Raw genomic sequence first — 121,896 nt, 5'->3', positions numbered from 1 at the left:
CTTTCACATAACATACTGTCTTTAATCTCACTTAAAGCTGGAACTGTGTTTGTGTATCTCTACCTGTTGCAAATATATTAAGGGAAGCAGTATAAATAAGCCCTGCCTTAGCAATGGGTTTAAGCCAGAGAGTGTGAGTATAGTTCATATTGGGTTGCAGACATAAGGAAGTGTGGGTTTGCTGGATGCTTGCTGTTCACTTGTGCCTATCATGAAGTCAGGAGCAAAAGACAAGGATTCCATCTGTAAATGTTTTGGATGTGAAGGTGTCTGTAAGGAAGGATTTTGTTTCTGGCCAGCTTCAGCTCAATGGCATTATCCATAATATAGTCCCCTGTGTGATGGTAGTGGGTGTGCAATGAAGTAGAAAATATTATAGGGACTGCCTGGTGTCAGTTTATTAACTTCTATAATGTACAAGCAGAAGACTCCATTAGGGAAAGCTGTTCTATATTCTATTGTAAAATGTTTTTATTGAATGCATTAATCCAATTTATACTAGTGTAGTGAATAAGTGAGGGTCTGAGCTTGTCAAGTTGGAAAATGAAGACTCCTATGGTGAAAGAGCTGAAGGAGGAGTGGATGGATCCTGTGGTCAAGTACTTGCACAGGTGGTTTGAAAGCAGAGATTTGGCTTTTATGTCCATGGGATCCTCAGTGAGTGTTAAGGACCAATAGAAAGAGATGGGATCCACCTGACCAAATTAGGCAAAAGCATTTTTTCCAACATTCTGGCAAATCTGTTGATGGGATGGACAGAAGAGAGCTGATGCAAACAAGTGAACAAATGGTAGACCAGGCTGGTAAGCAGGGGATGCAGAGTTATGTGGACAAAAGAGATATCAGGAATTACATACAGGACTGAAGGGTGTCCACGTAAAGCATGTGCGCTTAAGTAAGGAGGTGCCGAGAGGACAGCATTGCAGGGGAAACTCCACTGGCTTTCCTGGGAACAACTGGGTGCCTCTTTGGAATGCCTGTATGCTAATGCAGATGGCATGGGGAACGGACAGGAGGAATTAGGTCTGTGTGCAGCTCCAGGGCTATGATCTCATTGGGATCATGGAGGCATGGTGGGATAGCTCATGTGACTGGGTGCTGACACAGATGGATAGATGCTCTTTACGAAGGACAGGATGAAAAGGAGAGAAGTCATCCAGTGGGAAGGTGTGGAGATCTGCCTAGGGATGGGTGATGAGCCATTGGAGAATTCGTGGGCTAGGATTAGAGACCAGCCAGGGTGGGTGATGCTGTGTTGGGTGTCAGCCACAGACACATGAATGATGGGTAGAAATCTAGAAGCAACAGTAACTAAAATTACTTGAACTTTTCATTTGTAAAGCTCTTTTCACTTCCTTCCGATTTGGGAATGACATTTTTGAAGTCTAAACTCTTCTCACAAGTATTTTTGGAAAGTCTGAACAAAAACAGTTTAGCCATCTTTGTAACATGACTGCTATGAAGGCATTCATTTGCTATGACACATTTTTGGCAGAGAGCTCTTGAACAGCTTTAGGACCTCATTGGAAATGTCCAAAAGTGGTTTTAAAATCACTGTGTAATTATGACTGGCTATAATAATGATTAGAGACTCCTCCCCAGGATCAGAGACTTTAAGTACTATTTGGTCTGCATGTCCAGAGGTGAGCAGGACACTGCCGTGAACATGTTATGGAGCTGGCAAACCATGGTCAGCTATGGAGAACTAATTGGATGTGGGCCCACATTGCTGCTGGCATTTGGCAAATGGCATCAAACCGCAACATGGGAGGTTTAGATGGGGCTGGGGAACAATTCCTCCCCCAAAGGATGCTCAGGCATTGGAACAGGCTGCCCAGGGCAGGGCTGGAGACACCATCCCTGCAACGGTTCATGCATGGTGTGGACTAGGCCCTCAGTGCCATGGGTTAGTGGTGGCCTCAGCAGTGCTGGGATAAAGGTTGAACTTAATCTTACAGGTCTTTTCCAACCTGGCTGATTCTGTGATTCTCTGAAGTGCTCAGTGTTTGAGCAGAAGATGGACTATCTGAAAGTAAGGTTTTAAAATTGCCAGAAGATGGAATAATTATATCACACTTCCCACTCTCTGTTTGATCTTGTTACACAAGCGTGAGTGTGAAATTAGATGCTCTCCTTATAGAAGCATTACAGATTAGTTCCGCTTGCTATGGTTTTGGTTCCATTATTAGAGCTACATTTCTCCCAAATTTTGGAAGTTTGACTTTATTTAACTATTTCTAATGGTCACACTTTATGAATTCTCCTTTTGTGTTTCATAGAACCCCAGCCTTGTTTGTGTTGGAAGGGACCTTCAAGCTCATCCGCTTCCAACCCCTGCCACGGGCAGGGACCCCTTCCACTGGAGCAGCTTGCTCCAAGCCCCTGTGTCCAACCTGGCCTTGAGCACTGCCAGGGATGGGGCAGCCACAGCTTCTCTGGGCACTCTGTGCCAGCGCCTCAGCACCCTCACAGGGAAGAGCTTCTGCCTAAGAGCTCAGCTCAGTCTCCCCTGTTCTGTCAGGTTCAAGCCATTCCCCTTGGCCTGTCCCTACAGGTCCTTGTCTCCAGGGTTCTTGTTGCCCCTTTAAGTACTGGAAGTGTGTGTCTATATAATAAACCTGCGCCCCCTGAAGACACAAATGTGGAGGAATTGCAGACTTTTGGAGAATGTGGTATTTTCTGAAGTTGTGCTTCTTGAATCTGTGCTTTCCATGGCACCCCATGATCAGAAACCACGGAGTTCTACTCCTGGGAAATGCCATTAACACTGAGTTGAGGCAAGGGGGACATTCTTTCCTAAAGCTTTTGGATTAAAAATTATCAGGCATTTTTCAGTCAACAGCTGATTCCATGGAAAGAAATACATTTGAACTTTTAAAGTTCCAACATCATCTGACCTTTCAACTAATATACTTCTGAATTAGAAGAATGAGAACGGCCTTCATTTATTGCTGCCTTTTCCCCAAGCTGTTCTTTTTGAGTTGCATTAAAATGGAATATATTTGGGCATGAAAGATGACGGCTCCTTTTCATGGCCTTTTACAGTATTTTTGTTGTGACTGGTCAGATGCTTTTATCTACAGCTTTGTTCTTTTGAGTGGGGAAAAGTATTCAGAGGATTTAAGGGAGTGGTGGAGTTTTCAGAGAAAATAAATATTTCACACAATACTTAGTGCTGGTTGGGAAATGGGATTTCATGATGGCAGAGCTCCATGCTCTGTTGGAACCCTTGTTGATCGTGATGGACATCAGAGTTCATACTGCAGCTTGACACAGGTTCTGTTCGTAGTAGGGGTGATTCTCCTTGTGTGGCAGCCTGTACCCGTGGTGGGATGTACCCAAAATGGGGCTTTGGCAAGCAGCTGGTAGGAGTGGAAGGTGGTGCCTGTGGCTGCCCTTGCTGGGCTGTACTGGGTCAGAGCAGAGTCTGGTACCTCGCTGGAAAACTGGAGGTACATGGGAAGCAGATCAATGGGCAGAGCATCTCTGAATGTGCTTGGGAAGGGAAAACGCGTTGGACTTGTTGGCATAGTGTAAATGCAAAGTGTAGCCTGAGGTGGATAGGAACAGAACTCTGATTGTGATGAAATTACAGCTGATAGTCTGGGGAGAAGAACAAAGGACTAAATGGTGTTTGATTTGACCATTCTTGCAACTTTTAAATAGAACTGGAGCAGAAAATAACCCTTGGCTACCTGATCCCGTGGCATGGCAGAGAGGTGTCTGAGGCAGCAAAATGCCACTGGAGCCACCTGGGATGGTGACAGGGACAGGGACAGGGACTGACAGGGGAGGCGTTGTGCAGCTCCTGCAGAGCCAGCCTCAGCATCTGCAGCCCCGAATATTGAGCACTTTATATTTTCCACCCTCCAGAGCCTGGAATCCTTCATGCTGAGTAATTATGGAATACTGAAATTGGAGGTGGCAAGAGCCCATGGAGGGAGGCACTCTCCTCTGCCCGCAGGGGATTGCTCAGAGTGATTAAAAAATGGGAATTCAATCGATTATGCACCTACTAGTTCCAGTTCATCCACTATGAACTATATCGTACCATCTATGTCTTCGTAAGCAGCATGAATGGATTATCACGTTCCATTCTCAAATCATCAGCAAGGCGGATTTATGTAGAGCCTTTGTATCTCCGAGCAAACTGGGACATGTAAACCTCTCGCAGCACCGCCACTGATTGTTCTGAAGGGGGAAATGCAAACATCCCAGTCCTGATCCCTGCGGGGAGCTCAAGCGACCTTCAGCTCGAGTGAAGAGTTGCACGGAGGGGCTGTGTCTAGTTCTGTCTGGTCACAGCCCGGTACAGCCGAGGCGGCGCTGGCTGCCGGTGATGTAATGCGCCCTCCCCTCCCGCCCGGCGCGGGGAGCGGGCTGAGCGGCGGGCGGCTGCCTCCGCACCCCGCTTCCCGGTGTAAAGCTGCTCCCTGGAGCACCGGGGGCTGGTTTGCGGCCTGAGGGGGGGGGGGGGCAGCTCCGTCCCGCGGGGCTGCCCCGAGCAGCGGCCGCGGTGCGCTCAGCCCGGCCCCTGTGCACAGCTGCGGGAGGCAGGTACCGGCGGTGCCAGCCGGGGCCCGGCAGTGAGCGGCAGGTGGCGCCCGCGAGCCGTGCGGGGACAGCGCCGCCCCCCCTTCCCCGCACGTGTGAAAAGCCGCGAGCAGCCCCGCGCCCGGCACTGCCGCTCCTCCCGCTGCGGCGGGGACCGCTCGACACGGACACGGCACGGACCGGCACAGCCCGACCGCCGCCATGGAGCGCCCGCTCGGGACCCTGCAGCCTCCGCAGCCCGCAGCACACGCGCGGCGGTTACCGTGAGAGGCACCGCGCCCCGGCAGCCCCGGCGCGGCAGCGGGTAGGAGGACCGCTGACCTGTTGAAAGAGCCGGGCTCGTCCCGCTTCTCCGTGTCTTTTTCCCTTTATTTTGTGTTTTTCCTCCTTGTCGACGGGGGAAGTTTGCTCCCCAGCCTGTGGCTCGGCTTCCTCCACACCCTTTCCTCCTCCTCTTCCTCCGGTTTTCCAGGATCCGCTCTCTGGAGCTGGGAGCGATTCCCTTCGTAACCCCCCGCCCGGCCCAGCCGCCCCGGGCGCTGGAGCCGGGGGTGCCCACTCAGGAGAGGCCGGCGGGCTCCGCGCTCGCCCTTTCCCCCGAGCGCCGCGGCGGTGGGGCGGCTCCAGAGGGGCTGTAGCCCCGGTCGGCGGGTGCCCCCTCCGCGGGTGCCACCATGTCCAAAGTGGCGTCGGAAAGTTGCGGAGCGGCGCCGGCCGAGGACTTGTCCAAGGTGTCGGACGAGGAACTGCTCAAGTGGAGCAAGGAGGAGCTGATCCGCAGCCTCCGCCGAGCCGAAGCCGAGAAGATGAGCGCGATGCTGGACCACAGCAACCTCATCCGCGAGGTGAACCGCCGCCTCCAGCTCCACCTCGGCGAGATCCGCGGCTTGAAGGTAGCGGGGTGGACAGGGTGGGAGCCCTGAAGTTGCTGCCGTGTCTCGGCGTCCCGCCGGGAGCAATCTCAGCAGGTGGATGCTCTGGGAGGAGCCGTTACCGAGAGTCCACTGGAAAGTGAATAAGTAGCCTTTGAGCCCCCTTAAAAAGCAAGGGTCTGGTTAGGAGAGCACACCCAGCTCTTCTGCAGTCTTATGCTCTGCCTCAGTGTGTTTTGGGTTGATAAAACCCCTTAAGTCTGGTCACCTTTGTGTTAGACTTTATTGCTTTTTGGGCAGGTTAAACCACCCTGCCTTAAAGTGAACTTGAAAGAGTAGCATGCAGAGCTCTAGACGTTCAAAAGGTTTTATGTAGCTTAGTCTGTTTTCTGTCACTGTCTTAAGATAACTTACTTGTCTGATGGGCTTGCTGGAGACAGCTGCTCATCTCCAGGCTGCAGAGCACCATGTGGCAGGTGGTGGTAAACCCCTGGGCTCTGTTTTGGGATGATCAGAACCAATCTGAAGTTTATTGTCTGAAAAAGATGTCTGGTAACTCACCTCTGACTGAGCCATTTTCGATTGTACTGTAGCTTCTGCTACAGTCAGGGGCAGACCAAGTCTGTAATAACTTAACCCTTCTTAACTGAACTCTTTTGTTGGATGAGGAGCATAGTCCCTGATGTTTCTTTCCCACCTCTAAGGACTGGGAAGACAGCGTGAGTATTTATAGATCATTTCCCTGCCTTAGTATGCACACATATATTACAGACCTAGAAAGTTATCTTAAAGCAGGCAGGACTACAAAACCTTTTATGCCTTGTTGCTTTGAGAGAGGACATTGCCTTTAGGAAGTTCCTTCAGTGAGGTGAGGTTGGAGGTAAAGAGAGGGGAAACAGAGATATAGATTGGGCTTTAGAATTATTATGTAAGAATACATTAGAAGGCAGTTCTTGACTTGCAGAACGGCTTTAATCAACTAAAAGATTGAGAAAGCATCTTTGATAACAGTATGGCATAAAATAAATAGCATGTGGGGGAAGATTGTTCCTATCTCCCAAGTTCTGCAAAGTGAGAGAGTGTGTGTGTATGGCTGCCCTCCCTCTTTTTGACAATCTGGGGGCAGAAAAGACCCATCCATGATAGTACCTTAGTAAAAATACAGCTTAAAGTGTTAAATGTAAGCTGAATTACAGCTATGTACGAAGGTGATATCATATAGATTTATGCCTCTTCCAGATAAGTAGCAAAACAGACCAAGATGTGTAGGAAGGAGTGGCAAATTCCTCTCTCCATTCTGAACTCCTTAAGTGATGTTTCACTTCCACCTTTTGTTTAGATGCCTCAGCTGGAACTTTGTCAAGGAATTAGGGAGAATGAGTCCCTGAGCACTGGGTTGGTGCCTGGACATCCACTCTTTTGTCCTGTGTGGAGTAACTGGTCTGAGTCAGAATGAGCAGCTGTGGCTGGTTTCAGTGATTGGATACCTCCTGCCTCTGAGTGACCGACTGGGCTTCCATAACTGTTTTATTCCACTGTGGGGTCATTTAAAATCCCTTTTGCAGCCCAGATTTTAAAGGGTACCTTGTAGCCTCACTGTAATGTTTCCGTTGTCAAATACGGGTTGAAATTGGTCAAGTTCAAGCTGTTTGGAGCAAAGATCAGATAAACACATGCAGTAGAGTTACAAAAGCTTCCTTTTCTTAAGAAATAGTGTTAAACTGGTCTTTTCATAAGGCTAATATTTTACCAGTTGTGGCTAATCTCTATTTCTCATGCCTTACGTAAGAAGGAATGAATATTTAGATGAGAGAAAGATAAATATGGTCACAAGCAGTTTAGTAAAACTAGGAGGCTAAAATACTGAAGATGTCTTCTTTGGCACATTATTCTCCTGTAGCAATAGCTTGAATGTTTTTGCTTCAGAGCATTTGCTTCACACTGTTCCTCCCTCAGAGAAGGGCATGGAATCATGTACTTCATTTTCACTCCTAACAAAAACCTGTGACAGCTGATTATTTTATTGCAGAGTGGTTGAAGCAGTCCTGGTTAAGTAATGCCTGACAAGGTTCTGTCATGCAAATCTGAAACAAAGCCAAAGAAAGGCTCAGTTTTCCTAAATCTCTCAAATGTTCATCTTCTATGTGAATCTGCTTTAGGGAACAGAGAGCATAAATGTTAATAAGTAATTATTTAAGCAAGATTACAGTTTCTGGTGTACTTTGCAGTTCTGTTCAGCTCTAACTTGCAGGTGAATATACCTCATGGGAGTGAAATCATCATGAAGAGGTGATGATCTTTGCTAAGTCAAAAACGAAATTATTCTCATGATTAGCATGAAAATGAATTAAGCATCAAAACTTTTATGCTGTATCACAAGTTTGTCTTTGAGCCCTTCTAGATTAGCTCCAGGTGATTGTTGCTTTTTACTGGCCAGCAGCTTTGTTTGTTTGAAGCATGATGCTGTTATAATATTGCCAGATCTACACACACAACTGCTTGTGCCTCGCTTGAATGCTTAGGTGATGAGTTTATAGCAGGGCTGCTCACTAGCTTGTATAATGTTATTCTTTTATACACTTCTCTGTCATGGTAATTTTTCTCTTAAAGGATATCAACCAGAAGCTACAAGAAGATAACCAAGAACTGCGAGACCTTTGCTGCTTTCTGGATGATGACAGGCAGAAGGGCAAGAAGGTGTCCCGAGAATGGCAGAGACTGGGCAGGTACAGCGCTAGTATTATGCACAAAGAGGTTGCCTTATACTTACAGAAGCTGAAAGAACTGGAAGTGAGACAAGAAGAAGTGGTTAAGGAGAACCTGGAGCTGAAGGAATTGTGTGTGTTGCTGGATGAGGAGAAGGGTGGTGGAGCAGGCAGTCGGAGCTCCATCGACAGCCAGATCAGCCTGTGCCAGTTAACTGCAACAAGTGCTTACATCAGAGATGTTGGTGATGGCAGTAGTACGTCTAGCACAGGAAGCACAGATAGTCCAGACCATCATAAACATCATCCAAGTACTAGTCCAGAGCATCTCCAGAAAACTCGGGGTGAAGGAAGCCCTGAGCATCAGAAACACCGCAGCATAAGCCCAGAGCACCTGCAGAAGCCAAGGAGCTCTGGCAGTCCTGACCATCACCTGAAAGGACCGAGTCCAGAGCATCACAAAACCATTGTCAAAGCACCTGAACAACAAAAGCACAGCAGCAGCAGCCCAGAAACTATCCCAAAGCATGTTTTGAGTAGTAGCCCTGAACACTTTCAAAAGCAGAGGCCGGGTAGTAGTCCTGAGCATCAAAAGCACAGCAGTGGCAGCCCAGATCATCTTCAAAAGCACACGCTGAGTGGAAGTACAGAACATCTCCACAAAGTGAGGGGTACGAGCCCTGAGCATCTCAAACAACACTATGGAGGGAGTCCAGAGCATCTCAAACATCTCAGTGGAGGCAGCAGAGAAGGTACCCTCAGGAGACAAGTAACAGATGACCTGTCACCTCACCACAGGAGTATATACAATGGAATGAATGGTGGGTCAATACCTTTAGTGAAAACTCATTTTGAAAATTACTAAGGTAGTTTCAGTATTAATTCCAGCTATTTCTGAAAAAGGAATAATGTTTTATGTGAAGTGAAAGGTACCAAGTCTGGTGTTGGCATTATTTCTTTAGCAAGTGATGTAATCAGAGTCCTTCCAGTAGGTGTTGAGTAGATGACAAAAGCAGAGGAAAAGTATGTCTTGAGTGTTGGTGTAAGGTACCATGGAGCAGCTCTTGGCTGTGATCCTGTTCTGTGGCTGGTAGGCATAAACTGTTTGTCCCTAGGCAGACCTCTGTGTACATCAGAGAGGAGCTGCATGGGTTTGAGTCAGCAGAATGGAGGTGAATGTCTTCCGTTTCATTTCCACCTTCCCAACCCCCTCTTTCTGTAGCTTTAAAGATGTAAAAAATTCCTGTTTGTTGCTGGAAGGCTGCTTCCATCCTTTTCCATAAGCTTTGGAAAAGACCCCAGATGAAGAGCTGGGCTCAATATAAGTGAATCTGCTCCTAAAGCTTTGCAAAGCCTTGAGCTTTCATGTGTTTAATTATAATAAATTAAAAATGAAAGAAGATCTTAAGGTTGGGGTTTTGTGTTGTTATTATTGCATTTTAGAATGATACCAAATAAACATGCTTCTAAGCACAAGCTTTGAGAGCTGTGTATCCTCTCTGAAATGATTTAAAGTAGTCACAATGACGCCTTTTGTTAAGACAAACAGTTGCAAACATTGAAATGAATGAAATACAGCAAAGGAAATTATTAAACCAGAGTTCAAGCATCCTCCTATGCTGTAGAAATAACTTTTTAGAGACTTGGCAGAATTTTTGTAGTCTGCTCCAGTTTGTTTTCACGAAGGAAAAGAGCATTGTAGCTGCAGACCCATTTCTCAGACCTTTGCTCTTAGATTGGAAGTCGAGCTCTGTGGAAAAGGATGATTTTGTCTTGGTAAACTGGGGTGGAGTTCATGTCTTTGTATTCTATAAGCAGCTGTAGAAGTTGTGTTGCAAAATGCCTTCAGCTAAGATAACTCGCTCTGTAGGGGTAAGTCCAGATCACTGTCAGGTAAATGCATATGCTTGACAGGGCTGAGGAACCCCAAGTGGTTAAATGTAGAGACTTCTCTTTTTAATGATTTTAAAACGATTGAGATGAGTGTATGACTGTGAAGACATGCAATGCACAAGTTGCATGTTTGTCTTACAAGAACTTCTGTTAAATACTGTATTTCTTTCTCCATCCAGTTCTTTCTGTTTAAAAGTGACCTGGCTGTAAGTAACATGAAGTATGGAACCAGACTTCCCCACATGGCTTCTTTGTTACATTTGTGAGGTTCATCAGTCTGATCGCTGCTTATGTACAAAGGAGATCTGAGGTTTTAGAACTCATGCACAAAGGGATGGGGTTTCTGCTCCCAGCAGGGTGGACTTTCTGGTGTATTTTCAGTCCAAATAGTCTTGTCGAGAGCTCAGCCATGTTACTGACAGTGCAAGGAAAGCAGTTGCTACTTTAAACCTGAGTTTAATGGTGTCCTTTGTGCAGAGTCTTTGAGCTTTCTGCAATTTGGACCTGGGCCACAAGATGCTGGAGAGGGCAGCTGGCGATTTGCGAGTCTGTTTATTGACTTTAAGCAGAGCTTTGCCTGTCCTGTGCTTTATATAATCATTCGTGCAGAGGACTTCTCTCACCAGTAGGATGTCAAACCTCTCTCCTTTCATATTTATATAGTTTGATGCAAGCATGAGGCTTAGCTCTGACTTCTGTCTGACCTTGGACAGTGCTAAAACTCTTGACAGCTTTGCTCTGAGGAAGAAGCCTTAAACTTCAAGAACATACTTGATCTTCATAGCAAGGCTGAATCCTTGTAGGGGCTTTGTGTTTTGCCTTTGCCAGCTGCTGTAAAGGTGTGAAGAACAGTTAATATGGAAGCAGTAGAAGTGCTGACTGTTATCGCTTGTTATTGCTAAAGTAGTGTATAGATCTTAATGTGCCTGAGTCTGCCTATATACATGAACCTGCCAATTGAGTAGAGATGGGAACTGTGCCTTGTAGAGAAAATCCTGATCTTTTGCGTCTCTTGTTAAGGACTGATGGAACTGAACAGAAGTTAGAAAGTGGCCTGTATACCTGGCCCTGAACTCCCATCAGCAATATAAAAGGATGGTATTTTCGATTCCTATCCAAAAATCATGTAGTAACATACTATATCGTGTTGGTGGAGCCTAGTTTGTTTTACAACTTGCAGTATGATTGCACATACAGGTGGTTATTTTTAAGGGCACTTCTAATCTTATTGTAGTTCTCATGGACTGTCATTTGAGCAGCAAGAGTGACAAATAGCAAAGAAATACTAACACCTTTTGACTCCTCTGTAACTAAAGGAATAACGTAATCAGAACTTGATAGGCTCAGTACAAGCCTGTCCCATCCTCCTTGTTCTTAACTGGACCCTGAATCAGTTCTGAGAGGAGTTCTTGTCTTGTCAGCACTTGTGTGACCACAGGGAATCAATGTATTGAGTAATGTGCAATTAATCTATACTAGAACTCTGTATGTAAAGACATGAGGAATGGAGTGTTTGCAGGGTTCTGCCAAACTCTTAAGTTAAAGTTAATGCAGTTGCAATTTAACATTACAGTGCCATCAGAAATATGATGTGTAGCTGTTGCCTGCTTTACAGGATATGGCATGTGCATTCATTGTTTGGGCTTCATGCTTATTTTAAGCTGTCATGAGGTATGCAGGAAGTTACTTCAGTCTGGAGCTGTCTTTGGTCCATAGGCAGAGCTGAAGGAATAAAGGATGAGGTGATAACATTTCCTTTCCTAATTTTTCTCATTTTCTATGCTCAAAGGTTTGATCCGAGTATTTTTTTTCTAGTATGACATGTCAGCTTTCATTTATAAGATTTATAAATCTTTAAATACTTTATTTCAGGGTTCTCCTACATATTTTTCTGCACTGGATGTCCTCAACCTTTATAGTGACAGAAACTGGGATGAGAGCTCTAAATGTGACTTGATGTTTGTTAACTGAAAACATGTATTTCATTTGGAAGCCTTTAAGCAACTAGAACATGGCAGCAACCTTCTGCTGTGCTTGCACCTAAAGGTTCTGGGTAATGGGCACAGGGTTATTTGGGATAGAAAGAGTGTTGAAATTAGGAGATACCAGCAATAAAAAACACTTCAAAGAGAACATTTCTGCAACTGAGAATAATACATGATGGTTTGACTCTGACATGGTGTGTGGGGTAGAAGTGCTCAGTATAAATGATCGTGCTTTCAGCAGTTGCAATCTAAGTGGTGGGTTTTAGTCAAAGCAATTTATTGTAAACTTTCTATTTTAAGAAGCCCTTTGTTTTACTCTGGGCTTTGACTCCTGTGTGAAAGGAAAGCATCAGAAGGCTTTTCATATGTGCTTTTTGCTGCCTGGTGAGGTTGTTAATGAGGAGAAGTAAAACTGCTGACTAACACCGTGTGCTGCTGGAGGTGTGAGGGTTCTTGCAGAACAAACGCAACAGCCCCTCTCCTTGAGCAAAGGTATTTGTAGGCTAAATGGAGACTTGGCTTAACTACTGAACAGTTTCTGCTATAAAGATGCTGCTTAAAAGGGAAATAAACTCAGAAAATGCTGTGTTGAGTAAAAAGAGGAAACTGCAGCATGACTTTAGAGAGGGAAAACATGTAATAATGTTACTGAGTTAACTGGTAGCCTCTCAGTGGAAACAGCTTGCATCCTCCTGGCCAAAGAGTGAAATGATGACATGCTATGGTGTAGGTTGTTTATGTGTTATGTTCCTTAAAGTTATAATGGAAATAATTTGCCTGTCATTAATAGCAGTGTATGATACCTTGAGTGTGACTTGAGCCCTCCTGATGGCACCTACCACCCTGCATCTGCTGTTGGGAGCCTAATACAGCTTTACTGACTCTTGAGAGAAGCCTGTTGTGTAAGCAGAGGCTACAGGATTGAGAGATTCTTTTGCTTGCCATTACGAAATCCTTTACTATTTATTCCAGAAGCTTGTTATTTGAAGTGTAGAGCTCTGAAACTTTGTCAATCAGAGTCTTTCAATTGAATTCCATTGGGTTTATGTCAAGCTTGTAAATGATCTTTAGCTATTACACACTGTAGGAGAACTGGGGTGTATACGTGAATATGTATGTGACTGGAGTGTGCTGCTTTTATTACCCAACTCATTTTTTGTGGAGTAATTTATCAAGCTGAAAATGCATCTTGCAGTGTCAAAACAATGAGCCTACTACAAACTTGTATTGTAGGGCTTTGGGAAGAAGTTTGCATTTACAGATCCTTAACTTCACTGACAAAACCAGTAGTGGTTTGAATGTTTTAATGTGAGGTGGATCGTCCTTCCAGCCAAACTGGTGATGTGTTAATGGGAAGAGTGATGCCTCTCCTTACAAAGACACTTACCTAATTTCAAACACTTACATGGATGTTCCAGTGCTCTGACTGGGAAGTTCAGTGGCTGATCAAAATGGCAATGAGAGTGGTGCTGCTGGCAGAGGTTTGGTCCTATCCCTGTCTAGCTGATGCTAGGTAGGCAGTGGCACTACACCTTACAGTGGGAAAAGAGCTCAGCTGAACAACTTCTCTCCTCACAGGACTGAGTACACCCCAGCCAAGTGTGAGACACTGCCCTTTCGGTGGAGTCACTACTTTCAAGTCTCATCCTTCTTTTTTCCCCTTAGGTTTCATACCCTGCACCACAGATCACTTTGGCAATAAGGACTTGGTGCTAGTTCAGTCTGTCTTTGATGGAAGCAAGAATCGGAGTAGGGAATGGAGATACGCTACCTTTAAATGAACACCAGTATAGGAAACAAAGTGAAAAATAACTGTTACAGATGAACCCAGAACACCATGTGTCTTTGCGAGCAAGGTCTGTGTTAGTCAATGGTGAGTGTGTGTGTTAATAAGGTGGGAGGGGATTGATGCTAAGTGTGCAGCTGCTGCAGTGAGTTGGTTACTCACCCCTCAGCTCCTGTGGTGTATCATAGTTGCACCAAAGTGTTGATAGAGCCCATTCAGCAGCTCTCCCTTCAGACCTGTGAGCAGGGCTCTTATCTCCCAAGCATTTAACCAGCAGCTCTGCTGGCTGATTAATTTGAGGTGTGTGGCCATAGCTCTTGCTCTGGGTCTCTGCTGGAACTACACTGAGGTTTGTACAGACAGCTCCAGAAGTGAAAGGTTGACAATAGATCACAGTGCTGTTATCACAGTGTCTTGACAAACACCCTGCAAGCCAGCCTGGTGGCATCCCCTCACTTTGCTGAGATGGGGCTGACACACTCATACTACTTCTGCTTATTTCATGCCTGTTGTGAACAATAACGTGGTGTCTGAGCAGGGAGGGGGAGTTTGTTTCGGTATGTAGACAAGATCATTTATTTCTCATGATGATTGGGTCAAGATGCAAGGTATTTGCTTTTACCTGTGAGAGCTCATCGGGAGCTCCCAGGGCTGTGAGTGTTGGCTGCCTGAAATCTGTGGGCACATTTTGGTTCTATTTTGTTTCATTAGTGCCAGAATGGAGAGTCCTCACATGAAAGCCGTGTCTGAGTCTGTGCTTGGAGAGAGCACCTTTAACCTGAGGCCAGGACCTCATTTAACACAGTCCTTTGCAGAGCTTTGAGTTAAAAGTGGTTTTATAATAGTAAAATATGGGTTTAGAAATATTACAGTGATTAAATTGTCAAATTCTCTGAACTCTGTCAGTTATAATGCAGAGTTAGACCATCATAATAACTCTTGGTAAATGCTGCTTGTTTAAGGACTTCAACCTACAGGGTATATTATGTGTGTTAACCAAAGACTGTCCCGTCTCTTCTCTTCTAGCTAGCAATGGGATCTTTAATGTATTATCTTATTAGGAAGTTACCAATGGGGAGTTGTAGCAGGTTATGCAAGGATTGGAGCTGGTTGACAAATATGGAAGAGGGTAGCAGTTATATAGTGTGGGCTTAAAACTTTGTGCCATTCACCCACCCAGAGCGCACATAGGCTGACAGGAGTGAAGGACAGTGAAGCATTCCACATTTTAAAGGCTTTAATGAGGTAAATAAAGCTTTGTGTACATATAAAAATGACTCTAGCAATGAAAATTCATTGTCTTCTGAGCTAGTAAGTCATGTTTTAATTAGTAAACTGAAGCACAGCTTAGGTCTTATTGTTATATACACAGATATATATATATATATATATAGCTTCTGAGGGAGCATTGAGAATTATCTTCAAGTCATGATCTTGATATAAATCTTGTCTGTGTGTGCTGCTTGAATAGTTAAAGGGTGCCTCAGTTAAGAGAATCTATTAGGACTGGTACACTGAGCTTTGAATTTGGCTTGGTGCAGAAAGAAGTGCATCTTAATACACCACCTCCATACATATGGAAAGATTAAAACCAAGTTATACGGTGCTTGTGCTATGATTGGTTTTGCCACAACCTTATGCTTGAGTCTGTGGAACCAACAGTGTTCTTCTCTGTCCAGAGATAACTGTGGTGTTAAGCCTTAGTAAGGACAAGGATAGAGCACTGTACCATGGAGCCTAGAGAAGTATTGTAACAGGATGCTCAGTTGTAACTGAACTTTTCAGCCACACCAGCAGATTTAGCCAGGCCTTCATTGCTGTGCAATGACACAGAGCCCAACAACAGTTAAAGTCCTGAGAAGTGTCAAGTGACCCTTTGGGTAATAGAAAATGCAAGGTAAAATGGGAATCCTTGGTGTTTGGGAGATCTGATTCATTTGCTCTAAGGTGAGCATCAGCTTCTAAGTAGCATAAACTGAGGGTGAATTTCACTCCAGTGTCATTCCATTGCTGTTAATGGCAAAAGTTTTCATGTGCCTCTGTCTAAAAGAGCTGGTCCTGGTCCTTGTTGTGTGTGTGTGTGCCCCATATATATATGCATATATATAATAAAATACTAAATATATTATAAAATACTAATTGCACTGGTCTGATCCAGTGTGGTAATTTCTGGTTACTGTAAGATGGTTCTTTTGGTCCTTATTCGTTTCTATGTGGAGGCAGTTTTTCCATACTCACTCTCCGGCTGTGGCCTATAATATTCCTCGAGGCCTTAATAATACAGTCTGCAGTCTTAGTGCAAACTTAAAGTACTGTGAAGGGTCTTAGTTATGTTCTTTGATTCCTTCATAAGCGTGAATTAAGAATCTTCTGTAGTCTTTGGGGTATTCACAGTAAAGAATCTGAAAGCATCTTTAGGTAAATGAGGAGAAAAAAACACCACCCTTCTTTCCCCTCTCTGTGCTATTCCCAGTTCTTTTGAAATCCAATCACTTATGATGGGATTTTCAGACAGTATCATAATAGAAAGATACCAAATGAAATGAGCAAAGGGAAGGATTAGCCTGGGAGAAGCCTTGGACAGTGGGACTAAAAGCCAGCAGGATACACTAGTAACAACAGTAATCCATTTCAGAGGAGATTAGTTCTACAAGTGTAACATGGGGAGAAGGATCTGTACTGAATTGTCTTTAAAATATAAATGCCCTAATGACACTAGTGCACATTTAGTGTGTAAGTCTTTTTAAAGTGCTTTTAATTCTGTAAGGCACACAGAAGGGAGTCAGATCATGATTTGGGATGTGTTTGTGAGCATTTGGTACGCAGCAGGAAAATGTTTTCAGATGGATTGATAGTGAATGGAAAGCTGCTATCTTGAGCTTGGCTCTCTTCAAAGATGAACACTCATGTGAAGGCTGTGAATAACAAACAGCCTTAATTCAACTTGTCAGTTTTACTAGAAAACTTTGGGTGTATTTGCATGGTTTCTCTATATCCTTAGGGAGAGGAAGGAACCTGCAGCTTTGTACCTCTACACGTCAGCATGTACAGGCTTCTTCAAGCCTTCAGTTTTCATTTGCATGATTTCTGTGAACTTTGCACCAAATTATTACAAACCTTATGTCAAGTTAGAGAGGGTAAAATGGTGCCAAGGTTTGTAATACTGACTAGTAGAAGTCCATATAATAATGTAAGTGGTTACTAGTCAAACACAGTAGTGTCATGAGTAAATACACATTGTAGCTGAAAAAGCATTCTGAGCCATGTGGTATGCAGCAGTACTGAAAATAGAATCATAGAATAGTTGGGGTTGGAAAGGACCTTAAGATCATCTGGTTCCAACCCCCCTGCCATGGGCAGGGACACCTCACACTAAACCATGGCACCCAAGGCTCTGCCCAACCTGGCCTTGAACAGTGCCAGGGATGGAGCATTCACAACCTCCCTGGGCAACCCATTCCAGTGCCTCACCACCCTCACAGTAAAGAACTTCTTCCTTATCTCCAAACTGAACTTTCCCTGTTTCAGTATTAACCCGTTACCCTTGTCCTAGCACTACAGTCCCTAATGAAGAGTCCCTGCCCAGCATTCCTATAGGCCCCCTTCAGATATCTTCTAAAGACAGGACAGGTGCTTTCTCAAGGTTATCTAAAATTATTCCTGAGCTTTTATGCCTGTAATACCAAACTTCTGTTTTGATCAGTAGAGAGACACCTCCTTCAGATGTTTGACCTCAAAACTCACTAGATTTCTTCCACTGCATCTCTTTAAGTTCCGATGGATTGTGAACATTTGCCTTGCTCAGCCCTTGCTGTAGGCTCCTGGAGCATGTACTTGACACTTGATTCAAACAAAATATATATATCTGCTTTTTACAAAGGCTTCAGGGCTGATTCATCACTAGGTAGCTCACATTTATGTGAAGCTCAGAGAAGCCTGGAGAAAAGCACTGGGAGGTGACCCACATCCCCTCTTGGTTTCTGAGTCTATTTTTGTTTTACAGTGAATGAATCTTAATGATGTTCAAAATCCATCTTCGGGGTTTTGTGGTCTGAAAGCATTATCAGTGACATTAGGATGGGTCTCTAAAAATACTGGCTGCTTATGAGAAAGGAAGGTTTCACTGAAGGCAGCTGCATCCATCAAGCACACTGCATGAATGCTGTGAGCTAGAACCTGAAAACTGGCCTAGGTCCATGGAAGTATTTGAGCACTTCACTCCTTGTTGGCACCTGACTTCTACTGAGATTGGATGCCCAGACAGAAGCAAGGAGCTTGAATATCCATGCGCTTGCAGTGCTCTGCAGTCACTTGGCTGTTGTTGTCATTCAGTTTTTTTGCCTGTTCCATTTCAGCTTTTTTTGTGACCTGAAGTTGAATTTTGAATTTTAGGTTATTGCAATATCGTGAAGTCCATACAGAAACCATGAAAGCAACAATGTGCTTTTTCCTAACCAGCTCTCCAACTACCTAGCCCAAAGGCTCTGCAGTCTTGACTAAACAGCAGAAGATACCAGAATCTGTCTCCTCCAGGTAGAGGTGCTGAGAACTTCTTGATTTGCTCCTTGTTATTGGAACTTGCCACCCGGTCTACTACAATGCAGTCAGTGATGCTGGATGCTACATTTTGATCACTTGCAACCATAGCATGTGCTGCAAGTATTCTGGAGAACTAAAGCATCCTGAGCATATAAAAATAAATCCTAATTTCAGCATTAAGGCCCTGGTATTTGTGTATTTTACCTGCTCTGTGAATGTAAGAAAACGGAAAGATCTCGTAACCTTTTAGAATGTATTGAAAATTTGTATCCAGACTGATAAAAAGGAGTTTCTGGATTGTGTGACAGCATGGAAGGGACTGATCAGACTCTCTTGGAAGCTTGGATCTCAGGGTTTTATCCTCTTAAGTCACTCCATCAACCTTTTCTTTGTCAAGAATGTGTTGGATAGGTGCTAACTCCTTGTATTGATCACACTACTGCAAGTACATCCAGTTGTTGACCAGTGGGATACTGAAAAGGGGAAGCTCAGAAAGAGACATAGCACAGAAGGACTTGCTTGAGCCTCTTTTGTGATAACTCTGCAACAATCCAGATTAAGCCAAGTGGTTCGTACTTAAAAGACAAGTCAACGCTTATCAACCTATACCTGAAAATGGGTACTTTGGCAGTCAGATTTCTGGGCAATATTTTCAACTCCATCTCTGTTGCATGATGGTGTTTTATTTCTTTAACAAAGCCAACAGTATTGGTCCTGATATCAGGTTGGAAAATGGATATTTGAGGATTAGTGAAGACTGTTTGAATGAGAAACCCTTTCTGTTGGCTTTGAGATCAAAATAGCTGTTGGCTTTATCAACATGGAAGGATCTATACCTTAAACGTAACAAACCTTGGCTCTGCTTTGTGTTTGGTGGAGGTGCACTTGACAGTTGTATTTCTCAATAAATTGATGTTGGGTGTTAGCCCCACATGTCACTTAAACCTCATGTGGCATGTTTTGATGCCCCCTGTCCTTGTGACAGCAGAGACAGTGTTGACTGTGAAGATGCATTTAACATTTTTAATGAAGTGCTTTGAATGCCCCCCTCCAATTCTGTTCTTTTTGATTTATTTGTTCTTGCAGTGCTGCTCAGTAATACATCTTCACGCATAGGCTCTTGAAACCCATGGTAAGGGGTCTGTAATGGAGGATGAAAGTGATCAGTAGATTTTCACTGCCTGGGGTGAGAAAAAACAAGGTTTATGTTGTGTGCAGAAGGAAATGCTGTTTCTCAGGGAACCAACAGCATCTTAATTCCAAACCCTGAGCCTCACTGGTCTACCATCCGTGTGATATTCAGGTGCCTCAGAAGTGTGAATAGTCAGACTAGTGAGATGGTGAATAAACCAGCTGGTTGATTTGCTCCTTAGCTGCCATGACTGTCAATACAGTGCTTATGAAGTACTGAGCTTGTATCCCATCCCATCTGTGGAAATGCGGTGGGAAAGTGGTAGTAAGAGACAGTTTCTTCACTGTTCCAGAAGTCTGATCAGGAATCTGGACAGGATAAAGCTGAGAATGCTCTGGTTTAGCCACATCCAGAGACGTTTGTTGCACACGTTTTCACAAACATAGATTTCTCAATTTTAATAGGGTAAATCAGAAGTAGTTCTTTGATCTTCAGATTGCAGGCCCTGCTCTCTTCTGCATGTCAACACCATCCCTTTAGCAATCCAAATGCGTATCTAATTCAGGTCTCAAGCCAGCTGTAAATCTGTGGTGGCCCAGGGGTGGGTGAGATTGTAGATCTTGGCTTGGTGTGATGCTGACTAAGGTGGGGTGCCTGCCTGCTTTCACTTCCAGTGGTGTTTATCCTCCACACCATGCATGATGTGGCCTGGTAGCTGCAAACCAGTAAGCTGGGCTGGAGGTTGACTGTGGAGGTGTCAGGGTTTAGTGACAGCCAGTCAGGTAGGGCTTGGTATCCACTTCATTGTGTGCAGGTTTGCCAATATCTGTTCCCATAGGGTGGGGAGCAGTCTCAGAGATCTGGGCATCCACTAAGGTGTAATCCTCGCTGCTGAGCTGGTTCTCTTTTCCTTCTGTATGGCATCATCAGATCTTGTATAATGTCACCTTGCTCTGGTTTTGTGAACATATGTTTTTAATGGGGTATTGTGCAGAAAACTTACCCTTCAAAACCACAAACTCTGAAAAAAAACCCCAATATATATCAGATCTGAAAGCCACCAAAGTAAATGTTCAATGATATCTATTTTAGAGAGGGACTCTTCATCAGGGATTGTAGCAGTAGGACAAGGAGTGATGGGCTCAAACTAAAACAGGGGAAGTTCTCTGCTGGGAGGGTGGTGACACTGTAATAGGTTGCCATACCTGGCAGTGTTCTAGGCCAGGTTGGAAAGAGCCTTGCATGACTTGGTCTAGTGTGAGGCATCCCTGCCCATGGCAGGGGGTTGGAACTGGATGCTGTTAAGGTCCTTTCCAACCCAAACCACTCTATGTATGTTTCTATGATTTTTGTGTGTCTGTGGTATGCTTCAATTTTGCTGAATTCATGAACCTCTGGCATATGGAAAGACTCAAAATCTGTGCCACGTTGGCCATCAGATTAATGACATTTTTGCATCTTCTGGAAGTTGCCATTGCAATAGTTCTGTTCTGTTCAGTCCCAGTCTTTTGGGCCAACCCCTTTTGCTCTGATTTGTGCTGTATAAGCCTGCTTCTGTGTTTCAGTCAGCCCTGTGAGCTTCTGAAAGGTCCAGAGCAAGTGTGCCATCTCAGAGGTGGGGACTGTGGTACCAACCAGGAAGCAGGAGGAGAGGAGAACCCTGCTGTTTTGTTTTGCTCACTTGCTGTGGAAAGCCATGAGAAACTCCTTTTCTTTCTCCAGATTCTAACTGTGGAGTTTGAGCCTGAAGGCAATCGTGAACCAGTTTTGGGTGACTGTTAGGAGACAAAGCAGCTCTTTACTGGAGATGGATTAACTAGTGGTAGTACTAGCCCTGATGATCACTGGTGTGTTGACTAGGATAGCATCAGGGTGTGGAACTAGCATCAGTTTACATGCAGGAATGATTGTAGCCAAGATAATTGTTTTGCAAAGTCACTGAAAATGGCTCTGTGAAGTTGATGTGTATAAAGAGCTAAAGGATGTGCTGTTAACCTGAGTAAACACACCTTTTAGTAGTTCCTGTTTATTACAGCTTTTTATCTGTAGTTCTCAAAACAAGTTACCAATGAAACAAACACTGATGTATGAAGAACCATGAGCTAAACAAATGAAGAGGCAGGATGAATCAGCCACCAACTAAACCTTAAATCCAGGTTTCCTAAGTTTTAGCTACTGATTATTCCATTGCATCATCCCACTTTTCCAACAGTTTTTTTTTACATTAGTCTGGTTCTGAGTGTGGTGTAAAAACTGGGGCTGAGAAAACACCTTTATGAACACTTAGCTTGATACAAACATTTTCAATGTGTTTCCTTTCAAAAGCAACTTTTAAGGCTCTGCTTCCTTCCTTCCTGAGCTTCCTGAAGTACGCTAACCAGACCAGTGGGGAACAAAGCTATTTTGTGTGTGTAATGCAGCAGGCATATTAGAAGATGTTAATGTACCTTTTGGATTTATGGGGTGCTTAAAAGCATCCTTGCCCATAAAGTGATTTACAGTGAATCCATACATAAAGTGCTGTGGTAGCCTTACTAGAGGAAGTTATATTTGTCTGTCTTGTTTCTTGTGGCCTCTTCTTGAAGTTGCAGAGTAGTTGTGTAGCTGTAGTTGCCTTCATTTGGGAGATGCAGATGCTGAGATGAATCAGAGCAATGGTCAGCTATCAGCTGAGGATTTCGAGTTGCTGACTGGCAATCAAAAGGAGAATTCATCTTTTATCAGGATGAACTTTGAAAATGGAAGGTGTTATGTGTTGGAAAGGAGGAGAACACAGTATTTTGGAAAGATGGTGATTTGGTCCTCAGTATCAATCAATAGTGTGTTATCTTGTGAATATGCCAGTGGTGCTTAGCAGTTATAAATCTCTGTGACAAGGCCCAGTCTGCACATCTGTGTGACTTGGCAGATATGGATAGGAACCAGAGAGCTGGTGTAATTTGAGATGTTTTGGCTGAAAGCCTGTACACTCATTTCTAGCAGGTAGGTGGCTGCTGCTGCTATCTGTCAAACACTGCATTCTGAAGTGTTTACTTCAAGTCTGAAGCAGTGGCTGTGTTTGAGGGAAGACTGGGGAAAGGCTCTCACTGTCTGCCAGAAAGATGGAGGTTTCCTGTGCAAAGTAACTGTAGCAGAGTCATTGCTAAAAATGCTTATGAATGGCACCCATCAGAATTCAGGCCAGGATTTTCAGGCTCCATAGTAATGTGCACTCAGTGGGGAATCGGGCTTTGACGTTCAGAAATGACAGCCTAACCATTTCCAGCCCATGAAATGTGATGACAGGACTATAGTAACAATTCTTGTTATGAGTAGAAAGTTACTGCAATCACAGCAGCTTCCTGCCATGCGAAGAAGTGAGTTTTTAATGGCACTTCTTACCATGAGATGTGGTCTGAGTGCAATTTAGTGCTTCAAACCTGGGCGGAGATTGAAGAGACATTGGCTCTGTTACTATTTTAATCTTACAAACTGGAGCAAACACTAGGTTGTGTGTCCTGAGCATGATTTAGCAATCTGTTAGGCTTTTAATTATCCCCTTCCTAATTAGATTGCTCTGATTATTTGGTGCTTGAAGTAATGGTGTATTTTTAAGATTGCAGGGCAGTAGCTTTTCATTTTTGTCTTTCATGCTGAAGTGTGGAAACATATGGTGCCACTTCTGATGTAGCACTTGTCTAAATACCTTTGCTTGTGAGATTTTCTGCAGAGCCATATAATTTTCTCCTGTAAAAGCATTCCTAATGTATTTAAGCAGTTTTATAACTCCAGCATGGGATTATCACGTTCTGGTCATTGTAAACATTTACTGGATGTAGGTCAAGATACTCAACTGTGAAGCTTGAAGAAGAAAAATGACCAGGAAGCAGTTAGAAATGCAGAGAAACCAGTAGGAAATGGAATAGTGATAATTCATAGAGATAAAATAGTTTATGAGAACACTTGCAGGTATTTTGAAAGGGTCAAAATAGTACATTTCTTTTTAAGCTGAACTCTTGGGATATCGCTGTCAGTAGACATGGAATCCTGTAACACAGTGTCCAGGCTCCTCACACGGTAACTGGTCACATCTCATGCTTTGTGTTCACGTTCTAAGTGATAGTGTTTCTTCTGTCTGAGCCATGTGAAGTCAGGAGCATGCATTAAAAAATGTGCAATAGCAACACATCATACAATTAAGGAGAACTGGAAATGTTTGAAGAGTTTGGTATAGCTGGAAAGGTTAGTAGAATAACCAAAATGCTTTTGTATCCTTTTGTCTACATTGCTAGACTCTTGTCCAGCATGAGAGACGATGAGCAGGAGGCTAACTGGCCTGTTAATGAACTTCAGAAATGAGCAAGAACAGTTCTCTCAGGGAATGATGCAGATCTAAAACTCCTCCTTACATAGCAGTGAGAAAGCAAGGGTTCTGATTAATGTGGTCCTCCTGAAGCAAAGTGCATTGCCAAGATGTGGGTATGTGATGAGCATCACGCGGATCACCTGCCACAGAGGGAAGCACTCAAAGGCATAAGGAGTGGTGCCAACCTGATGACAGGTCTTGTGCTGCCCTGTTGCTTCCCAGCAGCTGTTATCCAGGAGCATGAGGGTGGGATTGGGCAGGCTTTGAAAGACAAGCTGCCAGAAAACATTCGTGGCTCCTATCTGGGAATAAGGGCAGGTTGGGTTAAAGCAGCACTTCTTGCTCCTTGGAATAAATGACTGCTTGCCTGTTCCAGACTCCTGAGTACTGTGCTGTAGGACTGCCTGTGTGTGAGGATGTGTGTGCTGGAGTCGTGCTGCTTCAGCAAACAGAATGGCCCACTGTGTTGTCATGTTGGAGATCATGCTGGAACTAATGAAATCATTTAGAGCTTGATACCGCTTTTATTTATTCAGGTGGTTGACTTCATACACTTGCATGTCCCCACCGAGTTCACAGGCTTCTAGAAGCACTCATTTGTGGTTTTTAAGTGGTATCATGAAAATCTGAGCTGGGGCTTAGAAATGTATTCCAGAGGAAGCAGGCAGCAGTCCCTCTTGCCCATAATGTTCTGATCTGAAGGAAATCTTGCAACTTTTCTTTCCTGCCTTCAATAGATTGATATTTGGCATCAAGAATTTCAATCCAGGTTTGAAGACAGTCAAAAAATGTTCCTGGGGTGCTGCCTTCATGGGTTGCTCATCTCAGGGCTGGCTCTCTCTGAAGGCACAGTATGAGTAAAGCTTTTAGTAGCTGGGAAGCATTTTAGACTCTCTCTGTGCTGCCTTGTAAAGCTCTTGACCATCCATATACCTTGTAAAACACTACAAGGGATGAAGCATCCTCAGTATCCAGGAAAGGAGAGTGAGCAGCTCCCCAAGTCATGCTTGGGGGGCTGGAGCATGGAGGCAGAGCACACTTTTCCCCAGAGGGGTTACAGGGGGAGCTGGAAGTGGAAAGGAAAGAGAAGGATGCACTGGACAGGATCTCCTTTCTCCTCCTTCCTAAAACTGGGTCCAGAAGCCAACTGCCATTTCTAGGACAGATCACCCAGGAGGTAGTTTTGTAGCTGTAATGGGAGCAGGCTGTGTTTGATGTGGAAGGTTTGAATTGCACCCTCGTGAGCACAGATGATAAAGCTGCTTATAAAAGAATTTGTAGTTTCTGAGGGGTTTTCTTTGAGAAAAAGAAACTGGATGAGGTTGGACAGGTTCAGAGTTACAGTAAGGGGCATGTATGTTGTAAAGTGAAGGACTCTGAAGAAGGGGTAACGTCATCATCCAGTTACCCAAAGCTGGATTAGGCAAACTTGCACTGTTTTTAACAGTATTCCTGCTTCTATCTAGAAAATGGAGGTGTGGGACAGCAGAATTAGATTATAGAAGCAAGCAGAGCTCCAGCATTTCTGAACTTGAAACTGTTGGGAATGATGCAGGTAACGCTCATTTACATTCACTTCTTTGTGGGTGATAAATACAGTAATTGGAGGGGTTTGTTAATGACTATGCAGGTTTTAGTCAATCACAGAGATCAGTTGATATCCTGCCCCTTGTTCTATCAGATGAAAAACAGGGCAGCAGTTACCGTATCTGCCAGCTGTGGTGCTGATGTGGTGGTGCTGATCCTGACTGCCTCATGGTGCGTACTCTGGAATTTTACTTCCATAGCATCTCTGAGCTCCCCGGGGCTTTTGGTGTCTTGAGCACCTCAAGGTGCCTACTGCAGTCTTCCCTTGTGGCTGAGAATGGAGAAGTACAAGTGCAGCTGCTGTGGCAATCCCAGCAGCTGATAGTGTAGAAATGTGAATGTCTTCTTATACACCCTTTACTCTTCTACCTGAGTTTTCTGTAAAGCACAGTTCTCCTCTTGTACACTGGAAGGCAGAGATCTCTCATTAGGAAACACTGGATTTTTCAAAGAGTGAAAAATCTGGTCTGTGTTGAACTCTGCTACTAAATCTGAGCTTTCCTGCTTAAAAAGGATAAAGCAAAACATGTTTTCTGCCTACTTTTTTACTCAGTCTTAATTTGTGAAAGTCAATACTATGAGTCCTTTCATTATTGCTGCTGTTGAAAAATCAGTTACACTGGAAGACCAACTATAAGTCTGGGATGAAGAGCTACAGTGCTAGTTTCTTTAGCTGTTCTATGGGGCAGAAATGGTTTCTTACTGCCTTTTATAAACAGTTTAGACTGCCAGCAGGCAAGAACAGAGGTAATCCAGTTATTTGGGTTCTCAGTTTTGCTATTAACTAACTAAGCTCTTTTTATAAGTTCTCTCTACAGCGATATGTATTCTTAAGTATTAGTCAGCCGTTGCTCTTCAGAGTGCAAAATCCATTGCACCTTTTCAGTCTGGTGGGATTTGAGGTGAAATTGGACAGATTCAACAATGTGGCAAAAAAATCCAGCAGTGCAGAAGGATCCCACGGAGACTATCCATGGAAGATCCAGATGGCTTGCAGTACACTGCGGCGTTACAGAGCTGCTAAAAGCATGGTGATGTGCAAGCATAATCAGAATGATCCATCAGGCCAGGGACATTGCATGTTACTCTGAACTAAAAAAGCTAAATAGCTTAGTAGGTAGGTTTGGTTGCAGTTTTAATGCATCAACATTTCAGTTTCATTATGAGCATCCTTGTATCTTTGGCCCTGAATTGTGCCCATTTACAATCAGCTCTAAGGTAATGTGCTGAAGTGATGCTATTGTCTTCTATAAGCTTCTCTGTGTTTCTCATTGTAAGTGTAAAAGCAGCATTTGCTGATATGAGGACTTGGTTTTTAAAGGGCAAAATCTTCTTCATTGAAGTTGGCAGTACCAGAAATCATGTGGCTCATGAAGCCTGATGCATGCTTAAAGTTCAGACCATGTTGATAAGTAAACTTCAATTAAATGTAGGGTTGGAAACTATGCTTTGGGCACTGCAAAAGAAGTTTTATGTAGCTCAAAGTCATAGATATTATTGTCCAGAATCCTCAAAATGAAGAATGGTTTGTCTCTATTTCTTACACAACACAAGCCCAGCTGAGAGTCAGTTGTGAGAGCATTGTCTGTCCTCTGAGTGCTGCTAATACAGTGTCATCCTCTGAGGGCTGCTTTAATGCAGCACTTGATTACTGTTGTCTATTTAGGTTATATTTTGTTTACATTGGGTGCAGTGTAGTGAGAAATGAGTTTAATTTCCTCTGCATATTGGTAAAAAATGAGTGCAGGGGTCTTCTACCTCTGTATAATAACAGCCTGTCAGTTAAACGTGGGGTCATATCCAGACCTGTCACAGTTGTGGTTTAACAGCCATGAAGGCTGGTTTTTACCTGTACCAACATCGAGATGTATCACTGCAAATCCACCAGCGACTGAGATCAGACTCTTCTCAAATGTTTGGTTTGCCTTGATTTGTTTTTGATGCTGGGTGATGGATTATTCACCGGGAGACAGGGATGCAGGAATTCCTCCTGGTTCCTCATGTTAGTCCTTGTTGAGCAGTGGTTTAAGAGGCAGAACACTGTCTGATTAACATGGCAGCATGAAGTTGCTATAGGTACCTGGGCTTCAGGATGTAGAGAAAAATCCCAGATTAACTGAGCAGGGTTCATTTTATGTGTGTCTGTACATAGCAGCATTTATTAATTTAGGGGGATGCTTGTCTTGTTTTAAATCAAATAGAAAATGCTCACTGAAGTGCACAACTAGGACTACAGCTATTATCAGATTGATTAAAGTAAAAGCAGTGAATTAACTTCATCGAATCATAGAATTCCAGACTTGTTTGGGTTGGAAAGGACCTTAAGATCATCCAGTTCCAAACCCCTGCCAGGGACAGGGATGCCTCCCACTAGACCATGTTGCCCAAGGCTCTGTCCAACCTGGCCTTAAACGCTGCCAGGGATGGAGCATTCACCACTTTTTTGGTCAGCCTGTTCCACTTCAGTTACAAGGGCTGCCATGCATGGCTTGATACTCATTTAAGTGTATGCTACATAGAGAGAAGGCACCACACAACTAACACGTTAAACTACAAACTTTTAGTCAGTCATTATCAGGGTTTTCTTGGGTTTTGTTTCCAAGATCATCAAGAAACTCAGCTAAATGCTCTTACAGAAGCAGTAGCTTTGAAAGCTTTCTTGAATCATTTGTAATGTTTAATTTTAGCCTTATAACTATTTCAAACTATGGCCTTAAGCACCTTTAATCTCTCAGTTTGAGTGGCAATTCTGATACACTTCACATGATCCGAAGGTACCTTGGGTTGAAAACTTCCTGGGAAGGTCACTGAGGAGAGAAATAGATACTTATTTATTTGAATTGCACAGGGCTATCATGAAGTTGCCTTTGTTTCAGACAAGCATAGCCTCCACTGTATATGCTGTATATATGCTTTAGTACTAAACTCCAGGCAGGACCTGAACCTATTTGTGGTCAATTCTAGATCTGTTTCAAAAGGAGAGGGAAAGCACAGGAAGGTGCACAGTGTGGTAACCTGTGGGTTGTATTGTAGCTATACACATGCTCTCAATAGTCAAATCTGCAGGCAGTCTGAGATTCAGCAATATGAGAGAAGGCAGAATTAATACCAGTGTTGCCAATCTATTCATGTGCTGAGGGCAGGAAATGAGACCTGTTCCTGCAATAACTTAATATTATGAAAGTCTGTGCGGCATCCTTGCTGTGTGCAGGCTATAGCTGATGCTTCAAAAGCACAACCACAAGTGAGTAGCACTGGAGCTGTTATGTCTTGAACTGTGGTGGCATTTCTGGAGGTTGGAGTAATCTGCCTCTTTCCTATTGACCCTGCTTTGGTGACAGCTAAGGGCCAGCAGTGTTTGCTTGCTGGATGGATGATGTTGGGCTGTAAGCTGTTCTGGAAGAAAGGCAGATTTTGGTCACTGATATATTAAAAGTCACAATTAGTGGGAATGTGATTTTGGCTGGGGTTTGGAGCTCTTAAGGAATGGCATGAAGTATTTAACTGCTTTTTAGGAAACTAGAGCAAGTTGGGGACATGCGATTGTGATGGTTGTTGAGTTGGGGGGGAGAGAAGCACAGGATTGTGCTACCTTGGATGGGGTTCTGATGTCCTGCCATTACTCTGTCATCACTTTAGGTGAGGTTACAGTCTGTGGAAAGACTCCTATTGACTCCTGTCTCTGACAGCTGGCCTGTGAACAGGCACATGAAGCAAGCCCTATGAGCAGGACTTACCTCGCAGTGCAGAGTGAAAGCACAGGCAAACAGTGGTGTGGTGGGTGCAGAGCTTTACAGCCCCACATGGGGGAAAAAAGCTCTCTCTAAATTTATCAGAGACTTTTCTTTTGCAAACGTTGGTTTTCCTCACCTCTCAGATCATAAAAAGCCGAGAGAGTTGCCTTGAGGCTGCTTTGGAAGCCTCTGGCTGTCAGCGTGATGAGCATTTCAGATCCCAGTGCTGTGACCCTGTGTTCATCACAGGAACAGACGTGTTGAAACGATGAGCCCGGGATCTTGAGGGTGAATTGGCAGCACTCTGTGGATTTGTTGCATGTATCTTACTTAAGGACCAGAATATCCAGTGTTATCTTGAATGAAAACAGCAGAACATGCTTTCCAGCCATCCCCTTTGCTAAAGCTGAAAAAAAAAAAAAGGAAGAAAAATCCATACATGAGTATATATCCTATGTTATTTCATAAGCACACAGGGGAGAGATTTAAAGTGGAATCAAGGAAATAGTGAGCTGGGATTGCTGGGCTTGTTCTCTTGATGAACACAGAGTCCTTGAAGCAGGAATAAGAACTAAGACAGCCAGGAGTAGCAATTGACTTGGCCACACTTGAGGTGTTGTGGGTTAGCACATGACACAGGGAGGTCAAAGTTCCATTTCCAGCCTGTTCAACCCCAGTCTGATTTTTAGGGAAAATGGAATGTCAGAACGTTTAAAGGTTGGACTTGATCTTAAAGGTCTCCTAAGGTTGAGTCTAAGGAAAGAAGAAGTTCATATTGCTGCAAAGAGCTGGTCACACAAGAATTCTCTTTCTGTTTTATATACAAACATATGTTTCATACTTCAGTCACCTCTTCCCCTAAATCGTTGCTTCTTATAGTGAATAAAGTATGAAAAATCAGAGTGTATATAGTGAAGGAAATAGGTGGGGTTGGAATAAAACCTTGTACAATTGGACACACATAGAATCATAGAATAGTTAGGGTTGGAAAGGACCTTAAGATCATCAAGTTCCACCCACCCTGCCATGGGCAGGGACACCTCACATTAAACCAGGTCACCCAAGGCTCTGTCCAACCTGGCACATAATACATCCTTCAGGACAGAGAGGAGAAAATTTCTTCCTCTCAAAACCTGAATGCCAATAAACCATGGGGAGAAGGGGCAGAGGGGTTTGGAGAATGCTTAAATCGCTTTAATTTCATTTTTGGTGGAAAGAATAAATGAATTCGAATGAGAAATTGATCAAACATGGTTTGAATCCTCTTGGAGAAATATTGCCATTGATTTCTAGAAGAACAGGATGCAGCCACATGGTTTGTCTGTGCCTCTGCTACCCTGTTGGTGTAGACTAAATCACTGACACTCAAACCCCAACACAACCCCAAACCAACTCTCTACAAGTGAACAAACCAAACCTACTTGACTGCATGGCACTAAATTAACTCCTTAATCTGTACCATGATTGTTGTGCCAGAGCCATGGGGGTGAGGAGAGATTTTCCTCTATTAGTCCTGTGACCAACCCCACACTTGGCGCGTGGCTCAGGACCTGAAATGGTGAAGTCATTTTCTAAGCACCACGCAGGTACATGAAGCTGAGATCCTGATTTATTTTGAGCTCTGAGGAGTATAATGTGCAAACCTATTGAGGTTCTGCTTGCTCGCCAGAGACTGCTCTCAGTTTAATAAGACACAGCTAAATTTACCATGATGAAGTGCTGCTTCATGCATGAAATAGATGCTGTGGTCCTGTGCTGGTGATTGATGATTTATTACCTTTTAAACTGTAGAACCTACATGCAGAATTAATTTTCAGTGGATTCTTTATGTTATCACTTGTTTGTACCCCCCTGGAATCTTACATGATTAAACATAACTTTTAAAAGAACAAACTCAGAAATAAAAGCTGAGAGATATTTAAATTGTGCTTTTCACAATTTTCCCCCCTTTCCCCATGAGGTGTTTTACAAACCTAATCTGGCAGCAGCTTATGCTGCAGTAGATGTTTATAGCTCACACTATTCTTGTTCCTTATCAAATCACTGCTCTTATTCTTTAAAGCTCTCAGGGGACTGATTTCAATTTAGGCAGTTTCTGGCTGCTCTCAGGTGACAGACCTCAGGTTGAAACCCCAGGCAGTCCATGTGAAATGCCCACATGGGCCTTGCTCTACTGGGGCAGTTTTCAGCTCCATGTTCCTGTTTTCACCCTTTAAGTTCTGGGGAGAATAACCTGATTAGAGAAAGACTGGAAAACTGAGAGGAGAATCATCCAGCAGGAGATGGAGAGGGGAGGGGTATGGTAAGAGGCATCCTGTCTTAGAGAATGACCAGATGTGGTGTGGTGTTAACTCTCTGAAGGGCAGGCACCCAGTGCCATAGAGCCTTGGGGTTTCTTCTGTTGCAAACAAGACTTGGGGTTGACTCTTGTACTGTGGGAATTTGAGAACGCTGATGCTGCTTCCTTAAACTCAGAGCTACATAAATGTACACAGCTAACCTATACTGGAAGTCTCATTTTGGTGGTCTTGAATACATAAAAGGAGCTGGTGATGCGCCTTGGATCTTGTAGGTGAGCAGCACGTGAAAGAGTCTTCTGGAGGAGTAAATTGCAGCTCAGCTGCTGGACATCTCAGCAGCATCAGGCCTTAGGGCTGAACATGTTGGACTGGGGTGAAATTCTTCAGGTGCTTCATGGCTTTGGTCCTTGCCCTACAGAGATCAGGTGAGCCCATGACTCTGCTCTGTTCAGAGGCTGGTTCATGATCCTTTATACATAGTCTCCTGTGTAGTTCAGAGTGACAGAAGGGCTCAGCAGTGCCTGAGCTAACAAATAAATTCTTTATTTAAAAGAAAATAAGATGGACTTTTGCAAACAAGGCTCTTCTCAGCATTTGTAAGCTGAGCGGGGTCAGCCTGGGTCCTTACCTGGCTTTTTAAGCTCTGGAAAGAACACAAGGGTGTTAGTGATGGAAAAACCATTATCTTTTGAGTCAGTCATAAATACTGTGAAGGTAAAGGTTGAAATATTCGACTAAGATCCTTTCTGCTTATTATTTGAAGTCCCAAAGACCAAGAGCTTTAAAGTTCTTCCAGGGCTCTCTGCAAACATTGGTGGTGTTTGCAGAAAGCATTGTGTGCAGTGTTGCCATTCACTTCTTGTCAGAAACCTCTTTACAATGCTGCAGTGTGCTTCTCACCAGACACAGCGCTTTCTGCTTTGAGTGCAGAAGCAGATTCACTTTCTCTTCTCTCATCACAACACCTATTGATTCCCTTTATCAGAGCTGTCATAGAATCCCAGACTGCTTTGTGTTGGAAGGGACCTTAAAGCTCCTCCAGCTCCAGCCCCTGCCACAGGCAGGGACCCCTTCCACTGGAGCAGCTTGCTCCAAGCCCCTGTGTCCAACCTGGCCTTGAGCACTGCCAGGGATGGGGCAGCCACAGCTTCTCTGGGCACCCTGTGCCAGCGCCTCAGCACCCTCACAGGGAAGAGCTTCTGCCTAAGAGCTCAGCTCAGTCTCCCCTCGGGCAGGTTCAAGCCATTCCCCTTGGCCTGTCCCTACAGGCCCTTGTCCAAAGCCCCTCTCCAGGCTTCCTGTGTCCCCTTTAGGTATTTCAAAGCTGTTATCAGGTCTCCCTGAAGCCTTATGTTTGTCCATTGTCCCTGCCACTCTTCAGTGTTATATTTTTGGAAGATAAATTTAATTATAAGCAAAAATGTCTGCTGAGGATGGACATGGTCCAGTACTATGTCAAGAAGAGATCATTCCCATTCTGGGGTAAAATCTCCCTTCTCTGACCTGTTTTCTCTCTTGGAAATGCTGTTTCCCTTATGTTTCCTTCCACATCTTCAGAAAATTAGGTGCTGAAGTCTTAAAATCTCTAAGCCAGATTCCTGCCTTTTGTGGCTGGTGAAGTGAGTAACTGCCAGGTGACTTCAGCGGCCCATACTCAGATACACGGGAACAACTGTGGTGCCCTCTGACTGTGAGCTCCTGGTGGCTGGCACATACCTGCAGTGCAACAAGGCAGCGAATACTCTGTTTGGTAAAAATCAATCCTGGTTATTCTCTCTACATCTCCATGTTTTGGTGTCTGTCAGCTTGCATTTATCACAGTGATCAGTGGTTGGACCTGCACATTGGGCTTGATGGATGAACCATTCCAGATAGGAAAGGGTTTCCTTAAAGGGCGCTTGGCATCTCAGTCTTCACCCATGCAAAACTTGTAAAAGGTGAATGCATGTTGGTGCTGCAGGAGGTATGGGTTTGTTTCCAAGGACTAAGCCTTGTGCTCAGTGTAGCCATAAAGCAATGATTTCAAATTATTGACTTCTGGAATGTGAAGTCATCAAACTTCTGTAATGGAAAAATCTTTTTATATTAGAGAAATTTATCTCAGGTTGAAAATAGTTTTATTTGTCTTCCTCAGCAGCCAAACCTCTGAGGGCTCCGCACTGGCTCTCAGAAATGATCCTAACTTGTTTGTACTCTATGGTACTGTCTGGACACAGCAGAACAGACCTGACTAGGTTGGATGGGTCTTGTAGCAAGCTGCTCTAGTGGAAGGTGTCCCTGCCCATGGCAGGGGGTTGGAACTGGATGAGCTTTAAGGCCCTTTCCCATATAAACCGGTCTGGGAATCTATGAAATCTTAGATCTGTTTGCTGTCCCCCTGGTATGGGCTTCCCACATGTCACGTAGGGTATGTCTTGTTGTTCAGTATACTTGAGGCATGAGCTCCTTTCAGAACCACTTCCAATGGCAGAGTATGTTTTACTGTTTCCTTTTGCAAACATTGCTTCGGTTTCTCCTCTATCTCCATGTTGTGCTCATAACTTTCTTTACAACTTAATAATGATAATACAATGTTTTTATTTATTATTTTTATGAATAATAAGGGAAAATCTGCATGTATCTCATCACAATAAGGTTAAAAATACCTTATGGTTGCAAACAGAACACTACAATTTGTTACTATCCTTTAGGCAGGATCCTATGATCACGCTATCAAAGTCTAGATGGGTGATGATCAAACGAGCTCGCTCTTGCAGCGAGTGTTGGATGTGACAGATGGAACAGATGGCAGCCTGGGCTTAATTTTGCTATAAGACACGGAAGATGCTGTGTATTTCTGTGCTGGTGAAAGTGTCCCTTCTTTGGACATTTTAGCAAAATAAAAGTGGTTGTGTGGGCCACATGGGGAGACAGAGGGGTAAAAGAAGCCTCTGGCTGAGAGCAGCACATGCATCAACAATGCTCCTTTGGGAATATAAATAATGAGTAGAAGTAAAACTTCTAAAAGTGTTGTCAGACAGCAAGGAGTGAGAGATGATCTTGAAACAGGATAAAACTTCAGGACAGAAAACAGTGAAGGCCCAAGAGTCTGGTCTTGAGATGCCTGTGGGAGCAGTGGAGGGAGGTTGGCTGGAGCCATGCACTGGACCATATAAGCTGCTGTATTTCCAAAAGACACACGTACCATTCCAGCTCCTGGTAATTCAGACTACTTGAGCATTACATTTCTACTCTGTGATCTTGATTAAACCTTGACAAAGCTCTCCCTCTCTTAGATACTTGCAGAAGCTTTATGCTTGCCTCCCAAGGCAGAATCTGGATCTGATGCCTACCTGAGGATATACTGCACTTTGTAACATGGCCACTTTACACTGAATGCCTCTGTTTAGCTTTTCCCAGTTGGAGAAAAAAGGAACGGCAAAAATGTACTAAAGAAGGAATAAATATCTGTCTTGTGTTGGAAATGCAAACCAAATTTGGAACAACTCCGTCCATCCACGTGTTGAAGTCAGACTGCCTCTGCACACACTGAGACTCGCACATGCTGCAGTGGAAGTTTTGGCTCTTCATCTGGAGGGCACAAAAACAGAGCACTTGCAAAAGCCCCCAAGGCCCCCAAAACCATTTGCCTGACTAATGAGCAAGGCAAGTGATTGGATGGAGTCATTGGGGTTTTCTTATTTCACATTCTTTTCCTTACAGAAACCAAACCAAAAGCCTTTGCCAGAGCTGAGGTTTCCCAGGTAGGCAGCGTCAGCAGGAAGCAGAGAAGCCTCTGAAGGGCAGAAGGAGAGTGAAGAAGTACAAGGTGCAGTTTCTAGGCAGTATTCCTTACACACAATGCAATGGGTGGTTAAAACAATAAGCAGATTTGGTGTCGTGTTTTGAATATGTACTTGGTGCCAAGACAAGGGGAGAAAGCCAGGAAGCACAGGGATGTGCCAAGGGCGATTTTTGTTGAGCTGGAAGACATAAATAGTAGCTGTTCCAAAGGTTGCAGGACACCAGAACCTTAACCTGCTGTTTGCAGTTCCTGTCAGGGCTGCTTTGAGTTATGCTGAACGTGCAGGACCTGGAAACACATCCTGTGTCAGAGTGTAGATCATCAGTGCTCTCTCCAGACGTCAAACTCTCATGCAGAGCAGTGGTCTGCAGGGATTATTCAGCGAGAGACTTTCAGTAACAGGAGCTTGGTAATGGCTGCACCATCGGATGCTGGATGCCACAGTTTGATACTAAGCTTTAGTGATGTTCTGGATGTCATGTAGAAGGGATAGATCAGAAGGGAAGTGTCCAGGAATAGTTGCAGTGCAAGTAGTCTTGGTGCTGACACTATTTTTGGAATCCTTTCCCTTGTCTAGGCAGTATCTTGATGAAATCAAGTAAGACTGAATAAGTCTGAGGTTTTGGAGTGGAAAGAGAATAATGATGATGCTTTTCTTGAGGCCAGTTCTTATCCCACAGCCATTTCTTCACTTCTTTCTCCAATAGGAGGTCAGTCTGATTATGGGAGTTATTTTAATCTTATTTAGCAGTAGTTGGAAAACAGAGTTTTCTTATTTACTTATTTATATATCTTATCTTCCTGATTTCTCTGTCTTCTTCTCAAAACAGTTATAACACATGCAAAGACACTGTAATGAGGAGGGAAGAAAATGATTCTTGGCTGAAGAGCTGTGAAAACTAAACCTCTCATTTCCCTTAGTAGTAGGAAAAGGACCTTGTGAACGTGACCCCATCCAACCAGCCCCCTGCAGCCGTATAGGGAACGTGCACCAGTTTGTGTTGGTGAGCCAAATCAGCAAAGTTTAACATTTTAAGGAATGAGTTGCTTATCCTTAATGTATCCTTAGCTAATGTGAAGTGGCATAGAAGTGCAACTGTCTTCTGTCTGACTGGGAGTTTGGCTTAGATTTTCAGATCTTCAAACCATTTCATACATCACATCAAATGATGACAGCTCCTGTGAAAGCTGCAATGATTTGGATAGTGGCCATCCCAGTGATGCATAAGCTTTTCTTTCACGTCTTCCTTCCATACCCTGACTTTCCTGCTTAATGAAATAAAAGTCAGTTTTAACTGGTAAGCTCAGCCAGTGTATTGTGTAATTCACTAAAGCTGTGTTCTACACAGTACATCTGGTTGCAAGGGGAGGCATTATGGGTCCATAACTCCTCTGTCACTGTAGTCAGAAGCATCAATGCCTTGACCTCCATCTGAAAGCAGAGCAGTGCTGATGTTCATTAAGAAAGCCCAAGTACATAGATCTTGTTAAATCCCCAATGTGTTTTGGGTTTATTAACTGCCTCATTGTATTACCTTGGCACCTGGTGTGCATAGCTGGCCCCAAACTCTTGCTTTTCTGCCTTCTCTGTAGAAACGCGTGCAAAAAGTGTGGTTTTGTGTGTGTCTCAGTGGTGCTGGAGCTATGAATGCACTCTCTTTAATGAGCTGACAGCTTAAGCAGGGCCAAGTGTGTAGTTTATAGCCTGATGCACAGGGAAGGCCTGATAACAAACCCACAGGTGATTGATGATGCAGCAGAACTTTAAAACTAAGCTGAATTAAACTGTGGCGAGGGTTTTCTGGGTTTGGCCATTCAGCTTTGGGGTTCAGAGCTGAGGAAATCAAGCTCCATACTGTATTCACAGGTTCTTTTACTTATACATAAGCAGCTCACCTGGGATCTTTTTAGCCTGACTTGAAATTCCAGCTTGATGGGTTTCTGATAAATAGGCTGCCTCCTGTCCTTTCTGAAGCCTTAGGAAGAAATGCAAGCTGAATGTAAAGCTGCAAGAAGAATAAGCTGTATTTCATTTTTACAGGGATTTTTATCAGCTGCTGGGTTTATTGTGCTTCTACATTAACACCATTAATTTTCAGGTTTGTTCCTTAAAGGTTTAGAACTAAAGCTTATTAAAAGATGACAGATTTTTTAATATTTCCTGGGAATGATAAAGGGAAATTTCCATCAAAGAGGCATCAGTACTGGGTTAAAATAGAATATCCAGCATTTTACAGCTGGTGGGCTTGGTGTGTTGCTTCTATTTGAGCCTTTCTCTCAGTGGCAGCTTGGACTTCATAGGAGTCTGGATGAGAAGAGCAGTTATCCCTTAACTTCCAACCAGGTGAGGGCATGATGCAGATGCCATAGTGGGGTTAAACGGTAGGACCCATCTCTTAAAACATTACTCTGCATTTGATTTGCACCTGAAAGTATGCCTAAGCTATGAGTACACAGACTTGTCTATACCCTTGTCGGCAGGATGGTCTTTGCTCTCAGTTTGGAACATGTTACATTAAAGAAAAGGAGGCAAATAATTTTCTTACCTATATAGACTAAATCCCCTTTCCTTTAATTTCATTCTATGTTTTGCTATGCACTAACTTAATGCTGGCCTGTGAACTGCAAGTGCAGGCCTCCCTGCTGGCATCTTTTCCTTGGGCTCACTGGCTCTTGCTATATCACTGCAGGAGCAACCAGGGCAATAAATACCTCCAAATTCACACAGAATTACTATCAGCAAAGTATTGACCATGCAGGTGAATGGGTGCTGCTTATTCCTTGCTGGTGTGTGCTCCTAGGGATCAGTTGTCTCTTGTGAACTTCACTTTGAAGCTACAGAAACCACTGGCATTGCAACTGAGGAGGAATACTACTCCTCACCTGGAGTCAACCATAGTCTGCCAGCTGAAAAACAGGAATCTGTAGTGTATGCACCCATGCAGAAAGTGCTGCTGTTGTATTTGGGACACTGTACTATGATATGTAACATTTACCTCTAGTGAAAAACCTTTCCTTTTGCTTGTTAAATCTTTCTAAGCTTGCTTTAAGCTCATGCCACATCACTTCTTTCTGCCTCTAGATGACTGCTGCCATATGTCTTTAGGTTCCTAAACACGAAGAATAAAAGAACTTTCAAGCAAGTGATGAGATAAAAATTGACACAGTACATGGCTGGAAACGGAAATGTTACACTACTGCTATGCCTGCGAGTGCCCTTTTAGCAACTAAGAAAAACTGCCTTTAAATACATGGTTGGGACATGAAAAGAGAGTGACATTTAAAAGAGAACAAAGGGAGCATCTGCAGAATTCATAGCCAAGGTGTGAGTGGGTACAGGAGGAAAATCCCAGTTAAGGTAGCAATTGAACAGAGCTTTTCTCCAGAGGAGCTCTCAAATATTTGTCCTTCCATCAGTCTTTTAGAGGAAGATTCAATGTGTTTGGGAGTAAAACCACACTGTGGATAGTGTTTGCTTAACATGTGACTCATGCCTAGGAAAAGAAACTTAGGCAAGATGTGGTCCATAGTAAACCAAACTGGTTCAAGATCAACTTGATCCTGAAGTCATCACTTAACATCACTGTTAGTGGTCTAAATATGACCATGGTAGTGTCCAGCTAGGATAGGGTTAACCTTAATAGGGTTGTAAAATAACTAAGTCACTTTTTCTAGTGCTAAACTGATGGCATTATCAGTATGGGTGTTGAATCAGGGTGTACAGCGGGAGGGAAGCCCTGTGCATGTGCAATGGTGGTTAGAAGAAGCAAAGATGGTGGTAGGTTACGTGGGGTTGTGAATGCTACAGGGCACATGATATTGTGTGTGTATTCTGTATAAGCTTTAATGTGACTAATAAGTGAAGTTCTGGTCATCTCTATCTTGGGGACAAAAGAGAATGAATTGGTGAAGGATAACTGGAAAAGACTAATGTCTGAGGAGAAGAGGAGGAGAAAAAGAACTGAAAATAGATAAAAAGTGAGTAGCTGCAGAAGGTAGATTGAAGCTTTATGTTGCTTCTAGCTGATCTGTGATATACTTCATAGATACCCTATGAAATATAATAGCAGAGAATTCAAAACCAGTGAGAGAAACAAACATGTTATTTAAATATATATAAAAAAATTAGAACCAAAAGAGATGATACTTAGAGAGTATTTATCATTGGAAAAAAAGACTGAAATGTGGATACTGGGAATGTTCAGGGTTATCATCACTGCTTGGAACAAGCTGTGTCCCACAATAATTACATTTCAAGACTGTTTACTCCTGGCTCCTAAAGAACAGGATGTGCTCCCTGCTGAGAGAGACAAAGTAACCTGCGTCAGCCTGTGCTGGGGTGTTTGCTTCTTGTTCTGCAGCATCTTGAGCTGCCAGAGCAGCGCTGCTGAAACTGCAAGCTGACTTGTCCACTTGAAGGCTGTATTTACCCTTCTATGGTTAAATACCCATAAATACCCTTCACTTCTCACCACATTTGAGCCCTAGCCCATCTATTACTTATTTGTGTAATAGATCACTTCAGTGCACAGAGACATGCTTGGTTGTTGGGGATCCTTCTGTGAAGAGTCTGCCTGTTATATGCACTATAGACACAGCCCTCGTGCAGCCTTTGGCTTACTTGAACCGAGCTCATCCTGAGGGTGCTCTGATTTTGAAGTCTGTGAGCATTAAACACTGTACCTTATTTTAGTGCAAGTGGATGGTTATAATTAAGAGAATTTGCAAGTAGAAACTTTGTTTAGGCTATATGTGCAGAAGTAATGCCATATGGATTGAATTCTAAAGATACATGCAAACTTCTATATGAAACTATATGCATACCTATATGTAGTGATAAGGCAAGGGGGAATGGCTTTAACCTGACAGAACAGGGGAGACTGAGCTGAGCTCTTAGACAGAAGTTCTTCCCTGTGAGGGTGCTGAGGCGCTGGCACAGGGTGCCCAAAGAAGCTGTGGCTGCCCCATCCCTGGCAGTGCTCAAGGCCAGGTTGGACACAGGGGCTTGGAGCAAGCTGCTCCAGTGGAAGGGGTCCCTGCCTGTGGCAGGGGTTGGAGCTGGAGGAGCTTTAAGGTCCCTTCAACCCAACACAAACCATTCTATGGTTCTATAAAAATGTGGCCGAATAGTTAGGAAAGAGGTTTAATAGATACAAGTATGAAACAAGTGACAAGCCTTCCAACAGCATCCATAAATGAGAGCAAAGGCATTACTTATTACATATTCAGCAGAACTGAGGAGGGAAGAAGCCACAGGACCAAAAAGGAAGAGGCAGGCAGTATAAGAGGTGTTTGGTGTGGGGTTGTACCCCTCAATTCTGTTCACCAGTGATGTGATGGGGAGCACTCTGCACTGCTGTGTGTCTGGCAGGTACCCTCTATAGCATGTCTACAGCCCCACTGATTTTGACAAAAGGCAGGTCTTTCTCTAGGATTTTGTCTTGACACCAGGTGAGAGGAGGTCAAAACATCAATAGGGATGGTTTGATCACCATTGGGAGTCAGAAGGTGTGATAACTTCGTGTTACATCTTCTTGACCTATGCCATCTGCTGTCCTGGCCCTCTGTTTCTGATGTGGTCACGACTTGCTCCGAGTCAAGCCTTAAGAGCACTACCCACAGCTGTTCAAGGACAGGGAACACTCAGTAAGTTGGTTTATACTTTGATCTGCTTCAGTGGCTGGTGGTTGCTGCCCTTCTGCTGCTTTCTCTCTTAGCCCTCCCTTCTGTATCCTCCATTAGCCTGATAGAGCCACTGGGCTGGCTTGCAGCAGCATCCTCAACGTGGCTAGCAGTGGGAAACCCAAAGAAGTATTGTCCTTTTCACAAAGACTGTATACACTAGAAAAACAAGAAGAGAATAAAGAGATGCAAAGGCACTATGAGGATCGCCAGGCAGGGTGCTGATCAATACACTGTTTCTTGTTCATATATTGTCATATATTTTTCTGTACATTCTGCATGCACAACTGAGCAGAGGAAATTCCCTTCCTTTCCTCCTGGATTCAGCCCCCTTCTTCCATTCCCCTAGCTGCTCACCAGCTTTGGTTTATTTCATTTACCTTAAAGTGAATACATTTAACTGAGAAATTAAATAAAAAGGCACTAAGGAAGTGATTTTGACTTGCAGCTTCCTGTAGGCTACAGAATGGGGTCGTTGGAAGGAATGTAAATCTTGACTAGAAACAAGTGAGAGGTTGGTGTTTGCTTTCATTTGTCATTTTGCTGGCAGTATAATAAACCCTGGGTAAGGGGCTGGGGTGTTATTGTTCTCAGGTTGATAGAGTCTGCATGGGAAGTACTGTTCACTTCTTTTACATTACACAACTGCCAAATCACAAACTCAGTGGAACACAAGAAGTTCTTATGAATTTTATCTTTTCATTTTATGATACACAATATCCTGCCCTTTATTAAACCACCTAAGGGATGGGCAGTGAGAATGGAGGAGAAGCTGTTACTGTTCCCAGGGGGCTGCTCCAGCCCTCCTTTATTTGACTTCTCATTCTTACTAAAACCAGCTCTTCTCATCTAGGAATGGTGCCATGCTGTCAGACACACGCCTGCGAGGAGATGAGGTGTAACTGCTCTGTGGTGACAGTGGGTACACAGGGCATGGGCCCTTTGCTGTCTTCGGAGGGACATGGTAAAAACTGTATTTCTGTGTAGCACAAGAGTTGTTTCCCATTGTTTGCCTGTTAGTTCATGGATGTGAGAGACAGGCTGAGAGCTGGGCTTGTTCTGTCTGAAGAAGGCTGAGGGCAGACCTTAGGGCAGCTCCAGTGCCTAAAGGGGCTACAAGAAACCTGCAGAGGGGCTTGGGACAAGGGCCTGTAGGGACAGGCCAAGGAGAATGGCTTGAACCTGCCCGAGGGGAGACTGAGCTGAGCTCTTAGGCAGAAGCTCTTCCCTGTGAGGGTGCTGAGGCGCTGGCACAGGGTGCCCAGAGAAGCTGTGGCTGCCCCATCCCTGGCAGTGCTCAAGGCCAGGTTGGACACAGGGGCTTGGAGCAAGCTGCTCCAGTGGAAGGGGTCCCTGCCTGTGGCAGGGGTTGGAGCTGGAGGAGCTTTAAGGTCCCTTCAACCCAAACCAGGCTGGGGTTCTATGAAATGTGATCTAGAGGCTTCACGGCAGGAGAGCGCATGCAGGCTGCAGAAAGTTGAGCCATGCTCTGAATAGATTCTAGGTCACAGGGGTTTTTTAATTTTATTTTATTTTACTTCTTAAGATACAAATTTAGAAACTCATTAAAGCTTTGTCCTTATGGATTAGACATACTTAAAACAACTACAGGATTTTCTCTGAAGTGTATGATAGAATCTGTTGACAAGATTAAGGACAGGCGAAGGGTGTCATCCAAAGCCCACAGAAGCCAGCGAGGAGCTTCACTGACTGAAGGCTTTGGATCTGGTCTTCCTAGTTTACACTGGGGGAAAAGCTTATTTTCCTTCTTGGATAAATAATAATGCATTGCCACTTCCTGGTAGAAACCCATGGGCATTGATTTCCCATAGATTTCTCTGTAGTGGTTCATAAGGCTCGTTTTTATAAATGGGTTCTGTTTGCAGATGTAAGCAGTCTCCTACTGCACTGTCAGTACAACTCCCATTAAGGAAATGGTTGTTATTAGCAGGTACTTTTTTAAGCTTGACTTTGTTTAAGCACTTCTCTAAATTCCAAAGACCTGTAAAATTACAAAATGGGAGAAGTTCTAGTTCAGATGGCTGAGAAATCCAGGAGAAAATTGGTTTAGAAAGCATCTTAAACCGACAGACACAGCTCTACAGGTTTGACTGTGCAATTCTAAATACAATTCTGAATATAATGTAATGGAAAGGAAGAGCAGGGAGAAATACAGCTGCATGGAATAAATGGATCTCTTAAATACATATCCACTCTGCATTGAACTGACTTGCCCTGAAACCTTATTTTTAATCTTACCTCAGGTAATAGATCTCTCTTTAGCAGTTTCTTTTTAGAGTACCGTCTTAGCCAGGGGATGTGCAGACAATCATCTCCAAGGCCTGGTTCTGGAGGTTTATAACTCAAACACTGAAGCATTTACTCTCAGGTGAAAGCTGCTGTGTGAGGTCGCTGGTGTCCTGGCAGGGACGTTTTGCTGTGCCACTGCGTGCTCTTTGGGTTGCATGAGCTCCTCAGAGGTGCCTTCTCTGAAGCTGTCTGTGTGCGGGGCAGCAGGAGGGGAGGCCAGTGGAAAGTTACACAGCAATACTCCTGCTTCTCATGCTGCTCACCACTGGGATCTCAGCTTAAATGCAGTGCTAGGTGGGAAACGCTCTTTCTGTTGAGGGCTCAGTATTCTGGTCTGAAGAACCATTTCTGATATGGAGAGATGCCCTTCCATAAAGATGTGGCTGGTTTCTGATGTCCCTTCCCTGCTGTATTTTGTAATGTAGCCTGTTGTGATTCACAGCAGACAGCAGCTGCGCCCAAATAACTCTGAATCAGCAAATGTCACTGCATTTTAGGTGCCCCTCATTTACCTAATCCCTTTGTAGAACCTCATGCAGGATGTTCTTGTAGTAGTAATTATGTATTGGATTATTGGAAGTGTTGCCTTTGCCTTGAGGGCACTGAGGTCCTCTTAGTTTTGTGTAAATTGCAGCTGCTGGTTTCTGCTTTTCTAAGTGCTGAAAGGCCTCAGGAACCTGGCAGAGGCTGCTGTTCTCACCTGCCTTTGGAAATACCTTGGATATAGCTTGGATACCTTCGGATTTAGCTTTTGGGATGTACCTAAATATCTAGGTACTGAGGATTACATGTGCTGCCAATTGGATGGGAGATGCTTTTGGAATGAACTGGGGGGTTTCTTGAGGACATGGGCTTTGTCCTGGGAGCTCTGGTACACAGCTAAACCTTTGTACTCTTAATGCCAACTTCAAAGGCAGTTCAGGGTCAAGTCCGGAGTGAAGGTAGCAGATCTGATACACACCTGTGTTTGACAAAACAGCTACTTTAAGTTGCCCTTAAGAAAGCACTGGCTATATGGTAATTACTGCCATAATCCCACTCTAAAATGGTAGGCTGCTTTGTGAAAGGAAAAAATGAGTGCCTGCAAGTACTTCAATGTTTACTACACTTGCAGTTAAGGGTTTTAAAACATGTATGTGATGCTATTTTCATAAAACTTATTACTTATTTACAGTATCTATTAATAGCTTCTTAATTATTCATGCCATGTAAATTTTGCATGTTACTGCCACAAGATAAAGCTACCTTTCTGTAAGAACCATTGTACTGCCATGTATGATACTTCAGGGCAAGGTTAAGACTCAGTCATCCTGGGTTCTATCTGGATTTAAGAAACAGAAGAGTCATGAATCTCAGTTCTCTCTCTTTTGCTCCTTTTGGCTTTCACGTGTGTTCCGGCTTTGATGTGAAATACCTGCAAACTGCAGAGTTTGGTCTGATATAAATCTAATGAATTGTTTAAGCAGTTTATGTCTTTATATAGTCATTTTATTTTGGTGAGCTTTTACGTCTCATTTTTACATTCAAAATTAAGAATTTTCAGAAACCTTGAGTTTTTATGTGGTTCTACTGAAATCAGGACAGATTTTTCCTACTGGCTTCAGTGGGAGCAGGCACCTGGCTGCCTTTGGAAATCAGACCCATAATTTATTAAGCAACAAATCACTGTCAGCATTTACAGTGGATTTACAGTGGCTGTCAGCATTTACAGTGGGTATATGCAGCATTTATGCTATAAATGTACCCATTAGATTAATCGTTATGGAAGAGTTACTGTTAGCTTAGGGTACACTGCTGGGCTGCCAGCCAAGGCTGGGCTGTTCAGCTGGGGCTCCTTGCAGTGGGATGACTCTTAGGGAAGTTGTCTCAGTGACATGGGGCTTGATCTCCATCTGCATCAGCCCAGGCACTGTTGTAGCTCTGCTGGAGCAGGCAGGTTACAAAGCTGTCCCTCTTGCTGAAGTGGTTCCTCTGAAAGAGAGCAGCGAAGAGGTCCTGTGGTTTACATGGAAAGCAGGGTCTCAGCCTGTGCTTCATACCCATGTATCCTGATGTTTATGGTCTGTTCTTGGGGCTGGCTCTCCCATCGCACCCATGAGGCTGTGCCTCTTAGAATCATAGGATCATTTAGGTTGGAAAAGCCCTTTAAGCTCACCCAGTCCAACCACTGCTCAGCACTGCCAAGGCCACCACTAACCCATGGCACTGAGGCCTCGTCTCCACAGGGTGTGAACACTTGCAGGGCCGGTGCCTGCAGCCCTGCCCTGGGCAGCCTGTTCCAATGCCTGAGCACCCTCTGGGGCAGGAATTGTTCCTCAGCTCCATCTAAACCTGCCCTGGTGCAGCTTGAGGCCGGTTCCTCTTGTCCCATCCCTTGTTCCTTGGGAGCAGAGCCCAGCCCCTCCTGGCTCCATCCTCCTGTCAGGCAGTTGGAGGCAGCCATCAGGTCCCCCCTGAGCCTTCTCTTCTCCAGACTGAACCCCCCAGGTCCCTCAGCCCTTCCCCATCACACTTGTGCTCTTGACACAAGCCGGAGTGCCTCTTGCAGTGCCTGGAGCAGTTACTAATACAGTAGTTGTATAGGAAAATGCAACTACATGTATATATTTTGTATGGTACTTATATAACTTGCAATGAAAATCAAATTGTTAACGCTTCCAGGGAGCTGGGTGCAGTATTCTGATAACGGAAAGAACCACAGAGAGCAGTGGATGTGCTGCAGCAGGGCTACACAAAGTGCTGCCATGTACAAGAGTTACTGTGCTGTGCTGGTGGAATTCACTTGTTGGCATTCTGTCTGTTTGAGGAGCCCAAGTCAGTGCATGTAGAGAAAAAAGTAGTTTTGGATACAGCAGCCTGAGTTCCCCCTAGATCCTGCTACAGGAATCTAAACCTGTTTTAAATCTGACCCGAAACCATAGGCACGTGTACATGGTAGAGGCACACTGTGGTAAGCACACTTAAAACACATCACTTGGCACTTCAAGGGCACATGTGTCAGGCCCAGCCCCTAGGGAAAAGCTGTGGCTGGTGGTGGTGCTGTCAGTCAGAGGCCCCATGGCTATGGGCAAGATACTGTGTTTTCAGACTGTTGACAACTTCAGTGTGGCTACAACCAAATCCGTAACTGACAGCATGTCCTTGGGGCCAGCTGTGTGGACAGGCTGCCATCGTTGCATCATGCTGTAATTTAAAGAAGCTTTAACCTTTTCTTTCCCTAAAAGGGAAGCTGGGAAGTGTTTATGAGTTCCTGACACAGACGCCAGAGAGAGCACATGGAGCTTGTCCTGCATTCGTAGGGAAAATTGCTTCTTTTCACACCTGCATGCATTGAATAGTGCAAGTAAACAAATTAGGAGCAGCTTTTCACTCGGTCCCTGCACATTAATAATCTCATCCATACAGCTTCCAATTGGGACATAGTTTGAACAGGTTTATTACAGGAAACAGATGTCATGGACATACATATCATCATGTTCATTACACTGATGAATCTTTTAGAAGCCTTTAAAAGAAAATGTCATAAGTACTTTCTTCCCATGGAGATAAGTCGGTGAGTGAATAGCCTTTGAAAAGAGCTGAATAACTAGACATTTCCTCTCTGGAGGTGGGAGGAGAGCCCAGGAAGAAATATGGGCAATTCCCCTTCTGAAAGGAGCATTTATATAAAGGGGAGGGTCTGTTCTGGGTCAGCTCAGCCCTTCTACATGGTCTGTGTGGGACAGAGGGACATGTGATGGGGCTGGGCAGACATTACCAGTTCCTTGACCTGTGGTAAATGAGGCCTTTCATGACTTCATTCTCCTTTTCTCCCTTCCTCACTATATAACAGGAGGTCTTGTAACTCCCATTTGGCAGGGTTCTTACTTGCCCCTGTAACAAAGCAGGCATGGTGGGAGCAGAGGCATGTGAGGACAGTCACTGAAAACACCCCTGCGAAGCTCATGGGCACTGCTGTTTTAACAGTGCCCATGTCCCATGCTCAGTGACATGGTTTTAAAGCTAAAACTAGCTAAAACTTCCACATTGGGCAGAATTTCAGTCTCTGAGAAGCAACTCTTGAATCCATGGCTGGCTGCAAAGGGGGATGCAGAGAAATAGAATGTCAAAAGTACAAACGGAATTTCAGACATGATGGAAGTGACAAACCATGGCCAAATACAGCTCCTTCTTATCACAGGATCCCAGCCTGGTTTGGGTTGGAAGGGACCTTAAAGCTCCTCCAGCTCCAACCCCTGCCACAGGCAGGGACCCCTTCCACTGGAGCAGCTTGCTCCAAGCCCCTGTGTCCAACCTGGCCTTGAGCACTGCCAGGGATGGGGCAGCCACAGCTTCTCTGGGCACCCTGTGCCAGCGCCTCAGCACCCTCACAGGGAAGAGCTTCTGCCTAAGAGCTCAGCTCAGTCTCCCCTCTGGCAGGTTCAAGCCATTCCCCTTGGCCTGTCCCTACAGGCCCTTGTCCCAAGCCCCTCTCCAGCTTTCCTGCAGCCCCTTTAGGCACTGGAGCTGCTCTCAGGTCTCCCCTTCAGGAGCCTTCTCTTCTTCAGGCTGAACCAGCCCAGCTCTGTCAGCCTCAGGCTAGTATTAAATCTGACAAAACAGTAGCAAAATCAGGCCATCAGAATGAAAAGGCATGCACAAGAGATCTTTAAATCAATCCTGGCTCAAGTTATGTTAGTTTTATTAAAATCATTAATATCCACCCTTGACTGTCCTAAATTTGCAGCTATGTGGAAGGCCTGCAGTGGTTGGAAAGTGCTATGAGAACCCAGGGATGGAAATACCCCTGTGTGGAGGGGTGTCCTGTATCTGTTAGTGGTCTTGTACACCCTGTCCTGCTTGGTGAGCTGCAGGGTGGGAGACTGGGCTTGGCCTGAAGGAACATCTTGTGCTCATCTCCAGAAGGCTCTGATGAAATCTCTTTATTCAATGTCAGATATTTCATCTTCCAATACTTTCATAAAAAGCTGAATTAATTCATGGCAGTTGACAGTAGAGCTATTCTCAGAGCAAATACAAGGCCTGCAGCATACTAATATTAAATGGTACATTTTTTAGAGGTTAAATATAGCTAGCTAAGCATTGCAGAAGTGTTTGTGTGTATGATAATGCTTTGGAAAGGGTCTTAAGTGGCACTCTTCAAAATGGACTTTTTCCACTCTTGAAACTTGCCCTCTGACTTTGTGACAGGATCTACCTTCACTGGAATGATATTTTGGGGTTATTACCATGTAAAAATCTGTTTTCTTTATATCTTAATCTTAAATCTTCATTCACATGGCCTCCATCTTGCTGCCTTTTTAAAAGTATATTTGTCTTCTGTGGGTTCTCCAGCTGCAAAAATATACACTGTCTGTCTCAGGGTCAAAGTAATGCTTCTGAGTGTGAAATTTGACAATGTGCTTATTATCGCCCTGATAAACATGTCAAATGTAAGAGATGTGTTTGACAAGAACATAGAAGCAAAATTTCAAGGCCATAGAGAAGGAAGTAGCAGTGTAAGGAAAATACTTATTTATTCATTCTCAGTCACTGTCAGACAATGGCAGTAGTGAGAATGGGATAAAATCTGAAGCCTTTGTTGTGATCCTCAGTGAGAGTTTCTTCAAGTAACCACAGAGTCAAGACTGAGCAAGGACTCGGGAGCTTGCTAATGATGATTGGCTTCATGAAGAGAGAAATCCTATTGCAGAATGTGCATACGACATTTGTTCTAATATGATAAGTAAAAACTATATAGAAGTGATGTTACTGGGGGGGAACAGCAATTAACCCATCCTGTTACCACAACCCAGGTAGTTTACTAGAGGGGGTTCTGCTGGGGATAGCAATCTTACCTTTGATTGCGTGCAATTACATTATAAAAACTGCAGTTCAGACAACCTCATCTGTCATTCAGCACATTTTCAATTTCATGTGCTATATGAGCTTATTGAGCTTAATCTTGGTCTGAAGATTGCTAAAGGTGACATTTCAAATAAACATCATTTTTGTGCAGCCTTCCCATAGAGGAGCTAGAACAAACCAATGACAGACGTGAATAATCTCCCAGTTAAGAAACACGACTTGTAAAATTGAGGTGTTTTGAGTAACAACATCCCTAATTTCTTTTATGCTTGATTAACTTTGTATCATGGTTCACAGGGCCAGGAAGACTTAATTACAGTGTGAAGCGACTCGCCATGCTCTGTTAGACCCAGTTCTTGGCAAGAAGTGTTTAAGGGCTCTTAAATCCGTAGCAGCAAGAGCAGAGGTAAAAGCCAATTACTGGTGCAAATGTAAACTTGACAATTAGCAGGTAAAGGCTTGTGGTTTGGGAAATGACTCTCAGCACGGTGAAAGTGTCTACCAATCCAGTGATATTGATTCCAGGCTGCTGGTGGAGGGAAGCAGATTGTCCTGGGAGAGCTGCCCTGCCAAGCTGCAGAGAAGCTGTGGCTGCCCCATCCCTGGCAGTGTTCAAGGCCAGGTTGGACACAGGGGCTTGGAGCAAGCTGCTCCAGTGGAAGGGGTCCCTGCCCGTGGCAGGGGGTTGGAACTGGGGGAGCTTTAAGGTCCCTTCCAACACAAACTATTCCATGATTCTACAGTTTATCCATCTACCTCTGCCCAGGAGCACACCTGAGATTCAAGCAGATCACCCCCCTTAGTCCATCACATTCACCTGGTTGTGTGTTGCAGCACAAGGTATCTCCTTCCTTCCTTCCTGCCTGCCTGCCTGCCTGCCCTGGCACCATCCGTGTCCAGTGGAGCAGCACTGGGCTGAGTTGTCTTAGTTTGTGCTTGCTCCAGTATCAGTCATCTCCAAAGTGAAATGACCCATTTTACAGCACGGTGAGAGGGGAAGTGATTAGTGGCAGTGCGCCCTGCCAGGGGTGGCAAAGTGGCTGCTCACAAAGATATGCATCAGCAAAGGGAAGTAGGCTTTAAACTCCCTTCTAATTTGTGCTGAGGCATTAACTGTGAGTTATGAACCAGAACTATTTAATGAAATACGTGGTCTTTAATAGGTTGGGGGTGTGCTTAACATGTAGGACAAAGTGGTGTATCTGATTGGATTAGTGGCAAATTTAATCTAGTGTATGACACTGCTGATTCAGCAGTCTCTTTTTTTACAGCATCAAAGTGACTTTGGCTTGACGTGTGGTCTGTGCCGTGCACCAAATGAACTGGAGGCTGGGTGGGTTTGATCCATTATTTCAAGAGGGAAATTAACTTACTTTGAGAAGGGTTGCAATGTACACTATGGGAAATTATTTTCCTACAGTGTGGGAAAGCTCTTCTGTGACTTTCCTCAGATTTGTCGGAGCAATCCCAGGCACAGCTACAGGCTGGGCAGGGAAGAGATTCAGAGCAGCCCAAGGAGAAGGACTTGGGGGTGCTGGTCGATGAGAAAATGAACATGAGCCGGCTTCAGTGTGCGCTTGCAGCCCAGAAAGCAACCGTATCCTGGGCTGCATCAAAAGGAGCGTGACCAGCAGGTCGAAGGAGGTGATCCTGCCCCTTTATTCTGCTCTCGTGAGACCTCACCTGGAGCATTGTGTGCAGTTCTGGTGTCCTCAACATAAAAAGGACATGGAACTGTTGGAACAAGTCCAGAGGAGGCCACGAGGATGATCAGGGGCTGGAGCACCTCCTGTATGGAGACAGGCTGAGAAAGTTGGGGCTGTTCAGCCTGGAGAAGAGAAGCTGCGTGGAGACCTCAGAGCAGCTTCCAGTATCTGAAGGGGGCCTATAGGGATGCTGGGGATGGACTCTTCATTAGGGACTGTAGTGACAGGACAAGGGGTAATGGGTTAAAACTGAAACAGGGGAAGTTTAGATTGGATATAAGGAAGAAGTTCTTTCCTGTGAGGGTGGTGAGGCACTGGAATGGGTTGCCCAGGGAGGTTGTGAATGCTCCATCCCTGGCAGTGTTCAAGGCCAGGTTGAACGAGGCCTTGGGTGATATGGTTTAGAGCGAGGTGTCCCTGCCCATGGCAGGGGGGTTGGAACTGGATGATCTTAAGGTCCTTTCCAACCCAAACTATTCTATGTTTCTATGATTCTGTGATTCTGTCTGAGCCCCGAGCAGCAAATAACTTGCAAGGCCATTTCCCCAGAATATTAGCACTGATTGCACAATTTATGTTTTCCGTGATGTTTTCCAGCCCTGACTCCAAAGAACAAATATTCTTTTCCCTGTAAGGATATTTATTTGAATCAGCAGACCTGAGTGAAGGTTTATAGAATCCCAGCCTGGTTTGGGTTGAAGGGACCTTAAAGCTCCTCCAGCTCCAACCCCTACCACGGGCAGGAACCCCTTCTGCTGGAGCAGGTTGCTCCAAGCCCCTGTGTCCAACCTGGCCTTGAACACTGCCAGGGATGGGGCAGCCACAGCTTCTCTGGGCACCCTCACAGGGAAGAGCTTCTGCCTAAGAGCTCAGCTCAGTTTCCCCTGTTCTGGCAGGTTCAAGCCATTCCCCTTGGCCTGTCCCTACAGGCCCTTGTCCAAAGCCCCTCTGCAGGTTTCCTACAGCCCCTTTAGGCACTGGAGCTGCTCTAAGGTCTGCCTTTCATGCAGCAGAGGGGCAGAATCCCCTCCCTGAGCTGCTGCTCGTGCTCTGGGGGTGAAGCTCAGCACACGGGGGTGTTCTGGGCACAAGCACACACTGAAGCTGGGTCATGGAGAGCTTCTCCTCAGCCAACACCCCCAAGTCCTTCTCCTCGGGGCTGCTCTCAGTCCAAATCCCTGTGAGACAGTCAGGATCTGGGCATTATGGACTGAGGCATCTTTCTGGAATTCATAGAATTCTAGGCACAGTTGCTCCAGGCAGTCTTAGGTTATGTTCCCTTGTAGGTACTATACTACTATAGCGTTGAGCAAGAACATTTGCAGTGTGCTTTGGGGTTTGGTTTCAGTTAGAACAGCCAGTGCTGCTGGTAGTTTCACTTACATGTGTGAGCATTTGTATAGAAGTGAGGGGAGATGTTTTGCAGGTGAAGGTTCTGTATTGATCAGAGTGCCAGAGCTCAGATCTGGCTAGTGCTTACTCTAAACACATTATGTAGTTGCAGAGTATGTCCTTTCATTTTCAGCTTTCTAAGTGTTGTCTTGAGAAGTGAGTTATGGAAGAAGTGTTGCCAACTTCTGCTTTTGACACTGTTGATGTGAGTTGTTCAATATCTATGTGGTAAGACAAATATTTTTAATAAAACAGATTAAAATATCACTGTTGGCAGCACTGCAACTATTGTTGCACCAAGTGTGGTACTTAACAACCGTGCAGCCATAGGAGCTTTCAGCTAGCAACCATTCATGTATGTATTTTACAGCTCTGAAATGTACTTAGCTGCTACATAAGGAAAAGAACTGGTTAGGTGGGATCAGCAGTGGAGATGTGGGCTTTGACAAGAGCTAGTAGGGAAAAGCAGGAATTGATATTGCATAGAGAGAGTTTCTGAACAGAACTGGCTGTGGCCAGCATTTCACAGGGTCAGTGGGAAACGCTTTGAGTCTCAAGGGATTGTAGACTTGCTTTGGAGGCAATGGGTGACTGTAAGAAAACTGTCTACAAGAAAGAGGGAATTCTTTACCCTAAGGTAAGAAGCATTGTGCTCATGGTAAGAATGAGGCAGTAAAGATAAGGTGATTTTCAGAAAATAAGGTTGCTGATGATTACTTGCTTCCTCTGATTTTACTTTTCCAACCCGGTCTGCGTTCCTGTGCCTGCCACAATGAGGGATCTGTCTCACTCGGTAGTTCAAACTGAGGTCAGGTTTCCTTCCTCCTCCTCTGCTTCCCTCTCTTTCTCTTTCACTCTGAAAGCTGCAGACCCAAGTGCGAGTCTGTCCTGTAACCTTTGCCTGCCCAAAAGGTCCAATCCTTTCAAGACCTGACCTTTTAATCCCGTATTGTTCCCGTAAGAGCAATGACTTGCATGTTTGTGCTTAACAAACATGTAAGTGAGTACCAGCATTATGCAGCAAACATATAAGCAAGTCTAAGCATTATCATCAAGATATGAAGTGGTGAGGATGGTTTTCAACAAGCAAAAGTGGAAGTTGGCAAGAGGCTTGTTACTGGTATTTTCTTAAGGAGAGTTGATGTCCATTCAGTGACCAATCTGAACTAAAAGGCTGGTCTTTGATCATTTACTGCTCTGGAGCAGTGCCCTGGCCACAAGACCATTGCTCTAGTTACTGTCCATGGCTGAAGTTCTTGTGTGAGGTCAAAACCAGTGGGAGCTCCGATGCAGATCAGGCTTAGAAGAAATGGTGGCGTTGCACATTAAGCCTCTTCTCTGTTTAGCTGAAAGTGGTGTCCTCAACTGCAACAGCATCAGTCATGTTCAGATGGGTTTTAGATAACACTCTTGATGTTTAGGTGACAATGATAAATGTTTCATTAAAATGTTGGCCAGGCAGCTCTAATTCTGTTTTACTTACAGACAAAGTTGTACACTTGGGTAAGCCTGCCCTAACACTGTTATTGAATCTTGGGCTGTTCCTTTCTCTGATGATGGAAAGCAGCCCTGGGAGGGGTCCTGGGAGTATGGGTCTTACTGGGAGGTCCAGGGTTTGCCTCTTAGAGTAATTCAAGTTAGCTTGTACAAAACCAAAACAGTGATACCAGGAGTGAACTCTGCGTGTGGTTTAACAGCAGGTAATAATTCCCTTTGAAGGGAATACAGAAACCAAATCCTTCTAACCTGTCTCCAGTATCAAATGCCAGCTTGGTGCTCTGTTCAGTAAAGTTAATCCTTCATAGCATCCCCTTATCATTTCCTAAAGGAGCTCTTCAAACCAGAAAAATCCCATGGACAGTTAATAACCTCCTCTAGGCACCACATGTATTCTGTGCCACCACAGCACTTCTTTTGCTGTCCTGTACAGTGTAAGTTGTTCCTTCCTGCTGTCCATGAGGCCAGGCCTCTGGTCAGTGAATCCTAGAATCCCAGCCTGGTTTGGGTAGGAAGGGACCTTAAAGCTCCTCCAGCTCCAGCCCCTGCCACGGGCAGGGACCCCTTCCACTGGAGCAGCTTGCTCCAAGCCCCTGTGTCCAACCTGGCCTTGAACACTGCCAGGGATGGGGCAGCCACAGCTTCTCTGGGCACCCTGTGCCAGCGCCTCAGCACCCTCACAGGGAAGAGCTTCTGCCTAATGCTTAACCTAAATGTCTAATGATGGAACAAATAACTTAGCAAAACACAGCTCCCCCTGCAAGCATTCCCTTAACAGAGAGTGAAAAGGAAACCTGGGAATATTGTGAGTCATTGGAGGGCAACGACTTCATCCACAGACCTGCTTGGAGGAGACTGAGGTAGAAAAAATATCAGCTCACTACCACTTGCCAGCCTACAGAATGGTTTAGAGATGTGTTAAATGCTTTTTTTTCTTCTGCCTGTTTGTAACAGTAGGACACCCCTCCACCCTCCAAAAAGCCCAAATCCAATCCCCAGCAAACAAAGCAGGCACTTCCCGTTACTGCTCCATTTGCTTCCCAGGCACTTTGTCTCCCAAATTCTGCTTGTCTGATAAGAAATGATGGAACTTGCCACTCAGCTGAAGAGTTCAGTTCCTGCCAGCACTGGATCCTGAGCGCTCAAGAAGAGGTTATCTCACATGTCTGAGAACATGCTGTGTCCCTGGCCCATGGAGCCTGCCCCAGCGGCACTGGTGGCTCTCAGCACAGGGGCAAGTAACATGCAGAGGCTGCTCTGCCTGATAATTCCGCTGCTGTTGTTGCAGCAGAGCCTCATTGAAACGTGTTTATGCTACAGGAAAGGCAAGCTTATAATTTCCCTGAGCTCCTGGCATGTTTCCAGGCAGAAGTTGTGTTGTGTGTCAACTGTTGCTGGAGTCAGTGTGTTGTAATTGCTGCTATTAGAAGAATGGGAGGAAAGGAGATTCCTTTTACTCTGCAAGCCTGTGCTTTGAGATTTTTCTGTTAGTCTTTATTAAGGTTGGAAGTGTCTGTTGAGTTGTGAAGAACGGTCTAGTTAATGCTCTGGTAAAGCCTGCAGAGTTGTTCTCATCTAGGGAATACCAGTGGCTTGCTGGGGGTCATAATCTGTGTAAGATTTCTCACCCTATATAAGGACTTGGTTAACATTTAACTGGAGAATGACAGATTGTGGTGCTGCAATTCCTATTCAGATACCCCTGAAGAAGCATGTGGATGGAGGAAGCATCATGGGATGTCCTCTGGTGGGAGGTTTCCCAGCTTGGGACAATGGGTTTCCTTCTTGTGTGGAGCTTGATGTGAACAAAGGGATGGAGGGTAAGTGATACAGGCTTTATCCTACTCGTTCCATACATGAGCATCAGAGCAGGGTTGTCCTGATGAATGGCAGGAAGTAACAGAGAGGCATTGGAACCACTTGTCAGGCTTCAGGAAAACCATAGAAATGGAGACTAGAACCCTTTGCAATAACTCATTACTACAGATCTTCTGTTTATCTCCTAAATCACATGAAAAACGTTGTTCATAAACTTCATTTTGGTCCAATTGTTTTTGCCAAAGTTTTCTCTGGAGTTAAAAACCCCACAGACTTCTTTAGACCGTGTCCAATTCCAGCAGCGAAAAGGAAACCAGGCATTCCTGGAATTATGATCAGAATTCCTTTGTCTCTGCAGGGCAGGAAGCCAGACTGCATTGTTTTAATGGCGTTTCTCTAGCCTTAAACCTCTGAGGCTCTCTCTATTTCTCTATTTTCTCCAGAAATTTCAGGATGCTGTCTGCATGTTGGTACAGCAGCTACTCGGACAGCTCACTTACAGCCTTATTCTACCTTCCTTGCCCTCAGCACTGTAGTACCTGAGCTCATCCTGGGTAATGAAATAGTAGGTGGTATGGTTCTCTTGTCTTCTTAACAGGACTTGCAGTGGTCATATGTGAGTAATATAATCTGATTTGGATCTGGTTTACGCGGAGCTTTCCTTCAGTCTGTAGTTAGAGTCATGTCTGCCTTTTATTGCCCAGAACTCTGGGAATAATTATGTCTTTTTGTCTTCATTCTAGCCAATCTCGGGGGATACAGTCCTGGTTTGCAGCTACTGGCAGAGGAAGACGTTGGTCTTTTTTATTCTTCTAGAATTTATTATATTGCACAACATTGCTGTATTTCTATTTCATTATTGGTATTAATCAGATAGACAGGGTAGCTGTGACTGTACTGCGCAGCCTGCCCAGGAAATGCTCAGCTAAGCACCAAAAATCTCCCTCTGTCTTTCTGAAGGCACACACTTCTAGTCCTTGTAAACCTACACAAACCCCTTTCTCCATTATTTGTATGTTTAGGGAGAGGAAATACGTAAATGGCTTTGCCATTAGTGAAATAACCAGGAAATAAACAGAGGAGACCTTGTTTAAAATACTTGTTTTGTTCCGATGCTGCAGATAAGCAGCTGTGAGCGCTCTCAAGTTTGACGGCTCATGAGTCATTCTAAGCTCTGTCTGGATGTCATAGCCCCTTGTGCAACCACACAAAGTACCATACCCCTGCAGATGCTTTAGAAACTTGCACAACTATTGCAACTGCTTATTTATCACTTTCAGGTTCTAGGGTACTTCCAGTATTGGAGTGATTTAGCCCCTGTTGAATTAAATAGTATTTGAAACATAGGAGAAGGTGCTGGGGCAGCCAATGGCAGTGGCATCATTTCATGTGTTTTAAGAGACGGCTCAGTGAGATGCAGATTCACCTTGCTGGGCAGCTGATGGCTGTGCTGGCTACAAAGGTCAAAAATTGGTTTGTGTCCCTGCCCGTGGCAGGGCTTGGAGCTGGAGGAGCTTTAAGGTCCCTTCCAACACAAACCAGGCTGGGATTCTGTGTATGTCTGACAACATGAATGGTGAAATATGTAAAAGGTGTCTAAAGTCTGGGAGAGTTTGGGTGCCTTAAAAATGCAGCGTGGCAGGCTTTGGTGTGCAGCACCTGAGTCCCCTCTGCCTGGCAGGCCCTGCCCTGGCTGTGGCTCTGAGGAAGCAGTGGCTGCTCCCAGTGTCACTGGAATGGTCACACAGTCTCAGCATTGTACCAGAACCACAGAGAAACTGGGTCAGACCTCCAGAAATGCAGGAAATAGCAAGATCTTGTGTTAGGTGTGTGCTTGGTCTGTTCTGGCACGGGGATCCCTATGCCCCCAAGGTCAGGCTTGTTTGAGGTATCAAGAACGTGCAGGAGACACCTGCAGAGTTTTCCAAAGTGCTGAAGTAGTTTAGCAAGGTGCTGATTCAGCCAGAGCCGGGCATTTAGTCTGATTCCTGAGTCCCTCCGGGAGCTTTCCCCTCCCAGGGATTTTGTCTGCAGACAGGGATGCTCCACTGAAGAGCAGCCCAGGCACTTGTGCTACGTTGCCTGGCAGACAGACTATTGAAGATGTGAGTACCTATAGATAGAGACATACTTGCACTGACAGACTGTTGGCTTAAAAGCCATGTCATTTAAATACTTCTTTTTACTACTGTCTTCCACATTCAGCCAAAAAAGTCTTACAGCAGAGATGGAGCCTTCTCCTCCGCTCTCATGTAGCTGCCAGCATGAAATGGGTAGTTAATTTTTCCTCAGAATTAGGTTCTGTGCTGAGATTGCCAGTGGAGCAATTTCACAGAATGGTCATCTTTCCAGCTCCAAATGGGACCAGGCTCAGTAGGGGCAGGAAAGCACTATTATATGATGGCTCTTTAATGGGCTGTGGGAAGCAAGAGGGTGGTTTCAGTCTCGAGGACGTATTTAATCTTGCAACATCTTTTACTGCATTTAATAGCCTGTCCTACATCTTAATCGCTCTGTGTAGGGAAATTAATCCAAAGCCCCCTTTTGTGCTGATAATTTTAAATCTTCACTGTGTTTGCTCACATTAGCTTGTCTTCTTCTGGCAGTTCCTCAGCTTCTGCTCTTGCCTGATCACAGGAGCGTTCCTCATTGCTCATCCAGTTAGATGGATAATAGTATAAATCTAGCTTCTCTTTCCCTTGGAGACCTGCTGGTTTTGTGGTTTTCCCTGCTGTGTTTCCCAGTAAGTATCCGTCTGTAATAAGACGGGATTTGGGGGAGGACATCCCCCCTCTTCTTTTCTGGTAGATGGAGTGTCAATGGGGACCTGCTGTGGTTGGTGCCTCCTGCTGATGCTCTGCCTCCGGGAGGAGATGCCACACTGGTGCCAAGTGCTCATGGCTGCAGGGAGAGGCTGCTTGGAGGGGTACCTCTGCCATGCAGACAGCCTGCTCGGGCCAGAGGATGCCTGCAGCCATGTGGAAAGGCTGGACTTCTTGATGCCTTTGTTTCTAGAGGTGTGGATGTCCCCTTTGCCCTCTCTTCCCACTTGGCAATGAAGTGTATCCCTCCCGATGGCAGGGCTGTGTGTGGCTGCGGGCTACCTGGCATGCCTTGGGCATGAGGCAGTGACAAGCAGATGCAGGGAGACTGATGGACAGGTCTGAAATTCAGCTCCTTAGAAAGTAGGACTCATTATTCCCATACAAAATTGTGTATTGGCAGAGCTTTTAGCACAGCTAGTAAAGATGGTCTCAGTTTAAGAGTGAACATAAAAGACTCCTGACCCTATCAGCATCTTTTCCTGTGCCTCTGAGACAGCAGTCTCATAGATAATAGCTGGATTAAATCCTGCTATGATCCTGGGTTATTATTAGGTGATACTTTTCCCCAAGGAAGGGGTGTTGCTGCATTGCTCTGCACAAGAGAGATGCTGCATCCATGGAGGCTTCCCAGCAGGCATCGTGCCACTGTCCGCACACCACAGTTCACTGCAGGATGCATCTGTTGCAGGAAATGGAGCAGCAGCAGGATCAGAAGGGAGCCAAGGAGCTAGAAACAGAGCCTAAGACAGTGACTTTACTGTTCTCTTGCATTCCTGGCTCTGCCTGCTGCCCAGGTATCTTGAAGCTGTGATCGGGTGTTGTACAGGTTCTCCCCAGTGAGGCTACTTCACCAGAGGCCTCTCTGAGCAAGGAGAGAAGTAAAGGGTAAGGAAGGAACTCGCTGACACAGCTCACTGTGGACCGTGGTGTCCACTTTAATGGTGTATGCAGCTACAGGGTCCTTCCCAGCCTTTGCCTCTCCATCCAGACTTGCCCCACATAAACCCAGGATGTGAAGCATTGGTTTCAGTCACACAAGGAGATGCCTTCACAAAGAAGAGGAATGTGGCTTGGCTGTTCCCGCACATACCACGTGGCTATCGATCTTTGTTGTGAGTTTTGGCATGTGATTTGTAGTTGTAGCAAGAAGGGAGCTGTTCAATGGCTTCAGCAATGTGAAAGCGTCTGTTTCTGCTCTCCCAGGAGCATCCTTTGAATTTGGTTCCAAGTCACACAAATCATAACCCATGAAAAGGGATTGTACAGGGTGGAAAACTGCCTCCTAACAAGGCAATGGATGAGCATGAGAGTGAGTCACAGGTTTGATCTGATTCAGAATTCCTGGAGATGTAGTTTTCAGTTTTGGCCTACATTGCAGTCTTCCAAGTGGGAGCCAATATAATTATTAACTAGAACTTGCTGTACCATACTAACTTTGCTACACTGTGTTTCTTCAACATCTGATGCTTGGAGTTTGTGAAACACAATTGTATGTGCTGAGAAAGATGGCTTTGAGCATCTGGGGGGAGTTACCAGGGATGATGAGAGACCTTCAGTGCATGTATTCAGCACCTCAGTCAGTTTGACCCTCTGGTCCTCTGCTTTCTGCGCTAACACTGGTGTTGCTGGGAAGCTTTAATTTGCATTCATGGTTTCGTTTTTCATTTTGGTGTACTGCAAATGGTCGTTTAACATGGGCACAGGAGAACTGGGAGACGCTGGATCTGTGGTAGCTCTGCCTGCATGGGGCCATGTAGGCATGCATGGCTTCACACTGGCCATGTCTTTGAAGAAGACCCAGGTCCTCTTCAGCAAGAGACCTCTTAAAAGATGCAAATCAACATGACCAGGAGATTTTGTAGCTTGCTTTCTAGGTACGAGTAGTAAACCCCTCCCTTATTTATCTCTCCAAGCCAGTACCTTCATGTACCTTACTTCCCTAAGCAAAGCTGTACTCAAGCTTGTCTTTCCCAGTCTTCCATTTGATTTCCCACAGGAGCCCACTGAACCCCCCTCCTCTCCTGCTGCTGCACTTCCAGTCTAGGGGGATGTTCCTGCACTTGGGGGACGCTCCTAATGAGCAAATGAGAGAGCAGTGGCACAGGGACAAACCCAGGCAGTTCAGTAAGTGGAGCTGATAAGGGTTTTGCCAATAATAAAAAACACAGGATCAATACCAGAACAAGCTAGCAGCCAGTGGGCAAGCTTTAAGCAATACCGTAATGGGTTTGATTTTCTCAGTTTTCATCAATAACGTGGCCAGTGCATTTAGCACAGCCTGAAGTGAAACTAAACAGGATATCAAGCAGGCCAGGAAGAAAAGCTTTGCCTTTGCCACCTGTAGCTCCAAAAAACCCCCAACAAACCAAGGTTAGTGTTACAGCAGACCATTAACGTGACTGTGTTACCCAGCTGTTAGCAAAAGTGTTACTGATAGCTTCAGAGAAGCAGGAAGCAAAAGCTGACCTCGTCTGACATCTGATGTCATTTTTCAGTACTCCTGAAGTCGAATCCTTTTTCTCTGTGAGAGGGTTTTTAACTTATTTTTTGAGCTTTTTTATATAGGTGAATTCAACTGGAAATCTTGTTGTACCCTAAAACTGAACATGCATGAAAACCTCCAACCAATGCCAACCTAAATCACTAATCATAGAACCATAGAATCAACCAGGTTGGAAAAGACTCACCCAGTCCAACCCTTACCCCAGCCCTGCCAAGACCACCACTAACCCATGGCACTGAGGCCTCATCTCCACGGTGTGTGAACACTTGCAGGGATGGTGCATGCAGCCCTGCCCTGGGCAGCCTGTTCCAATGCCTGAGCACCCTCTGGGGCAGGAATTGTTCCTCAGCTCCATCTAAACCTGCCCTGGTGCAGCTTGAGGCCGGTTCCTCTTGTCCCATCCCTTGTTCCTTGGGAGCAGAGCCCAGCCCCTCCTGGCTCCATCCTCCTTTGGGTAGACAGCGATGAGGTCCCCCCTGAGATGGATCATTAATGGCATGGCTCGGGCTGCCTCAAGACATTACAAGTATTTTTCCCTGTAACAAATTGATGATTTATGATTAAAAGCTGCTAGAACTGAGAGGACACTATTTCTGAATGAAATCTGTGTGCAAATGCCTGATTACAGAAATACCACTATTGGCACATGCCTGTGTGTAGTGTGTGCTGAAAAAGGGAAACGTGGCACATGCCGTCTGAGAAATAAAACTAAGTGGCAGGGGTAACGTTGCATTCTGGATGTTTGAATTAACATATGTAAGCTTTTCCCTTTGCTAGCATTCAGTACTGAGGCACTTAGTGAGCTAGCTAAGCTTGGGTAATTCTGTTTTTAATTACAGGGAGAAGTCAAGAAGTGCTGGGTCCGTAATCACAAGAAATCTCAGCTTGGGGTGGGAGAATGTCAGACAGCAGCAACCCTGAGAAATGCAGGCCCTATCTTAATGCTAATGCTTGGCTGGTTGCTGCCCCAGAACTTCCCAAGAGCATGTGCCTAAGTGGTAAAGCGTTCCTAAACATTCTGGTGAGCTTCCTAAAGTGTGGCCCTAGGCAAATGTCTGTCTGTCTACATGGTAGCACTAATCCTTGTGTCGCTGTTACAGGGGAATTCAGCTGCACTTTAATAACTTCTCCAGCACTTACTCAATAGCAGTGTTGCATAAGATGTGCAACCATAAGAGATGATCACAGAAGACAGGGCTAAAAATGACCTTCAGAGGTCATTGAATCCTGCTGCTGGGTGGCTGGATGCTGCCAGTGTAAGCCCTGGGCAGCTCCACTGGTTCAGAGATGCAGGGGGTGGGAATCTGCCTCTGTAAAGTCAACAGTGTGATTTTTTTACTTATATTCAAGCAAGGCAGCTTAAAGGAGGTGAATTGCAGTAATAACATGGTTTAGTCATGAATATTAATACTGAAGTAATTAAATCAGATGCTTAGGAATTATAGGACAGGGAGATACTTTGTGTGTCATTGAATCTGCTCCCCAGTTAGCATAGAAACCCTTCAATGAACATATGGAGCTGTCAGTTAATTGCAGGAGGGTTTAAAGTATCCCTTGCACAGCCTTGGTTTTCATCTCCTGTTCCCTGAAAGATGATTTAGTTTTCATTGCAGGAGGCTGGGTGTGGATTTGAATGACCGAAATGTGATTTGATATGCAAATATTATATCCCTGCCAACACAGTGCAGGAGGAGCAGTGTAACAAATGACTTTCCCCACTGAAGTGGAAATACCTTCACTGAACCTTCACTGCCATACATCACAGTATCACTACACGTAACATGCTAAAGTCTTTGCTGAAATAAATTGTTGGCAGTTTCCCTCATTTATACCATAAGTGGTTAAAATATTGCATTGGGAAGTGACAGCTCTCCAGGTTCTGGTGACCTCCTTTAGGAACCTAAAGAGCTGAGCTAGTGGAAGCAGAAACTGTTGATGCTAACAGAACTGGGGTGATGTTTGCATTGTCATAAGCCATGTTTCCCCATTTTCTGGCCATGAGGATGTGAGGACGAGCTGCTGCTGCTTCAGAGCTGCCTTAGTCCATCATAGCATCTTCTTTTCATGCTGGCCGTAAGAGATCAAGGCAAACAGTATTGCTTGCTTCTTCTCTTAAGTATTTTCAGCTTGGAGGATTTTGTTCTACTTCTTCCTCTGCTTTGCTTATCCTCTGTATTATCAGGTGTCTCCAAAGTTAAAAGGTTCTGTAAGTCTTTTTTAACTTCCATGAAGTGAGTAGCATCTTTTGCATTGATGGGTTTGTCCTTTAAGGTCAACCAAAGGCAGGTCTGTGGGATCCCTGTGCTCAGTTTTTGCAGACAACTATTATAATTTGTAATCAGTGTTCTTTAAAAATGCAAAAAGTTGGGATTTTAGTTACTGCATGCACTTGTGCATTACTTTCTGAGTTTATATCAGTCCTAAAGGTGTTGCATCTCCTGCTTTTTCTTTACCTCAGGTACTCCTCTAGTCATTAGATAAAACCCTTTCCACTGGCTTGTTACTCAAGCACATTTGAACAGTAGAACTGTAGATTGAACCTTTGAGTTTTTGCTTTCTGTGGGGTTCTGATCTATTTGCTTTGCAGGGAGCTATAGGTAGTAGAAGACCTCAGTCTTTAAGAAGTTCTCCAGTGCAGTGCCACAGTTGCCTGCAAGTTGTACCCCTCCAGTCTCTGCAAACCCAGAAAAAAGGGAACTATCAGAGTGTAATGTGGCATCTTCAACCATTCTAAAATAGCAGAGGATAATCTGCCTTAAAGAACATTATGAGCTACTTGATAGCCTGAGATTGGGTGCAGTCACACAAAAACGGATAAAGCCAAGGCACAAACACGCCTTTGGAGCAGCGTAAGAGTCTGATAAAGTTTGACATCAGCCCAAAATATCTACTGGCTTCAAGTGTGGACATCAGAAGAGAAAGGGATCAGCTATAAATATTGATGTTCTCTAATAACATGTTAGAGTGACGGATGTGGAGAAAGGGTGTGCTGTCACTTCATTTCCCTAAAAGCAACGTACTGCTGTCTCTCTAGTGATGTGGAAAAGAGTTTTAGTTTCCGCCGTGGAATAAAGCATCACACAGTGGTCCTATTTTCAATGATGCTACGAGCATGGGAGGCTCAGGGGACTGGAGCACCTCCCATATGAAGATAGGCTGAGAAAGTTGGGGCTGTTCAGCCTGGAGAAGAGAAGCTGCGTGGAGACCTCATAGCAGCCTTCCAGTGTCTGAAGGGGGGCTATAGGGATGCTGGGGAGGGACTCTTCATTAGGGACTGTAGTGGTAGGACAAGGGGTAATGGGTTAAAACTGAAACAGGGGAAGTTTAGATTGGATCTAAGGAGGAAATTCTTTCCTGTGAGGGTGGTGAGGCAATGGAATAGGGGTGCCCAGGGAGGTTGTGAATGCTCCATCCCTGGCAGTGTTCAAGGCCAGGTTGGACGAGGCCTTGGGTAATATGGTTTAGAGTGAGGTGTCCCTCCCCATGGCAGGGGGGTTGGAACTTGATGATCTTAAGGTCCTTTCCAACCCTAACTATTCTATGATTCTAAGTAGGGGAGCTCATTTGGTAGGAGCCCATTCCTGAGAATGGGAATTGTTCAGAATTGCCCCATAGAAGTGCCTGGTGAAGGAAATGAGATGAAGCAGAAATAGTGTAACCAAGAAGCCCACAGGGGGATGATGTGTGGCTACTTTTGCATCATGTCCCCGCGGTCAGATCTAGTTTAGTTATGGGCCCAAATTAATTGTTTGTGTGCTTTTACTTGAGGCTGTGTTTGATCTGCACGTAGTTAACAGTTTCTGAGCTATTACCCAGAACACAGTAGCTGAGCCTTTATGGTGTTAATACAAACACGGTTGTGTTTGGAGTTTATCTACAAGCAATCTACAGCTGAAGTTTAAGGTCCTGCAAATAAGGGAGGGCTTTTCTGTGTGCCCACAGCTCTGAGCAATGTGAGAGAGATCTGTTTGGGGAAGGATAAAACACAGAAAGGTTTCATGACTAATGACATCAGCTTGGGATCAGCTTGTTTGCACAGGTTGTGTTTCAGAGCAGTGGTTGCCTGACACATTGTGCCATCTCACTAAATGCCTGATTATCAGATAACAGTAATGATAGGGAAGTGATGCTAAGCTTCTGTACTGCTTCCCCTTTGGGATACATCTGTTTGCAGCTCAGATATTGAAGCTGAAGCATTATCATCATCAGTTCATTCTGCTTCAGTTTTAAAGTGCTTAATTGTCTTGTGGCAATTTGCCTGAAGTGACAAGGGGAGCGGTAGCAGGGACCTGTTTGCTGATGGCATTTTAAGCTTTGCTCTTTGTTTAGAGCTCATTCCTGGTCTCCAGGCTGATTGGGAATAGATGGATCATACAGACCTTCTCACAAATACTTTCAAGATGCAGCTTTGTTTAAAGTTTGGTGACAGTGTTTCACTTCATGTCTTTTCAATTCCTCTGTCTCTTACGTCCTTGACTGGCTTTTCTGCTCATTTTCCCCTCTAAGCTCATAGCATCGCAGCATAAATATATTAACAGATACTGAAATATATATGCATCTAGTCTACGTGTCAAGAAGACTCCCCTAAATAAGGATTTGCTAGATCAAAACTGTGGTAAATGACCTAATTTTCTGTTTTAATCAGATTACAAAAGAGGATTTAAATCACATTTCACACTTTTGAAGAGTTAAGAGGCACAGAGATTTCAGACCAAATCCTCAGCAGGTGTGACCTGGCACTGGAGCAGAGTTGTGTGATTTGAAGCAGAACAGATCTTGGCTCTGGACTCCCGGCATACAAGTGAAGAAGTAAAACTGAGAGGCAGACTTTGCCAAGAGGTGCACATCCTATGAGGAGCCATTAAACAGTAAACCAGACAATTACAAAAGACCCAGAGTTGAAGAGAATCCAGAAGGGAGCCTGCATAAAGCAGGCTGGTGGGCACAGCTGGCAAGTTTGACTTCAGAATCAAGTCCAAATCCAAGCCAACATAAGAATGGGCTTGTAACCAGTGAATTCAGAGATGGCAAGTGCCAAAGCAAGCCCCTACTTCAGTCCCTTTGAAAAGGGACAGGAAGCATCGTATGTAGAAAACAAGGAGAAGAGATGAGATGTGCTGGGGGCTATTGCCTGTGCAATAATGGTGAGGGAGGCCATAATGGTGAGGGAGCTTCTGCTGCTCCTCCCAGCAGTGCTGCTGCTGGGAAGGAGCTGATGTGGTGGGAGGGACCCTGTTGTATGCACTTAATTGAATAAGCTGCTCGTCTCCTAAGTGCTCAGCTGAGCTTGGCTTAGTGGCTCTCCAGAGATGCACTCATCGCTGGCTGTGGAAATCCTTATGCAGCAGAGCACGCAGAACCTCACATTACCTCTTTCATTGTACAATTCTATTTTTAACCCAGTGCCTCGCTGTGTATTAATCATTTTGGACAAATTACCCTGTGTTGTCTTCATGTTGTGTAAATTCCCACACACTGTGCAGACATATTTTAGCCTATTGCAGCCTCATAAGAGCAGTGACACCTATATTTTATGGGTGGGCTGGCAAGGTGATGAGGTGCCAGAGGAAACCCGTGCACAAATTCATCTGCCAGTGAAGAGCTCTGTGATCAATGCTGCTTTGCAGGGTTGTGTCAACTGATAGTACTGCCCCAATACCCATGGATTCTGTACCATTAACCATCAGAGAGATAATTCTACTAGTTACATGATAGAGTACAGATAAGTTACTGGAGTTGACATTGCAGAGAAATTAAGTCAGGGGTAAGTACATGGTGGATTTCCATCTACGTCCAGGGAGGTCCAAGAGTCACAACAGTGTTTCTGCGCTGAGAAGGTATCTTTACTCTTACAGTCAAGTGCTACTTTCTCAGGTCTGTGCTTCTCTTAGATACAGGGCTTTAATAGCAGAAATTCTTTGTGACCCAAGAACTGTGGGGTGATAAAGCTCTTGGATGCATTTAGGGATGGATCCTTGATCTACTCTTCTTGCATGAAGTTCTTGGGAACAGAGCAGGCATTTTTTTTTTCTCATTGATATTACTCCATGGAAGAAGAGAGGATGGGAAAAATGCAATTTTATGGCATTTATTTATTATTAATTTCATTTATTATTGGGTTCAAACTTAAACAGGGAGACTTATGTTAGATGTAAGGAAGAAATTCTTCCCTGTGAGGGTGCTGAGGCGCTGGCACAGGGTGCCCAGAGAAGCTGTGGCTCCCCCATCCCTGGCAGTGCTCAAGGCCAGGTTGGACACAGGGGCTTGGAGCAAGCTGCTCCAGTGGAAGGGGTCCCTGCCCGTGGCAGGGGATTGGAACTCTAAGATCTCTCCAACCCAAACCTTTCTATGACTCCATGATTCTGAATTACCTTACGAAGGTCAGTGAGGTTGCTTGTGGATACAGCAGGCAGGATTCTGCACCTCCACCAAGCCTGCATAGCATAGCAGTGCTGTGAGGGCATGTCCTGGTATGGCACTGCCCTGGTGTGCATGGGATGAGTGAGCAATGCTGTGCCCTGGGCTGTTGTGCTATCAACCAGGATTAAAACCCTCTCAGGGCCTGGAGACACACATCTGGTTTGTAGCACAGGCTTGAGCATGACAGCACATCCCTAGCAGATAATGAGGCTTGAGCCTCCGTGCTGGTGAACTGCTCTGTTCCCTGCAGGCGAGAGCATGGCGTGCAGGGAGAGACTGCGTGTGCACCACCAAACCCACATGGGACTGTGTGGAGGGGCTGCTTCCACTGCATCTTCCTTCAGAAGTTGTCTTCTCTTTCTGGGCTTTTCAGTGGGATAATGCATTATTCTTGTGGGGTATTTCCAAAATACAGCACAAGCTCATAGTTGGGGCTGTTCAGCCTGGAGAAGAGAAGCTGCATGGAGACCTCAGAGCAGCTTCCAGTATCCAAAGGGGGCCTATAGGGATGCTGGGGATGGACTCTTCATTAGGGACTGTAGTGACAGGACAAGGGGTGATGGGTTAAAACTGAAACAGGGGAAGTTTAGATTGGATATAAGGAGGAAATTCTTTACTGTGAGGGTGCTGAGGCAATGGAATGGGTTGCCCAGGGAGGTTGTGAATGCTCCATCCATGGCAGTGTTCAAGGCCAGGCTGGACAGAGCCTTGGGTGCCATGGTTTAGTGTGAGGTGTCCCTGCCCATGGCAGGTGGTTGGAACCGGATGATCTTAAGGTCCTTTCCGACCCTAACTACTCTATGATTCTGTGATTCTATGACTCAAGGGATGGGTTTGAGGAACTCAAGTCTGTGCAATACCTTGTGTCTGAGTAGGGACCACCTCAAAGTGCAGAAGTTTAGAATCCCAAACAACAAAGAACTAGGTTAATCCTAGCACCAGTGTTACCTGCAGTGCCTTGAGAGGAGCAGAGCTGACTGTTCCGTGGACATTTGAGAGAGGCCATCTGCTGTGAGTCCAAGTCAGAATGTGGTGCAGGCTCTGACGAGAGCAAACACGAGCAGATCTCTGTGGATAATACGAGTTCTTTTTTTCTGTTTGATTTTTTAGAATCAACCTTGTCCTATGTTAGGCAGCTGGAGGCAAGAGTAAGACAGCTGGAGGAGGAAAATCGCATGCTGCCCCAGGTGGGTGACTTCTCTTGGTGGGAACAGTAGCCAGCAGCTAGACAGCAGCGCTCGGGTCCTCGTGTGTGAGATAAATCAGTGTCACTTCTCATCTGACATTGTTACTACTGCGTTTGAACGCTCGGGCTCATCACTTGGATGACCAAAGGCACTCGCATCTGCTTGTTCATCTTGCTCGTGGTTGAGTGGGGTATTCCTTTAAGGCTATGACAATGCTTTCATTCATTTTTCTCCTTTGCAGGTGTTGGTACCTTGCTAAGAAAAAATTCACTGGAAGCTGCTTCTTATAATTAATTAATGTAAGGGTTGGAAATCACAGAGAGCTGACCCTTTACATTCTGGTTTTGTTCCAAGAGCTTCTTCTTGCTAACAGACCAAGTGCTATTTATAATTAACCAAAATATTTTGCTCTGGAAATGCAAATGTTTTAAGTAATAATAATTTGGTTATATTAGTTTACTATTTTGAGGAATATAGTAGATACATAAATGCAAAAATGTGATTAAATTGAATAAATAAGAAAATATGAAGGTAAAGGTTTTTCAGATATGTTTTTTAAGAATGAAAAGTTTTGAAGTTCATTAAGAATGGATCAAAGACACTTATTAATTTTTTATATATACACATGCAAACCAACACCTTTCTATTATATTTTATGAAGTAATCCTTAGAAAAATCCATCAAGTCTCCAAAAGAAGTTGCCCACTGGCAGCAAAAAGAAGTTGCATTTTGTTTAAATCAAACTAGTTTAAATGAAGACATTGCTTTTAAGGAAAAATGCTCAGCACTGTTATTTGAATGTGACATTCAAGAGAACAGTGAAATGTATAAGAACTAAAATCCACTGGCTGATGATTTATTCATTTGTATAAGCTGAGATCAGCCGGAAGATCTCAGCCCTGGGTTAACAATTGCCTTTGGGTAGATTTGAAGTCAAGTGTGGTGGGTTTTTTCCTCACCCATAATATGACAGTTGGAAGAGCCCCTGTAGCTCTTGGTGACACTGAGCAGTTCATAGCATCTTTATACCCTAATGTTTTGATCTGGAAAAGGACAGCCAGAGGGGTTAAATGTCCAACAACATGCTCACAGGCTTCACCAGGAAAGGCAAAGGTTGATCTTCACTAATAAAGAATATGATTTTCTTGCCAAGAACCGTGTCCAGGGCCTGCAAAATACCACTGTGGTTTGTGTTGGGTCTGGAATGGCACTGGGGGATGAGTTGTGCAGAGCATTCTTTGTGGGCAAAGTCTTTACAAGTGCTCATATGATTTTTTTGTCTGGGGCTTGAGGCTTTCAGCTGGGCACCCATGAAATGCATTCCCAGAACTTGCCAGAGACTGGAACACCCACACTGTAAGCACCGAGTTCACTGAAAATGTCTGAGATGGGGTGCCAAAACCAGAACATAGTGCTTGTGACTATAGCACTTAAACCTGTAGCTGTGGCAAAAGTAACTGGAGCAAAATATGCTGATTGTGGGTATTTGAAGGGGAAGAACTAGGTGAGCAAACCTGCAAGCTGAGTTTTGATTTTCAGTACATGGGCCAGAGTCTGCCTTATGTTTGCTTTTGTGGGCATGAGGATCTGGTGGAGAGTTCTGAAAAACCTCCTAATATCTCTGCATGTTGATGCTAAGAAAAAGGAGTGAGGAGGTTTGTGTTTCCTGACATATCTCACCTTTCCTCTTAAAGAAGAGAGGAAAGAAATGTAGACACCGACATTCGGTTTGATGCCTTTGCATTCAATTACCTCGGCATCACATTTGCATGAGTTCATTTTGGGCATTTGTTGTTCCTCTGAGTGACACCTTGAATGTGCTGTCAGCAGTGATCAGGCCCTGCCACAAACACAAGGATGCAGGATGGAAATGCATCGGTTCTAAGCACTGCTTTGATTCAGTTTAATGGCAGGAATGGGAGTCCTTTGTTGGGCATTAAGCCAGACCAAGTGCTTTTGACAAATCAGCTGCAAACACAGGATGAGCTCCACAACTGAGGAAGGCTTTTGGCACAGCCGTTAAAGTGTTTTGCCTTAAAATTTCACCAGTGCTTTGGTAAGAAAGTGCCTTTTGCTTTGTGCACAGCTCCTCTTTGATGGCACTGGAGCAGTGGGAGGCTTTGGGAGTTGCAGGACTGTGCTTGGTACAAGAGAGGTGACAACTCACACTTGAATGAAGCCTCTGATAGGTGTTTAATGAAGAGTCCGTACCTTGCTTTCTGAGACTTTTTTCTCTCCTCCTGCCATGCTTTCCTTCTTTTTCCTTTCAATATCCTCTCTTTTTCCCCTTTTCTGCTTATGTGTCACTCATGAAAACGCACTGGCATCTTCACTGATACCATCTTCAGCTAAATCACCCCCTCCATCTATCGCGTAGGTGTGGTTCTTTTCCAACAGCTTTTGCTTTGCTTGTCTCCCTCCACACTGATTTGTTCTTTTCAAAACCCCACAACCCTCTAATGCAAAGGTTTTATTAATATTTAGTAGGAAGAACATTTCCACAGAAAATGGGTTTAAGTGCTGCCATCACTGCTCAAATGGGATCTGAGTTTTAGTTCACGCTGCTCTGCTGAAGGGCTCCTGTGTCAGAGGAAATGCAGTACCACCACTGAGTCAATATTTTAGTTTGATCAGGTAATAGCAAAGGTATAAAAATGAACATATTCACTTCAGGCTGCTAAAGTCTCTTCCTTTGTTGGGCACAGTTGTTCTGGTGGCAGTTTATAGCATAGTAGTGGGTTTAAGAGTTATGAGGAGCCATAGATGGGTTGTAGGTTTGCTGTGCTGGTGAGAGCTGTAATTAGCTGTTCTTTTTATGTTGTTCTCTTTTTTTGCCTTCTCTCAAAGAGCACGTAACAGGATCCAGACCCTTTCAGTTCCTGGCCACAAACAGGATTTCTGTGCAAGAAAGCAGATGCTTTCCAAGATTTATGGTGTGCAGCTGGGTCTTGTGTTGGGAATGCCAAACAGTGCCGGCTGTGCCCAAGACAAGGGCTGTGTGTGCACTGGTGCTTCTCAAACCCTTGTGGAGGTGAGGGACTGTGACAGCAGTGATGGAGGCAAAAGGGTCTGAGCAAGAGCATTTGTGGCTTGGATTTCAGACCATAGTTCCCCCATGGGGCTGGGGCAGGAAAGTTCCCTGTGGCACTTGGCTCTGGCAGTGCCTTCTGCTGCCTCACAAGGTACCTGGGACTACAGCATCACTGTGGATCAGGTTTTGCTGCTAACACTGAAGATCCCCCCAAACACAAAGTAGCATGACCAGTGCTCTAACCAGACACAGTGGGTTGACACTGGCTGGATGCTGTGTGCCCCCCAAAGCTGCTCTGTCACACCCCTCCTCAACTGCATCGGGGGGGAAATATAATGAGCAGCTCATGGGTCAAGATAAAGACAGGGAGATATCACTCACTGATTACTGTCAGGGGCAGAACAGGCTTGGCTTGGGGAAATGAGTTTAATTTATTAACAATGAAATCAGAATAGGATAGTGAAAACTAAAACCAGATCATAAAACACCTTCCGGCCACCCCTCCCTTCTGCATGGCCTCAGCTTCACTCCTCGTTTTCTCTACCTTTCACCCCCATGGCACAGGGGGATGGGGAACGGGGTTTGTGGTCAGTTCATCTCTGCCACTCCTTCCTCCTCAGAAGAGGACTCCTCACACTCCTCCTCTGCTCCAGCACGGGCCCACCTTGGGGTCACAAGTCCTGCCAGCAAACCTGCTGCAGCACGGTCTCCTCTCCACAGCTGCTGCCCAGAGCCTGCTCCAGCGCAGGCTTCCCACAAGGTCACAGCCTCCTTCAGGCATCCCCCTGCTCCAGTGTGGGCCCTTCCATGGGCTGCAGGCAGAGTCTGCTCCACCATGGACCTCCATCGGCTGCAAGGGGACATCCATGGTCTGCAAACACCATGGGCTGCAGCACCTCCTCCCCTCCTCCTGCACTAAGGTCATAGTGTCTGCAGGGCTGTTTCTCTCACATATTCTCATTCCTCTCTTTTCTCTTCAGGCTTTTTCCCTCCCTTTCTTCAATCTGTTATCCCAGAGGTGTTACCACTGTCACTGATGGGCTCAGACTTGGCCACTGGCAGGTCTGTCATGGAGTTGGTAGCATTGGGTCCATTGGACATGAGGGAAGCTTCAAGCCACTTCTCACAGAAGCCACCCCTGTAGCCCCCCACTACCAAACGCTTGCCACGCAAACCCAATGCACCAGAACGTAGTGTCTATGCATATAGTAATGAAAACCACTCGGCAATAGTCAAGAAATGGGATTCAGATCCCAGTGGGAGCTTCCTGGGTGTGACAGATCCATCATGTCAGCGAGCAACTTCACATAACTGGGAACAGGAGAGTCCTCCCAGCCCTGGTGCGGTGCGTAACCGCTATCCGTGCCTCTTGCTGCAGGAAGCGAGATCAGGATCTGGCATCCCCATTGCAATTAACTGCAGATCTCCCTGGGTTTTCATCGGGGTTGTATTTCAGGGCTGATAAGCTCAGCTGGAAAGTTATGGAAATGTGGACATCTGTCATGTAATGACAGCGAATGCATTTGCAAAAGATCTGCTTGGCAAACCACCCAATTTAAATTGCTTCAGTGCTTGTTTCATCAGAGGAGGGAGCAAGAGGCAGAGATGGAGAATTGTGAGATGTTTCCCCCTTCTAACTCCTTGTCCTTGTAATTGAGCTTTACCTTTAATGAAGGGGAACGGAAGTGTTGCCAGGATGCTGCTTTCTGAGTGAGCAAACTGGTTGGGACAGTGAGGCTGGATGCACAGAGCTGAGCTCCAGCTTCCACAGTGCAGCACCAATGCCACGAGGCTGAACCTTCTGCTCTCTTTCAGGCTTTCCTGCCTCTGTTTCCTCACTCTTTCCTTTACCAGTCTTTAGGTCCTTTTCCCTCTCTTCTTGTTGTATCTGTTTCATTTCCACTGTTGTTTCAGGCACTTTCTGGGGGGTGTTTGACCCAAGAAGTTTGCCTTTGCAGTATGTTTTAGTGTGAAATGGCAGGCATGATCCTTAGGCACACAGTAGTTTATTTTTAAGCCCTTCTAACATTTGCATTTCCCTCTTTTCCCCCCTTCCTTTAGACTGTCACATTTCATTTCAGCCCCTTTCCATTTCTTTCAAAACCCTTTTTGCTGAGCTCTGTGTGTTCTGTTTTCCCTGTGCATGGCATGGGTTTACTTATAAATCTAATTAGAAGATGGGAACTGTTTGGTTAGCACTTTTTCTTGTGCAATCTGTGTTATTCACAGCCCAATACTGTTTGTCTCCTCCCTTCCATAGTATGTAGGAGAATAGGGAATCCTTCAACCAAAATGTAATTAAAGCCCATTGAACAAACCCACGTTATCTCATCATGTCATCAAATATTTGCTGAAAGTAAATCAACTGCATCCACCCACCAGGTTCTTTCATGTGCTCTCCTCCTCTGTTTAAATTAATAGGTCATTAATGTAGTGACTTGCAACAGCTGAGGTTCTGACCGAGGTCTTTGTCTCTGGGAGCACCAAGCACAGTGCTTTCACCTTGGGTTAACTGAATGGGAAGAGCTTATGGGCTTGGTGTTAATCCAGATACAAATTCAAGGAAAACCCAGTTACAACAAGAGTTGCAGTTCAGATGGAAGAACAGATTTGGTTTGGGGTTTTTGTTCCCAGAGTAATTCCCAAGGTCTGGAGTTGCTTCACACTCATGATTTCCCAGTAGAATCCTAGTAGAGTGGAGTCTAGAAGAGTCTGAACCTTCCAGATCTTAAATAGTGGTGGTCTTTATATCTGTGGCCTCCAAGATTTGGACCTGCTACAGCCCAGGACCTCTTCCTCTTACACATTCATCAGCAAAAGTGGTTTATGAAGGACCAGCTGAAAATGGTTGTTTCTGAAAGCAACTTGGTCCATTGGAAGGTGTCCCTGCCCGTGGCAGGGGGTTGGAACTGGGTGAGCTTTAAGGTCCCTTCCAACCCAAACTCTTCTGTAGTTCTATGAAGGTGTGTAGCCAGCAATGGTTTTGGCCACTAAGAAACCTGAGTGTGCTTCAAATAAGTGGTGATGCTGTGTGGATTGTGGCAGCAATATGCACAAACAGAGGTTTCTCCTGAGGTCTTTGGGAACAGGAGTTCCATGGTGAGTAACTGCAGCAGTGTAAAGTTGTGTATTTTAATTGACAGGAATGTCCCCTAATACAGTTGTGGCAATTTTGTGCAGTGTGTTATTAATCCAGCACAGCAACACGCTGCGGTTTGGTGCTTTCTGGTTTCCTTTCTCCTGCCTGCTTGAAACAAGGCGACAAACACAGCCTGTGTTTTCTTTGAGCTAAATGGGAAAGTGAGGGCTGAGGAAATCAGAAGCAAGCTTTCAACATCAGATAGTGATTGAACTGGTGTGGCAGTTACCCAGCAGGAAGGATATACTTCCCAGGAAACCACTTGCCTCTGGGATAAAAGGCTGCAGGAGGATGAGGTCTGGGGCGTTTGAAGTAGGTCTCCAATGGTAAGTGAACGGAGCAGTGCCCAGTGGACAGGAAAATGGTGTTCTCTCAGAAGCTGTGGGGCACAAGGAACTGTGGTTCTCCCTCCTCAGCTCTCCCTGCGTGCCGTGGGGAGGTTGGGAGCCAGGCAGCAAGCGGAATGCTTCCTCCGGAGGGGCTGGCAGATGAACTGCCACGACTGGAGATGCACAGCGTGCTCTGCACTACGTGGTTTTCATTCATGCCTGCCCTTGTCAGCAGTAAGGACTGGAAAATGGTGGGGTTTAGTGGCTCAAGGAGATTAGTCCTATCCATCAAATACCCTGTTCTACACAGGGGTCTTAATTCTGACTGTGACCAGAGCACAGTGCAGGGTTTGCCTCTGCCTCTATGGGAGAATGGCCTGAGTATCCCTCGCATTTTGCAGGCAGTGTGAGGGAGATGCTACGTTTCCATTCATCTCCTTTTTTGTTACATGATATTGTGGGGCTGAGTCACATTTCCTGTGCCTTCTATTCACTGGAGTCACGTGCTGGCATTAGATATTGTGTAGATTTACTTCCAACAGAAAATGGATCTACGCATTTAGAGGTTGCCCTCTCTTTTCTTTATGAGAAGCTGTACATGGGATATTAAGTGGGTTCTGCCTGCCTCAGGCAATGTGCTTTCTGCAGCAATATAATCCACAGAGAGTACACTTCGGAGGAGGCAACATCCAAACCATGCTGTAGCCTGGGCACAAGGGCTGGCAGGGGCAGAGGGGATGGTTGGCAGTGTAGGGTGAGTCCATTATTTCTCAGATGTTGATGTTTGCAGCACTGTTTATTCACAATTACTCAATATATTGAAGTTAATACAGATTAATATGCACACTTAATGCAGATGTGGTAGCCAGGCAGCCAGCAAATGAAAGCAAACGTGAAATTCTGCTTTAGCTTTTTAGAGCTATTGGGAAGAAAATAGGCCTGGAGCCAGCCTACCAGCTTGCAGATCAGATTTGCAGCGTCAGGTGATGTGTCCTGCAAGTGTTAAGAAATTAATGCAGGATCAGACAATGGTTTATTTCACAGAATTATGTAAATATGTTCTTAAATTTATTTAATGACTTTATTTAATAAGTAAGGCATGAGGTTAATAGGAGTTAATAATTCTCTGAGGGGAGACTGAGCTGAGCTCTTCGGCAGAAGCTCTTCCCTGTGAGGGTGCTGAGGCGCTGGCACAGGGTGCCCAGGGAAGCTGTGGCTGCCCCATCCCTGGCAGTGCTCAAGGCCAGGTTGGACACAGGGGCTTGGAGCAAGCTGCTCCAGTGGAAGGGGTTCCTGCCCATGGCAGGGGTTGGAGCCGGAGGAGCTTTAAGGTCCCTTCAACCCAAACCAGGCTGGGATTCTGTGACTCTGTGATTTCAGAGCTATGACTTCATCCCTTCTGTCTGATTTGGTTCCACTCGCACAGCTTTGTCACTAGGTAATAAGCAGAAGGTTCCCATGTGTACACATGGGATGCCTACCTTGAGTGGCTGAATGCACGTGCTGTGTGTGGAGCCGGAGAAGAGGAGGAAGGCAGTGGGATTTCTCCTCTCATCCTCAAGGTCCTGCTCAGGATCCAGTTGAAATCTGGGTTGGGCAGCAGCAGAGAAGGGATTCAGTGCAAGGAAGTTCAGGTCGAGTTTTGGTGGAAGGTTAAACATTGCCATGCTCCCCATTGGCAAGCAGCAGCTGTGATGATAGGTCTGAAAAGCACACTTCTGCTCTCCTAAGGCACCTTGTTTTCAGACAGCTCCACTTTGGCAAAGTGCCTTTTCCTCTTGTTTTGCTTCGCTGCCTCAGAAACTCATAACACCGTCAGTAGCACTGAAGTGCCTCCAGGCTCACAGCACTTGAAGAACAAGAGACCCACGTCCCATCCCCATCCCCTGCTGCAATAAGCTTCCTCCGAAGCAGGCAGAAGCTCTCCTGCCTTTGTGGAGTCACATCCCCTGAGATGAGAAGTCTCTGAGCTGGAGGATGGGACTCAGGGCTGCAAAACCTGCCTGATTTTTAAGGAAAAGCTGATGTCTCTTACCAAGGACAGAGGGAGAAGGATGCCCACGGGGGAAATACTAACTTCCAGTGTCCTACCAACATGTGTTGAAATGCTGCCTGCTTAAAGCACTGTGTTCACAACAAGATTCTCGTTCTCATGAGATGCAGATGGCACAGAAGAGGCTGTGAGGATGCCTGGAGGGAAGGAGGCCTGAACTCTGAGAGCAGCACAATTCACAGGAGCTTTGCATTTGCTCCTATTCAAGAGGCTTTAGATGTACAATCTGCACGAATATTCCCAGCCTTTTCATAGCAATATTTGTATTTTACCATTCAAAACTGACTAGAAATCTTTGCTGGCTCTGGAGTCAGTAAAAGAAATAGAATGCTTTGACTTACAAAAACCCCAAAGCTGACTGAGGGAGTTTATCCTAAACCAGAATTGCTCCAATCTGCTTTATTACCCCTTTTCCTTCCCCCTTTCATTTCCTTTCCCAGAGTATAGCATTAAGTCTGCCCCGTCACTAACAGATCTATAAATCCTGCCCAAAGAAAAATAAGTCCTAAACCTCCCTCCATGTATCACAGCAAATTGGTAATAGCCATTGCTGGGGAGAAGTGAAGGATGATACACTCCACGCTACCCTAAGTGTGTGCTGCTACTGTCAGCCTGGTTATGAGACCCATTAGTCCCCCACTCTTGTGGTTCACACAGCATCCATGGCTTGGCAAGAGGGTGGCATAGGAAGATGAGTTTCTGTATTAAGTGCAGACTGAAGGTACCTTTTCCATGGGCTTAACACATGCAGCAGTCTCATTTTGTTACATTTTTTAGGGGTTTTGTACAATATGTGAGGTTCAGTCCTGCAGACACTTGCTGGGTGTGAGTCTAACGTGTCTCTACAACTGCCTGACAGGAGGATGGAGCCAGGAGCGGCTGGGCTCTGCTCCCAAGGAACAAGGGATGGGACAAGAGGAACCGGCCTCAAGCTGCACCAGGGCAGGTTTAGATGGAGCTGAGGAACAATTCCTGCCCCAGAGGGTGCTCAGGCATTGGAACAGGCTGCCCAGGGCAGGGCTGCAGGCACCGGCCCTGCAAGTGTTCACACCCCGTGGAGACGAGGCCTCAGTGCCATGGGTCAGGGGTGGCCTTGGCACTGCTGGGGTAAAGGTTGGACTGGATGAGCGTAAAGGGCTTTTCCAGGCCAGTTGATTCCATGATCCTAAGGCCAGCAGTTGCAAAGGTTTTCCCTGTGCTATGCCCCATTGGCAGCATTGGTTACAAAAGCCTGGGCATATCTTGAGGAAGCCATGCACAGCAGATAGACCTGCTTTGGACTGGGGTTCTTTCCAGTTACACATTTTCAGGCAGACTGGATCTGTGCAGCTCAGCTCATGCCATCTCTTTGTGCCCTTCTTCTCCCACAGCCACCTTCATCTTTCCTATTGTTTAGATTATACACCTCCCCCCAAAGACCACAACGTGCTTCGTGCTTGCTCAGTGGGGCACATCAGCGCACACTGGGGCACTGATCCTGATCAGAGGCTCTTCCCACTGTCATTATTTTCCCTTCAGAAATGCATTTCCCACACATTCCAGCAGGAATTACTGCTCCATTATTTCTTAACGTTTCCTACAGCCGTTCTCTACTTTGTAAGAATGGAACTTTTCATCTCTCAACCTTTGAAACGTTTTTCTTCTTTATTTCTCTTTGTTATAAAACAAAGTTCTACATGAAGAATGGCAGTGAAGAGCAGGTCAGGCTGAAGGCACCTCAGAAGCATCCCTCCCACTGCAGCTATCACATTGCTGTCCATGCACGCAGCAGGGGTATTTTTAGCACTCCTCTGAAGCAGGCTGCTTGCTCAGGTTACCTCGGCACTGCAGTCGCTCCAGGAGGTGCTTTACATCCTGCAAAGTTTTGAGGTGACTGAGTTGGAAGAGTTTATGTAGCTTGTGTTTGTTTGGCAGTGTCCTGAAGAACCCTTCAGGTGGTCACTGGGAGGAGGAGCCCCATGAGGTTGTCACTGTTGGGTATATACTGACATCTCAAACTTCAACAGGGGACATTTAGGTTTGATACAAGGAAGAAGCTCTTCCCTGTGAGGGTGCTGAGGCGCTGGCACAGGGTGCCCAGAGAAGCTGTGGCTGCCCCATCCCTGGCAGTGTTCAAGGCCAGGTTGGACACAGGGGCTTGGAGCAAGCTGCTCCAGTGGAAGGGGTCCCTGCCCGTGGCAGGGGTTGGAGCTGGAGGAGCTTTAAGGCCCCTTCTAACACAAGCCTCTTTGTGATAAGAATTTTTGCTACTATATCCTGATTTTCCAGCTATAGTTGCCTTTGAGGGCCTTTTGAGGGTGTTTGGGTGTCACTCAACAGTAGCACTTGATCTGCCTCATGTGGATCTTGGTTACTGTGGCACAGAAAGAGGGGTACTTCAGAGTGAAACATGCCTTCAGTGCTTTTCAGCCTTTTAAAACAGAACAGTAACTAACTGACATCTGTTGTAATTAGTTGGCAACCCTTTTCTTTATTAAATAGTGTTTAATTTCTTGTGAAGGATCCCATTAGGATGCCAGGAGGGGCGGAGGGGAGCTACTGCTCTGCAAACGAGCCAGCTAGCGTCAGTGGACATGGCTCAGCCTCCCAGCAGTCTGACTCAGTGGTAAATGCTCTGAAGGTAACGCTCCTCCGGTACAGTCCATGCCAAACGTCCTGTCTGTTCCCCAACACGTGTTGTATTTGTCTTGGCAACATTCCTGTGGACACCACTGGGATGTTACTGTCATGAGTGAGATTGGTGTTCTGTTTGTCACCCATTGCATCTGTGGACTCTGTGTTTCTTGGGGCAGGAATCTGGCCCTTACAATGGGGTCAGTGCCAGTTGTAGCTGCTCTCCACACTACTTACACATGTACAATTGTATTTTGAACCTGAAAGTGGTGGTTTTCCAAACGAGGAAGTCTTTCTACTTCACCTAGGATGCCTGCTTGTTCTCCAGTGGAATATGATGGATTCCTGTAACCCATGCAGAGAGAAATACTTTAATGCAAAGATAAAGCCAGTGTGCATGGTGTATTGATAATAAAACTAGCAGGACTTTGGGCTGAAGACCATGCATCATGATCCCAAGGTCAGTGCTGAAACATCTTTGAGAGCAGATGTGCTTTACTCTGAAGCCAGGGTTGGATTGCACAGACCTGTATTGATGAACAGCAATTGCCACAAGCAATCAGAGGGTGGAAATCTGCAAGTTCTTAACCTCTGTTAACAGTGAAACTACTGCCATTAATGACACTTAGAAAGCTGTTAAAGATGTGATGGTTTATCAGCTGATCCGAGTCAACCAGTGGCTGAGTTCCCTGTCCCACCACAGCAGGGGCATCAGCTGTGTCTGTGCTCCTCCGGAGAGGATCAAACTCTGACGGTGAGCAGAGCAGAGCAGGGATTCCCTGTTCCTGCTCCTGGTGCTGGCTCTGACGTGACTGCTTCCTGGTGGTTTGTGCTCATCTTCTCCTGGACTTCACTCATGAGCTAAACTGCTTTAATGCTCATTTGGTTAAGTGGGTGTTACTGCTCACCTGTACACATACTGCAGGGACATGCTGGTTCCTTGGAGGTGGCAGGTCTGCACTCCTTCAGGGGAGAACTGGAAGGGATTTTGTAGGCGTTTGCTCTAGGGCTTCATGGGGATGCTCAGTGCACAGCAAGAGCTCTGGAGTGCTGTTGACTTGCTGAGTTTATGCACAGGGTGATTATCTTCCACATGGCTGGGTGACATTGACTTCCCCTCCACTAAGCCTGAGGAAATAGGTTTATACAAGTGATCTGTGCACAAATTACAGCAATCAGATCCCTTCCTGTAACATAAAACCTGGGCACAGCAATGCTTCACCACAGCCACCTTGCCTGGTTTCCTGGCATCCAAAGGGGAGGCAGCAGCAGCAGAGAGCTTGACCCATCTCCATGTGCACACAACTACAAGTCCCTTCTATAATGACCACTACAGCCCATGTCCCCAGGCAGCAGCACTCTGCCTATGAGTGTACTGGTCTTGTCCTTGTACAGGAGAGGACATGGGATGAACCAGCACCATTCCTGGCTAGTGAGGAGCTCGCTCCATCAGTGCTCAAGTTCTTGTGTGCATCTCCCATATATTTCACCTGCTGTTGCCCAGAAAATAAAGCTATGGCGAGTAATTCTGTCAAGAGATCATGCATAATTATCAGGAAAAGCCTTTTGTAGTTCTTAAAATTCCCATTGGCAAAGCCACTTCCCCAAGTGGAACCTTTAACAACATGCTCTTGTGCAACCCCATTGGCAAAGCCATTTCCCCAAGTGGAACCTTTAACAACATGCTCTTGTGCAACCTGTGATAGCTGGTTGGTGTAAGTGAAATACTGGATCGATGGCTGATACATTGGTTGCTGAAATGGACTGGTAAGAAATACACAGAATTTAGTTCAGTATGATGTGGAAGCTCAGCCTCGAGTTTGCTAGGAGGTATTGCAGCAGGCAGAGGTAGATATAAATGATACTGGTACATTCAAAAAGGAAAGGGAGCTGTCAGCTAAACACACTGCCCTACCTTCCCCCTTCCCAGCCAGGGAGGAGACCCTGCTGGTTCCCAGAGTGGAGCAGATGGGTTTGATCCTCGCACTTGCATCGCTCAGCAGAATCAGATGCAGGAGGAAGAACAAGCCAGCCTCAGGAGCCTGCTTTTCCTTACTCATTTGGTCATTCGGAACTCCTGCAAGGAAGAAATAGTTGTTGTTGCACAGCCTCATTGTTGGTGCTGTCCCCTTCTCCGCAGCAAGAAGTCTGAGGAGCAGGAATGTGTTTTAAAGGGGCAGATCCAGAAGAAAACAGAGGGAGGTCATTGATAAAAATAGTGTGGTTTTCTCCTGAGTAATGGAGAGAGTGTAAAAACCAACCCTGTCTACCTGTGACTCTTCCACTGGTGGAGACAGTGGGGAAAGGGAGGGAAAAGCTTTGCCATGTGGCTGGTCTGATACAGGCTCTTCTATGACTTGATCCATCATTCAGGGTGGTTGAAAGGAGAAATTGCCTTGTGCACCCTCATGCCAGGGCCTTGGTGACCATCCCCAGCCTGACAGTGGTTATGGAATTATTCCCTATGTGCAAGTAGCATCCTTAGGGATATATAAGTAACTATATCATATGGCAGGATGTGTTTGTTTCCTCTTGCAAGTTGTATATAGCCATCCTGCCTGCTTGTGCATGGAAGTGCACGTGTCCCACACAGTTTGCTTTACAGACCATGGTTTATATTTAAGGAATGATGATGGTTATCTAGTCTGGCTTCCTGAATAACCATGGGCACAGCCGTACCTGTGAAACTTGCACTGGGTTTTCCTATCCTGAGTTCAGTGTCACCTACTGGAATCTCCACTGTGCCATCTACAAATGGAATTGAGGTATGCTTTAATCAAAGGTCTGAGGGTAAGTATAAGAGCTGCTGCAGAAAAGTGAGTGTCCTGTGGTACCCAGGCAAGAAGATTTACTGCTCCCTCCTGCCCTGCAATCCAGAGCACTGTAATCACTCTAATTATGTCTAAGTGCAATTTTTTGCTCAGCTGCATCCGTATGCCCATGCTCAGGAGGTCTCATGAAAGCTTAAATCTACCATTGCTCTTATTTGTGGCTAAAAAACAGATTTATAAAGGAAAATCTCCTTTTATTAAGCATACCCTTGCCTTGGAAGCTCAGGAAAATATAAATCAGCAGGTTATTGTTACTATAGACTCCTAAAACTCTTACCACTGCCTACGTGAGACAGAAAAAGCTGTGGCTGGAGCAACGTGCTGTGTAAGTTTAAGGTGTTTCATTTTGTATTCCACAATGAGCCTGGAAACACCTGAAAATGCAAAGTACTTCTGTTTAAATGCTGACAAGAAGCCCTTGAAGATGTTCTATGGAAATTAAGTCAGTGACTGCTTCTGTAATGCAATTACTGGTTTATTTGGAATACTGTCATTTTAACATGTCGGTCAGTATTGATCACAAAAGTCTATGTGTGGTAATGTACCTGGGATGAAGGACTGTATGACTCAGCTGGCCTGGATTCATCCTTTGGAAGGATAAATCTGCTGCAGTCTGGCAGCCTCAGTTTCCCCATCTGAGCAATGGCACCTGTGAACTTTCCTGCCTACTCTATTCCTTTGCAAATGGTGGATACAAAAGCAGTTTCTAACTAATACATATTTAATAGTAATTCATAAAAGTCCTTGTGATGTAAGTGATGCCACTTCTAAAATGCTAACTTTGACATGATCAATTCTGTTTTGTAAATCCCAAAGACAGGCCTTGTCTCTGTTCCCCAGGGATTCAAAGCTCTGCTGCTGGCACTGAAATGCTCCCTTTCCTTTTGACTTCTATAATCTATGTCTGACTTGGCTATTGATATATTATACTTTGAAAACACTTGGTTACCATTTCCCCTCTGGTTTTACTTTTTCTTACGTTCATCTAGTCAATGTTAAATGTGGATCTGTGCTAAACTAATTCTAATGTTTCTTTTCTTTCGCATTCTCATTGCAGTTCCTTCCTGTTTGTAGTTCACTGTTTTGCTGCAGCTTTATGCACTGTGGGTGTTTTACATGAAACGTTTGCCACAGCATCATTTTGCCTGTAAAACCAGCGGAAAGATGACAAATTTCATTTTGGGCTCTATAATAATCCCTGCATAATTTTGGTGCACCGTTTTGAGTCGTACAAAAATGCGATTTGGATGTATAATTCATATTATAGAAACTTTATGGAGTTACATGATCATGTTGATATTTCATTAAGATAATGGATGTGGGAATTCTTTCTTCAGTATGTGCATATGGTATTGGTACTAGAGCATCATTTATTTGGGAATGTTTTTGCATTGTATTTATATACTTGTCTTATGAGAATGTAGGAATGTGTAGTAGCAGGTTTAGAGTTAGTTTATTGTGTCAGGGAGTGAGTCCAGAGGAGGCCATGGAGATGCTGCGAGGGCTGCAGCAGCTCTGCTCTGGAGCCAGGCTGACAGAGCTGGGCTGGGGCAGCCTGGAGAAGAGAAGGCTCCTGAAGGGGAGACCTTAGAGCAGCTCCAGTGCCTAAAGGGGCTGCAGGGAACCTGGAGAGGGGCTTGGGACAAGGGCCTGTAGGGACAGGACAAGGGGAATGGCTTGAACCTGCCCGAGGGGAGACTGAGCTGAGCTCTTAGGCAGAAGCTCTTCCCTGTGAGGGTGCTGAGGCGCTGGCACAGGGTGCCCAGAGAAGCTGTGGCTGCCCCATCCCTGGCAGTGCTCAAGGCCAGGTTGGACACAGGGGCTTGGAGCAAGCTGCTCCAGTGGAAGGGGTCCCTGCCCGTGGAAGGGGTTGGAGCTGGAGGAGCTTTAAGGTCCCTTCCAACCCAAACCATCCCATGTATTAGTGAGCATGGAAGTAATTTCAAAGCCCAGGAACATTGGATCAAGTCTGGAGGGGTGCCCTTCCTGACTTTCCTCAGATTACTGGTAAGTTTTGTTCACAGAGCTGCAGCAGGCTCGCTTGGGCTGGGAGCCAAAGGGAAGATGCTTTATGCCCTATATGATTGGTGGGGTAGCTGGGAAAGAGGGAGTCCAGAGATCTCCACGATTTCATGAAGTACCATGGGCTTTGAGTGCTGTCCCATCCAAAAAGCGGTATAGCTGCTCTCCCCTGCAGCTGGGGTGCAGCTTTCTGCCTGGCTTCCAGGGAGAAGATTTCCCCATCCTTTTACTCTGGTGTGTTGGAAGTGAGCTAGAAATGAATTGCCATGACTGTATCATGAACCTGACAACTGTCTTTCATTCAGTCAAGGTTTTGGCTGGAAATCTGAGTGAAATCTGTGGTACGGGGTTATTTGTCAGAACTATTTAAAACACTCAGGAATGCTTAAGCGTTACCTTTTCAGTGCTTGTAAACACAAAGTAATTCCATTAGTGCTGCTTGTGACAGGTCAGTGTTGAACTAGTGAACTGATAACATGTACAGCTACCATGGTTGTGCAAAGAACTGTACATATGCCAGCACAAAAGGAGCTTGGTGATCAATTTAGCCTGTATCATCCTGTGTTTCTGAAAAGGAGGCAAAAGTCCTGTGATGCCTTCGACACCCAGGTACCTGTTGCACTGTGTGCACAAGCAGAAGTGGTTGCTGATAACAGTTCTCCATTTCCCACCCATAAAAAAGGCATGAGTATTGCTTCTGACCCACCTGGGCAATTCTGCTGAGGCTGCTGGCTTTCCAGGGCTGTCGGGTGTGTGTTTGTTCCCTCCTTGCCATCAGGCTTATTTGTTCAGCTGGAGATAAAGGACTTTGGCATGTGTCACCTTTTAGTTTACTATTGTGTCAGCATTAGCTGCTTGGTAAATATTGCCTAATGTTTATTGACCAGAAAAGTTGTTGAAAGGCAACGTGTGGGTACAGTGTGCCTCCTCACAGAGCTATCCAAGACCTTTCCTTTTGAGAATGTTAACTTAGGAACATCAGCAACCAAAGGTTGGAATCTCATCAGATCCAGCCCTCCACCATTTCCAATGGGCCTGCCATAGACAGCTGATGCAGGAGGCTTCACTGAAAACCCATTTTCATGCTTTCACCATGGCAAAATGTTTCACAATACATCAAACATAGCTAAAAGATGTTTTTGTGATGGTAACTTCTGATTTTAGGCTACAAGAAGCTGGTCATATGAAAGTTTGCAGGGTTTGGGTTGTGCCCATCCATTAGTATTAAAGACATTTCCCTTTAAAGGACCTTAATTTGTTTGGTCCTGTGTAGCGAGACGGTTGTCATTGCTTCCAATCTTATACTCAGGTTTTCTTCAGCAAAGGCTCAGAGGAACTGGGTTCTTTTCCCATCTCCTGCACAGAATCACAGGGGGACCTTGGGGTTGTTCTGCCTTTGCTCATCAGCTGTAGGAACTGCCTTGTCAGGATGTCAGCTTCCCAGGATCCAGCTGCTTGGTGTTTATTCAGTTCCAGCTAATGCCCTCTCTTTGCTCCTGGGCTTTAAGCACTGTTAAAATACAAATAATAGATAATGACAATGGAAAACAGTTTTCCCTTCCTTGACAGTCATATGGCTGTTGGTTCAGAGATTAATGAGGGTTTAGCAGCAGTTCTGCCTTAGCTACTTGCTAGTTGATACTTATTAAACAGAAATGATTGTAAGTTGCTATACACAGCGTGGTGAGCACCTCTCTTGGTTTTGGTGGTCCCTGGAAGAGATGCTCAGTGATACAACACAAGTGGCTGATTCTCCTCCTTATAGTCAGCCCACCTTTTTAGACTTGCCTAATTTCGGGGGGTATAACTTCCCTGCATTTCTAAGTCTGTAATTGCAACGTGAGTCGTGAATGGGAGTAGATGTGAGCCCCAGGAAGGGAACCTTTATAACGTATGGTCCACACAAAGAAATAAATCACTCACTTCTACTGAATTGCAGATTTTGCTCTGGTTCAGCAAAACGCAGAGGCATGTGTAGAACAGTGACTACAGGCACACTTCCGCTGATCTCAAGGAAGAACAAATGAAATCAACACTTGTAATGCCTTCCTTGATTGTAAGAGAACAAGTAAATTCTTTGGAAGAGAGGAGAACTGCTCTGTGCATTTGAAACGGGAAATGTTTAGGCTCCTTTGGACTGAGCTTCATGCTTCTGAACTGCATTCTGCAAGAGATGTATTGAACAGAGTTTCAGCTGAGGCCTGGAAATGCCCTCAGTCTCGTACCTGAAGCATAAACCAGCCTGGTGATGCACGTGCCAGTTCATCTGTCTCTGTTTATAACCATTTTTTCCTAGAAGCATGTGCTTTCTGTGTTCAGAAGCAGTGTTGTACCCCTTGAGAAATACCCTCTTCTCCTGTTGTGTGGCCCTCCCCTGTGTCCTTCCCTGTGCTGCATGGTCTGCGCAATGCGTGGTGTTTCCAGATGCATGCCTGTATCAACAATGGTACCTCTGAGCTGGCGATAACAACTTCTCTTCCATCCCTCCCTTTAGGTTGTGTGGAGGAAACTTGGAGATGCTGCAGGGTCGTGCCCTGGAATTAGACAACATTTGTCAGGCAATCAGTATAAAGGACCTATGTAAAAGGCCCTGAGGAAATCCTCTCACTGAAGAGAAGGAGTTTGAACTGCTGATGAGAGCGAAAGGACTGGCTGTGTCCACAGCAACTTCCAGCTGACGACAGGGTGTCTGTATGCACTGCAAGAGACTCGGTTAGAAACTGGTTGGGATTCTCCCAGAGGAGCCGTGCTGTTGTCCACATCCCGTGAGTGCTGCTCTCTGGGTATGCTGGCTATTGCAACGCTGCCGCCGCATCGTCTGCCGACGCACCACATGTAGGAGCACTGAGGTATTCCCACCCTAACTCAAGAGAATCGGGATTCTGCGGGAGTTACATGATACAACTTTTCCTTTGCTTAGTTACAGTGAATCTTTAGTCAAATCTGCACGACGTTGCCACTGGATTTAACGGAGGTTTATCACCAGACTGGAGAGACATTGATAAACTGTGCCTTTGGTCGCCGCAGTTATGAGAAAGTCACCTCTTAGTTACTCACCCTGCAGTCTGTAGAGTATCAGTTAATGGTGCTTAGGCAATTTCCAAGTGATTCTTTGTTTTTTGCTTTGGTAGAATACCTGCCTTTGGAGGTGCTAGAAGACCATCACGTCTCCTAACCAGCCAGTAGTGTAGCATAACTACAGTCCTTGTAGTGAAACACAATTTCTTTCTAAATGAAAGTACCAATAGCTTTCTTTTCGATTCACTTTGATGCACATCTTCTGAAGACGTGTAGGATGTTGGCAGCCCTTCAATGAACAGAAGACTTAGGGATTGCTGTTACAGGTCTCAAAGCAGAGTGGTTTTCTGGAGAGTATTTTCCAGTCGTCAGGATGCTAATTTCTACTGTTTAATTTCGAGACACGCTGGTTTATTTAACAAGAGCCTATAAGGATCTAAAAGATTGCACTGCATTATATATAAAACAAAAGCTTTCCTTGCCAACTGTAGCGTTCTTTCAAAGGAAAAGGTTTTATTATACTCAGAGCATGTCTTTCATGACTATGAGGCAGAAAGCTCTTGTTGAGATTGCCTGAGACTTGACCAGACGGCGCCCTAGATGTGCTTAGTTTATTTTTATCTATGTGTATGATCCTAGTTGTGTGTAATGAATTGCAACAAATAGGTATTTTGTGTATATCTAAAAGCAGCGATAGTTTCATGTATGAATGTGCAACAGGCTTGTGACTGAATGCTGTTGCTTAACTTTTTACTATAGCTGAGCATAGAAAAAAGACTAATAAAAGTTAAACATAAAAATAGGAATGCAACAATTCCTGGGTTTCTGGTTTGTTCTTGGTTACAAAGATTCGAGCCAAAGGCAGAACCTCTGTTTTCTCTGAGCTTGCAACATGCTGTATTCGTGGGCTATCTGCAGTGGAATGTAGCTGGGTTGCTGTACAATCTTCTGTTATCTAGGACTATGATGTAAATCTGCTAATTGTCTTCAGAAAAACAGTGTGTTAATTTGCAGCAGTAATTCTACTGGTTTCTGTTGTTAGTTTTACTTGGTACCATTCAATGTAAGGCCTCTGATCCAGCATTGCTTTCTCCTTTTGAGGGCAAAACTCCTCTTCAGTCCTTCTCCTTGAGTTGGAAATGCAGAATCTGGCCTTCCATTCCGAAACCTTGCACTCTTGCATCGGTTCTCCTATATATATAACCCAGCCCAAACAGCTGTCTGTTATCTTTACATGTTGTTTTCTCCCATGCATATTGTTTGCATAGTTAAACTACGATTGTTGTATTCCTATATCTATCTATATGCGTGTATGAAACGATGTAAAACCCGTACTTGTGCCTGCAGGATGGATGTGCAGGGGCTAACCTGAGGGACACTGGTCTTTTGACACGACACTTGTGTAAATTTTGATACTGTATTAAAACTATTTTTTTACAGTTCTGCATACGAGTGGGTATCAAGTATCTGTGTTCAGTTAGCAACGGTAATAAATTATACCATCTCACACTGTTTGCTCTCCTTTAATGACTGAAGCCACGAGGTGCTTGGCCTCCCATGAGGTTGAAATGTTCCCTGCTTGGTTGAGGAATGAGCTGCACATTGTGGGGTTTTGTTCACTTCCTCTCCAGGTGTCTTTAAAATCACTGTGGACTTGCTGCTGTCTTTTATGCTAAAGGAGGTAGGTGCTGTATGTATGATGTATGGACTGTGGGGAGCCAGGGACATGGGTGGCCCTGGCAGTGCTGGGGTAAAGGTTGGACCTGATGAACTTAAAGGTCTTTTCCACCCTCATTGATTCTGATTCTGTGCAGCAGCTCCAGGTGGCCAGGTAAGGTGGTAAGTCCCCAGCTCTGCTGCAAGGGCAGCCCCAGGGCACATGTGCTGGGTTTTCCTCCCTGCTGGTTGCACAGCGTGGCTTTGAGGCAAGATGAGGCAACGTGGAGCTTCCGCAGCCGTTTTGCTCAGGTAGGACACACAGGCATGTTGGGGGTCCTGGGGAGGCTGGTTATGTCCTGCTGTGTGTCTCCTGTGCCCAATGCATCTCTGGATGCCCCTGAACCACCCCCTTCATCCTGCTCCATGGGCTGTAGGGGCAATGGGAAGGTGCTGTGAAAGGGCTGCCTGTCACTGCTCATGCTGGAGAGCAGAAAAGTAAATTTTCTGGAAAAACCCAAACTCTGTACAATCAGGATCTTGAAGCTGATAAATTGTTCTTTGCTGCCCAGAGAAGCTGTGGCTGCCCCATCCCTGGCAGTGCTCAAGGCCAGGTTGGACACAGGGGCTTGGAGCAAGCTGCTCCAGTGGAAGGGTCCCTCCCCATGGCATGGGTTGGAACTGGAGGAGCTTTAAGGTCCCTTCCAACCCAAACCAGTCTGTTCCTCTATGATTAAATCCTGTGGGGGGTCCTGAAAATGTGGCTTACTACGAGGAGAAAGTGGGTGGTGTGGGGAGAAAGAGGTGCAGTGCTCTTGAGGGTCCTGTAGCCTGCTGATACATCTCTGTGCTAATGAATAAAAACTGCTGTAGTAGTTATGGACCTTCATCTCATCTGAATTGCTCTCTTCCCACATGGTTAGATGCTCTTCAGCAAAACAAAATCTTGCCAAGCCTCATGAACTTCTTGTTCAGTTGTTTTCAGCATAATCCTGCTTCAGTTGAAAATCTCCACGTGTTGTTACAGGGCCATTCCCAGCTTCTGAACTGAGCATCAGTGAGCTCTAAAGTTCACGATGCGAGTGAATTTTAAACAGCTCTTGCACAGCAGATGTAGTGGTGGATTTCACATTCTGGACTGAAGGAAAGCTGCTTTGCTGAAGGATCAGGAGGTAAAGAAGGGCAGTTTGTTTTCCAGCAAGTGAAAGGCTCCAGTGGAGCCTGTTCCCCAAAGGTTGCGGTTGATGGACATGTTTATGAACACAGCACAAAGCCCTTTGGAAGGCTCTGAGCACAGCCACCCCAAACAGCCCCTGCAGCACCCGGCCCCGTGCTCCTCTGTGCTGCCTGAACCTCTCAAACACCAAATGCCCCTCAGGCTTTCTGTGTCACTGCCAGGTACCTGCCCAGTGAATCCCGCTCTTCCCAGGGCACTGCTTCAGTTAATCCTTTAGATGGTTTGGAAATAGGTCTCTGGGGCGAATTCCTTATACTGATCTCACCGTGTGAGGCAGAAGAAAGTGGCTGAGCCTCTTTTTTTCCCCTACTTTCAGGGGAGGGAAAAAAAATCTTGATACTTGTCCTTCATTTCGAGTTGCTGCAGAATAGAAGTGCAAATGCATCTGCCAGGTATATAATGCCAAGACCTCCTCATAACTCCACACTTGTGTTTTCCAGGCTTGGTGAACCACGTACACAGGGACCCCAGCCATGCATGTCCCCATCCAGCTACTAGCTCTGTGATTCTGGTCATTCAAATGTGAAGGTAAGAAGAGCTGACTCGATAGCAGCTCTGCCTGGGATGAAGAAAGAGTTTCTGTGTTAATCACCCAACATTTGCTGGGTTGCCTCATAGTTAGGGTACTTTCTAGCATAGGTAGTAATGCAGAGGTGAATAATGGGACAGCATTTGCCAGAGTTGCCAAATCACCTCTGATAGCCACAGTATTAGGAGTGAGGGGGAAAGAGAAACTACAAGAGGAAGAAAGGACAGGTAACCTTCTTGCTAGTAATGACTTTATCCTCTCTTTTGTCTTTCCTCTTTCTCATTTTTCTTTGCTTAGAAAGAACCTCTCTCCCCTCCTCCTTTGCTGACTCCAGACTCTTCATGGTTTTGATTTATCCCAGAAATAGCATGGTGTGACTGAGATTTCCAATATGTGGGAAAGAAACTTCAGTTGTTATGAAAAGCCAAATGCTTTTGGCTTTTCAAAAAGATCAGAGAGGAGAGGAAAGCTTACTAAGAATACATGGGATGCTCCTGAGCACTCCTGCTGACTTTGATGGAAGGTCAGGCAATGGGTAGTGTGAATGAAAATAAAGTTTTAAATAGTCTTATAAATAAGTAATAAGTAATTTCAAATAGTTTTATAAATAAATTAAAAAATAGAACTATCATGTTTCAAAAACTTAAGAGATAACATGGACCAGAGACATGAACCTGACCTGAATCTTTCTTAACTGAGAAAGCTCAGCCACTTCCATGGAGGTAATTAGAAAACTGAGACATATTCATGGGGAATGATGAAAATGAAATAAAACTATAGCTGAAAATACAGTAAAACCAGATTGTATTAAATAAAACAATATCTTCTGATATTAATAGGAGGTCTTTGCTGGCCGTGCTGGAGCCAGGCTATGGGCGCTGCAGCTCAGGCGTTAGTGAGTGGTTCTTCTCATGCTACTGACTGGTGGGGAAGGACCTCAGGGACTTCATTGCTGCTTCCATCTGAAACAGCTTTCTGAACACCTGGCTCCCAAAGAAGTGCCAAAATAATACTAATGAATTATTTAATGTGTTTGCTAGAACATGATACTTACTCTCTACTTGCATCAGAATCTGTCAGAATTATCTCTTCAATGTGGTAGCCATGGCCCTGAAGTTTGAAACTTCTTTGGTGGGTTTTTCCCAACTACTGTGAATAGGTGGAAGTAAACTTTAAAGTCATTTATTTATAGGTCTTCAGATGAAAAAGTAAAGGAAAAAATAACCCTGGGAACCCATTTCCAGGTTCTGAAAAGCAAAAGGACAAAGGGAAGGGGGATGAGGACCTCTCTTGCCAGGATCCTGGCTGCAGGTGCACCTTTCTTGCAGGGTTTAGGTGACAGAGGGGTACAGCTTCTTTTTTTATGCAACCCACCTGTGTGTGGCAACCACAGAGAGCCGAGAGAAAGGCTGTGTGAGAAAGAAGGTGCTTTAATGCTTTCACATGTGATCTTATGTATGTGGGTTGGGTTTGTTTAGCATTGCTGTTGATAAATGCCAGGGGACAGGGTTGGCCATGGGCAGTGGTGGTCCCTGGGCTGGAACACCTCAACCGTGGAGCAGGAGGAGGTTGATGTCATGGTTTTTTCAGGAAGCTTTGGAAGTCCCTGGGGACACAAGGACATCTTGGCTCAGGCAAGAGCACTGAGCCCTGTTGAGCTGTAGCATCACTCATGGCTTAAGTGCAAAGATCACAGCGTGAAAGGAAAACACTCTCTGGGGGTTTGAGGTGGCCTTTCAACATGGGATCCGGTTTGTTGTCGGAGTGGTGGGAATTGGCCAGAGGATCAGTCCATGGCACAGGGCCGTCGAGCTGCTCTGTTTTCACAGGCATTAGGGCTCATCAGAGAGGAAACACACAGTCTAAAAATACATTCTCTTCCTCGGGCCGCTGCAGGGAAGTGCTCGCAGACTGCTGCAGGTGCCCATTTAGAAAGGCCCCGAGCACCCCAGAGCCCACCCTGCACAACCTTGAAAATCCCAGGAAAAGCTCACCCTGCAACACGGCAACGTTTCCATGGGAACTGTTCCTCTACTCCTGCTACTAAAACCTATAGCAGGAATGATAACAGGACCCAGTTTCTGCACCAAACTACAAACAGCGCATGCTACAAAGGGAAGCGGTAAAGAGCAGGAGTGTAAATCAACAGAACTGCTAAATGAGGTGCGTGTGTCTCCACAAAAACCCCACAAGCACATAAACAAAGCCTTTGGGAGGTGGGGGGAAGATCATCTTGATTATAGCACATCCAGCCAACACTAACCCCATGGATTGTGTGAAATCAGGTTTGTTCTTCTGATACGCAGCAGGAAACCCTGTAGCAGATCAAATATGTTCAGGGAGGCTGTCTTGCTAATTGCTGCTCCTAGCTGAGCCAAAGCAAACTATTTAGACAAAGGAGAGAATTCACTTTTTCTTTAGTATTAATTATGAAATAGCATGTCTGGATGGGCTTTCAATAACACTGCATTTCCTGGGGAAACAAAAATGAAGTTCTAATCCTGTGAAATAATTGCAGAATTAACACCTTGCTCCAGGCTGGAACCCCAACATATGCTTACAGTTAAGTGCAGGATGAGTGAGGTCTTGGATAAGACCTTTCCTTCAATCACAGCAGATTATGAAACTCATTTTAAAGCCCCCTTTATAAGAATTCTTGTGTGTTCTCACTTACATGGATGTTAAAGCAGCGCATTCTTTCTGTTGTGGCTTTCACATTTCCTCTTAGCGTTTTTTAAGCCTGTTCTTATGGTCATTTTGCTCCTCACTAAAGATTTGGCATCTCTCTATAAAGATTTTGCACCAGGTATTTTGGGGCTTGAATGTGGCATTTGGGCACTTTGTGCTCACTTTGTGCTGCCAACAGCCTACCAAACACTAACTGCAGGGTTTATTTTCCTCCTGTGCTTTCCTCCTGCTGCATGCAAGTGGTGTCTCAGAGCAGCTTAGCTGAATATTAGCATTTGTAGCCATAGACAAACCAAAGTGGCAAGGAAGAAGCTGTGATACTGAATGCCAGAAGGTTAACCACCGTCCACACTTGGGCAGCAGGAATGGGATCATTGATGTTCAGGCTGTGTGGTCGTGGGGCACAACAGAAAAGGGGAGCAATGATGAACTTGTAAGTACGTGCAGCCAAGCTTGTAGGAAGATAGGAGTAGGACCTGGCTGAGGTTAAAGGCTGCTTCTTACCGTTGGGTAATGGCTCATAGTGATCACTCTTAGGTTTAGCTTGCTTTTACATCAAGCTTTGAATACACCTAGCTGCAAAAACTACTTCTTGAGGGCCTTCTGCTCTGGGTAGTGCCATCTAGAAGGATATCTACAAGGGAACAAGAGATCACAAACAGCGTGAGGACCTCTAAATCACGGGCTTCATGGTTCAGTTTCTGCCTCGCTGAACCACGCTGATCCCCTCTGCCCTTGTTTAGCTGCACCACTCTCCATCAGGTCCCTGCAGAGATGCTAGTTTGTTGGTGCACACAGTGTCACCCTGCTGCATCGGGGTACTGTGCCTCACTGGCAGCTTTAAACGGTCATAGGTCTCTAGGTCTGGAAGGAGAACGTATGTTAGATGCCTTTTAATGCTGAAAACACTTGGGAGGGAAAAAAAAGCACATCACACGTCATAACTATTGAGCCTTTCCAAATGATGCATGAATTAAGAGCCACTACTGAAGTTACACACAGCATAGTAAGAGAATAATATATACTATTAGTTTCCTAGTTGCCAGGATCAATACTTAGCTTGGTACAGCTCACGTGTGCTCTGTGGGTCTGCATGCAGGTGCATACCTGCACACACCAGGCTTTATTTGAAGGTCACTGACAGAAACAGGCCTTAGGTTAGGTGATGGTCTGGTGCATGGTGCACTTAGAGGGTGTTGTGGGTTGGGTCTGGTGCTCTTCAGAGCAAAGTCCGTTCTCTGCTGTAATACCCCAAAGGCAGTGTATTTCTCTTCACAAGGCTCCCAACACAGTTTCTCACTTTCCTGACCAAAGTAATGGAACCAAACACTTAAAAGGAGAAACTAAATAAAATCACAAGCCAAAAGGTCTGTGACCAAGCTGGTTATCTCTCTCTTTGCATTCAGTGGCATCTGAATGAGTGATTCCAAAGTAAAACATTCTCCTTTGGGATAGTCTGCTCCCCACAGACAGGTAGAGCACCTTGTGTCCAGATGAGGTAACCTGTACCTAAGAGGACTCCAAAGCTTCCTGATTTAATCACAGCAAATCAATTATGTGTACCTGTTAGACAAAAGATTTTGCCTCCAGTGATTAATTCTAGCTAGAAATTGTTGTTAAAATGTTCATCTTGGTTTGCTAATGGCTTTAAAAAGGGGGGGAAAGGTAAAATAATGATGAATGATTAAACCTTGTCTCCATAAATCCCATTAATTGCATTTGGGGAAAAATCAAATAGATGTTGAAGGCAGTGTGCTCTCAGATGGCTTCACTAGAAGGGCAAAGCTACATAATGGGCAAATTACTGTTTGTTTCTGTACAGGAAAATAGCCACAAACCATCAAGAAGGGCCAGCAGACCCCATCGTTCAGGTGAGTCCCATGGGGAGAACCTGGCCAGCTTGTCCCCAGACCCAGGGCTTAATATGGCAAAGCAGAGCTGCCCCCAAGCAGCATCCTTTGCCTGCTTGGAAAGGGCTCTTTGGGCTTGATGCACTGCATGTGTTTGGCAGCCATGAGCAGGGAGAAAGGCAGGAAGGCAGTGGTGTATTTCTGTAATCACAAATTATGCTGTATGTTACCTGGAGTTCAGTCTCTATAAATCCTGCATTGACCCTGATTGCATGTGGCTGTAATTAAGCTGTCCAACAGAGCGGGTCTGGCTGCTGATTACACACCGGGGCCTGACCGCACGTGACGGCAGGGGAAAGGGGTCAGGCACCTGAAGACCTTGACAAGCCTCTTGTGACCAGATGAGCTGTGACCACAGCTCAATCAGGCTTTGGAAAACACACTGGAACAACTCCTAACAAGTCAACAGGATAGGAGTGGCCTGCAATCATCTGCAGGGGAAGCTGTTCCACTGGTCCTGGCATGTGCCTGTGGCTCAGTGCCAGCGAGGAGCTGTGTGGACCAGCCTCTTGGCTCTGCAGATGTGCAGGGCTCATCTCTGTGCGCTGGGCACCCCCTGCCCTGTGTTTGATCCTCTTGGATCATCCTCGTAATGAAAAGGCTTTCCTTGTATCTGCCCAGCATTCCCACTTGTCGCTTGTCCTTTCACTGAGCACACCTGGGGAGATGCATATGCCTTGTGCTCCAGCCCCTGGCCATCCTGGTGGCCTCTATGGATTAATTCCAGTGTATCCATCTCCATCTGGGGAGCCCACAGCTGGACCCAGCACTCCAGATGTCTCACCAATGCTAAGTATACTGGAAGCATCACCTCCCTCAGCCCTGTTTGATAAGCCTTATAATGCCGTGGAGACAAAGACTATGTTGGTACCCTGACAGAATGGAAATGACAGGAATATTCATACATAGCATCCATGGAAACTACAGGAATCTTCATATATAGCATCCATAATCCATATGTGCTTACGTTAAGTAATAACTTTACCATGTCCAGCAAAATGTCTCTGCGGGTGCTAATGGAGAACTGAGATGGATGTAAAGGCAGGCATGTGATGGATGTAAAGGCAGGCATGTGCCAGCACTGTGCAATAAACCTGCTGCTCTGAACTCGTTCTGGAGACACAGTCACATTGAAAAAGGAACAGGGCTGCTCCAGACCACATAGCTCCCCTTGGCCCTTTGAAGCTCTTCCTTGTCTCAGATGATAGGTCCATGTGATCGTATACTTGTCTTTTTCCCTGCTCATATCCCTGCCCTAGCAGGAAGAAGGAACAATAGAGAGAAGATAGCTTTTGATAGCATTCAGGCAGTGATCTGATCTGCTCCTGAGCCCTGCTGAGACTACAGCAGATAAGGTTTTATCTTTGATCTTGATGAAATAATCGATGCTCAGCATCCTTCGGCACTGCTCATGTGTCGGGTGAACATTTCCTCCCTTGTTTCGGCTCTGTGCTGTTGACGAAGGGACCGAAGGGCTCATTCCTGCCTATGTCTCCATCCCAGGGAGCTGCCAGCAGGTCCTGAGGCCTCTTGCTTGTCCTGTCAATGCTGCAGGGTGGAGGTTTCGTGGCCTTGGGACCAGCTGACCATGGCAGGGTGCCTGTAGGGATGGTGAATGTGTCCCTGCCGGTCGCTGCAGGACCTACCCTGATGTGAGCAGCAGCTCAGGGAGGGGATTCTCCCCCCCTGCTCTGGGGAGACCCCCCTGCAGCCCTGATCCAGCTCTGGGGCAGCAGCACAAGAGGGACGTAGAGCTGATGGAGCAAGGCCAGAGGAAGCCATGGAGATGCTGTGAGGGCTGGAGCAGCTCTGCTCTGGAGCCAGGCTGAGAGAGCTGGGCTGGGGCAGCCTGGAGAAGAGAAGGCTCCTGAAGGGGAGACCTGAGAGCAGTTCCAGTGCCTAAAGGGGCTGCAGGAAAGCTGGAGAGGGGCTTGGGACAAGGGCCTGTAGGGACAGGCCAAGGGGAATGGCTTGAACCTGCCTGAGGGGAGACTGAGCTGAGCTCTTAGGCAGAAGCTCTTCCCTGTGAGGGTGCTGAGGCGCTGGCACAGGGTGCCCAGAGAAGCTGTGGCTGCCCCATCCCTGGCAGTGCTCAAGGCCAGGTTGGACACAGGGGCTTGGAGCAAGCTGCTCCAGTGGAAGGGGTCCCTGCCTGTGGCAAGGGATTAGAACTGGATGAGCTTTAAGGTCCCTTCCAACCCAAACCATAACACGAATCCATGGGCCAGCTCTGATGTGGCCACACTCCGTGGATCTCTTGCGCTCTGCACCTCAGCACTGGTGAGGGCAGCAGGGCTGCCATGGCTCCTCAGCCCCCTGGTCTCTCAGCGCTGTTTCTCAGAGTTTCCCTCCCTCCCCCCTCCCTGCCGGCCGCCATTTTGTCTGTTCTCATCCGGCCTCCCTCAGGTGCCTGTGACGGGTCTGAGGGGCGGGGCTGCCGGAACCGGCTGGAGCCGGCTGGAACCGGCTGGGGTCAGACCCGCCTCTCCTCACAGGGCAGGAGGCGCCTGGAGACCAACAGCCGATGCAGGTACTCCTCAACATATATATGTATATAAATAGTTATATTGTCTGTAGTGTTATATATTACCTTATATATAAAGGCAGGCACGGAGGGCATGGTGCCTGCCCTGTGTTGCAGGCATAGCCTCCTCGTTCCTCCCCAAACTGCCCTCTCCCCTTTTCCCCCTCAGCTGAGTCTGAAGTGAAACCTGGGTTTGAATTTGGAGGTTTCCCCTTATTTTGTGTCATAGAGAGAAAAGGCTTTCCTTGGGTAAAATGGTGTCTACATAAATAACTTGTTCCCCTGCTTACCTTCTGCGTGTGCAGCTGGTGCCAAAGACTGAGGAGAACTTAAGTGCACATTATAAAAGAATGCCTTTTCAGTCAGATTCACTGTAGTTTAGCTCTTTGCCTTTTTCAGAAACTATATGAACAGCAAAATCCATGAATCAGGGGTTGTGAGAGGGGAGGATACTCGGGCTGATCATCCTGTGCTATTCGTTTGGATGGGGAGGCATTTCAGGCAGACTGTTGGGATTTTTTCCTGGGAGTAATTAAATATGTTCCATAAAGGGTTTCTGACTGAGCTGCCTTTAACCACATTTGTAATTCCTACTTCACACATTACTGGGCTCTGAATTCTGGTGGCCTGAACAAGAGGAGCTAAAAGGCCATAAACTAAGGGCTGGGGTTAGAAGTGAGCCGTATAACTCACGCAGAATGGCTCTATGGCTTGGTGTCTTCAGATGTGCCCTGCAGGTTTCCATTCTTTACAGGGAAATAAAGGTGACCAAAGGGCAGGAGAAATGTATCTGCAGTGCTGGAGGCTCAGCTGAACTGTAACTGCCCACAGAACCTGGGGTTTATTCTGTACTCGGCTACCTGAGAGATCCATCCAGTGTTTGTGCCCATGACCAAAGGCAGCGCTGGTTTAGCCAGGCAGACACTCCTTTAGAAAACAGGACCCAGTTCTGTTCACGCTTCTGTTGCTGCTTTACAGACACAATCGTGTTATCTGGGATTTCATGGGCATAGATGACTGTAAAATTATCTCAGTGATGCATTTTCTATTCTCCTTTTGGTGTGTCTGTTGCGATTTGCTGAGGAGAAAGTAAATTACATGGAAGCTGTCAAATTTAGTAATTAAAAAGGTTTAAAACTCGATTTCACCTTGTGAGTTTTTTTCTTGTGGGGAAAACACCTGAAGCTCCTTTTACCTTGAAGCCACATTTACTACAGTTGGTGGAAACGACCTGTCCATCACTGGTGATCGTTGGTAGATCCCCATCCTTAGCAGCTGCTGGGACTGGCCTAAGGCTTGGGAAGGGAACCACTGGTTGTAAACCTGAAACCGTGGTAGCAGTGATAATGTGTGTTGAAAGGAGGTGACAAAGCTGTTCCAAGAGAAGATAAACGTGCTAGGTAGGCTCCTGAACTAATGCCATTTGATGTACCTCAGCTGTAAGCGGAGTTTTCCCCTGTGTCTCTCCTAGGAAAATTTAGTCTGTAAACAGTAGAAATCTAATTGTTGTGATCAAAACCGGTTGTACTTTGCAGGTGCTCTTGCTCATAAATGAGCTTAGTAGAACAATTAGGTATTTATCAAAGGGATATGGCTATGGTACTTGACAAACTGTACAATTTTAGTTGAATTACAACAAAATACAGCTACGTTGTAACAAAAAAGTCTGTGGTGGAGTGCAGTGATATACACTTTGCAATTAAAAATCAGGTTAAAGGAGTTTAAAAAGAGGCTTTCCTCATTTTGAAGGTTAGTTTTTCAAAGGGCTTCAGGGAATTTACAGGATCTATCAGATATCTCCTATTTCTGTTTTCTCCAATGTAGCTAATTAATACAGCTCAGAACAGCTCAGTGAGGGAGTGGAGACGGAACACAGGTAATTTTATATGACAGAGGGAATGGTTTTACAGTTACCAGTCAGGGCATGGTGTTCTTCGGCTCATGAGAACTTAATTTCCAATTGACCTGTGATTCACTGGATGCTTTGCTGAAGCTTCTTGCTAGTTGATTCTATGATTCTGCCAGACTTAACTGTGTTGTCTTCAAGTGTGTGTGTTGAAGAATAAACCTGTGAACGTGCTCCATGGTGGCACTTTGTAAACTGATAGTAGAGACAGGCAAGTCTGCACGGGGTTTACTCCAGGTTTGTGGAGCCTGGTGCTAAAATGCACACATAGTGTATCTGGTGTTAGCTTAGTGTTTGTCTCAGTATGTTACATGGTGTAATTTGCTATGGTGTCATTGGGAGATATTTGCAAGTGCCTGATGGCCTTTCCTTGGGATGCTGCTTGGCAAAATACTGCTTGTTGAACTCTCCTCCTTAGGGAAGATCCCTCCATTCTGCTTCTGTATTCATTCCTCGTCCTTCAAAATAATTTCTGAAAAGAAAGCCTGATCCCAGGCAGCCTTAGTAATACTATTATTAACAAGTATATGGAGACAGGCTGAGAACATTGGGGCTGTTCAGCCTGGAAAAGAGAAGCTGCATGGAGACCTCAGAGGAGCTTCCAGTGTCTGAAGGGGGCTACAAGGATGCTGGAGAGGACTCTTCCTCAGGGACTGTAGCGACAGGATAAGGGGTGATGGGTTCAACCTGAAGTTCAGGTTAAATATAAGGAAGAAGTTCTTTACTGTGACGGTGCTGAGGCACTGGCACAGGTTGCCCAAAGAAGTGGTAAATGCTCCATGCCTGGCAGTGTTCAAGGCCAGGTTGGACAGAGCCTTGGGCAACATGGTCTGGGGTGAGGCATTCCCTCCCCATGACAGGGAGTTGAAACTGGATGATCTTAAGGTCCTTTCCAACCCAAACCATGCTGTGATTTTCTGATATATATTAGAAATTCTAATAGATGCCCGGGTTTTATTGTGAGGTTTAAGTCAGTGCGAAGTATTTATTTACATGAAGAAATACCTTTGTCTATTTGAGAGACACATTTGGTTTGCACGTATTACTGCTGATTAAAGGTGTATGGCTCAGTTTGCAAAGCACAGCACTTTATTGTGCAGACAGATTTCTCCCCTTTGCCCTCTGGTCTCTCTTCTCAACTTGAGTTTTCCAGGTGTGGAATGGTCTTCACTCAGAGAAAAGAGCATCTGCATTTTGTTGATGCTCAGAGGAGTAAAACTTTGCAGATGAGAGCTGATTTCAGACCTTCTCCTTTCCTGCCTCCATGCTGGAGTTGGTTTTGTGGCTGTGCCAAGCAAATTGACAGAGCAGAGTGGTACTGATCTGTGGCCAGAGCAGCTCTCCATTCCTTTTATTCTGTAGGAGTATCTGTTTATTTTCTGTATGAATTTCAGGCTGTCAGAAAAATACCATTTATCCTGCAGATGGTGACAAGAAAAGTGTTGTGTTTGCTTCAGCTGTAAGACAAAGGGACCACTTCCCAGCCTCTGCTGTCAGCTCAAAGCAAAACTGGGATATGGAGAGAAATAATGCACAAAGGAGAGTTCTCTGAAGGCCTTTGTCATGCCAGTTCAGTGGGTGCTGTGAAACTCCTTGTGATGTAATTGCATAGGAGGTTTTGACCACTGTGTGCAGTGCAGCCCTCTGAACCTGAACCTCTATTTGTGTGTCCCCCTCCTGGCCATGGAGCTTGTAGCAACCAGAAAAGGTTGCTGAAACTTAGCAGTGGGAATCTGTGGGGGAATTAATTGCAACTGAAATGTAACACCTCAGAAATGGCACTTGGAGACTTTGGCATTGGGCAGTTCACAGCTGTAAGATGTAGTACCAGTGTAAACCCAACCCTTCTGTGTGGTTTTTGCAGGGTCTAATTATTTACCTTGTAAGCAGGAAAGCTGCTGTAAACCTGGCCTAATTCTCTTGACACCCATTCTTACACAGGAATGCTTCCTCTGATGGAAGCCACAGTGCTGCATGGAGAGAAGTACACCCAGGAGAGGAGCACTACACCCAGGAGTTGTCACCACTCCAGTTTGCTGGACTGTCACGTCAGCAAAAGTGAGTAGCAATTCGAAACGCTTGAGTACCTTTCTATTTGCAAAAGTAGCTCCCAGCTGAGGGGCAGCAAGGATGCCCCTGCCTGGGGCTGACAAGTGCAAGTGGAAGGTGGAAGTTCCTCAGCAACTGATATGCTTTAGAAGTGCATGTATTTTAATTTTAAAGAATGCTGATTCTTATCTGCTGGTTTGTGCAGTATATCAGTTGTTTGTATAAAGAAGGTTTTATCTACTCAAAGGCTCACTATTAATTTTATTGTGGCTGAGAGTTTAATGAATTACAGGAGATGAGAATAAAGAGGAGAGGCCAACGTTTTACCAGAACACAAAGGAATCATGTTGATATGAAACTTTTTTTTCCCCCTCGGTTATGAATGTACAGTATTTTTCTTGATTACTAGCTGGGGGAGTGAAAATATAGAGGTTGGTGACTCAAGGCCATAGAAATGAGTAAATACTACTACATAAACTATTTGCACTGAAATATTAAACTTGTCCAGGAGATAAGTAACAGTGTTTTGGTAGCGGTAGGAGAGTGATGGTTTGCTATCAGTCCTCATAGTTTATCCCGTGCAGAGCGTTTCCTATGGAATAAGGTCACGATAGATGCTCTCAGCCATCCTGGTGTAGCAGGAATCAAGATTTTGTTTCACACTGAACTCTGTGTATCAAGAAAGAGAAGCCAAAAAGCAGAATTGACTATTGATTTGCTGAGTGTGCGTGTTAATACTGCTATAGATCTATATGGCTTAGTCCACTACAGTGTCTTAAGGTCTTTAAGGAATCAATGGCACTTGCTGCAGCACTTGTGCCTGCTTGCTCCAGAGGAGCTGCTTATGTTCTAAAATAATCTATATTTGAAGTTTGAGGAATTTTCAAGTGCCTCCTTGGGGTGGGCAGCTTGGCCAGGGCTGAGCTCAAGCTGTAGCAGCATGAAAAGAAAGTTTAAGTTTCACTGTTCATGCTCTCTTTTTCTCTGTGCCACTGCCTTGAAGCTTGCATCACCTGTGGTGAGTTGCAATGCACACACACCTCCTGCAACTGTTTTCAACCCATTGGTACCAACCTGTTCCCATATTTGTACTGTCTTTATTCCTTAACATGGGGGAGATGGCTGAAAGGCAGTTGGTATGGTATTCTCAGGGAGGTAATTAATCTGCATCTGCAGCATTGCCTTTTGCAGTACCTATGGGTGAGTGTGCACTGGGGACAGCTGGATGTGATGTTGCCTTGTCTTGAATCCCAAAGGGTTAGCATTAAGCAATATTGTCAGCATATTTGAGCTTAAACACATTACGGACTTTTAAAACTGAATTGGCCAAATTGATGCTGTAGGGCAGGAAATAAATAACTGGGGGGTTTGCCTTGCAGTCAGTCTTGCGTGGCCATTTAGAGCTGATGATACAACCACAGGTTGTTAACCAATTTGCGCAGACGTGTTTTGAGCCATGTAAAACTAACATTTAATGAAGTGAAACACAGATCAATGGTGAATTTTGTGCAGTGGCTCAGTCATATTGATTGCAAAGTTCAAAGGCTTTCAGTATGGACCTCAAACCTCTATAATGTTAGGGTTGAAATGATGTTTGGCAAATGCTAACGAGGTTGAACAGGCAGTGTGGATGTGTTTGCTTCCTGCTTTCAAAGAATCTGCTGCTTTTCCATCAGTAAGGAGGGGTGGGAACTGGTTGGTCATGCAGGAGATGCTCCTGGATCAGTTTTACTGGGTTTCAAAGAAAGGGACTTCAATGCTGGTGCAGCTGCAAAGGCACCACTGCAGCAGTGGTGGCTGCTGAGTATGAAGGTGTTGGTGCTCTCACCCAGCACATGCATTGTGCAGCACTTGTTGCTTCCTAAAGTGATTTTGGCTGTCAGACATGTGGATGCGCTTGTACAGGTGCTAACCTCAATTTGAGCATGACAGACTGAACGGGATCTTCTTCCTGCAGCATGGGCTGTCCATGCTCTGTGCATGTGGCAGTAAGGATGGCCACACAAGGTGGCCCATCCATGGGTGCTGGAGACTGCATCTGTCACAGCAGCTGTTTGGTAAAGCAGATGAGAGGATAATGTAACTGTATTTGCCTTTGGCGTGGTAAAAGCTGGAACCTGGCTCCAGTCTGGGCCCCTAGTGAGAGATCTGTAATTTGCAGCCACTCAAGGATGTCAGTGGCTTTTTCTCTGCTCTGCAGATAGGCACCATGCTCAGCCTCAGCTGAGTCATGCACCCCCTCCTGCCCAGCAGTGGAATGGAAATGGGAAGAGGTGTTATCAGGCCAAGAGGACTGCAAAAATAAAATCAATACAGGTCAACCAAAGAGTTTAAATCTTGACTTGTAATAACTCTGCATCTGACCATCCTCCATGTATATTATAATTGTTGCATCATTCAACACTGCTTACTTGAAAATCAAAATACTGTGATGCAATACAGTATGTATGAATATGTATGCACACACAGGAAATGCCTCCCTTTGTGAATGGCTGTGTACCTGCAGAGAAACAAACCCAACCAACTTCCATGGCAGGTATGGCAGAGCAGTGCTTTGGGCAACGAGTGTCTAGGTGATGTGTTTGACCCTGACAGTTCATGCTGCTGGTAGCTGGCTGGATGACAGTCACAAAATTAACACCTGGGTGTAAAGGACTCTTATTTCATAAAATAACAGCTCCCTCTCCTGCATATATTCTGACAACAGCAATTAAAACCATAGCAGCACACCAGGGATCTGCTAAATATAGTATGGCCTGAAGTTACAGCTATGTTTCCTGGATTTTTCTGTTGTGATTCCCCACGCCCTACCCCGTTATGGATGGAGCAGGAGAATTTAAAGGTCAGGTGAGCAAATGAGCTCAGGAAGAAGAGGGATCCCTGCCTTTGCCACTGCAGCATGGAGCCCCCTCTGGCTGGGCCAGCAGTGTTTTGGGGCATTGTAGCTCCTGTGCAAGAAGTACTACTTTCAGAAAACTCTTTAGGAAACGTATAAAGAGGGAGAGCTTTAATTCTTGAATATATTAATTCAGGATGACTTATCACTGCTGCAGTAACACCTATTTTGCTCGTGCATAATATTATTTTACAGAGGCTGAATGAAGGAGAGAGCATTCTCTGTGTGGTATGTGAACGTTTATGGATGGTTTGGCGCTTAGTTTAATAGCTCAGGCTTTTAAAGACTTGACATCTTGTTTGTAGTACCTAAATAGATACATGCTATTTCCGGGGGCTGTTGCTACTGCTGGGTTTTCATGACAGTCTTTATACACAGTTTCATTTTCAGCGTGGGAGAGGTCACAGCATTGCACTAACTCAAAATACCTGACACTGACAAGAGAAAACAAATTTCATTAAATAAAAAGGGGGTCAGCAGGCTGATTATTTATAAATAGTGCTGCCAGTCAATACCTGATGCTTTATTGAGCTTAGTGAAACTCCTGGTAGCCAAAGTGTGTATTTTAAGAAGGCATTTGACCTTGGGCATCTCTCCTGCTGGGGGATGCTGTCTGCTTGTCAGAAGTTCAAAATCAATAACCTCCAGCACTGTCCTGTTGAGGGCTCTTGTATTTAAGGGTGATATTGTAAAATGTGACAATATTCTGCTGACAAATGGCTTGATACAGAGATCCCTGTGGGGAAGGGTGGGCAGGGTTATGTGGTGACTCTAAAAATGCACTTATAATGAATGAAGGGGGAAAAAAAACTGCTGGGAATGCCGTTTTATCCACTTAGTGCTTGGATCTGCTGTCCTTGTGTCAACCTTTACCAGCATGGTCTGTGGGTGCCTCAGTGAAATCTAGTTGTTGTATTTCACAAGTTTCATAAGATTGTTAGGGCTGTGAAAGTCATACTGTTATTCACCTGCTTTTCATAATGTTAGCAGAGGGAAAACCCCTGTAGGCAGAAATTATTCTTATGTGACTTGTGCACAAAACCATGTCTGTAGCCCCAAAATCAGTTCTTAATCCTCACTCCAAGGGCTGGCTGGACATATGCTGTTGTCTATAAACAGGTTGAGGGTGAACACTAGAGAGGGACAAGACCTTTCTGTGCAGGAACAACTGGGGATAAACTAGCAGTGGTTGCATTTATCGTTATCAATTGGAAGAGAATGACAAGCTAGCAAAAGTGTCTCTATAAAGGCTGAAGAAGCAAAAGGTTGAATTTCTTCTTAATGTTGATACGTAGTTCATGTGAGGGGCTGTACATCAGTAGACAGATGCTTGGGTTCATTGACATGCAAAGGGCTTTTTTTTTGTGCCCTAAATGTTTAAAACTCCAAACTAACTGATGTACTGTACATAGAGGAGCTTCAGTACTCGGCATCGTTTCAAGGTTGTTGGCACTACTCATGGCCTAGATTGAACATGGACTTTCCAGGTTCCTGGTTTTGGAACTGGGATGCATATCAAAGTTGAGATGCTGTATAAACTTAATACGAAATGGTTTGACAAATCTACTTAGGCTAAGCAGCTGCTTTGTAACCTGTGTTTAAAAACTCACAGCCTTTCAGAAGAGCAATACCATTACTTTCTTGTAAGCTGCTTATAATGGCTCAGATGTCTATCTGTGCAAATAGACTCTTGTGTCTTTAGCTTGATGCAGACTGCCAGTAGGAGAAGCAATAAATGCAAGTGTACAAATAAATGTGTAATTGCAAATCTCCAGAATAACTTATTTTTAATAACATCTTTTAAATGCTTTATGTACTGAAGGGCTCAGCGGGTCTCTTCATGATGTACAGTGTGATTAATTCAAATGAGAAAAACCAGTCATGAGGGCAGGCTTTACAGCTAATGAACAGGATGCACTAAATATGCTCAGCCTCACTAAGGTATTATTGTCATGTGACATTTTTGCAAATTCCCATGGAATTTATTTTGCATTAACTTCTGGTAGTGCTGATGGAGTTGGTGACTTACTGCCTCTGTCTTGAGACTGGAGCTAATTCTCTGGGCAGATTTGTAGAAGTTTCTTTTGCACAATTCTGAGTTATGAACATTATTAAGAGAATTGCATGTCAGAGAGTTTATCTCAGCATCATAGGCAGGAGAATAGGCACTAAATTGCATTCCTATGTCACTGTGGGTTGTCAGTCGTAAGCAAAGACGGTGGACCTTTAGGTCCCATTTTTTCCACTAATAAGTCTTAAATTTTCATTGCCCATTTTAGCTGTACAACCACAGACTGGTTTGGGTTGGAAAGGACCTTAAAGATCATCCAGTTCCAGCCCCCTGCCATGTGCAGGGACACTATCTACTAGACCAAGTTACTCCAACCTGGCCCTGAACACTTCCAGGGATGAAGCAGTCACAGCTTCTCTGGGCAACCTGTGCCAGTGCCTCACATTACCTGTGCAATGTGTTTTTAAATGTAAATTCTGGAACTTGACAAAGGGGGCTGAATGTTCCCGACCTGAAGTAACCTTGTTGAAACACTTGTAGATGGTGAATGGTAGGGACTTCCTGATGATCAGTAGCTGCCTTCTGGTAGAGGATGGGGTGATGTCTCCAAAAAGAAGACATTCCAGAATATTGCCTGTTTGTAGAAGTCTGGCTGCTTTGGTGTTTGGTAGTAAAATCTTCATGCATGAAGAAGAGTCAGGTCTCCTTTGCTTTTGGATGTGCTCTAAGTAAGCACATACACAACCAAAGTAAGTACATCTCTTACTTAAAGATAACATTATCGGTAACTATGAATGGTTCTAGACCTGCCTGTGTATTTCCCAGGACTTGGGTAATGTAATCAGAATTGGGGTCCCTTCATCTGTTTCAGACAGTTGGTATGGATAAGTGCATTGTTGTGCTGAAATAACAGACAAAGGCCATACTTAACATATATGAAAGCCCAGCTTGGTCTTCCCCAACCTGAACAGTAATTGTTGCTGGGAAATAATCTTGAAGGGAGATACCCTCAGTAAAGCCCAGGTTTTTGTCAGTGAGCTTTGACAATGTTTGAATATATACCTCTGCATAGTACCTCCCAGTATTCTGTACCTGAAACTTGAGTAAACTCATTTAGCAGGGAGTGCTTCACTTCCCTTGCTCCATCAAAAAACAATTGTTTTTCTTGCTCTCTAGCTTCTAAAGTCATTCTTTTACAGGAAAGATTTGCTACTCTGAAAGAAAACAGGCAGGAGACAACAGAAGAGGAGTTGCTAAAGAGATAGATGACAGACTCAGCCTTAAAACCCTGCACTTGCAATTTATTTGCAGGAAATGGTCGGGGAGTGTGAAGACAGGACATCTGTTTTATATTATTCCCAAAGCAACCTGCTTATTCAGCTGCAGGCATCCCCACCTGCTCCTCTAATGAGCTCAGATCTCACAGTATTCCCTGTTCACCCCTTCGAACCTGGACAGAACTGTCTGAAACAGAGGGGCAATACCTAAAATTCAGCGTAGGGTGAACCCTCTGCGTGCATGCTGTTGGAATCTCTTTAACTCCCACGTTACTGGAGTTGTGATGGCTAAATCAGGCATTACTGTACACAGTCCAAATGTAGGGTGTTGAATGTGAAATTAGAGCAGTCTTGGGGCTGGTGAGGAGTTTGGGCTCTGGGCTTCAAGAGAGAATTTTTAGTGTGATCATTTTCTGATGCACCACTGGTGTTTGACATTTACGATCGGCTGCTTATGCAAACCAAGGAATAGCAGCAAGAAACAGGTTTTTTTCCTCCCTGTGCTTTAATTTTATAAAGCAAATATCACAAAGAAATGCTTTGCAGGTGTTTTTTAGCACAGTGAGCATAACGCTTGGGGAATGCAGTTGAAATCCTTGGCCAAGGCTGCAGAGTCACTGTGTTTGAAAATTCATATGACTTTGGTGAAAACTCTGGACCCAAGTACTCACAGCCTGCAGAGGTGCCTGCAGCAGTGGAAGAAGTGTCCAAAATGGTGCAGTCATCTGCTCAGGCAACCTGGTTTGTACTGTGCAGGACAGGAAGGGAATGCCCTTGAAACTTTGCAGAAGAAACAGATCCTGGTCTGAGCCCTGGGTCTGAACTCCTTTGGAGACTGGTGATTGAAAAATGTGCTCAAATGTATCTGAACACTCTGAGCTGACTTCTCTTGACTTGTACAGCAGCCTAGTAAATAGGGCAGCAGCAAGGCAAAACTGCTTTTTGTAGACTCCTTCTCAGGCAGAAACATTCCCAAGATCCTTTTTGTCTGTCCTTCCTTATACCACACCATTTTTTTCTCTGTACAGAATAGACATTCTCAGATGCAGATCTCACATTCAAGGAGAATGAACTTCTGATGATTTTTCCTATGCTAAACACTGCTATTAATTTGCCATTCGCTTTGTGTGGTGGCTTTTGACTTTTACTAGCCACTGTTTCCGGGGGTAGTGTTGACAGGAGGGGGTGCATCTGGATTCCAGGAGGGCTCAGTGCAGGGTCCTTCAGATGTGGGCTGACTAAGGATAATACTGATAATACAACCAAAATTCCTTTTGTTGGCACCTTCCAGTAAACATTCCCAAATAATTTAAAGAACACAGTAAACTTCATATGCCAGAGACTCTTATCCCTTGTTAGTATTTAATTTCTTTTTTTCAGAGGGTCAGTATCAACACTGCTTTTTGGTGCCATTGCAGTCCTGGCTGTGGGACTGAGATGAGCTGCTGTGGTGGCTGCAGACCATCTTGAGTGATGGCTGGAGGCACCAGAGATGCTTAGCAACTTTGTCTGTGCCTCTGCTCCAGCAGGAGCCCAGTGTCATGCCAGGGGCCTCTTCCACATGCCAAAACCAAGTCGCAGTCAGACCATAAGCTGTATGATCAGTTGTGATGTGAAATTTGATGGCACTTGCAAAGGATGGATGATTATCAGAAAGCTTTTCTATAAATGCTGGGTTGAAGGAGTCTGTGGGATTCTCTGTAACAGCAAATTCTGTGTCTCTGTGTTGGACCTGACTAGATGAAACTCAGCAGCAGTAACATTATGAAGGATGTGTGAAAATGTGATCTGCACAAAGCAACCAGAATGGCTTATAATGAAAGGGGATCTGCAGGTACGTGTTTCAATGAAGACCACTGTGAGAATCATCTCTTTTGTCATGGTAAAGGCATGTCCTCTCTGCTGCTGTCTCTGAGGAATCGCAGATCCAGAGAATAGAGCTGTGGCTTTCTCTGTTGGAGCGAGCAGGAGCAAATAGCAGCTTTCTCCACAGGAAGAAAACCTGGCAGTGATTTGATTGCCTGATGCACTGTGCTCAGTGTGGAGCACTCAGGCTGGAGCTAACTGCAGTGTTTCCAGTTATAAAAACCATTTCATGGTAATTAGTTTTATTGGGTTTGGCCAAATGCCAGCTAAAAGGTGGAGTAATACAGAGCTATTGGCATGGTGCTTCACTGGTCCAGATATGCTCCAATAGCTTTTGGTGTCTGTAGTGGCTTGTAATACACAGCCATTGCATATATTGAGTCAGTGTAGATAGCATAGTACGTAGCTAAGTGTCTTTTCCAATGCCCAGTTTTAAAATTTATGGTATTTAAGTAGATATATCAGTGGAATTAAGTATAATGGTTTTCTCTTTGTTAATGGGGAAGATATTTCCTGTTAAAGCAGTTAGTCTTGTTGGAGCGAAAAAACTACTGAGAACAGGGATTTACAAAGGTTTTAAACTCAGTTTAGCACCAACTATATATAATTATACCGAAGAAATGGCAATAACTGGAAACTATGGCATGGTAGAAAAAAATTGAATCCTCACTGGAAGAATGCCTTTGCTATTTGTAGCCAATTTCACATGCGTAGTAACTTGGTTACCCATTGATTTCTGTAAATGGTACTTTAGCTCACAAGATGGCATTTAGCATATTAAATCAAGTAAAGAGGAATATTGGACGAAGGGCTGTTAGATCATACAGGACAGTCAGGGTTCTGTTCTTGCTTAGGCATTCCTGGCAGTGAGATAACTACTGGGACCATGAGAAATGGGAGGAGGCTGTTACAAAACAATCTGCACACATAAAACCTAGCTTCTTTCTTAGCACAAACATTTGTCTTGAACGTAGAGATGGTCCCTTCAGCCTGGGACTGAGACGTGCTTCAAGGGGAGGTTGTTAGGGGAGTATTTATCACTGCTGTGTACGTTGCACTTCTTCCATGAATGGGTAGACATCTTCCAGACCCACTACTGTAGTTGTATTCCTCCCGTGAGGAAAAGTGATGTTAAACAACAGAGGTGAAGACCCATTGAAGCACTGATCCTAGTGCTTAGGAGCACTATAGAGGGGAGAGTTTAATAACTAACAAAATTAACAAAACTGTGACTGAAGTCTTTTGCCTTCCTCCTGAATGACTGCAGTTTGTTCAATCCTGATTTAGAAATAAGAATTAAAAAAGGGCATCTTCAGAAAGGTTCAGTTGCTATTGAGGTTAACAGTGGCTTAGGAAATTGTTTCCTTGTGTTGCTCACTAGCCTTGCCTACAAATAGTAACACGTGGCTGCAGAATCTGACATGATAATAGCTGCAAGTTCACAGCATATGCAAGAGGTCAGTACCCTGCACCATACAGCTAATGCCAGTCATGAACAAATCAACTGTGGAAGACGCAGAAGTTCAGCATATGCCTGTTAACCACAGGACATGCTGTAAAGTAACTTCATATCCCCATTTAATTCTCTATTACTTTCAGTAAAAAAATTGATTAACTCAGTTGATATCTTTATCATTAGCCCTACCAGTCAATATATTTGTCTCAATCTAGTCTTTCTTTAGGGACAAGACAGTTCTTGATACCTCAGCAGACTATTTGCAGTCATTGGCTTTGTTTAAGCATAGTGATTACTGGTTTTAGGGCTGGTTTAATTCCTGTAATATTCATGTTAATAACAATAACTTTTGGGAAACCCATTAAAAGTCTGTGATGGTAATTTGAAAGAAAGGTCAGATGCACCATTCCCCATTCAATTATGATCAAGTTAGTAACTTTTGATGGATACATTAAATGATGCTGTCATCCCTGGGCATCTCATTGAATCAAAATTAGGCTCCTGTTCTATTCAGTATGTGCACCTGGAGTGAAATGGTCTTCTTGCTAAAGCAGGTGTTTGCAACAGAGGGAAAGTTTGCTGCTTTAAACTGCGTTCAACCAGTGCTGCGGGTGTCTGCCAATAGACAGCAACCCATAATCTATATATAAATTAAACAAAAACCCTTCATGACAAGAATATTATTAAAGCTGCAAAGTCAGACACTTGGAGGTGAAGGAATGCCAGCATCAAAGTTTCCTGGGTGACCTCAGTTTGTCCTCTCCTTCTGTCGTGCACATGCATAATGATGCAGCTTATAATTACACAGCCATAAGTTACTACTTTTTAATGCCATATACCTGTGTTGAGAATCCAAAACACCCCTTGCTCTCGGGGCTGTGCAGTGCTAGAGGCTTGACTCTGGACTGTTACCTAAACAAATAAGGTGGTTTATGAAGTAACACCAGAGTTGTATCTTGGAAATAAATGTGTTAGGAGTGTTGGGCTTTTATTTCTGCAGTAACTTAAATACCCCATTAAAATCAGACCTGTCACATGAGAATCATAGAATGGTTTGGGTTGGAAAGGACCTTAATGTCATTCAGTTCCAACCCCCTGCCATGGGCAGGGATACCTTCCACTAGAGCAGGTTGCTCCCAGCCCCATCCAACCTGGCCTTGAGCACTGGCAGGGATGGAGCATTCACCACTTCCCTGGGCAAGCCTCACCACTCTCACAGTAAAGAACTTCTTCCTTATATCTAACCTGAACTTCCCCCGTTTAAGTTGATGAGGATGTGAGAGTGGGGCTCCACACTCCTGCAAGTGCCATTGGAAATGCACTGTAAGCTTTGCATACAATGCTGGGAGCAAAACTATACTGGGAATCTTTCTGGAATTTCCCCTGATGTTATGTGGCTCTGTGGCTGTGAGCATAGATGTCTCTGCTGAGTCCAGGTGGAATTCTGAGCTCATTTAAAAATAACACTTGTGCTTTATAAGGAAATACATTTCTTGGGGGTTTTGGAGCATCATTCTGGCAAAAGCAAACAGGACAAGCTTCACAGATCATCTGCTTCTTAAACTTCTTTCTATATACCTCTGGTCCTGGGTGATATAAGAGAGTTTTGGGGTTTTTTAAATGCATGTCAGGAGTGCATTGCTATGATTCTTACAGAACGCGATTGTTTAATACTTGACCTCGCTTCAGAAGGCAGAGGAAAACCTGGTATAGAGCCAGAGACAGGGAGTTATAACAGGAGTTAAACTGAAATTAGACATGAAAGATCTTTTTAATCTTTTGTCTGTGGAGCCTGAGAGGTTTCTCCTTCTCCAGTGAAGTCATCATGAAAAGGGAGATTCAACCTCATTGAAAAATGCTTTAGTCCTCTCAGACAGAAAAGAAAGAGCAGAACTGTTTTTAAGGGCATCAGTCTTTGTTTCTCTGGTCAGACTGTGCAAACCCACTGCTTCTAGGTTGATTTGTGGGTTACTCTGCAGTTTAAAGCATCTGGTAAGAAGTGGTCCAGATATCAGCACAGATGCTATCAAACCCGGGAAAATCACCCTTTGAAGACATAGGGAAGAATAGAAATTGTATATAACTTTGCTCATTGAATAGTCAGTGTGAACATACAATGACTCTAGCAAAGGCTGGATCCTGCCAGGAGAAGTTTGCAGACATGGAGCAAAAATGTTAGGTTATACTGAATCTCACCAGTAGCTAAAGGATGTGCAGCTCAAAGTGAGTGGTGCTCACCTCCTGGGGCAGACTTGGCACGAGAGGGTCTGCTTTCTCTGATAGTTTTCCTCAGCATTTAGTGCTTCTGTGTGAATTATCCTTCAGATGGTTTCTGGGAGGGAAGTACCATTCCCAGAGGCAGGATCAAGCTGCTAAAGGTTGTTCAGAGAAAAAAATACTGCTGGTTTTATTTACAGAGACAAAAAGAGCCTATGAGGATTGTAGCATCAGCCTCAGTTTTCATAACTATGGTAACAGCTGGAACCAGGGGCGTGCAGGCAGGATGAAAATACACTTGGGCTTGTGTTAGGGAGAACTGTGTTCACCATTTGGCTTTTATTCTCTTCAGTTGTGTTTGCTCATGTAGGGCTATAATCTGGTAAGCCTCTATTTTGGGTAGTAATCTAAGGTATGGAAGGACATGCCTAAATTGCATATGTCTGAAAACTCACACAGAGCTTTGCTTCTCCAAACTGGCGTATCATTAAACTCAGCAGAAAAGTGCTGCAAATGTAATGTAAGTGAAAGGCACATCAGACTTGTGGTGTAAAGGCTGTGTTTATGAGGCAGATGTCTCAAAGACAGTGAATACATGCAAGTTACACTTGCAGCTAAGGAACATCCTTATACCCTTGTAGAAAAGTGTATCACCTTTCCAGGCTTAGAAGTCTGTGGGGTTTATTTTCTGGATTGAGCTGGAGACTGAAGTTCACATGCTTGCAGTAGACTAACTTGCTGTCACCTCATTGGCTTCCTGGTTTGCCATTTGCAATTAAAGCTAAATTTGCATGCATGCATTCCCCACAAGACACCAGTCTGCTTGCAGAGAGCTTCCCAGGTGAAAGGAATCCAACTTCCCAACTTGTTCCCTTTCTTTGACCCTTTAGTATGGAAAGTTACACAATGCACCAGTCTGCAGGGACCTGCACACTGCCTCTTAATTGTGCACTGTAATCAGTCACTTGTTTTCAACTCTCTGCAATGACTTAGCTTTGTCCTCCAGGTGAGGGCATGACAGGAACTGACTGTGCAGGCAAAAAGCACTAAGGAAGCTGGAGTACCATTGAAGACCTGTGCTTTGATGCCACAAGGCTGGTGGGGCTGTGTAAGCATAAGTTGTTAACTTTGGCTCTGAGCTTATACCTCAGCATGTGTTTTATAGTGTATTGATTGGTGGAGGGAGCATAAAATACCGCATAAACCCATATTCTCTTTGGCAGTTGCCATTACCCAAGGCAAAACTGGACCCAAAGAGCTGGGGTCCTAAAAAGCTTTAATTCCCTTATAAAGATATGCATGACCCTGGATTAATTTGAAGTCAGGAGAAATAGGGCCCACTCAGCAGTTCACAGGTATTTGCAGGCTCATAGGGTGAACTGGTGATGTACACCACAATAAACTTCTGCAGTGTGAAACAGGAGAAACGTTCATGGCAAGATCTGAGGTGAAGAAGCTGCAATGTTCTGCTTTCCTAAAAGAAGGAAGAGTGAAGGACCTGTACTCTTGTCTTTGCTTTATTTTGCTTTGTGTTAGTAAAAATATGTGTATAAGCCCTGTACAGAAATGGGGGTTGTGAGAAAACACCTTTCATCCAATGGAAGTGGGCTGTTGCAGAAATGTAAAGCACTGGGGATAGTCTAAAAGAGATGTGATATTCCCTGTTCTAGGTGTCCCTGATTCAGGTGCTTCTCTGCCTGGTGAACCAAAAACATAACTGTAAAAAAAGGCAAAATAACTACAACATTGGACCAAAGTGCAGCGTGCTCAGAAGTTAGTTGAACAAAGCAGGACATGTTTGCACTCTGTAACAGTGAAATTACGCTTGGGGAAAGGCTGCTTCAGTCTCATGGAAGAGGTGAGCCTAAAGTGTGGGATGGCTCTTTGGGTCCTTCCTGGAATGTAGGCTTCCAGAATCCTTTGGCCTTCTTCTCTGAAAGCAGTCATTCTCCACCTTGATAAAATCTCATGAAAGATAATCTGCATAAATATAATTGCTGCAGGCCTGGCTGGATTGAAGCATTTGCTATTATACCTTAGGGCACCAAGAAATGGGTTGTGTGTGTTTTCCTTCAAGGCAGAATTTCTCACATTCTTGACAGCTTTTGGAAAAAAAGGTTGTATGTGGAGTGCAAATCTTTGATAGGGAAGTGGAAGAGTGAAATAGATGTGAATTATAGCTTAGTTGTTCTGCTTTTTAAAGGTGAGCTCTTAAATTTCTAAAGTGGCCATCCAGATGCTAAAAGGCATAACTTCTACAATTTATTACAGCACATTCTCTCCTTTATGTCCAATAAAATAATATAGACGTTCTTGACAATACACCTCTGTCATAGCATGTAATATATACCTCAGATATATTCCTTCAAACCAGAATACCACAGGGCTGTCTTTCCTTTAGCTTGTTTTACTGGTCTGTGTGATGGGCAGAAGTTGGAATGAGTTTTAAAAACTTGATGGATAGTGACACCACATCAACAAAATGGTAGAAAAGAACGTGTAATCCATGGTTTTGAGGTATTTAACTGGACTGAGGTCTAAACTGGCTTCCTGTGGCTTGTGCTTGACCAGGAAAGTAGGTTTATGCTGCAAATGAAGTGTTGTACCTTTTTTCCTTTACTGTTGGGGAAACTGCAGCTTTATATTGTGGAAAGACTGGAGAAACAAGGAGGACAAACGCAGTTGAATAAAAGTCATGTGCAACTCTCTGCCCAGGTGAGAAGAGAAAGGTGAACTGACAAACCAAACCAAGGAGTGATTGCTCCTTCTGACGCCACACTACCTCCAAAAACTGGGTTTTAAAGCCAGGAACAATGTTGCTTGTAGGAGTAATTCAAGCCATAGCTAATGGGCACAGGAAAGGAGCTTGGCTGGTTATCCCAGACCTGTTTATTCCTTTGTGCTGCTTACTCGTCACTGCAGAGCAGATGGTATCTGCATCAAGTACAGACTTCAGAAACAACATGTTTGCCACCCAGGCAGAGTTTTGCCAGCTGTGAATGTGTTTGCTGTGCACATGATGAAAACTGGTCCAAATTGTGAGAAGGGAGTGATTCCGTGTATAGAATCATAGTTAGAGCTGGAAAGGACCTTAAAATCATCTCATTCCAACTCCCCTGCCATGGGCAGGGATGCCTCACGCTAAACCATGGCACCCAAGGCTCTGTCAAACGCAGGCTTGAACAGTGCCAGGGATGGAGCATTCGCAACTTCCTTGGGCAGCCCATTCCAGTGCTTCACCACCCTTACAGTAAAGAACTTCCTTATATCCCATCTAAACTTCCCCTGTTTCAGTTTTAACACTTTACCCCTTGTCCTGTCACTACTGTCCTTAAAGAAGAGTCCCTCCCCAGCATCCTTATAGCCCCCCTTTAGACACTGGAAGCTGCTCTGAGGTCTCCACGCAGCCTTCTCTTCTCCAGGCTAAACAGCCCCAGCTTTCTCAGCCTGTCTTCATATGGGAGGTGCTCCAGTCCCCTGATCATCCTTGTGGCCCTCCTCTGGGCTTGTTCCAACAGTTCCATGTCCTTTTTATCAAACCAGGGATATATCACTTGGTAAGAATAATTTGCTGTCCTTTTAGTAGTTTGTATTTTTAACGACTTTTGATACTTCTATATGCCCTTTCATTTCAGGGGGTTTAAATAAATTGGACTAAATTGCCTTCAAAGGGCTATAAGTATAATCAGTGGTTGGGCAGAGTGCTGCACTGGGCATGCAGGGATAGCACAGGGACTTCAGAAGTACGTATGCGCAAGCTCAGAGTCTGAACACATCAGTTTTAGCCACACAGGAACTTGGTGAGTAATTTCTTTGCTTACCATAAGGGAAAGCAGTGGAAGTTAAAGTATTGATGTTCAATTTCCTTATGTTTCAACATATATAAGTAAAAAAAGTATGTATACACTTAACATATTCAATAACCATACATTCTTATTGATATTTAATATGAACATATATAGTGAATATATAATATAGCCAGTACAGTACAAACATCTTTTCCTACAGTAAAATATTGGCTGTATTTGGTTCACTGCACTTTGGCCGTTGACTGTGTTTTAATTAAGTCTAGTGAAAACGTTATTTGTTTCCTGTAACAGTTTGGCAGAGAAGTAGGACAAATTCCACCTGTTAGGGCATTTAATCTCTTTAGGGAAAAGGAAAAAAAAAAAAGCTTTATTATGCTTTCTAGTGGTGAACATAAAACATCTGAGAAGATCTAGTGTTGGGTTGAAAAATGGACAATTGCACTGGTCCTAAATAAAAGTACAGTGATCCTGCGTGTATGTGCTTAACTTTACCTGAGGCTGAACTACATTGGGCTACTCCCATACTTACCATCAAATGCATAGACACTGTCATCAGTATTTTGAAACCTAACAAAAAGGGTAAAATGTCCTAAAAATTAACTGTTGCTCCATTTCCTCTCCCAACATCTCTTCAAACTTTGAAGTGCCAGTTTGCCCATAACTAGCAACTAGGTTGTGAAATAAATTCCCTTTTGTAGATTGAAAATGCAGCTTTTCATAACCCTCTGCTTGAATTCCTCCTTCAGCACAGTCGTGTTTCTTTCGCTGTTCTACTGTTGCCTCACATTTAGAAGTGCCTCAGCCTAATCGGATTTGAAAATACCTTTCCCAAAGTTCAAGACCTTGCTTATATTTGCTAGTGTGAGACCAGCTTTTACTCCTGGCCGCAGGTGCAGTCCCAAGTGCATGAGCTGGCCGTGGGCTGAACTGGTGGCTCCCCTTTGGAGATAAATACCAGTAAGAACAATGGTATTAACTGCTTGGTAATAAAATTGGGTCATCAGAAATTATGGGAACAACGAAAGGAACCACCTTTCAGGGGGTTTGTGTGGAGAGAGTAGGGCTTATTTTTGTTGGTTGTAATATCTTTGTTAGCACATGTCAGGTACTTATATTTTGAGTACTTGTAAAATTAACAACCATTTTATGAGCCGTATGGTAGATGAATGAATCATGGAATGCCACTGCTTTTTATTCAAGTGCCCAGGAGTGCAGGTGATAATGTACTTGGTGGAGTTTGATTGCTTCATTGAGTAGATAAGGAGCTGATAAAGGAAGTTATTCTGGACTCCAGATGTCCTACTGGTGGCATAACTTGCCTAAATGCCTGGTTTCAGTGACATGATTTGTGGTGAATGTGGGGTGCTTGTGGCATGTGTCTGGAATTAGGTAACTGTATGACAAGCACAAAAAGGATATTTCCCAAATTGTGGGTGATTTTCCTGGTGTAAATATGCATAGCTCTGTCAAGAGGGCACAGTAGATGGCCCACATCTAAAGACCTTCCAGTGTAATGGGAGTTTTTCCATTGCTTTTTCTGGCATTTGGTTTGGGGTCCTCGTCCTTGGAATTAGGCTGAGAAGCCTTATCGAGGATATACAAAATCTGGGCTTAGCCAACTGTGTATTTCAATTTCTGCTTAAGAAAGTCAACATGCTGTGTAGTATATCATGTTTCTGGAGAAGGTTTAGTTAAGTAAAATTGTATTTTTTTCATGTTCAGTCTGCTCCACCCCAGCCTGTGGAATTCTGCCACAGGATTTACTGCTTTTCTCTGGAAACACAGAGTTGGATGGCTCTTTCTGTTCTTTTCCTGATGGATTGGCTTGGGAACAGCCCCACTTCTGGGTGGTGTAGGTTAGTGGTGAATTTAGACACCCTGCACAATGACCTAGACCTTTGCTTTCTAAAACAATTCGACCTCGTCTTCAGTGAAATGTTCATGTAGACTGTGGGTAGGAACATACTTGGAAGGCATTGAAGAAAGTGTTGGGTATATTAATTTTTATTCCTCCAGTCTTTGCAGAGATGCAGTGTCCAGTCAGATGATGTGTGATTGCTTCTGAAAGAACTGTGTGTACTCACATTGTCTACAGATCCTTTTTCTATACTAGGTCAGAGCACAAATGCCAGGGAAAAAGTGAATTATTGGTAAAATAGTGATTTTGCTGAGAAAAGTTCAACAAAAAGTAGCAAAACATCTCTCTCATCTGTCTCCTCTGTCTTGAAAGATTGTTCATTGTTTTCATGCCTGGAGAGAATTGAGAGCCTGTGACTTTTTCCTAAGAAGAGTAATAGATTTTCTTCTTTTACTCTTGGTGTAGCATTTGATGCTTGAAAACACTATTGGGGTGCTTGCCTTCACTTCTTTTCTGCTTCTTACCTTTTGAGCCTGCCAGGAAGTCACTGGAAGATATTCTGTATTCTGAAGGGAATCTTTCATTCTTTTCCATATTACATGATGTCTTTATCATTTACATTCAGGGGAGTAACAGGGCTGTCTAAGAGCACAAGGCCATGTTGCTTGGGAATCTCAGCTCTGCACCTTTGACACGCCTTTGGTTTGCAGGTAGTGATTTTTTTAAATCTATTTTTAAAGTATTCTTTTGCAATAGTACAGAATAGCCCTCACCACGAGACACAACTCTCTTGTGCTAGGCTTTGTAGCAACTTGAACTAAGAATAAATGTATTTTACTGCTTGTGGGGAGGGTTCTCTTCCAGTTATGTGATGCACTGTGATCAGCTGCTGAAAGTAGCCTGGGTATGAATGTAGATGTGCATAGACCCTTCCTAAATTACCATGTCCTCACTATTTTTGCAGCTATTTGAGAGTTTGGGGGGTATACAGCATGATTGTTTGTGATCTACAGGTTTTTGTTCAGTTGTATTGATGAGGGTACAATGGTGTCTCACTGGGGAAAGATCCTGTGCCCTGACCAGTTCAACTGCATTAGCTTGAAAAACCAGTGAGTTCCTGAGGAAAAGGAGAGTTTCAGACCCAGCTCTAATCTTTGTACATTCATGAAGCACTTCCAAAACCATGGCAAGGAGCATCCAGATGGATGGGAGAAGGACTGGCATAGAACCTGGCTCACAGCCTTGGCTAGCTGTCTGGTGCGGACATACCCAAATGGTCCCTCGGTGGCTCTTCCGACACTCTTCTGTGTCTCACTTAATGCCAGGACAGCACTGCCTTCCTGCTCTCTCCCTCTGCAAAAATGCACGTTGTCCTTTCTTGTCTTTCTCTTCCAGCTCTTTATTGCTTTAGTAATTTTGAAAGGATCCCCTGCTCAAGCTGGAAGAGGCAGTTTGTAATAACAGAGGCAAGAAACCTGCATGAGATTTACTTGTTTGACTAGAGATTTGTCTCCAGGAAATCTTCAGAGCCCCAGTGTGAGTGCAGAGAACATTGCAGCCTTGTGGCTTAACTAAAAGCATAGACGTAAAAACCCAGCAGTAAAAACCCAGCAACCCCCTCTTCCCCACAGAAGGAAGTAAAAGCACCAGTCAGATCTGAGCAGTAACTCATTTAAGGCACCAGTGTCTGGGTCATCACCCAGCCTCTTCACTCTGCAAGCCTCTGGCACTGGACTGTGCTGCCCTCACTTCCCTACAGTGCAGTGGCCAATCATGGGACCAGTGGTCCCTGATTTGCAGCCTCTGAAGGATGGTTTGTCCTCTGCTTTCAGCTGGTTATCCAAGTGTGATTGAGTCTTTAGCAGATGAATTTGGATGTTGCATTGCAAAGGGAAGCAATTGCATTAGGTGCTCTGGGAGAGAGCTGAGGAGCATCTTGTATGGCCTTTCCAGAACACTGTGCTCCAGAGCTGTTCCTGAGCTTATTAGCAGTGAGCCTCTTAATTCAAAGGAGATGCTCCAGAACCACTTGGGAGAGAAGGGAAGATTAAATGGAAGAGCATAAGTGCTTGGAGACTGTTGTGGTTTAACCCCAGCCAGACAGCTTGTTCACTCACCCCCCCCTTCTTGCCCTCCCCCTGCTCCTGGAGGGACAGAGAGGAGAATGGAAAAGAATGCAACTCCCATGGGTTGAGATAAGAACAGTTCAGTAACTAAGGTATAACACAAATCACTACTGCTACCACCAATAATAGTAATGATAAAGGAAATAACAAGGGAAGGTAATACACCACCTCACCACCAGCCGACCGATAACTCACCCCCCCAGCCCGACCAAGCACTGACCAATACCTCCTCCAACCCTGCAGTCTCAGCCCTTCCGGGTAACTCTCAGTTACACCCAGGGCATGACGTGCTGTGGTATGGAATATGGCTTTGGTCAGTTTGGGTCAGGTGTCCTATGTCTGCTTCCTCCCGGCTTCCCTCCTCTCTGTCAGAGCATGAGGCTCACAAAGTCCTTGGCCAAACCAAAACATCATTGTTATCAGCACTGCTCCCAGGCCGAAA

General features: G+C 44.9%; 1 protein-coding gene across 5 annotated transcripts; it reads left to right on the top strand.

The window, feature by feature from the left end:
• Window positions 1–4,749: 4,749 nt before the first annotated feature.
• On the top strand, window positions 4,750–87,154 carry CCDC85A (coiled-coil domain containing 85A). 5 transcript variants are annotated; one of them, XM_061356813.1, is made up of 5 exons: window positions 4,750–5,447; window positions 8,037–8,952; window positions 68,327–68,403; window positions 79,456–79,575; window positions 86,916–87,154. In XM_061356813.1, the coding sequence occupies exons 1-5, from the start codon at window positions 5,229–5,231 to the stop codon at window positions 87,003–87,005; spliced, it is 1,422 nt and encodes a 473-aa protein (XP_061212797.1). In that variant the 5' UTR covers window positions 4,750–5,228; the 3' UTR covers window positions 87,006–87,154. The 5 variants fall into 5 exon arrangements, with proteins under 5 accessions (XP_061212797.1, XP_061212798.1, XP_061212799.1 ...); XM_061356814.1 differs by lacking the exon at window positions 79,456–79,575 and having other exon boundaries at window positions 4,754–5,447; XM_061356815.1 differs by lacking the exons at window positions 79,456–79,575; window positions 86,916–87,154 and adding an exon at window positions 68,645–68,933 and having other exon boundaries at window positions 4,754–5,447.
• The last annotated feature ends 34,742 nt before the right edge of the window (window positions 87,155–121,896 follow it).

This window comes from Neopsephotus bourkii, unplaced genomic scaffold, assembly GCF_033783945.1.
Source record: "Neopsephotus bourkii isolate Nb327-2 ecotype Australia unplaced genomic scaffold, CSIRO-AGI_Nbou_v1 NB_873, whole genome shotgun sequence".
Lineage (NCBI taxonomy): Eukaryota > Metazoa > Chordata > Aves > Psittaciformes > Psittacidae > Neopsephotus > Neopsephotus bourkii.
The sequence above is the reverse complement of the archived record's forward strand: the minus strand, read 5'-3'. Positions and strand labels throughout refer to the sequence as shown.

Bases quoted from the DNA above. Each gene is read 5' to 3' on its own strand.
- CCDC85A (XM_061356813.1), top strand. From the start codon at position 5,229: ATGTCCAAAGTGGCGTCGGAAAGTTGCGGAGCGGCGCCGGCCGAGGAC. The intron at 5,448-8,036 runs GTAGCGGGGTGG...TTTCTCTTAAAG, and splicing joins GCGAGATCCGCGGCTTGAAG to GATATCAACCAGAAGCTACA. The intron at 68,404-79,455 runs GTGGGTGACTTC...TTTCTTGTGAAG, and splicing joins AAAATCGCATGCTGCCCCAG to GATCCCATTAGGATGCCAGG.